Here is a 139943-nt window from a genome sequence, read left to right as displayed (position 1 = left end):
TAAACTAAGTTTTATTTGCAGGACAAAGAAAATTGTATCAAACGAAAGAATAAAGCACATTGTTGACACAAGAAATTATGCAACAGGTTAACAGTACTCATGAATGAACCAGGTTTTAAGATAATAAACCCATTTCAATGATCAGATATTGCTTTCATAGCATGCCAACATGGGATATTTGCCCAAAACACTAAAGAGGTTCTTGCACTAACCCTTTTTGTGTACTTTTGAGAACAAAAAGTCCCTCAGGGGAGGAGTGTGTGAGAAGCAGAAAATGGCCAACCAGGAAGATGAAGAAATACAGTCTCATGCTGATCTGTGCCCCTGCACAATACAGTAGTATCGCCCCGTACACATTGTTTTTTTTTTCTTATTTTCCTACATATTTTTGGAGTGTGATGTGTTGGAGTTGTGGGTGTGTTTGGTTGCTGTTGGAGGTGTCAGTGAGGGTTGTTCAAGCCAACACAAATCTGTTCTTGTACACAGTGGTTGTTTTTATTTTCCTGCGGGTCCAACTTCCGGATCAAGTTTTTCTCTGCCTGTGATTTTGTGTTCCCCTTCTTACTTGTTCATTTGTCATGGTAACCTTGTTATCTGACACAATTATTTCTTGCTCAGCCGTGCCCTTCCAGCAATCAGAAGCTGCCGCCGTCCCCAGCAGGCTGGCTTTATGCCCAACCGCTCCACAACGGACCACATCTCTGCCGTCCGTTTGCTGACAGAGAAGACCCGTGAATTCCGTTAAGTTCGCCATCTATATATCGGATTCATTGATCTGAAGGCCGCCTTTGACACCGTCTGCCACTCTTCACTGTGGAACATCCTCCAAGCTCTCGGAGCACCACCCAAGATCATAGCCCTGTTCAAGCTGCTCTACAGCAACGCAGAGAGCTGTGTCCATATCAACGGCATTGACTCCGACTGGTTTACTATCTCCAGCGGCGTTCGTCAAGGCTGCGTGGCTGCTCCCGACCTTTTTAATTGCATCATCGACCATCTGATGTTCAGGGTTAGTGAGCGCATCCCCGGAGTGTTTTTCGGCAACTACCACCTGACTGACCTGGAGTATGCTGACGACACCATCATGCTCAGCACTTCCTACAGCCAGCTGAGAGACGCTCTGGGCATTTACAGCGAAGAGGCAGTGCGGCTTGGCCTCCAAGTGAGTTGGACGAAAACCAAGTTCATGTATGTCGGTGATGGACCAGATCCACCTCCCATCCAAATTGGTAGCGACATCGTAGAGCCTGTCAAGAGCTTTGTGTATCTGGGGTCCATGGTGACACACAATGGGGACCTAAAACCAGAGATTCTCCGCAGAAGAGCCCTGGCAGCATCTGCTCTGCAGTCTCTCTGGAAACCACTCTGGCAGCACCAGACCATCGCACGCAAGACGAAGCTCCGCATTTACAACCTCGCTGTACTCTCTATCCTGCTTTATGGCTCAGCAACATGGCCCCTGAACGACACCCTGGCCACAAGAATCAACGGTTTTTGATAGCAGGGCTCTCAGAACCATCGAGAACATCAGGTGGCCCCAGCGAGTCTCCAATAAAGAGCTCAGAGCCCGCACGTGCCAGCCCCGAGCATCTTCCTTGGTCGCACAACGCCGCACCCGCTGGTTTGGCCATGTCCTTCGTCTACCACCAGACCATCAGACATGAGACATTCTCCAGTTTGACCCAAAAGCAGCAGGCTGGAGACGACCACGAGGGAAACCCCGCACTCGATGGCTCGACGTCGTTGCGGGCGACCTCCAACAACACGGAGTTGCTGTAGAGGATGCAGAACAGCTGGCACAAGACCGCCAGCATTGGAAAAACCTGGTTCATCTGGTCGGCTCAACGCACAGGGACGGGACCCCCCGACCTTTGCTGGAGCAATAATAAATCAATCAATCAATTGATTGAAACATTAGTAATGATGTTTGTCCCTTTTCTGTCTTGACTTAACACATCATTAAGTTTCGGTTCTGGCCAAAGTCTTAACTCATAACATGATTTCTGACACTTTTATGGCCAAAATAACACATTTCCAAATGGCTTTAAATTAGATTTATTTGGTTCCGAGTCTAATTTGGTGGTTACCAATTTGCTCAGCAGGCGGTGCTCTTGGTTTCCAACACGAATTAATTTGAAATAGCCTGTGTCGAGCATTGATCATGGAGGATGCAACTTTAAACACAATGCATTTTCAGCTTTAAATGATCGATTCTGTAGTTCGTTGATATGGATAATGATTGATCAGTCCAAAAGAAAAGTAAAATCGACCCACGGATAATGCACGCAGTTTGATTTTATTAAACTAAGTTTTATTCACAGGACAAAGAAAATTGAATCAAACGAAAGAATAAAGCACATTGTTGACACAAGTACTCAGTGTTAGCACAGAGGAAGGTGGAAGAAATTATGCAACAGGTTAACAGTACTGATCAACGAACCAGGTTTTAAGATAATAAACCCATTTCAATGATCAGATATTGTTTTCATAGCGTGCCAAGATGGGATATTTGCCCAAAACACCAAAGAGGTTGTTGCACTAACCCTTTTTGTGTACTTTTGAGAACAAAACATTCCTCAGGGGATGGCTGTGTGAAAAACAGCACATGGTCAAACAGGAAGATGAAGAAATAAAGGTTCCGATCACTTTTAGCGGTGGACTTCACATGGATGGTTCTCATCCGGACGACAGGGACGGAGAGAACCACAGGCTCTCCAAGCTTTGTGGCTCTGGTGAGAACCCAACCCTGGGGACCTAGGTCGGCGATCTTATTGTGATAATTATTATAATTGTTGATAACAGGAAAAAAAAATTACGCGGCACACAATGAAATAGATCATTTATCAAGAAACATGACACATGTGCAAATCATGAATCTTTTGAATCCATATGAAGATTTTGGAGGTTTCAAATCTTTATTATACAGCTGGAGGGTCTGCTCACTTCCTGTGAATAAATGTGGATTTTTTAACGTATTGGCAGAGTCAGTGGTTAGAAAAAGGTGAGGGGAAATGGTTTTGTGGCAGTTCTGTTCCTATAGACGGCCTGTATGATACTTGGTCAATTAAGTGTTTTTAAGCCCCCACTTTAAGTAAATGTTAGACCAAAAACCGGGCAGAAGTTCTCTCGCCAGTATGGGTTCTTGTATGTAATTTCTAGTGCCGATATGGATGAATTTTTCACAACAAAGTCAAAATGAAATAAATGAAATGATCTGCATTTATATAGCCCTTTTCAAGTCAATGACTTCCCAAAGCGCTTTACAAAGTGCTCCACATTTCCCAATAGCGGCCTTGCTGCCATGTAAGGCGCTGACCTGATTATTGGGGGCATTAGGGGTTCAGCATCTTACCCAAGGACACTTTAACATGTAACATGGACGAGCCGCGATACGAACTGGGATCCTTGATCCCAAGACGAGCGCTCTACCTCCTGAGCAACAAGTCAAAGATTTCTCATCACTGTGGGTTCTAGTGTGTTTCTTTAGATTTCCATTTGTAGTGAATCTTTGACCGCAAACTGAGTAGGAAAAAGGCTTCTCGCCAGTGTGGGTTTTTCGGTGTGATTTCAAGTGTCCATTTTAGGTGAATTTTTTACAGCAAACTCTGCAAGAAAAAGGCTTCTTCCTAGTGTGGATTATTTGTTTTGATTTCAAGAGTCCATTTTGGGTGAAATTTTTACCACAAACTGAACAAGAAAAAGGCTTCTCACCAGTGTGGGTAAGTTGGTGCGATTTAAAGCTCCTATTTTGGGTGAATTTTTTTACCACAAACTGAACAAGAAAAAGGCTTCTCTCCAGTGTGGATTAGTTGGTGTGATTTTAAGTTCCAACTTGTAGTGAACCTTTGACCACAAACTGAGCAGGCAAAAGGCTTTTCGCCAGTGTGGGTTCGTTGATGTATTTTCAAGTGTCCATTTCTGGTAATTTTTTTACCACAAACTGAGCAAGAAAAAGGCTTCTCCCCAGTGTGGGTTAGTTGGTGTGATTTCAAGTTTCCTTTGTGGGTAAATCTTTGACCACAAACTGAGCAGGAAAAAGGCTTCTCGCCAGTATGGGTTCTAGTGTGTGACTTCAAGTTTCCTTTGTGGGTAAATCTTTGACCACAAAATGAGCAGGAAAAAGGCTTCTCGCCAGTGTGGGTTCTTGTGTGTAATTTCAAGTTTCCTTTGTCGGTAAATCTTTGACCACAAACTGAGCAGGCAAAAGGCTTTTCGCCAGTGTGGGTTCGTTGATGTAATTTCAAGTGTCCATTTCTGGTGAATTTTTTACCACAAACTGAGCAAGAAAAAGGCTTCTCCCCAGTGTGGGTTAGTTGGTGTGTTTTCAAGCTTCCATTTTGGGTGAATTTTTTACCACAAACTGAGCAAAAAAAAGGCTTCTCGCCAGTGTGGGTCTCGTGTGTAATTTCAAGTTTCCTTTGTCGGTAAATCTTTGACCACAAACTGAGCAGGAAAAAGGCTTCTCGCCAGTGTGGGTACTTGTGTGTGACTTCAAGTTTCCTTTGTGGGTAAATCTTTGACCACAAAATGAGCAGGAAAAAGGCTTCTCACCAGTGTGAGTTAGTTGGCATAATTTCAAGTTTCTTTTATGGGTGAATGTTTTACCTCAAACTGAGCAGGCGAAAAGCTTCTCGCCAGTGTGGGTTAGTGTGTGTTTTTTTAAGCTCCCGTTCTCTTTGAATTTTTTACCGCAAACTGAGCAGGCATAAGGCTTTTCGCCAGTGTGGGTTCTGGTGTGTTTTTTTAAGTTTCCACTTTGGGTGAATCTTTGACCGCAAACTGAGCAGGAATAAGGCTTCTCGCCAGTGTGGGTTCTAGTGTGTGACTTCAAGTTGGCTTTGAGGGAGAATCTTTTATCACAAGCTAGGCAAAAAAATGGCTTCTCGCCAGTGTGGGTTAGTTGGTGTGATTTTAAGTTCCCATTATCCGTGAACCGTTTTCCACAAACTGAGCAGGCGAAAGGCTTTTCGCGAGTGTGGGTTTTAGTGTGTTTTTTAAAATATCGACTCTCAATGAATCTTTTACCACAAACTGAGCAGGAAAAAGGCTTCTCGCCAGTGTGGGTTCTCGTGTGTAATTTCAAGTTTACTTTGTTGGTAAATCTTTGACCACAAACTGAGCAGGCAAAAGGCTTTCCGCCAGTGTGGGTTCGTTGGTGTGTTTTCAAGCTTCCATTTTGGGTGAATTTTTTACCACAAACTGAGCAAGAAAAAGGCTTCTCGCCAGTGTGGGTTAGTTGGTGTGTTTTCAAGCTTCCATTTTGGGTGAATTTTTTACCACAAACTGAGCAAGAAAAAGGCTTCTCGCCAGTGTGGATTTTCGTGTGTAATTTCAAGTTTCCTTTGTCGGTAAATCTTTGACCACAAACTGAGCAGGAAAAAGGCTTCTCGCCAGTGTGGGTACTTGTGTGTGACTTCAAGTTTCCTTTGTGGGTAAATCTTTGACCACAAAATGAGCAGGAAAAAGGCTTCTCACCAGTGTGAGTTAGTTGGCATAATTTCAAGTTTCTTTTATGGGTGAATGTTTTACCTCAAACTGAGCAGGCGAAAAGCTTCTCGCCAGTGTGGGTTAGTGTGTGTTTTTTTAAGCTCCCGTTCTCTTTGAATTTTTTACCGCAAACTGAGCAGGCATAAGGCTTTTCGCCAGTGTGGGTTCTGGTGTGTTTTTTTAAGTTTCCACTTTGGGTGAATCTTTGACCGCAAACTGAGCAGGAATAAGGCTTCTCGCCAGTGTGGGTTCTAGTGTGTGACTTCAAGTTGGCTTTGAGGGAGAATCTTTTATCACAAGCTAGGCAAAAAAATGGCTTCTCGCCAGTGTGGGTTAGTTGGTGTGATTTTAAGTTCCCATTATCCGTGAACCGTTTTCCACAAACTGAGCAGGCGAAAGGCTTTTCGCGAGTGTGGGTTTTAGTGTGTTTTTTAAAATATCGACTCTCAATGAATCTTTTACCACAAACTGAGCAGGAAAAAGGCTTCTCGCCAGTGTGGGTTCTCGTGTGTAATTTCAAGTTTACTTTGTTGGTAAATCTTTGACCACAAACTGAGCAGGCAAAAGGCTTTCCGCCAGTGTGGGTTCGTTGGTGTGTTTTCAAGCTTCCATTTTGGGTGAATTTTTTACCACAAACTGAGCAAGAAAAAGGCTTCTCGCCAGTGTGGGTTAGTTGGTGTGTTTTCAAGCTTCCATTTTGGGTGAATTTTTTACCACAAACTGAGCAAGAAAAAGGCTTCTCGCCAGTGTGGATTTTCGTGTGTAATTTCAAGTTTCCTTTGTCGGTAAATCTTTGACCACAAACTGAGCAGGAAAAAGGCTTCTCGCCAGTGTGGGTACTTGTGTGTGACTTCAAGTTTCCTTTGTGGGTAAATCTTTGACCACAAAATGAGCAGGAAAAAGGCTTCTCACCAGTGTGAGTTAGTTGGCATAATTTCAAGTTTCTTTTATGGGTGAATGTTTTACCTCAAACTGAGCAGGCGAAAAGCTTCTCGCCAGTGTGGGTTAGTGTGTGTTTTTTTAAGCTCCCGTTCTCTTTGAATTTTTTACCGCAAACTGAGCAGGCATAAGGCTTTTCGCCAGTGTGGGTTCTGGTGTGTTTTTTTAAGTTTCCACTTTGGGTGAATCTTTGACCGCAAACTGAGCAGGAATAAGGCTTCTCGCCAGTGTGGGTTCTAGTGTGTGACTTCAAGTTGGCTTTGAGGGAGAATCTTTTATCACAAGCTAGGCAAAAAAATGGCTTCTCGCCAGTGTGGGTTAGTTGGTGTGATTTTAAGTTCCCATTATCCGTGAACCGTTTTCCACAAACTGAGCAGGCGAAAGGCTTTTCGCGAGTGTGGGTTTTAGTGTGTTTTTTAAAATATCGACTCTCAATGAATCTTTTACCACAAACTGAGCAGGAAAAAGGCTTCTCACCAGTGTGGGTTAGTTGGTGTGTTTTCAAGCTTCCATTATGAGTGAAATTTTTACCACAAACTGAGCAGGAAAAAGGCTTCTCGCCAGTGTGGGTTCTCGTGTGTAATTTCAAGTTTACTTTGTTGGTAAATCTTTGACCACAAACTGAGCAGGCAAAAGGCTTTCCGCCAGTGTGGGTTCGTTGGTGTGTTTTCAAGCTTCCATTTTGGGTGAATTTTTTACCACAAACTGAGCAAGAAAAAGGCTTCTCGCCAGTGTGGGTTAGTTGGTGTGTTTTCAAGCTTCCATTTTGGGTGAATTTTTTACCACAAACTGAGCAAGAAAAAGGCTTCTCGCCAGTGTGGATTTTCGTGTGTAATTTCAAGTTTCCTTTGTCGGTAAATCTTTGACCACAAACTGAGCAGGAAAAAGGCTTCTCGCTAGTGTGGGTTCTTGTGTGTGACTTTAAGTTTCCTTTCTGGGTAAATCTTTGACCACAAACTGAGCAGGAAAAAGGCTTCTCGCCAGTGTGGGTTCTAGTGTGTGACTTCAAGTTTCCTTTGTGGGTAAATCTTTGACCACAAACTGAGCAGGAAAAAGGCTTCTTGCCAGTGTGGGATCTAGTGTGTGACTTCAAGTTTCCTTTGTGGGTAAATCTTTGACCACAAACTGAGCAGGAAAAATGCTTCTCACCAGTGTGAGTTAGTTGGTGTAATTTCAAGTTTCCTTTATGGGTGAACTTTTTACCACAAACTGTGCAAGAAAAATGCTTCTCACCAGTGTGAGTTAGTTGGTGTAATTTCAAGTTTCCTGTATGGGTGAATTTTTTACAGCAAACTGAGCAAGAAAATGGCTTCTCCCCAGTATGGGTTCTAGTGTGTCTTGTTAAGTCCCCACTATGTGTGAATGTTTTACCACAAACTGAGCAGGAAAAAGGCTTCTCACCAGTGTGGGTTAGTTGGTGTGATTTCAAGTTTCCATTTCTGGTGAATTTTTTACCACAAACTGAGCAAGAAAAAGGCTTCTCGCCAGAGTGGGTTCGTTGATGTGATTTCAAGTTTCCACTTGTAGTGAATATTTTATCGCAAACTGAGCAGGAAAAAGGCTTCTCCCCAGTGTGGAATTTCATATGCATCTTCATATAAGACTTGCTTCGAAATGTTTTCCCACACTGAGAACATGTGTTACCACCTTCAGCGTTTGCGGAGTTGGACGTGTCGTCGTCATCCGTTTCCACGTGTTGACGGGAGCTGATGCTTCGAGGATCCTGCCATCCGTTGTCTTCAGGTTGACCTTGATTTTCAACGGTTGAATGGACCCCGGTCACTCGCAAAACTGGAGAATCGTCCTCCTCGTCAACAGGCTCCCCATCCTCTTCCTCAATTTCAACGTCAGGCAACTCTGGTTCCTGCCGCGCCGTCGGAAGATACTTTTGGCTGACGTCTGCAAGACACAAGACACATTTATTTGTATTGCCCTTAACTCGTTCAATGCCGTAACATAACGTTTTCAAAAGCGTTGTCCCCGAGTGCCAAAACGTAAACACATTCTAAAGGCTTAGATTTTGCTGATCAGTAAGTATTAGGCCTCTGGGAATGAAATCAGTATGATAAATCCCCACTAGATGCCAAGAGTGGCTTTGTTCAGATCGTTTGCTGCGTCCCATTCTTCTCACTTTCCCTCACTATTTGCCCTAATCACTTGGTTTGGCGCCTGCAAGTGTAATGTGTCCCAATACTATCAAGACCGAGGGAGAAGTCCCCTTCAACCCACGAAATAACCACTTCAGATGGAGGGAAGTCAGGAGCTGACTTGGTTACAAAGTGACTTCCCAGAAGACTTTGCGAATTCTCAATATCAACAAACATGGCTGGAAAGGAACCTCACAATTAAAAGTTCTCTTTCACTTCGCATGTATTTGTGACAAAATATACAGAGATATCTTAGGCTTGACATAAATGCAATGAATAGCTTATTTTAGCGTTAAAACATGAACATTGCAAATATCTACTTTACACAGTGAACAAATCTACCGAAAGAGACACAAAAACTCTTCATATTTCAATCTGTAAATTATGATAATTGTGCAGAACATCAAGGTTTAGCCTCTCCCTGTTTTCATCTTAATCGAGTCGTGCCTTTACATCGACATCGAAAGTTGCTAAAGCAGTACAATGATGGCATTGCGCTTGTTAACCGCACACAGATTTGCGTGTCCTGTTTTTGTTTTAAATACGATGCTTACATGCGAGATCAAAAACATGATTGACGCGGAGGAGAGGTAAACATTCCGTCACTGTCAAAATACATTCGTTCTCATCATGCATCGTGAGTGATGTCTCCATCTTTCAGGTGGAAATACAGATGAGACAAATAACTATCACATAGTCCACTGTCTTTTCTGTCATCACACATTGAATAACCTAATTACCTTCTAAAAACGTTGTTAAAATGTGGAGACAATTCGAAAGCATATGTGATGCTGGGCAATAGAAGGCTCTCACAACCATGTCCGGTTTGTGCATCTATTCACTATTAGATCACTATCCAGAACACATCCTATCATTTCCTGTCTCGCATCAAGTTGCATCAGCCTGCTCGTGAGCAACTTGTGTCTAATGTGGTCATGCGGGCAAATGTTTCAGAGACTGTGGAGCAAACCAAAGGGCAGATAATGATGAACAGTTCACAAAGAAAAATTTCACCACAAAACAACTGTGGGAGTGAGGAACCTAATCTGCAGTTTTGCAATCTCACTGTGACAATGCATTAGCCCACGCTAATGCCAGAACAGCTGTCGAAGTGATCGGCCTGGAGAATCACAGGACAACGGGCAGCAAAATCATGGGAAACATTGGAAATGAAATCCAAGGGATTGCAAAACTAATTTGATTGACATCATCCTAACCCGTGAACTATTGCTATGTTCATCTTGACTCAAATACATACACAATATATTACAGCGTCATGTTACTGTGAGTGTTGCGATTGCAGAACCTAAAAATGCCCAAAATTGGATCAGGCACTTGTCACGGAAAACAGACGGCATCAAACTAGCATTATCATGAGGCCATGCATGCGGTGGTAGGCCGTTCCGTTGACCCACCGGTATCGGTGGCGTCATTCGCCCCATCTGAACCCATAGAACCACCAATTTTAAGTTGAGAGGTGCAGGAACAGAACCCACCAGCACCCTATACACAGTTGTTTTTGTACAATAAACGGGCATGAAGTAATTATTCTTGTTTTTTCCACCCAACCTAAAGACCAACGTAGAACGTCCCGTGGAAGAGCCGGCCGCCTACACAGCTACCACACCATCCACACCACCGGGCACGTCGACGGCATCCTTCCACTCTGGCACCAAATCGCCCAGAAATTAAAGGAAGCACGATACACTCCTTGACTTTTTGAAAGAGGAGTACACCTTAATGAAGAAGTTTAACGATCAAGCATTCAAGTTAAGAAATAATCAAGCAATCATGATTAACTCAAGACACTTTATTCCTGAAAACTTCAAAGACCTTAAAACCCGTTAGCTCACTTGTGCATCGTTCCTCAAAGGGTTTGAACCTAACAGGCTGAAAACCTGCACTGTTGCATTTGTTTTCATTTGTCTTCATCGCACCACGTCACGTCGCGATATGGATTTGACTTTGGTTCATCGTGCAGTCCTACTTACCGCCGTCACTCGGTATAAACCCAAAGTACCAAATTTTCACGCCCGTATAAGTCTCAGGTTTTTTTCAAATTGTAGAGCTCAATAGGGCGGTGCGCCTTTTGAAGAAACAAAGGTAGAACAGCTCGGTGGCCTTAGGGTTGGGCGCCCGCTCCCCCGAACGGGAGGTCACAAGTCCGAGCCTCGGGCAAGTCATGACTCGAAACTTTTTGGGGTGATTGACGTTTTTGTCAGATTGTTCATCTTTTCCCTCCCAAATTTCTCCTCTGTGACTTTCAGGCAACTCTCGTTTGATTGCCATCATCTAAAACCAACTTAGGACCAACTTGCGCCCTCAGGGTGTGAAAATACACGACGTCGAAATACTGAAGCGGTGCCTGGTTTTGAAACTAAATGTTGCGCCGCCATGATGACCACCTAACAGAATGCGAATGTTGTCCGCTTCAGTTTGCGTGTCGCTACGTGCCATTTTCTCAACAATTCGGTCATGGGGAAAGAAAATAGACGGAGATTATTGATGAATATGAAAAAAAATCACCGTGAGGAAAATATGTCGTATTAGAAACCACCCTAGCGCACGTCACTGAGTAAGAAATAAGGTACGTATTTTGAAAGAATGAGCGAGACAGAAACCCGGACGTTATTCGAAAGGAAAGTGCGGCGGACGTCGATGGACAAATACGAGATGACAAGTTTTGCGCAAAGTAGATAATAACGAAGGATAAGGAAAGTTGAACCTGAAATGAACTTGAAACAAACAGTCTTTGAGCTGATGATAGCCTATTGTATGTAGTAATCCGGCGGCAGTAGCTCAGGAGGTACAGCGCTCGTCTCGGGATCAAGGGATCCCAGTTTGAATCCTGGGTTGTCCGTGTTACATGTCGAAGTGTCCTTGGGTAAGACACTGAACCCCCAATGCCCCCAATAAGCAGGTTAGCGCCTTACATGGCTGCACAGATCACGGCCGCTATTGGGAAATGTAAACCGCTTAGGGAAGTCATTTACTTGAAAAGCGCTATATAAATGCAGATCATTTCATTTCATGAGCCGGGGCCGGACACCATCACGAGTGATCACGAGTCGTTTTGAGCAATGCAATAAGGAGCGTTCCCTTTTAACCATATCTCCTCTCTGCATATTTTTTGGGGCGACGCCCAACCACGTTCCCTCCAAAATAAGGACGTTGCAGAAAGTAAAACGACCAACCTGCTCTGTTCAACACAACTCTGAGTATCTTGTAAACAGTTCCTGGCAACTCTGGTTCCTGCTGCGCAGTAGGAAGATATTCTTCACCGATGTCTGCAACACACACATCAAATCGCAGTTATTTGTGATACCTTTACTCACAAAAAGGACGCACAGAACACCATTACAACATCAACTTGATCTGAAAGCTACATGAGGGCAAGGAAAAACACAAAAAAGTTCAGGATGCAGAAAATATAGAAGCCTTGGGAAGGGACTGCACATTAAATATACAGGAAGTAATTGAAACAGGGTTCATATATATTTTTCATGGCCAAATTTCAGCACTTTTCAAGGACTTCCAAAGCCATTTTTTTTATTTTTCTCCAGTGTTTTTTGTCCAATGTTGTCTACTTCAGTTTGCGCGTCAACGTCAATTTCTTGACTCTTCGGTCAAGGGGAAAGAAAATAGACGGTGATCGCCGATCAAAAAAAAATATTCATTCTGAGGCAAATATTTCGTATTCGAAACAGCTCCAGTGCACGTGACTGTTCTGGAAATAAGGTACGTATTTTGAAAGAATGAGCAAGAAAGAAGCCCGGACCTTTTTCAGCAAATATGAGATGTCAAGTGCTGTGGAAAGTAGATAATAACTAAGGATAAGCAAAGTTGAACCTGAAATGAACTTGAAGCAAACAGTATTGGAGCTGACAATAGCCTATTGTGTGTAGACACCTGGCGTAAGTCATGAGCCAGGGACGGGCAACCATCACGAGTTATTTTGAGCAATGCAATAAGGAGCGTTCCCTTTTTGCCATATCTCCTCTCTGCGTATTTTTTGGGGCGACTGCCAATGACGTTCCCTCCAAAATAAGGACGTTGCAGAAAGTAATACGACCAACCTGCTCTGTTCAACACAACTCGGAGTATCTTGTAAACAGACCCTGGCAACTCTGGTTCCTGCCACCCAGTAGGAAGATATTCTTCACCGATGTCTGCAACACACAATTCAAATCGCATTTATTTGTGACGCCTTTAATCACAGAAACTCACAAAAGGGACGTGCAGAACACCATTGCAACATCAACCTGATCTGAAAGCTACATGGAGGCAAGAAAAACTCAAAAAAAGGTCAGGATGCAGAAAATGAAGAAACCTTGGGAAGGGACCGCACATTAAATACACAGGAAGTAATGGAAACAGGGTTCATACATCTTTTTCATGGCCAAATCTGAGCTCTTCTCAAGCACTCCCAAAGCCATTTTTGTATTTTTCTCCAGTACCTGCAAAGGAAATAAAAATCCAGCAGCCATCAGAAGAAGATTTTTTTGTTGCTGTCTTTGATGACTAAAATTAAGTCGCTATCTTGCTCCTAGCACATACTTTCAGCTATTTTGGGATGTTACTATCCATGACCTACGATCTTTGTGTGTAAAAGGGCTGCTTTAAAGTGACATCAATTCTGCCATTGTTTCTTCAACAATTGGCCACATCACACTTGTTTACAAACACAGAAAGGGCTCTGAAGGTGCTGCGTAATCTACATTTCAATACGGAAGGAAAAAAAGGAAGAATGTAATTGTGTATAAAGAGCAGAAAAATGAGCCAAATTTGGACTCATTGTTAGGATACGAGTGTATTCAATCTTTCAATCGACTGCTGATCTTTTCCTTTTTGTTTTACTTATTTGAATTCATATTTTTTTTTGTGTGCTATTAATGTGTCTAAATTGGTCAAGATAAAATGGAAAAAACAATTTGCAATTCTTTCATCAATTTTAGCACTGTGAAGTTAATATTTTGAATTGATATGTTTATCTTTTGCATTTTCAGGGATTTTGTATTCAGCATTTGAAATTGTTTTGTATTGTACAATTTCGTTTTGTAGATCAGTGAATATTTTGATTTAATATGTCCTTTGGGGATCCTCTGCAAACATATATGACTAACTGTTGAATAATTTGGTGGATAATATAATACTATTGATATTAAATCATTTTTAAAAAAACTCGGGGGAGCTGTTTGGGAACCAAGAGAGCCTCTTCTCAGTAAACTGAATTAGAAGAGCCAGATTACTAAATAGAGATGTCCTCTTGAGCCGCTTCTTCATTTTTTGCATGATCTCTGGAGTCAGACTGCCAATTGAGTGGCATTGGCGAGAATTTCAAGCACTTCAACCAAAACTCAAGCTTTTTGCTGACCTCGAAAACACATTAAATTTCAAGGGTTTCAAGCATTCGAACAAACCCTTCATATGGTTACATTGCAATGACCAATATAGTATTTGCTAATTCGCCAAAAGAAAAAGCAAACGGGGGCAGAGTCCCTGAAAACGTGAACACTATTTGACAGTGCTGTTGCCAGTGGTGGTGTCATTTAGAAATAGCCTCAAATTGTAGTCAACTTGTTTGACGGAGTGAATTTCAGGTGGAGACTGATATATTAGCTCTTATCATAACATTAGTTTGTGTGCGTTTGCAAGTGAGAGAGGGGGGGGGGGGGGGGGTTAAGGGTTATTGTTCTATCTTCGTTATTCATTATCCATTATCCGTTATCGGTCAGTTCATAATACGCTACAAAGCCTAGGAGCCGGGACACTTACTCTCAGCCAAAAGGCCAAGCTAAGGTCCTAGCCCTAAAACCTTGCTGCGATCATTGCGAATGCACCGTTCCCGGAGGTACTGCAATACTGGGCCGATGCGTGGAGTGGACAGAGCAAGCTCTTACGTTAAAAGAGCGCTAATGGTTTGAACAAATTTATTGACACTAAAAACAGAAAACAATCATGACAATCTCAACAGCAATTAAGCACATTCACAATATTATATTCCAATATTACGTTTTTAACAGCAAACACAAAGTGAGGTTTGAACAAACCTTCTCGAAAATCAAACATATTCACAATTTCATTATATAACATCTTTGTTAGTGTCAATAGATCCGTCCAGGCCAAAGTCGATTGTCCTCGGTCTGAACAAATCCACTGACACCAACAGCAGCAAAACACAGCCATCAAGCATATTCACAATGCAATGAGCTGTTACCATAACATTTGTTCGTCAATCCAGCTCTGAAACGGGAGTGCCCAGACGTCGTGATTCCAAAGCTCATTCTAAATGGCGGTGCACTTTTTGTTTTAAATCATGTTGGTATTTATCATTTATTATCATATGAAAATCAGGGACCTATTGATGTTTTGATCCAACTTCATACGAGTTGCTGCTAAACTTCATTTTATTCACTTTTGCTCTTAGTTTGAGTGAACGTTTTTAGGAAGCCTTTAAAGTTTTCATGTTACTTTATGAGTCACTCGAGAGCCTCATTTCATTTCCTGCACTTTTAGTATTTGCTTAAGGTGAAAAATGAGTCATTTGCAGTGAAAAGGCTGAAAAACTGTATTTAAAACCACTATTCGTTTTTTCTTTTTAATAGTAGATTTTTTTTCGCCAGCCTGCAAAAGTTTGGGAAGCATTGTCACTGTAGCAGAAGAGAAAATGACGGACCTGCCGCGAGCTGCTTGGAAACAGCGTCCGGTCGTCGACGTCCTCGCTCGGTCTCCTCTTTGGCTCCCCGAAGCTTCTCTTGAAAAGATCCTTCAACACTGGAGCACATTTTCTCCAAATTTAAACGAAAAAACGCTCCAACTCGGGAGGAAATAAGACAGACCTTCGGAAAGGACCGCAAAGTGATACTTCTGTCGAGTTTACGTCGTTTGAAGTCGACTACAGGACTTTCTCGACATTCTCTTGTTCGGCAGCCATGACACCTTCACATTCGAAACGCTGCCGCAATGGATTGTGGGACACAGATAATAACAGAGGTCGGTGTGCTGTAGCAGTACGCTAACTCGTGTGCCTCCGTGGCGGCCATCTTGGTAGGGGCAACTTCGCGCATTTGGTTCAGAATCTAATTTGGTGGTTACGAATTCGGTCAGCAGGTGGTGCTCTCGTTTTCCAACACAAATTCATTTGAAATAGTCTGTGTCTAGCATTTATCATAAAGGATGCAACTTTAAACACAATGCATTTTCAGATTTAAATGATCGATTGTGTAGTTCGTATATATGGATAATGATTGATCAGTCCAGAAGAAAAATAACATCGACCCACAAATGATGCATGCAGTTTGATTTTAACAAACTATGTGTTATTCACAGGACAAAGAAAATTGAATCAAACGAAAGAATTAAGCACATTCACCAGCTCGATAGCCTAGATGGTAGGGCGCCCGCTCCAAGACTGGGAGGTCGCTGGTTCAAGCCTCGGCCGAGTCATACCTAAGGCTCATTGCCTCCCTGCTTGGAGCCCGGCATTAAGGGTTGTGGCTGCATCGGCTCGTTACAGTTTAACTGTACAGGTCAGGGGTATCGACATTTCGTTCTGTGTGCACGGTTACAAAGAATGACAATGAAAGTCAATTCAATTCTATTCTACATTGTTGACACAAGTCAGTGTTAGAAAGGTGGAAGAAACGATGCAACAGGTTAACAGTCCCGATGAATGAACCCAGTTTGAAGATAATAGACTCATTTCAATGATCAGGGATTGTTTTCATAGCGTACCAACATGGATTATTTGCCCAAAACATCAAAGAGGTTGTTGCATTAACCCTTTTTGTGTACTTTTGAGAACAAAACGTCCCTCAGGGGAGGGGTGTGTGAGAAGCAGAAAATGGCCAACCAGGAAGATGAAGAAATAAAGGTTCCTATCTCTTTTGGCGGTGGACTTAATGGGGATTGTTCTTATCCGGATGACGGGGACGGAGAGAACCACAGGCTCTCCAAGCTTTGGGGCTCTGGTGATATACACATACATACAACCCTAGGGACCAAGGTCGGCGATCTTATTGTTATAATACCGTACTTTCCGCACTAGAAGGCGCACACAAAATCTGATTTTTTTTAAAAAAAAGCTGACCATGCGCCTTATAATCCTGTGCGCCTTATACAGGTATATGGATCAATATTGAATTGCAAGGTCTCGCAACTAAGAGAAGCAGTTTTTCGCGTAGAAGAAGAAGTGTGCTGTGCATCCTGGGAAATATTAAACTACGATTCTCTTTAATTTGTAATAAAAATAATAATAAATGAAACAGCTGTTTATTCATTTTGGGAGTGAATGGAGTTGTGGAAAGCTTGTTTGTTATCTATTAAAGTCTGACTGACCTATCTGACTGTTTTGTTGACATTCCCTTTAGCATGGCACCATCTAATGGTTGCATAACGTAACTACATCCTCTCCTGTAGCCAAGTCAAGTCACATTTATTTAAATAGCCCTTAATCACAAAAATGTCTCCAAGGACTGCACAGGATTACAATTACAAAATTGCACGATTACCTGATCTTAAACCAGCATGCACTTATAGCGCCTTATAATGCGGTGTGCCTTATGTATGGAAAAAGTTTTAAAATATATCATTCAATGAAGGTTCGCCTTATAACACGGTGCGCCTTATAGTGTGGAAAATACGGTAATATAGTTGTTGACAACAGGTAAAATTGTATGCGGACACACGAGGAAATAGATAATTTATCAAGAAACATGACACATACGCAAATCATGAATCGTTTGAATCCATATGAAGACTTTGGGTTTTCAAATCTTTATTATACTGCTGGAGTCTGCTCACTTCCTGTGAATAAATGTGGGATTTTTGATGTGTTGGCAGAGTCAGTGGTTGTAAAAAGGTGAGGGGAAATAGTTTTGTGGCAGTTATGTTCCAATAGACGGCCTGTGTGATACGTTGTCAAGTTTTTAATCTCCCACTTTCAGTAAATATTTGACCACAAACCGAGCAGGCAGAGGTCTTTGCACCGGTGTGGGTTCTTGTGTGTAATATTTAGTGTCCAATATGGATGATTTTTTTTTTTTTTTGCCACTATGTCAACAGGTCAAAGGCTCCTCACCATTGTGGGTTCTAATGTGTTTCTTTAAGTTCCCATGTTGGATGTATGCTTTTCCACAAATTGAGCAGGCAAAAGGCTTCTCGCCAGTGTGGGTTTTAGTGTGCCTTTTTAAGCTCAATCTTTCTCTGAATCTTCGACCGCAAACTGAGCAGGAAAAAGGCTTCTCGCCAGTGTGGGTTAGTTGGTGTGATTTCAAGTGTTCTTTTCGGGGGAATTTTTGACCACAAACTGAGCAAGAAAAAGGCTTTTCGCCAGTGTGGGTTAGTTGGTGTGATTTCAAGTTTCCCTTTTGGGTGAATTTTTTACCGCAAACTAAACAAGAAAAAGGCTTCTCGTCAGTGTGGGTTCTAATGTGATTCTTTAAGCTCCCATTTGTAGTGAATACTTGTCCGCAAACTGAACAAGAAAAAGGCTTTTCGCCAGTGTGAGTTTTATGGTGCGATTTTAAGCTCCCATTCTGTGAGAATCGTTTTCCACAAACCGAGCAGGAAAAAGGCTTCTCGCCAGTGTGGGTTAGTTGGTGTGATTTAAAGTGTCCAATTTGGGTGAAACTTTGACCGCAAACTGAGCAGGAAAAAGGCTTTTCGCCAGTGTGGGTTCTAATGTGTCGTTTTAAGGTATAACTCGTGGTCAATCTTAGACCACAAACTGAGCAGGAAAAAGGCTTCTCGCCAGTGTGGGTTAGTTGGTGTAATTTCAAGTGTCTGTGTTGGGAGTATTTTTTACCACAAACCGAGCAGGCGAAAGGCTTCTCGCCAGTGTGGGATCTAATGTGACTCTTTAAGTTTCCACTTGTAGTGAATCTTTTATCACAAACTGAGCAGGCAAAAGGCTTCTCCCCAGCGTGGAATTTCATATGCAACTTCATGTAAGACTTGCTTTGAAACGTTTTCCCACACTGGGAACATGTGTTACCACCTTCAGCGTTTGCGGAGTGGGACATGTCGTCGTCATCCGTTTTCACGTGTTGACGGGAGCTGATGCTTCCAGGCTCCCGCCAACCGTTATCTTCAGGTTGACCTCGATATTGGATATTGGTTGAACAGAACCCGGCCACGAGCAAGACTGGAAAATCGTCCTCCTCTTTAACCCCAATGGGCTCCTCATCCTCTGTTTCTTGCTTAACGTGATAAGGCTTCAGATCCTCCTCCTCAATTTCAACGTCAGGCAACTCTGGTTCCTGCCGCGCAGTAGGAAAATATTTTTGGCTGACGTCTGCAAGACACAAGTCACATTTATTTGTATTGCCCTCAACTTGTTCAGTGCCGTAATCTACGTTTTCAAAAGCATTGTCCCCGAGTGCCACAACATAAAAAAAATCTAAAGGCTTAAGCGCTGCTGATCGGTAAGTATTAGGCCTCTGGGAATGAGATCAGTATGATAAATCACCACTAGATCCTAAGAGTGGCTTTGTTCAGATAGTCTTGTAAATTGTTCCAGAGCTTGACTCCACACACAGACACACACATACTTTTCCTAACTGTTCTCACCTTTGGGATGATGAATTTACGACAGCCCCTTAAGTTATAATTTCCCTCTTTCCGAGGGAATCATTTCTGGCACTATGTTTTTTTTTACCTTAAATAGCAGTTGTGCAGTGAAAAATTTGACTAAATCATCTCATTTTAATCATTTGGACTGCAGGAATAAAATGTCCGTTTGATCCCGATATCTTACCTTGTGTATGGTTTTTGGAGGATAACTTTTGTGATTGCCCCAGACTTCTGCACAATATGTTAAGTATGGCAGAACTAGAGAACAATATCATAAATACAATGCATTATAGTTTAAAATGAATTTGGCTTTATTAAGGATTGAAATGCTTTTAGAAACTTTAGTTTGTATGTGTCTGATGTGTGTTTTCCAGCTTCATTTATTGTCTATTATCACCCCTAAAAACTCAATTTCTGTTACAGTGTCCATTGCAGCACCATCCATTTTGACTTCAAAATCTTGATTTGCCTTGCGATTACCAAAGAATATGACTTCTTTTATTTAAATGTAAAGATACTTTATTTATATGTCAAGTCAGAATAATTTACAAGATGAGATCAAACAATGTCTAAATATTCATGTGTTCAAATTTAAATACAAAAAAGCATTACTGGCAAAATACAGGGATAAAGAAAACGGGATATGAGTGAGATTGGAAATACTGCATTTTAAAAAAGTTACCGAGTTGTTATTGCTGCTATTATTATATCATAACTGTTATTATAAACATTATGTTTATTTTTATTGTTGTTATTATCATTTTTAGGTTTAGGTTGATTAATTCATGATCATTGCAAGTTATCAAATCAATATAGTTTTCATTTAAATAGAAAATGTTTGCAGAAATTACAAATTTAAATAGTTTTGAAATATCAAAAATATCGTTGATATATAAATTAAATACAATCACAACAAACGGGTTCTCAAATTCATCTAATTTAGAATTATTGGAGTCAGTGTGATCAATAATGCTCAGTTCCGGTAGATCATGGCCTTATATAGTATGATCGATTTTTTTCATTGTGATCTTTAATAAAGGTGTCTATGTTGTCAATCCAGAATGCCATTCTATCATTTGAATACATCATTGTCCAGTGTCATTATATGGATTTACCGCTCTATCCAGATCTTCAGGCAAACCTGTCCAGCTCCTGCATTTCTCGAATCCAAACAATTTCTCCTTCTGGAGTGCCGATTTACTTTATGTATACTCTACAATTTGAAGTCCTAGTTCCTTGCATCTTATTAGTTTACAAAACAAAAACAAAAAAACGAGCTTGTCTTGCAATGTCAGATAATTTTTTGCTTAAATTTTCATTTAAATAAACATTTGTCCCTTTTAGTTTTTTCTTCCTGCGGCAGATGGAAATCTTTTCTTTGTGAAAATCCAGGGATACACGACCTCGTGTTAGCAAGTCCGCCTCCTCTCCGATTCCCCCCGGCTTTCGTGTCTCTGTTTAGCGGCGTTGAAGCCGGATTGCTCCGGGTAGCTCCGGGTGGCTACACGTTAGCGTCCGGAATGCTAAACGTGAGCCACGTTTCCGCAAAACACAGCAACTGCGTTCCCTGTGCGCTTCGATGTTTTCCACCCGCACTCGATGATCTTATTTGGTCGTGAGTTCGCATTTACCATGATTGCGGATGGTACCGAAGACTTATAACGCCGCTAGCCGCTTCGCTAGCTCCGGCTGTACTTCCACCATGGGCCCCTTCATCACGCCGGCACGAGAATTCTTTAGGGCAAGGAGTTGAAATTTCTTGAGTACACACATTTATTGTGCTCTAAAACCCATGTCCATAGGATAAAAATAATCCATAGTGTAGTTGTCAAAACGGGAAGAAAAAACACCGAAGATAGGAGCAGACAATAAAACAATTGGGCAGCTGCTGGAAAAGGCAGCCGTTCGTGGCAGCGCGGCTTTGATGTATATTGTACATTATACAAAATAATATAGGTGAAGTAATGATATTAATTTACACCAATCCAAATATACAACATGGATAGACATTTTTATTGTATAAAGCCTTTTTGAAGCAAGGTACACTTTTATTTATAAAAAAGTTCCGTGGCACAACGTCCGTCGAAAATATTTGAAAAGAGTTATTTCAAATATTTTTCTGTACTACCTCATATTATGTGACTCATTCATTTGCAGGTTAATAGTACCCGTTCTTGTTATTATTTCTGTTTTCTCATCTATATAAAAAGAATGATGTTGGTTATAATTCAGTTTAAAGAAAATTTGAATTGAATTCATTGTAAACATTAAAAAAAACACTATACGATCTTGTGTTAAAATGTATGTAAAAACGTATTGTTATGGTTGATATTCTAAAATGTATTTTATGTAAACTGAGAAGAAGTATTTGATATGTTTAGGGTAGCTATAGTGCGCTGCTAACGATGATGAGAACTACCGGGGTGCTAACCATGTGTCGTGTGGGACTCATTCATTGCAGCAACTTTATTAAAAACCTCATCATCCAGTCCAGCCTGAATGTGGATCTTTGGTGGCACGGCTACACCGCGGTTACAAATATATAAAGTTTGGATGCTACTTCATACCAGTTGCTGGTAAACTTCATTTTATTTCCTGCACTTTTAGTATTTGCTAGAGGTGAAAAAAATAGTCATTTACAGTAAAAGGCTGAAAAAAGTTGTATTTGAATTAGAATAGAATAGAATATACCTTTATTGTCATTGTTACAAATGGGCTAACATATTGTGACAACGAAATTGGGCATGACACTCCAGTTTTAGACATTCATAGTGGGGTATGAGCAAGAAGATAAAGGAACAGAGAAGATAATGTTATAAAACAAGGGGAATAAGGCTATAGTTATAATTTACATGGTATTTACACAAGAATGTCGGCATGTGGGATGTTACATACAGGGTTGTCGTGATAACGTTGTATCGTAACGGTTGTGCAATATTGCATTTGGTGCAAAGTCATCATGGTGCAAAAATAGTCAGCATATACATTGGTGCAAACATAGACCCACGATTCGTTCTTTCTATTGAATCACTAATTTTGAAGTTTGGGAAGCATTGTCACTGTAGCAGAAGCGAAAATGACGAACCTGCCCCGAGCTCCCTGGAACCAGCCTCCGGTCGCCGAAGTTCTCGCTCGGTCTCCTCTTTGGCTCCCCGAAGCTTCTCTTCAAGATGTACTTCTTCCCCACTGGAGCACATTTTATCCGAATTTGAGCGAAAAAACGCTCCAACTCGGCAGTTAATAGAACAAACTTTGGAAAAGGACGGCAAAGTGATACTTCTGTCGAGTTTACGTCGTTTTAAGTCGACAACAGGACTTTCTCGACGTTCTAGTGTTCGGCAGCCATGACACCTTCTCCTTCCAAACCCCACCGCAATGGATTGTGGGTTCGTGTAGCACGGATCACGTGCTGCTTTCAAAAAAGTGGGTGTTTCGGGTTTTCCTACCAGATACGACCGAAGAACGTCTCAAGAATGTATGAAATCGGGATTTTCTAACCCCCAAACAGGAAAATATCATCGTAAGGACACTTGAGGTGGGGGTCCTAGTAGCAAAGTTGGGATACATACCCTTTCTCCTGGTCGGAGGTTAGAAAACTCAACTGTCGTCTTTTCAGGAACGCAGCAACCGAAACACATAGAATACTAGATAGGTCGGCGCACAATAACTATCGACATATTACGCGAATTTAAACAAAGTTGAAGTGTAACAGGACCCAGATGGTGTTACACATTTGTTTAACATATTTTTGTTTTTGATGTTTTACCTCATCTGATAAATAGATGAGAAATGTCAGTCTCACTTCATTTCATTGTTGGCATCAAGTCTCACTAAATCACGTGATGTCCCGCGAGACTTGGCCCAAGCACCCATCTCTGACCTGTGAGACTTTGCCATCTAGCGGTGATAATCATATTATTTTCCATAGCACACTCCTCTCCTTACAATAAAAGAAGTATTGTTTTTGTGTTGATTTCAAGGAAAGTGTCCACCCTCAACACACACATCAAATGCACCTTAACCAGAGTTAACGCAGCATCTACCCTGGAGGTCACATACCCCCTCCACACAAAGGCACCTACCTCTCTCTCTCATCTCATCAGACACACTTTTTCTCACTATCTATCTTTCTCTCTCTGACACACAACTACTGAACACACTTCAGGTGCACCAATATGAAACCTGTAAAATGTAAATGAATGGAATATTCAAATATTCACACAAGCAGGTTCAGTCAGGTGTTTTTTCCAAACTACACTAAGGCAAAATAAAAATATCACGTAAAGAACAAAATAAATTTTATTGGAAGTGAAACACACAAAAAAAAATTTGAATGCATGAACAAATGTAGGGATTTTTCATCATTACATTTTGATACTTAATCATATTTTGATACTAAGTTTTAAACGAGTATTTCTGGAGTGATGGGACGATATTCTCAGTAGGATTTCTGGCATCTCTTGTTTTTGGTAATCCTCTGAAAATCAGGTTTGTAGTCGGTTGTTGAAACTCAGAGTGAATGGTAAATGGTCTGCATTTCTATCGCGCTTTCAAGTCAATGAAGACCTCCCAAAGCGCTTTACAATGTGCTTTACACTTACCCATTCACACACACACTCACACACCAATATCGGCCATGCAGCCATGCAAGGCGCCAACCTCCTTATCTGGGGCATTAGGGATTCAGTGTCTTGCCCGAGGACACTTTGACAAATAACACAAGAGTTAAACACCAAGTTTTTGGAGTCATATGTATTTTGTAGGCTTTTTTTAAAATTTAGGATTATTGATTTCCTTTATCTTTTGTCATTAATTTGCGCTGCAAACATCTATTGAAAGCCTAGTGGGCTGCAGTATTTCTCTGTGTGATTAAGCAAGAGCTCTCCCTCGCTCTTGTTTGGCTTTTATTTTGTGTCCCAATGATCGTTGTTGTTTACGGTGTTCATAAAAATATGTCAATTATTTTACTGATATACTGATTAGAGGGATAACCATAAACCTGACGTTTTCCATTTTCTCCTTTTTTTATAACTTTATTTTTCTCACACACACTTTGAAAGATGTTTGATTCCTCCATCATACAGCAAAACAAACAAAAAATATTAGAAATTGATATACCCATAAATAAAAGAATCAACAACAAAATATGTTAATGAAATAAATAAAATAAAAAGTGAGGTTTTTAGAAATCAAGTAAAAATGGTGTGATAAGCTTCTATCTTTTCTCGAATTGATCAAGTTTCAGTTGAAGTCTTGCAGTGATTTTTCCCATAATCTACTTTTCCTTTCACTTGTCCCTCCATTGTTTTATGCCAGGAGGTTGTGGTTTTAGCTAGGACACTGTGATCATTTTATTTGCTACCAGAAGCATAACAAAGGTCAGGCAGAAAAAGGCAGGGTAGGCACAGAGTCGGACGAAAAGGCTTACTGAGTTTGTAACAACAGTTCGCATAACGATCTGACGGCTTCCTCTTGGAAGCCGGGGGTTTAAAAAGAAAGTATCATCCAATCAGCTGTCCGGGCTGTTGGCGCCAATTAAGCTGTCGCAGCTGCGCTCATTCGGCAATAATGACAATTTTTACTTTCCATTCAAACTCCCTCCATGTCGGACGGCTGGTTATTTTGTGTCCCTCTTTTTTTCCCCATTTGTCGTCTTTTATCACTACATTAACTTCTTGTTCCCATTTTTCTTTAACCATCTCATTACAGAGATCCATTCCCAGAGCTTTATATAATTTTGTGATAACCCCCTTTATTGATTGTCCTTTTGAGTATGAAATTAATAATTCCTCAACTTTAGTTGGCTCTTTACATATTTTACCCCATTCATCATGTTTCTGGAGGTATTGCCAGAGTTGCAAATATTTGTAAAAATCATTTCTAGGTAGGTCAAATTCTTGTTGGAGTTGTTCGAACGATTTTAATGCCTGTTCCTTTGAAAATTTGGGTAATCAATCCTTTTAAGGCCCTTTTTTTCAAATCCTACATCTATAACCCCAGGTTTTAAGTCTGGGGTTTTGTCTATTTTTGTGGCCCTATTCACAGACCTTGATATATATGTAACCGCGGTGTACGTGTCCCACCAAAGATCCACATTCACGCTGGACTGGATGATGAGGTTTTTATTATTACAGTTTCTGCAAATGGATGAGTCACAACATTAGCTTTTTCTGCTGGGTCTGATCTCTTTGATCTCTTTGTAGTACTCTGGTAAAACTAACAACAAAGCATATCAAAGAGCTTTCTTTTCACTTTACAGAAAATACATTTTAGAATATCACAATACATTGATAAATCTTTGCATTTTAACAAGATACTTTTAACAAGAGATCGTATAGTGGATTTTTAACGTTTACAATGAATTCAACATGTTTTTCTTTACTCTGAATTTTTACCAACATCATCCTTTTTTAATGTATATGAGAAAATAGGAATAAAAACAATAATGAGTATAAAATGGGTACAATTTACATGCAAATGGATGAGTCACAACATTAGCTTTTTCTGCTGGGTCTGATCTCTTTGATCTCTACAAGGGGAATTAATATTTAGTAAAACAGAAACAAAACGAAAATAAACCTAAACAGCTTGACAATATCAATCACATTACTATGCATGGTGAGACATTTGTCAGCTGGGGTTATAATGTTTAAAATTAACTTATTTTGTGGAGCACCAAAAGATATGTCTTACCTTTGTAGTTTTCTGGTAAGACTAACAACAAACCCCGCCTCCTGATCACATGTTAGAAGCCAAAACCAAACCCCACCCCATACCAGCAGATGGCACTGTTGGACTCATCCTTGCAGGACACTTACCAAAAACTATACACATATTTCTGCAGGAATTTGAATAAAATAAAAGTTATTATTACACCCGTTACATATATATATATATTTTGTATTGTTGACCATGTTTTATTAGTTCCCTTAATCCATTCAGTCTGGATTTTTAACTTATTCCACATGTCTATTACCTTGAGGCTTGGCCACCAGTGAGCGGTGCGCCCTCTCAATACGAATGTCCATGTGCCCCGTTGTCGGAACGCCCGACTTTTTGAAGACTGTTATGAAGCCGATTGTATCGTTCCTCTCGGCACCCTCCGGAATGCCATTCTAATGTTGTTGCGTCTTGATCTTGCCTCCGAATCCTCATACTTTGTTGCTAATTTGGCGGCTTGCTGGAGCAGGGAGGCTGTGGATCGTTCCAATCGCGCCGTTCGCTCTTCCGTGTTAGCATTTAGCTCCTCCATGGGCTCCACTTTTTGCTCCAGCAACACAGTCCTTTCCAAAAGTTATTTGATGCTTTTCTCAAGCCCTCTGCTTCCTTGTTCTGTTTCTCCTTTGCGCCAGTTTCCTCGACAAGTCTTCCCTCCTTGACTATATTTAATTGAAGTGTTTTTCTCTAATATAAATGACAAATTATCCCCTTTCTGTCTTTTTCTGGTAGGTATTAGGTTAGTTTGTAGTGGTTTTTCCAGAGCGACTTTCCTTGCTGCCGTCTACCACATGGCGATCTTATTGTTTCATGATTGTAATTGTTGATAACAAGCAAAATTTTATGCGGACATACGTTGAAATAGATAATCTATCAACAAACATCACACAAATCATTAATCTTTTGAATCCATATGAAGACTTTGGAGTTTCAAATCATTATTACACAGCAGGAGAGTCAACTAACTTCTTGTGAATGAATGTGGGTTTTTTGATGTGTTGGCAGAGTGAGTGGTTGGAAAAAGGTCAGGGGAAATGGTTTTGTAGCGGTTATGTTCCTATAGACGGCCTGTATGATACTTGGTCAATTAAGCGTTTTTTAAGCTCCCACTTTCAGTGAATGTTAGACCACAAACTGAGCAAGGAAAAGGCTTCTCACCAGTGCGGGTTCTTGTGTGTTATTTCTAGTGCCGTTATGGACAAATTTTTCACCACAAAGTCAACAGGTCAAAGGTTTCTCACCGGTGTGGGTTGTAATGTGTTTTTTTAACATATTCACAATTTCATTATATAACATCTTTGTTAGTGTCAATAGATCCGTCCAGGCCAAAGTCGATTGTCCTCGGTCTGAACAAATCCACTGACACCAACAGCAGCAAAACACAGCCATCAAGCATATTCACAATGCAATGAGCTGTTACCATAACATTTGTTCGTCAATCCAGCTCTGAAACGGGAGTGCCCAGACGTCGTGATTCCAAAGCTCATTCTAAATGGCGGTGCACTTTTTGTTTTAAATCATGTTGGTATTTATCATTTATTATCATATGAAAATCAGGGACCTATTGATGTTTTGATCCAACTTCATACGAGTTGCTGCTAAACTTCATTTTATTCACTTTTGCTCTTAGTTTGAGTGAACATTTTTAGGAAGCCTTTAAAGTTTTCATGTTACTTTATGAGTCACTCGAGAGCCTCATTTCATTTCCTGCACTTTTAGTATTTGCTTAAGGTGAAAAATGAGTCATTTGCAGTGAAAAGGCTGAAAAACTGTATTTAAAACCACTATTCGTTTTTTCTTTTTAATAGTAGATTTTTTTTCGCCAGCCTGCAAAAGTTTGGGAAGCATTGTCACTGTAGCAGAAGAGAAAATGACGGACCTGCCCCGAGCTGCTTGGAAACAGCGTCCGGTCGTCGACGTCCTCGCTCGGTCTCCTCTTTGGCTCCCCGAAGCTTCTCTTGAAAAGATCCTTCAACACTGGAGCACATTTTTCTCCAAATTTGAACGAAAAAACGCTCCAACTCGGGAGTAAACAGGACAAACCTTCGGAAACGACCGCAAAGTGATACTTCTGTCGAACTTATGTCGTATTAAGAAGACTAGAGAACTTTCTCGACATTCTCTTGTTCGGCAGCCATGACACCTTCTCCTTCTCAACACCACCGCAATGGATTGTGGGTACACGTATCACGGATCACATGCTGCGTTCAAAAAAATGGTGTTTCAGTAGATCCTAGCAGATCTGACCGAAACGCATCTCAAGAAAGTGGGAAATCGGGCTTTTCTAACCCCCAACCAGGGAAATATAATCGTAAGGACACTCGAGGTGGGAGGTCCTAGTTGCAAAGTTTGGGAACATACCCTTTCTCCTGCTCGGAGGTTGGAAAATTCAGTTATCGTATATTTTGGAACGCAACAAAAGAAACACATAGAATACTAAATAGGTCGGTAAAATATCTTTCGAAGCTTGGAGTTAAGTGGACATTTTAAACTTGGGGGACGTTTTACGCGACTTATTATGCAAATTTAAACAAAATTAAAATGTAACGGGACCCATGTGGAAGGGCTATCTCCAGATGGTGTTAAACATTTCTTTAATGTATTTTTGTTGTTGTTTTACCTCATCTGCAAAAGATGATAAATGTCAGTCTGACACGACACCATTTCATTGTTGGCATTAAGGTTAATTTATTGAGGAGTCTCACTAAATCACGTTATGTCCCGCGAGACTTGGCCCAAGGACCAATCTCTGACCTGTGAGACTTTGCCGTCTAGCGGTGATATACTGGTACTTCTCTTACCCTTTTCTGCAACTATATACATAAACATATTTCATACCTGTCTGTAACCGCGGTGTACTTGTCCCACCAAAGATTCACAATCACGCTCGACTGGATGATGAGGTTTTTATTATTACAGTTTCTGCTAATGAATGAGTCACAACATTAGCTTTTCTGCTGGCTTTGATCTCAGTAGCAGTTCCCTCTGAAAACTTCCCAACAAAGCATATCAAAGAGCTTTCTTTTCAACTTACATAAAATACATTTTAGAATATCACAATACATTTTTACATCCATTTTAACAAGATACTTTTAACAAGAGATCGTATAGTGTATTTTTAACATTTACAATGAATTCAACATATTTTTCTTTAGTCTGAATTTTAACCAACATCATCCTTTTTAATGTATATGAGAAAATCGAAATAAAAACAACAATGAGCATAAAAACAGGTAAAATTTACCTGCAAATGAATGAGTCACGACATTAGCTTTTCTGCTGGCTTTGATCTCTTTGATCTCTACAAGTGGAATGAATATTTTAGTAAAACAGTAACAAAACGAAAATAAATCTAAACAGCTCGACAACTTCAATCACATGACTGTGCATGTTGAGAGATTTGTCAGCTGTGTTTATAATGTTTAGAATTAACTTCTTTTGTGGAGCACCAAAAGATGTGTCTTACCATTGCAGTTTTTTCTGGTAAGACTGCCAACGAACCCCGCCTCCCGGTCACATGTCAGAAGCCCAAACCAAACCCCAACCCATACCAGCAGGTGGCACTGTTGGACTCATTCTTGCAGGACACTTACCAAAAACTATACACATATTTCAGCAGGAATTTCAATCAAACCAAAGTTATTATTACACCCGTTACATGTCAACTTGTACTTTTTTGCCGTACAAAGTACGCTTATGATGCATTTTAAGACGCTTATGACGTACAAGGAAATCTTGATATTTCGAATGCCAAGAGTTGAAGCATCGAACTCATTTGAACATTATTCGTTTTGATTGTTAAAGGGGGAACGAATTGGGCTACTGATGGGTCACGTGCTGTATATTCTTCATATTCATATTTCAGTTTAATGTTGTCTTACAATGTGGTCATGGTGATTTCCAGTCTCAACTTCATTTTGGTCCAGGAAAATCCAAGTCCCTTTTCTGTTTTGACTTTACACATTGTTAAGTTTCGGTCCTGGCAAAAGTCATCACTCGTAACATGATTTCTGACTCTTTTATGGCCAACATAACAATACATTTCTAAATGGCTTTAAATTATATCTATTTGGTTCAGAACCAATTCGGTCAGCAGGCGGTGGTATCGGTTTCCAACACGAATTCATAAGAAATAGCTAGTATTTATCATGAAAGATGCAACTTTAAACACAAAGTATTTTCAGCTTTAAATGATCGAATTTGTAGTTTCAATGTTTCTACTTGTGATTCCGAGAGCCAAGAAGTCTGCGGGCTCGAGAGCGTTCTCCATCCGGGCCCCGGTGTTGTGGAACGCCCTGCCTCTGGAGATAAGATCTGCAACCTCAACGGAAGTTTTTAAATTGAGGCTTAAGACACACTTCTATTCCAAAGCATATGATTGATGCCCACCTCGTATTCTGTTTTGTCCTGTCTTTTTCTGAGGCCTGCCTGGCTGATACGAAGGAGAAGGATGATCTGGGATGGGTCAGCGGACCGGGGTCTGACCTGCAGCATGTCAACCCCTGCATTTACCAGCTGGCGTCGTCGTTGATGTCATGCTCTTTCCGGACATTTTCAACATCTTACCTAGTGTTTACTATTCTGTGTACAGTAATGCTAATTGTAATTCACCCTGTTCAATCCTGGAAGGGGGATTACCACATGTGAGGTCCTTTCTCAAGGTTTCTCTTTTCTCCTCACACTGAGGTTTTTGAGTTTTTCCTTGCCCGCATGCTGGTTTGCTAGTTTAAGATCAGGTAATTGTGTAATTTTGTAACTGTAATCCTGTGCAGTCCCTTGAGACATTTTTGTGATTAAGGGCTATATAAATAAATTTGACTTGACTTGACTAAGAAAAGTGATGAATCCGCCCGAAACTGCATGACAGGAGTTGGTCAATGACTTGAAAAGAGCTGGGACCACCGTTTCCAAGGTTAATGTAGGAAATACACTAAGACGTCAGAATTTGAAATCACGCATGGCACGAAAGGTTCCCCTGCTTGAACCAGCACATGTCAAGGCAAACACATGTCAGTTTGCATATAACCATTTGGATGATGCAGAAGAGTCATGGGAGGTTTTGTGGTCAGGTGAGACCAAAATAGAACTTTTTGGTCATAATTCTACAAAGCGTGTTTGGAGGCAGAAGAATGAAGAGTGCAATCCTTACTCCAAAGCTTGGGGGTGCTTTTCTGCACATCGGACAGTACAAGTGCACTGCATTAAAGAGAGGATAACTGCGGCCATGTATTGTGAGATTTTTGGGAACAACCTCCTCTCGTCAGTCAGATCATTGAAGAGGGGTCTTCCAACACGACAATGACCCAAAGCGCACAGCCAGGAAAACCAAGGAGTGCCTCCGGTAAGAAGCATATCAAGGTTCTAGCATGGCCCAGCCAGTCTCGAGACCTGAAACCAAATGAAAATCTTTGGAGGGAGCTCCAACTCTGTGTTTTTAAGTGACAGCCCAGAAACCTGACTGATCTAGAGAAGATCTGTGTGGAGGAGTGGGCCAAGATCGCTCCTACAGTGTGTGCAAACCTGGTGAAAGACTACTGGAAACGTTTGACCTCTGTAATAGCAGACAAAGGATACCATAGCAAATATTAACACTCATTTTCTCAGGTGTTCAAATATTTATTTTCCGCTATATCATACAATTAATTTGTTCAAAAATCATAGATTTTTTTTAGTTCATCTGTGTCAGAGTGGACATGGATCCACGATGAAAATTTCAGACTCCTCCATGATTTCTATGTGGGAGATGTAGCAAAATAGCAGGGTGTTCAAATACTTATTTTCCTCACTGTATGTATTTTGGGAGAATGAGCGAGACAGAAGCCCGGACCTTATTCGAAAGGAAAGTACGGTGGACGTCGACGGCCAAATACGAGATGTCGAGGACGTTGCAGAAAGTAAAACGACCAACCTGCTCTGTTCAACACAACTCGGAGTATCTTGTAAACAGTTCCTGGCAACTCTGGTTCCTGCCCCGGAGTAGGAAGATATTCTTCACCCATGTCTGCAACACACAAGTCAAATCGCATTTATTTGTGACGCCTTTAATCACAGAAACTCACAAAAGGGACTCACAGAACACCACAGGGTTCCTCCAGCTTAAGGTAAATTAAATTCAAGACTTTTTGGATGCCTTTAGATGTCAAATTTAAGACAAGGTTGACAAAATCACATACTTGAAACAAACAAGTAACACGAATAAGAGGCAATTTTAAAACAAATGTTTGTTTTATTTTATTTGTTTTAACTACATTTTAGTCAAGTTGAAAATGTCTGATCTGAAAAACATTACACTCTCCAGAGTTGAAGACATTTAAGCAGGTTGCATTGGTTGTTGCAAGGGCCTCAGTGCATAATACACAATCAACCTCAACATTCAATGTAGAGTAAGTTATAGAGATATCAAACTTCCAGTCTCAAAATTTAAAAAGATGCTGCAGGTTCTACAATAGCATGCATCTGGTCCAGGTGCCAATCCGAATACTCAGAACGCCTGAACCTGTCAAACTTCTAAACTTGTCCTTCTCCCTCAAGGTCGAGTAAACAAAAGTATGAGGTTACTCAGAAGCCAATAAATTTCGGTGTGTCTTAAGGCGAGATTGGAACATTTCCTGTCACGAGGTGTCGGACAGTCCCAAACGCAGGGCACGAGGGATGTGGAGAGACCTGACTTGAGAGATGTTTATTTAAACAGCAACAACAAAAGACTGTACACGCCGCTGTCTTGCCACTCTGCTTCGTTGCTTTGTAGGCCGCTGGGTCTCGTCGACATAGCAGTCCGTGGCTAATAAACACTCCCGAGTGGTCGTAGCACCGAGCGCTTGATGTCTGGATGATCGCATATCCAGCAAAAAAAACTGTGATCGTATATGAATCTGCAGTTCGAGCCGACTTTGTGCGCCGTCAAAACTGAGTCGAAGACTGGATCTTATGGCCGACGTGTAAAAAACTGTTGCGAGCCGATGCAGCCGCAGCCAAACAGGGGCGCCGCCATATTGACTCTTACATGAACATGTGGTAAAGCTGGCATCTTTTGGATATAAGAAGGACTGAAGGCACCAAACCCTGACATTTCCATGAGGTTGTGTAAAATCTGCACAGTTGAAATTGCGATGCACTTGTTGTTTTGAGTCATATTGGTATTTATTTTTCTTTTTTATTTTAAAGAAATCAAGGAACTATTGAAGTTTTGATGCGACTTCATACGAGTTGCTGCTAAACTTAATTTTATTTCCTGCACTTTTGGTTTTTACTTTGATTTTTTTTTCCGCTAGCCTACAAAAGTTTGGGAAGCATTTTCACTGTAGCAGAATCGAAAATGTCGGACCTGCCCCGAGCTGCTTGGAAACAGCGTTCAGACGTCGACGTTCTCGCTCGGTCTCCTCTTTGGCTCCCCGAAGCTTCTCTTCAAGAGGTCCTTCCCCACTGGAGCACATTTTCTCCAAGTTTAAACGAAAAAAGGCTCCAACTCGGGAGTAAATAAGACAGACCTTCGGAAAGGACCGCAAAGTGATACTTCTGTCGAGTTTACGTCGTTTGAAGTCGACAACAGGACTTTCTCGACGTTCTAGTGTTCGGCAGCCATGACACCTTCTCCTTCCAAACCCCGCCGCAATGGATTGTGGGACACAGACAATAACAGAGGTCGGTGTGCAGTACCATCCCGCTAACTCGTGTGCCTCCATGGCGGCCATCTTGGTAGGGGCAACTTCGCGCATTTGGTTCAGAATCTAATTTGGTGGTAACGAATTCGGTCAGCAGGTGGTGCTCTCGGTTTCCAACACAAATTCATTTGAAATAGTCTGTGTCTAGCATTTATCATAAAGGATGCAACTTTAAAGACAATGCATTTTCAGATTTAAATTATCGATTGTGTAGTTCGTATATATGGATAATGATTGATCAGTCCAGAAGAAAAATAACTTCGACCCACAAATAATGCATGCAGTTTGATTTTAACAAACTATGTCTTATTCACAGGACAAAGAAAATTGAATCAAACGAAAGAATTAAGCACATTCACCAGCTCGATAGCCTAGATGGTAGGGCGCCCGCTCCAAGACTGGGAGGTCGCTGGTTCAAGCCTCGGCCGAGTCATACCTAAGGCTCATTGCCTCCCTGCTTGGCGCCCGGCATTAAGGGTTGTGGCTGCGTCGGCTTGTTACAGTTTAACTGTACAGGTCAGGTGTATCGACATTTCGTTCTGTGTGCACGGTTACAAAGAATGACAATGAAAGTAAATTAAATTCTATTCTACATTGTTGACACAAGTCAGCTTTAGAAAGGTGGAAGAAACGATGCAACAGGTTAACAGTACCGATGAATGAACCCAGTTTGAAGATAATAGACTCATTTCAATGATCAGGGATTGTTTTCATAGCGTACCAACATGGATTATTTGCCCAAAACATCAAAGAGGTTGTTGCACTAACCCTTTTTGTGTACTTTTGAGAACAAAAAGTCCCTCAGGGGAGGAGTGTGTGAGAAGCAGAAAATGGCCAACCAGGAAGATGAAGAAATAAAGGTTCCTATCTCTTTTGGCGGTGGACTTAATGAGGATTGTTCTCATCTGGACGACGGGGACGGAGAGAACCACAGGCTCTCCAAGCTTTGGGGCTCTGGTGATATACACATACATACAACCCTAGGTCGGCGATCTTATTGTTATAATACCGTACTTTCCGCACTAGAAGGAGCACACAAAATATGATTTTTAAAAAAAAAAAGCTGACTATGCGCCTTATAATCCTGTGCGCCTTATACAGGTATATAGATAGATAGATAGATACTTTGTTCATCCCCGAAGGGAAATTCACATTTATGGATCAATATTGAATTGCAAGGTCTCACAACTAAGAGAAGCAGTTTTTCGCGTAGAAGAAGTGTGCTGTGCATCCTGGGAAATATTAAACGATTCTCTTTAATTTGTAATAAAAATAATAATAAATAATGAAACAGCTGTTTATTCATTTTGGGAGTGAATGGAGTTGTGGAAAGTTTGTTTGTTATCTATTAAAGTCTGACTGACCTATCTGACTGTTTTGTTGACATTCCCTTTAGCATGAAACCATCTAATGGTTGCATAACGTAACTACATCCTCTCCTGTAGCCAAATCAAGTCACATTTATTTATATAGCCCTTAATCACAAAAATGTCTCCAAGGACTGCACAGGATTACAATTACAAAATTGCACGATTACCTGATCTTAAACCAGCATGCACTTATAGCGCCTTATAATGCGGTGTGCCTTATGTATGGAAAAAGTTTTAAAATATATCATTCAATGAAGGTTCGCCTTATAACACGGTGCGCCTTATAGTGTGGAAAATACGGTAATATAGTTGTTGACAACAGGTAAAATTGTATGCGGACACACGAGGAAATAGATAATTTATCAAGAAACAAGACACATACGCATATCATGAATCGTTTGAATCCATATGAAGACTTTGGGGTTTCAAATCTTTATTATGCAGCTGGAGAGTCTGCTCACTTCCTGTGAATAAATGTGGGATTTTTGATGTGTTGGCAGAGTCAGTGGTTGTAAAAAGGTGAGGGGAAATAGTTTTGTGGCAGTTATGTTCCAATAGACGGCCTGTGTGATACGTTGTCAAGTTTTTAATCTCCCACTTTCAGTAAATATTTGACCACAAACCGAGCAGGCAGAGGTCTTTGCACCGGTGTGGGTTCTTGTGTGTAATATTTAGTGTCCAATATGGATGATTTTTTTTTAACCACTATGTCAACAGGTCAAAGGCTCCTCACCATTGTGGGTTCTAATGTGTTTCTTTAAGTTCCCATGTTGGATGTATGCTTTTCCACAAATTGAGCAGGCAAAAGGCTTCTCGCCAGTGTGGGTTTTAGTGTGCCTTTTTAAGCTCAATCTTTCTCTGAATCTTCGACCGCAAACTGAGCAGGAAAAAGGCTTCTCGCCAGTGTGGGTTAGTTGGTGTGATTTCAAGTGTTCTTTTCGGGGGAATTTTTGACCACAAACTGAGCAAGAAAAAGGCTTTTCGCCAGTGTGGGTTAGTTGGTGTGATTTCAAGTTTCCCTTTTGGGTGAATTTTTTACCGCAAACTAAACAAGAAAAAGGCTTCTCGTCAGTGTGGGTTCTAATGTGATTCTTTAAGCTCCCATTTGTAGTGAATACTTGTCCGCAAACTGAACAAGAAAAAGGCTTTTCGCCAGTGTGAGTTTTATGGTGCGATTTTAAGGTCCCATTCTGTGAGAATCGTTTTCCACAAACCGAGCAGGAAAAAGGCTTCTCGCCAGTGTGGGTTAGTTGGTGTGATTTAAAGTGTCCAATTTGGGTGAAACTTTGACCGCAAACTGAGCAGGAAAAAGGCTTTTCGCCAGTGTGGGTTCTAATGTGTCGTTTTAAGGTATAACTCGTGGTTAATCTTAGACCACAAACTGAGCAGGAAAAAGGCTTCTCGCCAGTGTGGGTTAGTTGGTGTAATTTCAAGTGTCTGTGTTGGGAGTATTTTTTACCACAAACCGAGCAGGCGAAAGGCTTCTCGCCAGTGTGGGATCTAATGTGACTCTTTAAGTTTCCACTTGTAGTGAATCTTTTATCACAAACTGAGCAGGCAAAAGGCTTCTCCCCAGCGTGGAATTTCATATGCAACTTCATGTAAGACTTGCTTTGAAACGTTTTCCCACACTGGGAACATGTGTTACCACCTTCAGCGTTTGCGGAGTGGGACATGTCGTCGTCATCCGTTTTCACGTGTTGACGGGAGCTGATGCTTCCAGGCTCCCGCCAACCGTTATCTTCAGGTTGACCTCGATATTGGATATTGGTTGAACAGAACCCGGCCACGAGCAAGACTGGAAAATCGTCCTCCTCTTTAACCCCAATGGGCTCCTCATCCTCTGTTTCTTGCTTAACGTGATAAGGCTTCAGATCCTCCTCCTCAATTTCAACGTCAGGCAACTCTGGTTCCTGCCGCGCAGTAGGAAAATATTTTTGGCTGACGTCTGCAAGACACAAGTCACATTTATTTGTATTGCCCTCAACTTGTTCAGTGCCGTAATCTACGTTTTCAAAAGCATTGTCCCCGAGTGCCACAACATAAAAAAAATCTAAAGGCTTAAGCGCTGCTGATCGGTAAGTATTAGGCCTCTGGGAATGAGATCAGTATGATAAATCACCACTAGATCCTAAGAGTGGCTTTGTTCAGATAGTCTTGTAAATTGTTCCAGAGCTTGACTCCACACACAGACACACACATACTTTTCCTAACTGTTCTCACCTTTGGGATGATGAATTTACGACAGCCCCTTAAGTTATAATTTCCCTCTTTCCGAGGGAATCATTTCTGGCACTATGTTTTTTTTTACCTTAAATAGCAGTTGTGCAGTGAAAAATTTGACTAAATCATCTCATTTTAATCATTTGGACTGCAGGAATAAAATGTCCGTATGATCCCGATATCCTACCCTGTGTATGGTTTTTGGAGGATAACTTTTGTGATTGCCCCAGACTTCTGCACAATATGTTAAGTATGGCAGAATTAGAGAACAATATCATAAATACAATGCATTATAGTTTAAAATGAATTTGGCTTTATTAATGATTGAAATGCTTTTAGATACTTTAGTTTGTATGTGTCTGATGTCTGTTTTCCAGCTTCATTTATTGTCTATTATCACCCCTAAAAACTCAATTTCTGTTACAGTGTCCATTGCAGCACCATCCATTTTGACTTCAAAATCTTGATTTGCCTTGCGATTACCAAAGAATATGACTTCTTTTATTTAAATGTAAAGATATTTTATTTATATGTCAAGTCAGAATAATTTACAAGATGAGATCAGACAATGTCTAAATATTCATGTGTTCAAATTTAAATACAAAAAAACATTACTGGCGAAATACAGGGATAAAGAAAACGGGATATGAGTGAGATTGGAAATACTGCATTTTAAAAAAGTTACCTAGTTGTTATTGCTGCTATTATTATATCATAACTGTTATTATAAACATTATGTTTATTTTTATTGTTGTTATTATCATTTTTAGGTTTAGGTTGATTAATTCATGATCATTGCAAGTTATCAAATCAATATAGTTATCATTTAAATAGAAAATGTTTGCAGAAATTACTAATTTAAATCGTTTTGAAATATCAAAAATATCATTAATATATAAATTAAATACAATCACAACAAACGGGTTCTCAAATTCATCTAATTTAGAATTATTGGAGTCAGTGTGATCAATAATGCTCAGTTCCGGTAGATCATGGCCTTATATAGTATGATCGATTTTTTTCATTGTGATCTTTAATAAAGGTGTCTATGTTGTCAGTCCAGAATGCCATTGTCAAAGCTAATCATATTTAGTTAATTGTGTATTTCTCTGTCTTCTATGTTACAAATAATCCTGATGAGCTTGACTTATATTACAACTCGTTTTCTGCTGTTTTGTACTATTTTTGAACCGAAAGATATATATGACGTCCTTGGTTATTACTACGCATGTGCGAACTTTGAACCGTAGACGTATGTGTGACGTCATTGATACTTTCTGCGCATGCGCACGCTTTTGAACAAAACCCGGCTGCACCGCGGGAAACTTGTGAGACTTTTGAATGTGTCCTCCCACTGCAGTGAATAAATTCTAAAACTACATTTGCCTCTCTTACTGATCACTTCAGTTTAACCTATTACGAAAATATTATCCCTAACAGCCATTCTATCATTTGAATCCATCATTGTCCAGTGTCATTATATGGATTTACCACCCTATCCAGATCTTCAGGCAAACCTGTCCAGCTCCTGCATTTCTCGAATCCAAACAATTTCTCCTTCTGGAGTGCCGATTTACTTTATGTATACTCTACAATTTGAAGTCCTAGTTCCTTGCATCTTATTAGTTTACAAAACAAAACAAAAAAAACAAGCTTGTCTTGCAATGTCAGAGATTTTTTTTGCTTAAATTTTCATTTAAATAAACATTTGTCCCTTTTAGTTTTTTCTTCCTGCGGCAGATGGAAATCATTTCTTTGTGAAAATCCAGGGATACACGACCTCGTGTTAGCAAGTCCGCCTCCTCTCCGATTCCCCCCGGCTTTCGTGTCTCTGTTTAGCGGCGTTGAAGCCGGATTGCTCTGGGTAGCTCCGGGTGGCTACACGTTAGCGTCCGGAATGCTAAACGTGAGCCACGTTTCCGCAAAACACAGCAACTGCGTTCCCTGTGCGCTTCGATGTTTTCCACCCGCACTCGATGATCTTATTTGGTCGTGAGTTCGCATTTACCATGATTGCGGATGGTACCGAAGACTTATAACGCCGCTAGCCGCTTCGCTAGCTCCGGCTGTACTTCCACCATGGGCCCCTTCATCACGCCGGCACGAGAATTCTTTAGGGCAAGGAGTTGAAATTTCTTGAGTACACACATTTATTGTGCGCTAAAACCCATGTCCATAGGATAGAAGTAATCAATAGTGTAGTTGTCAAAACGGGAAGAAAAAACACCGAAGATAGGAGCAGACAATAAAATAATTGGGCAGCTGTTGGAAAAGGCAGCCGCTCGTGGCAGCGCCGCTTTGATGTATATTGTACATTATACAAAATAATATAGGTGAAGTAATGATATTAATTTACACCAATCCAAATATACAACATGGATAGACATTTTAATTGTATAAAGCCTTTTTGAAGCAAGGTACACTTTTATTTATAAAAAAGTTCCGTGGCACAACGTCCGTCGAAAATATTTGAAAAGAGTTATTTCAAATATTTTTCTGTACTACCTCATATTATGTGACTCATTCATTTGCAGGTAAATAGTACCCATTCTTGTTATTATTTCTGTTTTCTCATCTATATAAAAATAATTATGTTGGTTAAAATTAAGTTTAAAGAAAATTTGAATTGAATTCATTGTAAACATAAAAAAAAACACTATACGATCTTGTGTTAAAATGTATGTAAAAACGTATTGTTATGGTTGATATTCTAAAATGTATTTTATGTAAACTGAGAAGAAGTATTTGATATGTTTAGGGTAGCTATAGTGCGCTGCTAACGATGATGAGAACTACCGGGGTGCTAACCATGTGTCGTGTGGGACTCATTCATTGCAGCAACTTTATTAAAAACCTCATCATCCAGTCCAGCCTGAATGTGGATCTTTGGTGGCACGGCTACACCGCGGTTACAAATATATAAAGTTTGGATGCTACTTCATACCAGTTGCTGGTAAACTTCATTTTATTTCCTGCACTTTTAGTATTTGCTAGAGGTGAAAAAAATAGTCATTTACAGTAAAAGGCTGAAAAAAGTTGTATTTGAATTAGAATAGAATAGAATATACCTTTATTGTCATTGTTACAAATGGGCTAACATATTGTGACAACGAAATTGGGCATGACACTCCAGTTTTAGACATTCATAGTGGGGTATGAGCAAGAAGATAAAGGAACAGAGAAGATAATGTTATAAAACAAGGGGAATAAGGCTATAGTTATAATTTACATGGTATTTACACAAGAATGTCGGCATGTGGGATGTTACATACAGGGTTGTCGTGATAACGTTGTATCGTAACGGTTGTGCAATATTGCATTTGGTGCAAAGTCATCATGGTGCAAAAATAGTCAGCATATACATTGGTGCAAACATAGACCCACGATTCGTTCTTTCTATTGAATCACTAATTTTGAAGTTTGGGAAGCATTGTCACTGTAGCAGAAGCGAAAATGACGAACCTGCCCCGAGCTCCCTGGAACCAGCCTCCGGTCGCCGAAGTTCTCGCTCGGTCTCCTCTTTGGCTCCCCGAAGCTTCTCTTCAAGATGTACTTCTTCCCCACTGGAGCACATTTTATCCGAATTTGAACGAAAAAACGCTCCAACTCGGCAGTTAATAGAACAAACTTTGGAAAAGGACGGCAAAGTGATACTTCTGTCGAGTTTACGTCGTTTTAAGTCGACAACAGGACTTTCTCGACGTTCTAGTGTTCGGCAGCCATGACACCTTCTCCTTCCAAACCCCGCCGCAATGGATTGTGGGTTCGTGGAGCACGGATCACGTGCTGCTTTCAAAAAAGTGGGTGTTTCGGGTTTTCCTATCAGATACGACCGAAGAACGTCTCAAGAATGTATGAAATCGGGATTTTCTAACCCCCAAACAGGGAAATATCATCGTAAGGACACTTGAGGTGGGGGTCCTAGTAGCAAAGTTGGGATACATACCCTTTCTCCTGGTCGGAGGTTAGAAAACTCAACTGTCGTCTTTTCAGGAACGCAGCAACCGAAACACATAGAATACTAGATAGGTCGGCGCACAATAACTATCGACATATTACGCGAATTTAAACAAAGTTGAAGTGTAACAGGACCCAGATGGCGTTACACATTTGTTTAACATATTTTTGTTTTTGATGTTTTACCTCATCTGATAAATAGATGAGAAATGTCAGTCTCACTTCATTTCATTGTTGGCATCAAGTCTCACTAAATCACGTGATGTCCCGCGAGACTTGGCCCAAGCACCCTTCTCTGACCTGTGAGACTTTGCCATCTAGCGGTGATAATCATACTATTTTCCATTGCACACTCCTCTCCTTACAATAAAAGAAGTATTGTTTTTGTGTTGATTTCAAGGAAAGTGTCCACCCTCAACCCTCAACACACACATCAAATGCACCTTAACCAGAGTTAACGCAGCATCTACCCTGGAGGTCACATACCCCCTCCACACAAAGGCACCTACCTCTCTCTCATCTCATCAGACACACTTTTTCTCACTATCTAATTATCTTTCTCTCTCTGACACACAACAACTGAACACACTTCAGGTGCACCAATATGAAACCTGTAAAATGTAAATGAATGGAATATTCAAATATTCACACAAGCAGGTTCAGTCAGGTGTTTTTTCCAAACTACACTAAGGCAAAATAAAAATATCACGTAAAGAACAAAATAAATTTTATTGGAAGTGAAACACAAAAAAACAATTTGAATGCATGAACAAACGTAGGGATTTTTCATCATTACATTTTGATACTTAATCATATTTTGATACTAAGTTTTAAACGAGTATTTCTGGAGTGATGGGATGATATTCTCAGTAGGATATCTGGCATCTCTTGTTTTTGGTAATCCTCTGCAAATCAGGTTTGTAGTTGGTTGTTGCCACTCGGAGTAAATGGTAAATACTCTGCAATTGTATAGCGCTTTCAAGTCAATGAAGACCTCCCAAAGCGCTTTACAATGTGCTCTACACTTACCCATTCACACACACACTCACACACCAATATCGGCCATGCAGCCATGCAAGGCGCCAACCTCCTTATCTGGGGCATTAGGGATTCAGTGTCTTGCCCAAGGACACTTCGACAAATAACACAAGAGTTAAACACCGAGTTTTTAGAGTCATATTTATTTTTTGTAGGCGTTTTTCCAAAATTAATGAATATTGATTTCCTTTATCTTTTGTCATTAATTTGCGCTGCAAAAATCTATTGAAAGCCTAGTGGGCTGGAGTATTTCTCCGCGTGATAAAGCAAGAGCTCTCCCTCGCTCTTGTTGTTTGGCTTTTATTTTGTGTCCCAATGATCGTTGTTGTTTATGGTGTTCATAAAAATATGTCAATTATTTTACTGATATACCGAGTAAAGGGATAACCATAAACTTGACTTTTTTCCATTTTCTCCTTTTTTTATAACTTTTTATGTCTCACACATACTTTGAAAGATGTTTGATTCCTCCATCATACAGCAAAACAAACAAAAAATATTAGAAATTGACATACCCATAAATAAAAGAATCAACAACAAAATATGTCAACAAAATAAAAAGTGAGGTTTTTAGAAATCAAGTAAAAATGGTGTGATAAGCTTCTATCTTTTCTCGAATTGATCAAGTTTCAGTTGAAGTCTTGCAGTGATTTTTCCCATAATCTACTTTTCCTTTCACTTGTCCCTCCATTGTTTTATGCCAGGAGGTTGTGGTTTTAGCTAGGACACTGTGATCATTTTATTTGCTACCAGAAGCATAACAAAGGTCAGGCAGAAAAAGGCAGGGTAGGCACAGAGTCGGACGAAAAGGCTTACTGAGTTTGTAACAACAGTTCGCATAACGATCTGACGGCTTCCTCTTGGAAGCCGGGGGTTTAAAAAGAAAGTATCATCCAATCAGCTGTCCGGGCTGTTGGCGCCAATTAAGCTGTCGCAGCTGCGCTCATTCGGCAATAATGACAATTTTTACTTTCCATTCAAACTCCCTTCATGTCGGACGGCTGGTTATTTTGTGTCCCTCTTTTTTTCCCCATTTGTCGTCTTTTATCACTACATTAACTTCTTGTTCCCATTTTTCTTTAACCATCTCATTACAGAGATCCATTCCCAGAGCTTTATATAATTTTGTGATAACCCCCTTTATTGATTGTCCTTTTGAGTATGAAATTAATAATTCCTCAACTTTAGTTGGCTCTTTACATATTTTACCCCATTCATCATGTTTCTGGAGGTATTGCCAGAGTTGCAAATATTTGTAAAAATCATTTCTAGGTAGGTCAAATTCTTGTTGGAGTTGTTCGAACGATTTTAATGCCTGTTCCTTTGAAAATTTGGGTAATCAATCCTTTTAAGGCCCTTTTTTTCAAATCCTACATCTATAACCCCAGGTTTTAAGTCTGGGGTTTTGTCTATTTTTGTGGCCCTATTCACAGACCTTGATATATATGTAACCGCGGTGTACGTGTCCCACCAAAGATCCACATTCACGCTGGACCGGATGATGAGGTTTTTATTATTACAGTTTCTGCAAATGGATGAGTCACAACATTAGCTTTTTCTGCTGGGTCTGATCTCTTTGATCTCTTTGTAGTACTCTGGTAAAACTAACAACAAAGCATATCAAAGAGCTTTCTTTTCACTTTACAGAAAATACATTTTAGAATATCACAATACATTGATAAATCTTTGCATTTTAACAAGATACTTTTAACAAGAGATCGTATAGTGGATTTTTAACGTTTACAATGAATTCAACATATTTTTCTTTACTCTGAATTTTTACCAACATCATCCTTTTTTAATGTATATGAGAAAATAGCAATAAAAACAATAATGAGTATAAAAATGGGTACAATTTACCTGCAAATGAATGAGTCACAACATTAGCTTTTTCTGCTGGGTCCGATCTCTTTGATCTCTACAAGGGGAATTAATATTTAGTAAAACAGAAACAAAACGAAAACAAACCTAAACAACTTGACAATATCAATCACATTACTATGTATGGTGAGAGATTTGTCAGCTGTGGTTATAATGTTTAAAATTAAATTATTTTGTGGAGCACCAAAAGATATGTCTTACCTTTGTAATTTTCTGGTAAGACTAACAACAAACCCCGCCTCCTGATCACATGTTAGAAGCCAAAACCAAACCCCACCCCATACCAGCAGATGGCACTGTTGGACTCAGCATTGCAGGGTATTTACCAAAAACTATACACACATTTCAGCAGGAATTTCAATAAAATAAAAGTTATTATTACACCCGTTACATATATATATATTTTTTGTATTGTTGACCATGTTTTATTAGTTCCCTTAATCCATTCAGTCTGGATTTTTAACTTATTCCACATGACTATTACCTTGAGGCTAGGCCACCAGTGAGCGGTGCGCCCTCTCAATACGAATGTCCATGTGCCCCGTTGTCGCAACACCCGACTTTTTGAAGCCCGTTATGAAGCCGATTGTATCGTTTCTCTCGGCACCCTCCGGAATGCCATTCTAATGTTGTTGCGTCTTGATCTTGCCTCCGAATCCTCATACTTTGTTGCTAATTTGGCTCCTCCATGCGCTACCACATGGCGATCTTATTGTTTCATGATTGTAATTGTTGATAACAAGCAAAATTTTATGCGGAGATACGATGAAACAGATCATCTATCAACAAACATGACACAAATCATTTATCTTTTGAATCCATATGAAGACTTTGGAGTTTCAAATCGTTATTATACAGCAGGAGAGTCAACTCACTTCTTGTGAATGAATGTGGGTTTTTTGATGTGTTGGCAGAGGGAGTGGTTGGAAAAAGGTGAGGGCAAATAGTTTTGTAGCAGTTATGTTCCTATAGACGACCTGTATGATACTTGTTCAGTTAAGTGTTTTTAATCTCCCACTTTCAGTAAATGTTTGACCACAAACTGAGCAAGAAAAAGGCTTCTCACCAGTGCGGGTTCTTGTGTGTTATTTCTACTGCCGTTATGGACAAATTTTTCACCCTAAAGTCAACAGGTCAAAGGTTTCTCACCGGTGTGGGTTGTAATGTGTTCTTTTAAGTCCCCACTCTGGGTGAATCTTTGACCGCAAACTGAGCAGGAAAAAGGCTTCTCGCCAGTGTGGGTTCTCATGTGTTTTTTTACGCTCCAATTGTGGATGAAACGTTTTCCACAAATTGAGCAGACAAAAGGCTTCTCGCCAGTGTGGGTTTTAATATGTTTTGTTAAACTCCCATTTTCTGTGAATCTTTTACCACAAAATGAGCAAGCGAAAGGCTTCTCACCAGAGTGGGTTCTAATGTGTTTCTTTAAGCTTCCACTCACGGTAAAACTGTGCCCGCAAACTGAGCAGGAAAAAGGCTTCTCGCCAGTGTGGGTTCTCTTGTGTTTTTTTAAGCTCCCACTCCGGATGAATCGTTTTCCACAAATTGAGCAGGCAAAAGGCTTCTCGCCAGTATGGGTTCTAATATGTTTTGTTAAACTCCCATTTTCTGTGAATCTCTGACCACAAATTGAGCAAGCGAAAGGCTTCGCACCAGTGTGGGTTCTAATGTGTTTCTTTAAGTTTCCACTCACGGTAAAACTCTTACCACAAATTGAGCAGGTGAAAAGCTTCTCGCCAGTGTGGGTTAGTTGGTGTAATTTCAAGTGTCCATTTCGGGCGAATTTTTTACCGCAAACTGAGCAGGAAAAAGGCTTCTCACCAGTGTGGGTTCTCATGTGTTTTTTTAAGTCCCCACTCCGGCTGAATCGTTTTCCACAAATTGAGCAGACAAAAGGCTTCTCGCCAGTGTGGGTTCTAAAATGTTTTGTTAAACTCCCTTTTTCTGTGAATTGTTTACCACAAGCTGAGCAAGCGAAAGGCTTCTCCCCAGTGTGGGTTAGTGTGTGTCTTTTTAAGTCCCCACGCTGGAGGTATCCTTTTCCACAAACTGAACAGGAAAAAGGCTTATCCCCAGTGTGGGTTTGTTGGTGTAATTTCAAGTGTTCATTTCTAGTGAATTTTTTACCACAAACTGAGCAAGAAAAAGGCTTATCCCCAGTGTGGGTTCTAATGTGTCTTGTTAAGTCCCCACTATGTGTGAATGTTTTACCACAATCTGAGCAGGCAAAAGGCTTCTCCCCACCGTGGAGTATCATATGCATCTTCATATAAGACGTTTTCTCACCCTGAGAACATGTGTTACCCCCTTCCGACTGCGAGTCGCTTTCAGCGTTTGCGGAGTGGGATGTGTCGTCGTCATCCGTTTCCACGTGTTGAGGGGAGCTGATGCTTAGAGGCTCCTGCCAACCGTTATCTTCAGGTTGTCCTTGATCTTCGACGGTTGAACGGACCCCGGTCACTAGCAAGACTGGAAAATCGTCCTCTTGTTTAACGCCAACAGGCTCCCCATCCTCTGTCTCTTGCTTAACGTGATAAGGCTTCAGATCTTCCTCCTCCTCCTCAATTTTAACGGCAGGCAACTCTGGTTCCTGCCGCGCAGTAGGAAGAAATTCTTGGCTGACGTCTGCAAGTCACAAGTCACATTTATTTGTATTGCCCTTAACTCGTTCAGTGCCGTAACGTACGATTTCAGAGGCATTGTCCCCGAGTGCCAAAACGTAAAAAAATGCTAAAGGCTTCAGCGCTGCTGATCACAAAGTATTAGACCTCTGGGAATTAAATCATCACTAGATGAGAGGAGTAGCTTGGATCAGATCTTTGTCAACACTTAGTGCCGCGTTTTGTTCCTGTTTTCGGCGTATTACCCCGTATGGCGGTGAGTTGGCGCCGGCGTATATTCTAAGTAAACACAGTGTGACGAAAAAAGCAAAGATATAAGTACATACTGTTAACGCTTTAAATTTTTATCCTTTCTAAAAAAATGACTGAAAGCATTCGTTGGGATGACGTATCGTAGGACCCTGCGATCACCATGACGACCTGAATCATGTGATCCGGCACCCGAGACATCAGGGGCTGAGAATTTTTGCAAAGTCATGCATAAGTTTAGTGTTCTTGCAATCAAATGTTATTTTTCAAGCAAAGTGCCCTTGTGTTTTTGGAAAGTATTGTTTAAATATTCTGGGTATCGAAAATATAGATATAAAAAAAAGTGTGGAGGCAAAACCTCTGCTTGAAATGCATCATTTTGCAAGGAATTATTTTTCTCAGATGTTTTTCGGGAAACAAGTACTTTCAAAAAAAAATTGGCAATGTCATCAAATCTGTTGGTTGCTGACCCCTGGTGGAAAGTGTAAAGAAGAGGCGAGCCGTTTCTTTTGAAATGAATGTGGAATAGGAAAGCTTGATGCGGTTGGGAAAATGGTCGGAACGCTTTTTTTCACCCACTATCTACCACGGAGGAGAAACTCGCCTAGCGTTTCCATAAGTAAGTTAAGCTTGACTGTATTTATCTTTATTTTATTATTATTATTATTTTAAGAAATGTTTATTTTTGCACAAAATAATACTGGTTACTTACATAAACCTTAAACATACAAAATATAGCACCAGAGCAACTTACCAACAAATTCAACTTATGAACGATCGTCCTTAAGTAGGGCAGCGTCTGTATATAGAGAGCTCGGCTACAGTTGTAACATTTTCTTTCACCCTGTCCATTTTATGATATTTTAAGCTAGTCCTCTCAAACTGTTATACATGGTATCCTAATTCTGTTTTTTTTTTCAAGTAGACATCTATGGTCGAGTGCTGAGTAACTCCAAAAGTCTGTGTTACAACTGTACCAGGTACAGAACTCTTCATTTGATAGACGACAAGAAGTGCATTGGATTCAAGTAGAGTCACAATTATTTATATAGCCCTTAATCACCAAAAATGTCTCAAAGGACTGCACAACCTACACCTAACTGTAGCTGTAACTCGCCCCAATCCTATTTCGGATCACTTAATTCAATTTGAGACCCTAACAAGGAGCCTATGCCCTAGTTTTTCTAAACCTAGCCTCAATCCTATTTTGGATCCTTAAAATAAGTTTAAAACCCTGATTTGAAGCCCAAACCCTAGCCCGGAACCTAACCTGTTATGCAGAGAGATGCACCCCTGCCAAGAACTGCATCCCGTAGCTACTATAACCACTTTTACCTCGTTTTATATGACTTTTATATCACTTTTCGGGAATGTAATGGCGAACATATAAATCCATAATGATCCATATTGTTAGAATATGATACAGTGAAATAGTGAATGTGTTTAATTGCTGTTAATAGTGTCAATAAAATTGTTCAAACCAAAAAATGCACGTCACGTTTACTTTGCCTTTTTCTACTCAAATCGCTCGTTTTGAAACTGTTATGCCATAAAGCTTATTATGCTGAAATGAAGAGTCGAACAGTCAAATCACCAACAGATAAACGGGAGACGTTTACGTTACCTGCTCAAAATTGATTTATATACGGTGTGCATTACCGTTTGATTACATTCACAACAAATACAATTACGTAATGGTTTAAGTTTAATTACATTCCCAACAAATGCAAGACGAAGTGGTTTTGGTTATATGTTCGGCATTACATTCCCGAAAAGTGATATAAAAGTCAGATAAAACGAGGTTACAGTAGCCACGGGATGCAAATCTCGGCAGGGATGCATTTCTCGGCATCACACAGGCCACCCCCCACTGGTAACGCCCCTGATGCCAAGGATGTCGACTTATCTATCTACCTTGGTCATATCCCTCAAGAGGGGTGACCGACAGCTAGACAAACACATACAATAATAAAGAAAATAAAAGGGGGGGAAAAAAGCCCAAGCACCCAAACAAGTTAAGCACCTCGGCACCTAAGTTGGTCATGCCTTCGTCCCTCCAGATTACCCCTGCCGCATCATACGGGTGCCCAGCCCATCCTTACGAACGCGTCCAAAATCCCACTATCCTTTCACAACACCTCGTCAAGGATGTAGCAGAAGCAAAAAATGACGGACCTGCTCCGAGCTGCTTGGAAACAGCGTCCGGTCGTCGACGTTCTCGCTCGGTCTCCTCTTTGGCTCCCCGAAACTTCTCCTGAAAAGATCCTTCAGCACTGGAGCACATTTTATCCAGCTTTCAACGAAAAACGCTCCAACTAGGGATTAAAAAGGACAAACCTTCGGAAAGGACCGCAAAGTGATACTTCTATCGAGTTAACGTCGTTTTAAGTCGACTACAGGACTTTCTCGGCATTCTGTTGTTTAGCAGCCATGACACCTTCTCTTCCGAAACCCCGCCGCAATGGATTGTGGGACACAAATACAAATAGAGGACTAGATAGGTCGGCGTGCTGTAGCAGCCCGCTAACTCGTGTGCCTCCGTGGCGGCCATTTTGGTCGGGGCAAATTCGCGCAATGGAAGTACATTGATAAGAAAACACAACCTGCTCATTTTATTTATATTTTCCGTTTTTTCACATTTTCATTTTGATGGTTTTGACAGAAAATATTTTTATGGAGAGCAAATATTTTTAATTTAATGAATGTTTAAGTTTGTTTATTCTGGAATAATTTTCCTGACTGTTTTAAATTCCTATTTATTTATTTTTTTTTTTTAAAGGAAAGTGTATTCAATATATATTTATCCCGTTCAAAGGTGTGGTTTTAGTTCTGGCCCTCTGTATAATTGAGTTTGACACCCCTGATCTATACAGACACTTCAGTAGACGTCATATGACCAATTTCCTTTAACCAAGTGTTTTTATTTTTTTTAAATATTTTTATGCAGTGGTTATTTTTTGCTAGTCATTTGTTTATATAAGGGTAATTAATTTACTTTGATTTGGAAAAAACAAAAAAAATGTTAAAAAAAAGGTTACGCCAGCTTTTCGCAAAGTCTCAAAATGTCCTCCAAACACTGATTTTGAATTTGAAATAAGTCTTTCTCAGCGTTTAATATACAGTGTTAAAATGAAACTTCTATAATTGTTTATGAATTGTTGTTTTAATAACATAGTTAAGTTTTTTCGAAGAACAATTTTTCAGTTTCTTAAATGGTTTCAAGCTAATTTGCCGTAATGCTGATAACAAGTTACCCACATGAAAATCAGTTTTAAAATGAGCAGGTTGTGATTTATTTTCAATGTCGATAGCGCGAAGTTGCCCCCACTAAAATGGCCGCCTCGTAGGCACACAGTTAGTGGGCTGCCACAGCATGCCGACCTATCCAGTGGTCTATTTTTGTGTCCCACAATCCATTGCGGCGGTGTTTCGAAGGTGAAGGTGTCATGGCTGCCGAACAAGAAAATGTCGAGAAAGTCCTGTAGTTGACCTAAAACGACGTAAACTCGACAGAAGTATCACTTTGCGGTCCTTTACGAAGGTTTGTCCCTTTTACTCCCGAGTTGGAGCGACACCTCGTGGCGTTTTTTCGTTCAAACGCGGAGAAAATGTGCTCCAGTGCTGAAGGATCTTTTCAAGAGAAGCTTCGAGGAGCCAAAGAGGAGACCGAGCGGGAACTTCGACGACCGGACGATGTTTCCAAGCAATTTGGGGCAGGTCCGTCATTTTACTTTCTTCTACAGTGACAATGCTTCCCAAACTTTTGCAGGCTCGCGAAAAAAAATCTACAGTAATCCCTCGGTTATCGTGGTTAATGTGGACCAAAACCACCCGCGAAAAGTGAAAATCCGCGAAGTAGCGACGCCCCTTCATATATGCTTAAGAAAAAAACAACATTTTCTTATTTTTTTTTTATTGTATAATTTCATTATTATTATTATTATGTAGACCTGCGAAGCTCTGAATTCGCCAACGTGGAACCACAAAGTAGCGATGGAACCACAAAGTAGCGACGCCCGCCCCTTCAAAAATGCTTAAAAAAAACATTCTTCTTTTTTTTTAATTATTTAATTTTATTATTATTCTTTGGACCCGCGAAGCTCTGAATCCGCGAACGTGGAACCGCGAAGTAGCGAGGTCCCACTTTATTCGAAAGAAAGAATAGTGGTTTGAAATGCAGTCTTTTCAGCCTTTGACTGTAAATGACTCATTTTTCACGTCTAGCAAATACAAAAAGAGCAGGAAATAACATTTAAGCTCGGGTAACATGACATGTAAACTTGAATGGCTCCCTGAAAATTTTTCCTCAAACTAAAAAGCAGAAGTGCAGGACTTAAAATAAAGTTTAGCAGCAACTCGTATGAAGTCGCGTCAAAACTTCCAATAGTTCCCTGATTTTATTACAATAAATGACAAATACCGACTTAAAACCAAAATTGCATCGCAATTACAACTGTGCGAATTTTACACAACCATGTGGAAATGTCAGGGTTTGGTGCCTTCACTCCTTCTTATATCCAAAAGATGGCACCTTCACCTCATGTTCCAGCCCCCTCCACTTTTTGCAATTAGACAATAAGCCACCTCTTCTATGAGTACCCCAGGCTCCCACCTCACTTTGCTTAACCTTTTAGATTCCTGTAGACTTTCACTCACCAAATCAACAAGCTACACCTCCTCCTTCAATTCCTTTCACATTCTAACTTCTCTTCAAGCCACTCATCTCAAATGTCCTCTAAATTCTATTCCAAAGTCTCCTTTTCAAGATTCTCTCCTACCCAAGAACTTCCCCAGGTCTCCCTGTCAAGTTTTCCCTCCTTGTCCCAAAACTTCAACAGTCTTCTTTAAGTATAATACCAAGTAACCTGTTTTCAAGATTCTCGCCACCCAAAGATGTCCTCTCAAGTTTCCCTCTCAGATCTCTACTACCCAAGTCCCATACCCCCTTCTCGCCGGTACAGTCTTTTGTTGTTTAAATAAACGTCTCACAAGTCACCACATCCCTTGCGCCCTGCGTTTGGGACTGTCTGACATCTCGTGACAGGAAATGTTTCAATCTAGACTTAGGACCCTCCGATATTTAATAGTTTCAGAGTAACCGCATACTTTTGTTTCCTCGTCCTTGAGGGAGAAGGACGGGCTTAGAAGGTTCAGGTTGTTCTGAGTATTCAGATTAGCACCTGGACCAGACGCATGCTACTGTAGAACCTGCTGCATCTTTTGAAATTTTCAGACAAGAAGCTTGAGCGCTCTATAACTTTACTCTATATTTAATGTTGAAGTTGACTGCGTATTATGCACTGAGGCCCTAGCAACACCCATTGCAACCTGCTTAAATGTCTTCAACTCTGGAGAGTGCTGTTTTTCAGATCAAACGTTTACAACTGGACCAAAATATAATTAAAAAATAAAATTAAACAAACATTTGTTTAAAATTTACTGTTATTCATGTTGTGTTTTTTTTGTTTGTTTCAATCGTGTGTTTTTTGTCAACTTTTTCTTAAATTTGACCCTCAAAGGCACTCAAAAAGTCTTGAATAGTCTTGTAGGAACCCTGTGGTGTTCTGCGAGTCCCTTTGTGAGTTTCTGTGATTAAAGGCGTCACAAATAAATGCGTTTTGACTTGTGTGTTGCAGACATCGGTGAAGACCATCTTTCTACTGTGAGGCAGGAACCAGAGTGTCCAGGAACTGTTTACAAGATACTCCAAATTGTGTTGAACAGAGCAGGTTGGTCGTTTTACTTTCTGCAACGTCCTTATTTTGGGGGGAACATGGTAGGGCGTCGCCCCAAAAAATACACAGAGAGGAGATATGGCAAAAAGGGAACGCTCCTTATTGCATTGCTCAAGATAACTCTTGATGGTTGCCCGCCCCTGGCTCATGACTTCCGCCAGATGTCTACACACAATAGGCTCTTGTCATCTCCAAGACGGCTTCAAGTTCATTTCAGGTTGAACTTTTCTTAACCTGAGTTATTATCTGCTTTCCACAACACTATACATCTCGTATTTGGCCGTCGACGATCGCCGTACTTTCCTTTCGGATAAGGTCCGGGCTTCTGTCTCTCGCTCATTCTTTCAAATGACGTACCTTATTTCTAAATCTGTCACGTGCGCTTCGACCGTTTTGAAGACGATATATTTACCTCAGGGTGAATATTTTTCATATTCGCGAATCTTTTTTATATCGGCGATCACCGTCTATTTTCTTTTCCCTCGACTGAATTGTCAAGAAATTGATGTCGACGCGTAGCGACGCGCAAACTAAAGCAAACCTTCTGTTAGGTGGTCATCATGGCGGTGCAACGTTTAGTTTCAAAACAGCGCTTCAGTATATTGACGTCGTGTATTTTCACACCCTAAGGGCGCAGTCTCCCAAGTCGGTTTATTTTGGGTTAATACCGAGTGACAGCGGTAAGTAGGGCTGCACGATGAACCGAAATCGAATCCATAGCGAGATGTTACATAATGCGATAGTGTAACCGCAAACCACTGCGTTTTTTTTTCGGACAGTTCAATAATAATCATTATATACTATTTAAAAAACTGGAAAGATATGAGATAAGAGATTTGGCTTTGCAATGGATTCAAAGGGATTTGACGGGGAGGAAGCAAAATATGAAGTTGTCATCTGAATACTTGGACGTCTGTTGTGGAGTACCACAGGGTTCTATCCTGGGTCCAAAGTTATTTAATTTATATATTAACAATATTTTTAATGTTTCAAAACTATTAAAATTAGTAATATTTGCAGACGATACTAACATTTTCTATTCAAATGATAACTATATTGATTTGGTAACTTACAATAATCATGAAATATTTTACCTAAAAGTATGGATGGATATAAATAAATGATCTTAAAATTGAAATAAAACCAAAGTAATATTCTTTGGTCATCGCAAGGCAAATCAAGATTTTGAAGTCAAAATGGATGGTTCTGCAATAGAAATCAGAAAGTTTTTGGGGGTCATAATAGACAATAAATGAAGCTGGAAAACACACATCAGACACATACAAACTAAATTATCTAAAAAAATTCAATCATTTATAACTAAAATTCCTTTTAAACTATAATGCATTGTATTTATGATATTGTTCTCTAGTTCTGCCATACTTAACATATTGTGCAGAAGTCTGGGGCAAACATTACAAAAGTTGACTCCAGCCCCTTTTTGTCTTCCAAAAACGTGCAATTAGAACCATACACAGGGTAGGATACTGGGATCATACGCACATTTTTATTCCTGCAGTCTAAATGATTAAAATGAGATGGTTTAGTCAAATTTTTCACTGCACAACTGCTATTTAAGGTCAACAAAAACATAGTGCCAGAAATGATTCCATCGTCAAGAGGGAAATTATAACTTAAGGGGCTGTCGTAAATCCATCATCCCAAAGGTGAGAACCACCAGGAAAAGTATGTGTGTGTCTGTGTGCGGAGTCTCACTTTGTAACATTTTACAAGACGATCCGAACAAAGCCATTCTTTGCATCTAGTGGTGATTTATCATACTGATATCATTCCCAGAGGCTTAATACTTACTGATCCGCAGCAGCAGCAAAGCCTTGAGAATTTTTTTTACATTTTGGCACTCGGGGACAATGCTTCTGAAAACGGACTAATACCTTACGGCACTGAACGAGTTGAGGGCAATACAAATAAATGTGACTTGTGTCTTGCAGACGTCAGCCAAGAATTTCTTCCTACTGCGCGGCAGGAACCAGAGTTGCCTGCCGTTAAACTTGAGGCGGAGGAGGAAGATCTGAAGCCTTGTCACGTTAAGCAAGAGACAGAGGATGGGGAGCCTGTTGGCGTCAAAGACGAGGACGGTTTTCCAGTCTTGCTTGTGACCCAGGTCCATTCAATTGTCGAAGAAGAACAAAAAGATCAAGGTCAACCTGAAGATAACAGTTGTCGGGACCCTCTAAGCATCAGCTCCCCTCAACACGTGGAAACAAATGACGACAACTCGCAGTCGGAAGGTGGTAACAAATGTTGTCAGTGTGGGAAAACGTTTCGACACAAGTCTTTTATGAAGTTGCATATGAAATTCCACGCTGGCGAGAAGCATTTTTCCTGCTCAGTTTGCGATAAAAGATTCAATCAAAGAGGAAACTTAAAAAGACACATTAGATCCCACACTGGCGAGAAGCCTTTCGCTTGCTCAGTTTGTGGTCTAAGATTAACCACGAGTCATACCTTAAAGCAACACACTCTAACGCACACTGGCGAGATGCCTTTTTCCTGTTCAGTTTGCGGTCAAAGATTCACTAACAGTGGGAACTTAAAAAGACACACTAGAACCCACACCGACGAGAAGCTTTTTTCTTGTTCAGTTTGCGGTCAAAAATTCACCCAAGATGGACAATTGAAATCACACCAACTAACCCACACTGGGGAGAAGCCCTTTCCCTGCTCAGTTTGTGATAAAAGATTCACTACAAGTGGAATTTTAAAGAGACACATTAGATACCACACTTGTGAGAAGCTTTTTTCCTGCTCAGTTTGCGGTAAATCTTTCAACCAAAATGGGCACTTGAAATCACATCAACTAACCCACAATGCGGAGAAGCCTTTTGCCTGCTCAGTTTGTTGTAAAACTTTCAACCAAAATGGGCACTTGAAATCACACCAACTAACCCACACTGGGGAGAAGCCTTTTGCCTGCTCAGTTTGTGGTAAAACATTCACCAGAAATGGAGACTTGAAATTACATCAACTAACCCACACTGGCCAGAAGTATTTTTCTTGTTCAGTTTGTGGTAAAAGATTCACCCTAAAAGGACACTTAAAATCACACCAACTAACCCACACTGGCGAGAAGCCTTTTTCTTGTTCAATTTGTGGTCAAGAATTCACCCGAAATGAACAATTGAAATTACACCAACTAACCCACACTGGCGAGAAGCCTTTTGCCTGCTCAATTTGTGGAAAAAAATTCACCCACCGTGGAAACTTAAAAAAACACACACTAATACACACTGGCGAGAAGCCTTTTTCTTGTTCAGTTTGCAGTCAAACATTCACCCAAAATGGACAATTGAAATCACACCAACTAATCCACACTGGTGAGAAGCCTTTTTCATGTTCAGTTTGTGGTAAAAGATTTACCCTCAAAGGAAACTTGAAGTTACACAGTAGAACCCACACTGGCGAAAAGTCTTTTTCTTGTTCAGTTTGTGGTAAAAGATTCACCCTAAATGGACACCTAAAATCACACGAACTAACCCACACTGGCAATAAGCTTTTTTCTTGTTCAATTTGTGGAAAAAGATTCTCAAATAATTGTTACTTAAAATCACACCAAAGAACCCACACTGGCGAAAAGCCTTTTTCCTGCTCAGTTTGTGATAAAAGATTCAGTGATCGTGGGAACTTGACAAAACACAATAGAACCCACACAGGTGAGAAGCCTTTTTCCTGCTCAGTTTGTGATAAAAGATTCACCCATAGTGGGGACTTAAAAAAACACATGAGAACCCACACTGGTGAGAAGCCCTTTTCCTGCTCAGTTTGTGATAAAAGATTCACCCATAGTGGGGACTTAAAAAAACACATGAGAACCCACACTGGTGAGAAGCCTTTTTTCTGCTCAATTTGCGGTCAAAGATTCATTAACAGTGGGAACTTAAAAATACACACCAGAACCCACACTGGCGAGAAGCCCTTTTCCTGCTCAGTTTGTGATAAAAGATTCAGTGATCGTGGAAACTTGACAAAACACATTAGAACCCACACAGGTGAAAAACCTTTGACCTATAGTCTTAGTGGGTAAAAATGTATCTATATCGGCACGAGAAATTACACACAAGAACTCACACTGCTGAGAAGACTTTTGCCTGCTCGGTTTGTGGTCAAACATTTACTGAAAGTGGGAGCTTAAAAACTTGACCAAGTATCACACAGGCCGTCTATAGGAACATAACTTCCACAAAACCATTTGCCCTCACCTTTTTCTAACCACTGACTTTGCCAACACATCAAAAAAGCCACATTCATTCACAGGAAGTGAGCAGACTCTCCAGCTGGATAATAAAGATTTGAAACTCCAAAGTCTTCAGATGGATTCAAAAGATAAATGATTTGCATATGTGTCATGTTTTTTGATAGATGATCTATTTAATCGTGTGTCCGCATAAAATTTTGCCTTTTATCAACAATTATTATAACAATAAGATGGCTGACCTAGGTCCCCAGGTATGGGGCATGTTCTCACCAGAGCCACAAAGCTTGGAGAGCCTGTGGTTCTCTCCGTCCCTGTGGTCGGGATGAGCACAATCCCTGTGAAGTCCACCGCCGAAAGAGATAGGAACCTTTTTTTTTTTCATCTTTCTGGTTGACGATGTGCTGCTTCTCACACACTCCTCCTGAGGGACTTCTTTTCTCAAAAGTACACTAAATGGGTTCGTGCAACAACATCTTTAGTGTCTTGGGCCAATATCCCTTGTTTGTATGCTATGAAAACAATCCCTGATCATTTAATTGAATCCATTATCTTAAAACCGGGTTCATTGATTGGTACTGTTAACCTATTGCATCATTTCTTCCACCTTTCAGCTTGCTAACACTTGTGTCAACAATGTGCTTTTTTCTTTCGTTTGATTTAATTTTCTTTGTCATGTGAATTAAACGTAGTTTAATAAAATCAAACTGCGTGCATTATTTGTGGGTCGATGTTATTCTTCTGGACTTATCAATGATTATCCATTTCTACGAACTACAAAATCGATCAATTAAAGCTGAAAATACTTAGTATTTAAAGTTGGACCCTTCATGATAAACGCTTGACACAGGCTATTTCAAATGAATTCGTGTTGGAAACCGAGAGCACCACCTGCTGACCGAATTGGTAACCGCCAAATTAGATTCTGAACCAAACATATATAATTGAAAGTCATATGGTAATGTGTTGTCATTTTGGCCATAAAAGAGTCAGAAATCACGTTATGAGTGATGACTTTTGCCAGAACCGAAACTTAACGATGTGTTAAGTCAAAAAAGAAAAGGCACTTGGAGTTTCCTGGAACAAAATGAAGTTGAGACTGGAAAGCACCATGACCACATTGTAAGACAGCATTAAACTGAAATATGAACTGTTATAATTATATACGTAACCGCATTGTCGTTTTCTTACCAAGGATCCACGTTCAGGCTGGACTGGGTGATGAGGCTTTTATTGCAATTGCTGCAATGAGCGACACAACATACACGCACCATGTGGTCGGCACCTCCGCTGGTTATCAACATCGTTAGCAGCACGCTGGAGACTGCCAAAAATATCTGCCGTCCGATCATAAAATCAGAGGCTAAACCAAACCTTACACAATACCAGTGTAACGACCCTCAATCATGAGCGACACAAGGATGGACAGTCATTCGGTTTATTGTCTGCATTCAGTGAACAAAACAATATAAAAGTCAGGGCGTCTTCACTGCAAGACTTCAACTGAAACTCGATCGATTCGAGAAAAGATGGAAGCCTATCACACAAATGTTACTTGATGACTAAACACCTCCCCTCCATTTTTATTGCATTGATTGTATTGTATTAACATTTATTTATTTATTTTATCTATTTATTTTTTTATTTTATTTGTTTTCTGTTGTTCCATCTGTTATTTATGGGTGTGTCAAGTGTATATATTTTGTGTTGATGTATGATGGTGGAATTACACCTGTCAAAATTTGTGTAAGAAATAAAAAGTTATAAAAATAAAAAGTCAGGACGTCTGTGCACGACTGCAATCATCTAAAACATGAAAAAAAAATTAAAAAACGGGACATCACTCAATGCCGCACCTCGTGGCGTGGTTGCATTGAAACATGTTTCGTCAGAGTCATCGTTTCAGGCTGCATTACTTTACTTTTAATGAGTGTTATTTTATACCTCATTTAGCACAACTCATATGCATTTTATATACAAAAATAGTTCGTTAGAGTAGCTCCTATATCTAGCAAAATATGTATTTTTACCCAAACTGATATTGGGCACAGCTTACCTTCAGCACGATGTTATTGAGCCGAAGGTACGGTAAGCGCAGAAGCCCATAAAGTGCCAAACGAAAAAGTCAGTCGCACACGCCCCCGCCTTAACAAATAATTGCAGTATCAGAATTTCGACAGTAATGCAACAAGACAAACACAGATTTTGTGAGAATTCAAACCAAAAAAAGAAAGAAAACAATCAAATTTCAACTTTGTTTCACCAGCAGGTAGCACTGTTGGACTCGTTTTTGCAGGAAACTTATACACAAACATATCTCATCTCATTAGCTGCGGGCATGATGTTTCTTTCTCTTTATTGCCGTTTTCTTTGGACCTAAGAAAGTATAGTACGAGTACTATGGCCCAATTTACAGGGACACAATAATCACCCAGACTTTGCCCCACAAATACTTGATGCTTAATCTTAAACGTGTTACCACCATTGTGCGCAAGTTGGTGTAGGTATTGTATTTTTGTTGACTGGTTATGAGTCAGAGGCTGTACTTTTGTTTTGGCAAGGACAAGGAATTAAAAGTGAATGTCTCAGGCGCATCTTCGACCTCTGTGCTGATTTCCTCAACACCAAAAAACACGCAACAACGCAGACTTTTCACTTGTGCAAGGCGGCCGGTACAGACAACCAGGGTTATATATTGATTTATCTGACTATCATATATATATATATACATATGAGAGAGAGGGCGGCAGTAGCTCAGGAGGTAGAACGCTCGTCTTGGGATCAAGGGATCCCAGGTTGAATCCTGACTCGTCCGTGTTACATGTCAAAGTGTCCTTGGGTAAGACACTGAACCCCTAATACCCCCAATAAGCAAGTTAGCGCCTTACATGGCTGCTAGAACGCTATTGGGAAATGTGGAGCACATTGTAAAGCGCTTTGGGAAGTCATTGACTTGAAAAGCGCTATAAATACAGATCATTTCATTTCAAGTAAATGGAAGGAGACCAAGAGGAAGGCAGCGATTTACGCGGATGGATGGTGTTCTGAGTGCACTCATACCTGTGGCGCTCCAGGGCTCCATGCCCTTACGAAATGTCGTATTTTCCCTTACAAAATACAAAATAATCTTGCACCATATTTTTTTTAAAACGTGTTTATTTATGTAGTTTGACATGTTATAATGTACATGTGTTTCGTCATATATCATCTCTATTGTTAATGAACATTTTGTTGTGAGATACCGAGTTGCTCGACATGAATGAGGTTTATCATTAAAGGAGTTTAAAGATGAAGTCGCTTGCACTTTCATTGTAGAAGGAAAAATACATGCAAATCGAATTAGTAAAATAATACATTTGTTATTCAAATTATGAATTCATTTTCTGCATTAAATGATTGTTGGTAATATACTGATTAAAGGGATAACCACAAACCTGTCTTTTTTCATTTTCTCCTTTTATACTTCCTTTTTTTCTTAACTTCTTTATACAACATTATAATTTGTAACATAATGCATCAAAGCAAATGAACCAACCGTTGGAGAGCCGGCTCTCTTTAATGGGATGAGCCGAAAAAGCCGGTACTCTTAAAAGAGATGGACTTCCGTTCACTACATCAAACCGCTCGCCTCGTTTACAACAAAATAAAAACGATACAGAGATAGAGGCTTCCGCGGCTAACTCGTTTGACTTGATTGATTTGCCGTTTGGTGATAGTTGGTGTTTACCTGATGGTATCCATTATAGACAAATTTGCACTTTTCCGTACAGATTTTCTCGTACGTCGTACACGTCTTAAGAGACATCATAAACATACTTTGTACGGCAAAATCGTACAGGTTGACGGGTATGTGCACTGCAGGAAAGAGGTTGAAATCTAGTGGAAGTTAGAAGCTCTTCTTGGTGATAGGAATGAGTGGAGAGGGGTTGTGAAAGGATATTAGGATGTGTTCTAAGGGATGGGCAGGGCATCTATATGATGCAGCAGGGGTAAACCTTCGAAAGCTGTCGGGCCCTGCTGTTGAACAGAAGAGTGTGTTGTGTCACCCTGAGCCAGGTGACATGGCTGCTTTCTGGTGTCCCGTTTCATCCGGAGGAAGGAAAGCAGGACCAAATTAAGTGCCGAGGTGCCTCACTTGTTTGAGTGTTTGGGCATTTGGGTTCGCCATGGTCCACAAAATTTTGGGTGTGATTTTTGCTACTTTTTCCCTTTTTTAATTTTTTTGTATGTTTATCTTGCTGTCGGTCAACGCTCTCGAGGGAAATGACCAGGGTAGATAGTTTGTTGTAAAAGGATAGTGGGATGTTTGGACACGTTCTAAAGAATGGGCAGGGCACGTGTATGATGCAGCAGGGGTAAACCAGTGAAAGCTGTCTGGCCCCAGGTAGGTAGGTAGGTGGGTAGGATGGGTGGGGTTGGTTGGGTGGTTAGGTAGGTAGGTAGATAGATGTCTAGATAGATAGATAGATATGTAATCGCGGTGTAGCCGTCCCACCAAGGACCTTACATTCAGGCCGGACTGGATGATGAGGCTTTTATTTCAGTTGCTTCTGCAGCGTGCCGGAGACTGCAATGAGCGACATAATATACACACACTATACAAACATATTTCAGCAGGAATTTCAACAAAAAAAGTTTTTATTACACCCGTTACATAAAAAAATATATAGATATACAACATTTTGTGCCCATTGTAAGTTCTACTAACATTAAATCATCCAATTTGGAACACACATAGAAGTTGTTTTTTTTCCTCGCCTAAATTAGTTTTTGCAATCTAATGCCTGCAAATGAGTGTCGCATGGGTGTTTTAACAGGTGAGACGATAGCTTGAAGCCTTACCTGGTTGGATCCCAAACTTAAAATCTACATAGTGCATTTTACACATTTTTCTACGGGTATGTTTGGGTGTTTCCAAAAGTGGCTATTTGGAGAAGACCAGTTTACAGTTTGAAAACATCTGCAAATGTGTATTTTATTTCGGCCATTTTTTCTTGGACATTGCAAGTGTTGTAAACGCTTTATGCATATGTGCGCATAAAAATGGTGCGTAAATTATATCACTGGAGGCGTTACGGACACTTATTTCAGGGTTTCGTTTGAATACAATTAACACATCTTCATATCGAGTTATGTTCCTATAGACGGCCTTTATGATACTTGGTTGATGAAGTGTTTTTAAGCTCCCACTTTCAGTGAATGTTTGACCACAAACCGAGCAGTCTTCTCAAGTGCCGATATGGATGAATTTTTCGCTAAAAAGTCAAACTGTCAAAGGTTTCTCACCAGTGTGGGTTCTAATGTGTTTTTTGAGGTTCCTACAATCAGCGAATCTTTGACCGCAAACTGAGCAGGAAAAAGGCTTCTCGCCAGTGTGGGTTTTTTGGTGTAATTTCAAGTGTCCATTTCGGGTGAAATTTTTACCACAGACTGAACAAGAAAAAGGTTTCTCACCAGTGTGGGTAAGTTGGTGCGATTTAAAGCTCCAATTTCGGGTGAATTTTTTACCACAAACTGAACAAGAAAAAGGCCTCTCTCCAGTGTGGATTAGTTGGTGTAATTTTAAGCTCCAACTTGTAGAGAACCTTTGACCACAAACTGAGCAGGCAAAAGGCTTCTCCCCAGTGTGGGTTAGTTGGTGTGATTTCAAGTACCCATTTTGGTTGAAAGTTTTACCACAAACTGAGCAGGCGAAAGGCTTCTCGCCAGTGTGGGTTAGTGTGTGTTTTTTAAAGCTCCCATTCTCTTTGAATTTTTTACCGCAAACTGAGCAGGCATAAGGCTTCTCGCCAGTGTGGGTGAGTTGGTGTGTTTTCAAGCTTCCATTTTGGGTGAATTTTTTACCACAAACTGAGCAAGAAAAAGGCTTCTCCCCAGTATGGGTTCTAGTGTGTTTTTTTAAGTCTCCACTCTCAATGAATCTTTTACCACAAACTGAGCAAGAAAAAGGCTTATCCCCAGTGTGGGTTTTAATGTGTCTTGTTAAGTCCCCACTATATGTGTATGTTTTACCACAAACTGAGCAGGAAAAAGGCTTCTCACCAGTGTGGGTTTGTTGGTGTGTTTTCAAGCTTCCATTTTGGGTGAAATTTTTACCACAAACTGAGCAAGAAAAAGGCTTCTCGCCAGTGTGGGTTCGTTGATGTGATTTCAAGTGTCCATTTCTGGTGAATTTTTTACCACAAACTGAGCAGGAAATAGGCTTCTCCCCAGTGTGGAATTTCATATGCAACTTCATATAAGACTTGCTTCGAAATGTTTTCCCACGCTGAGAACATGTGTTACCACCTTCAGCGTTTGCGAAGTGGGACGTGTTGTCGTCATTCGTTTCCACGTGTTGACGGGAGCTGATGTTTAGAGGATCCCGCCTACCGTTATCTTCAGGTTGACCGTTATCTTCAGGTTGACCTTGATCTTTGACGGTTGAACGGACCCCGGTCACTCGCAGGACTGGACAATCGTCCTCCTCTTTAACGCGAACAGGCTCCCCATCTTCTGTCTCTTGCTTAACGTGATAAGGCTTCAGATCTTCCTCCTCTTCCTCAATTTTAACGGCGGGCAACTCTGGTTCCTGCTGCGCAGTAGGAAGATATTTCTGGCTGACGTCTGCAAGACACAAGTCACATTTATTTGTATTGCCCTTAACTCGTTCAGTGCCGTAACATAACGTTTTCAAAAGCATTGTCCCTCCTACTATCAGCGAATCTGTGCCCGCAAACTGAGCAGGAAAAAGGCTTCTCCCCAGTGTGGGTTAGTGTGTGTTTTTTAAGGTTCCTATTCAGTGTGAATTGTATTCCACAAATTGAGTAGGCAAAAGGATTGTCGCCAGTGTGGGTTAGTTGTTGTGATTTCAAGTGTCCACTTTGGGTGAATTTTTTACCACAAACTGAGCAAGAAAAAGGCTTCTCCCCAGTGTGCGTAAGTGTGTTGTTTTATGGTCCGTCTCATGGTAAATCTTAGGCCACAAACTGAGCAGGCAAAAGGCTTCTCCCCAGTGTGGTTTCGTTGGTGTGATTTCAAGCGTCCCTTTCGGTGGAATGTTTTACCACAAACTGAGCAGGCAAAAGGCTTCTCGCCAGCGTGGGTTAGTTGGTGTGATTTCAAGTGTCCATTTCGGCCAAATCTTTTACCACAAACTGAGCAAGAAAAAAGCTTTTCGCCAGTGTGCGTTAGAGTGTGTCGTTTTAAGGCATGACTTGTGGTTAATCTTAGACCACAAACTGAGCAGGCGAAAGGCTTCTCGCCAGTGTGGGATCTAATGTGTCTCTTTAAGTTTCCACTTCTAGTGAAAATTTTATTGCAAACTGAGCAGGAAAAAGACTTCTCGCCAGCGTGAAATATAACAAGCAAGTTTATATAAGACTTGTTTTGAAACGTTTTCTCACACAGAGAAGATGTGTTACCACCTTCCGACTGCGAGTCGCTTTCAGCGTTTGCAGAGTGGGACGTGTCGTCCTCATCCGTTTCCAAGTGTTGACAGGAGCTGATGATTCGAGGCTCCCGCCAACCGTTATCTTCAGGTTGACCTTGATCTTCGACGGTTGAACGGACCCCGGTCACTCGCAGGACTGGATATTCGTCCTCCTCTTTAACGCGAACAGGCTCCCCATCCTCTGTCTCTTGCTTAACGTGATAAGGCTTCAGATCTTCCTCCTCCTCCTCAATTTTAACGGCAGGCAACTCTGGTTCCTGCCACGCAGTAGAAAGATATTCTTGGCTGACGTCTGCAAGTCACAAATCACATTTATTTGTATTGCCCTTAACTCGTTCAGTGCTGTAACGTATTAGTACGTTTTCAGAAGCATTGTCCCAGAGTGCCAAAACCTAAAAAAAATTCTCAGGGCTTAGGGTGCTGCTGATCAGTAAGTATTAGGCCTCTGGGAATTAAAACATCACTAGATGGAAAGAGTGGCTTTGAGCAGATTCCTTTGTCAACACTTAATGCCACATTTTGTTCCCGTTTTCGCCGTCTTACTCTGTATGGCGGTGAGTTGGCGGCGGCGTATAAGCCAAGTACGAGCAGTGAGAGAAAAGCAAAGATATAAGTACAGACTGTTAACGCTTCAAATCTTTATTCTTTCTAAAAAAAAAAATGACCAAGGGCCATTGTTGGGTTGACGTATCGTAGGAACCTGCGATCACCATGACGACCTGAATCATGTGATCCGGCACCCGGGACATCAGGGGCTGAGAATTTTTGCAAAGTCGTGCATAAGTTTAGTGTTCTTGCAATCAAATGTTATTTTTCAAGCAAAGTCCCCTTGTGTTTATGGAAAGTATTGTTTAAATATTCTGGGTATCGAAAATATAGATATAAAAAAGAGTGTGGAGGCAAAACCTCTGCTTGAAATGCATCGTTTTGCAAGGAACCATTTTTCTCAGAAGTTTTTCGGGAAACAAGTACTTTCAAAAAAATTGGCAATGTCATCAAATCTGTTGGTTGCTGACCCCTGGTGTAAAGTGTAAAGAAGAGGCGAGCCGTTTCTTTTGAAAAGAATGTGGAATAGGAAAGCTCGATGCGGTTGGGAAAATGGTCGGAACGCTTTTTTTCACCCACTTTCTACCACGGAGGAGGAACTCGCCTAGCGTTTCCATAAGTAAGTTAAGCTTGACTGTATTTATCTTTATAGAGCATATTCTTCTATGAGATGTTTATTTTTTTGCACAAAACAATACAGGTTACTTACATAAACCTTAAACCTACAAAATATAGCACCAGAGCAACTTACCAACAAATTCAACTTACGAACAATCGTCCTTAAGTATGGCAGCGTCTGTATATAGAAGAGACCGCATACAGTTGTAACATTTTTCTTTCACCCTGTCCATTTTATGATATTTTATGCTAGTCCTATCAATCTGTTATACGTGGTATCCTAATTCTGTTTTTTTTTTCAAGTAGACATCTATGGTCGAGTGCTGAGTAGCTCCAAAAGTCTGTGTTACAACTGCACCCGGTACAGAACTCTTCATTTGATAGACGACAAGAAGTGCATTGGATTCAAGTCGAGTCACAATTATTTATATAGCCCTTAATCACAAAAAATGTCTCAAATGACTGCACAACCTACACCTAACTCTAGCTGTAAATAGCCCCAATCCTATTTCGGATCACTAAATTCAATTTGAGACCCTAAAGAGGAGCCTATGCCTTAGTTATTCTAGCCCTGGCCTATTTCCTATTTTGGAACCTTAAGTTTAAAACCCTGATTTGAAGCCCAAACCCTAGCCCGGAACCTAACCTGTTATGACGAGAAATGCGCCCCTGCCGAGAATTGCATCCCGTAGCTACTATAACTATGGAGAACATATATTTCCATAATGATCCATATTGTTAGAATATGATACAGTGTTAAAAGTGTCAATAAAATTGTTCAAACCAAAAAATGCACGTCACGTTTATTTTGCCTTTTTCTACTCAAATCGCTCGTTTTGAAACTGTTATGCACTCTACCATAAAGCTTATTATGCTGAAATGAATTGTCAAATCATTAAAAGATAAACGGGAGACGTTTATGTTACCTTCTCAAAAGTGATTTATATACAGTGTGCATTACCGTTTGATTACATTCACAACAAATACAATGACGGAATGGTTTAAGATGTATTAAATTTCCAACAAATGCAAGACGAAGTGGTTTTGGTTATATGTTCGGCATTACATTCCTGAAAAGTGATATAAAAGTCAGATAAATGGAGGTTACAGTAGCTACGGGATGCAAATCTCGACAGGGGCGCATTTCTCGGCATCACACAGGCCACCCCCCACTGGTAACACCCCTGATGCCAAGGATGTCTACCTATCTATCTACCTTGGTCATATCCCTCAAGAGGGGTGACCGACAGCTAGACAAACACATACAATAACAAAGAAAATAAAAGGGGGAAAAAAGCCCAAGCACCCAAACAAGTTAAGCACCTCGGCACCTAAGTTGGTCATGCCTTCGTCCCTCCAGATTACCCCTGCCGCATCATACGGGTGCCCAGCCCATCCTTACGAACGCGTCCAAAATCCCACTATCCTTTCACAACACCTCGTCAAGGATGTAGCAGAAGCTAAAAATGACGGACCTGCCCCGAGCTGCTTGGAAAAGGCGTCCGGTAATCGACGTTCTCGCTCGGTCTCCTCTTTGGCTCCCCGAAGCTTCTCTTGAACAGGTCCTTCAGCACTGGAGCACATTTTATCCAGCTTTCAACGAAAAATGTTCCAACTCGGGATTAAAAACGACAAACCTTCGGAAAGGACCGCACAGTGATACTTCTGTCGAGTTTACGTCGTTTTAAGTCGACTATAGGATATTCTTTTGTTCGGCAGCCATGACACCTTCTCATTCGAAACCCCACCGCAATGGATTGTGGGACACAGATATAGACGACTGGCTAGGTTGGCGTGGTGCTGCAGCCCGCTAAACTACGTGGCGGCCATTTTGGTCAGGGCAAATTCGCGCAACGGATGTACATTGAAAAGAAATCACAACGTGCTCATTTTATTTATATTTTCCGTTTTTTTCACATTTTCACCTTGATAGTTTTGACAGGAGATATTATTCATGGAGAGCAACGATTTTTAATTCAATGAAAGTTTATGTTTGTTTATTCTGGAATAATTTTCCTGTCTGTTTTAAATTCATATTTTTTATTTATCTTTTAAAAGGAAAGTCTATTCAATATATATTTATCCCGTTCAAAGGTGTGGTTTGAGTTCTGGCCATCTGTATAATTGAGTTTGACACCCCTGATCTATACAGACACTTCAGTAGAAGTCAGTTGACCAATTTCCTTTAACTAAGTGTTTATTTATTTATTTATCTATTTAAATGTTTTTATACATAGATGATTTTTTGCTAGTCATTTGTATATATAACGGTAATTTATTTACTTTGATTTGGAAAAAACAAAAAAAAATGTTAAAAAAAGATTACACCAGTTTTTCTCAGTCTCAAAATGTCCTCCTAACACTGATTTTGAATTTGAAATCGGTCTTTCTCAGCGTTTAATATATAGTGTTAAAATTTAACTTCTATAATGGTTGATAAATTGTTCTTTTAATAATGTAATTTTTTTCAATGAATAATTTTTCAGTTTCTTAAATGGTTTCAACCTAATTTTCTGTAATGTTGATAACAAAATGCGGCGGGTCCTAAATGTGGTATTTTGAAGTCGAGTCGAAGTTTTTGTTTTTGTTTTACTCAATAATTGAACTGAGTTTTTTATTTATTTGATATGGAGCCTAGAAAGGCAGTTTCTAAACCATGTTTTTGCGGTGCCGTGGACCATGGAGCAATGATCCAGTGCAGTCACTGCAAACACTATATACCCTATGAGTGCTCTGGACTGTCATTTCAGGACCTAAGCCTCGCGACACAAGATCAGCAAGCGACTTACATCTGCAAGTCCTGCGTCCCCGGCTTATCCGCTGATGATAAGGATTCTTATGCCTCTCTGAGTAGCTCTGGAACGGTGTTCACCTACGTGGATAGCACTCCAGTGCCTCTATTCCGGGTCGTCTGGGTCGTGTGGTGCCCTGAACTCTGCTGATTTGGTCTCCACTGTCCGTGAAACCGTGAAGGCCACGGTACCAACTTTGGTCCGAGAGATCATGACGCAGATGATGCCAGAAGTTGCCAGAATGTCGACTAGCCTAATGGAGGAAATGCTAGCAAAGGAGGCTAGGAAGCATAATCTCGTGGTGGTTGGAGCAAAGACACATCGAGAAAATGGGGAAGCTGTCCAGGATACCCAGCTCTTTCAGGAAGTCGCCGAAGCAGTCCCGGGAGTAGAGAAACAGGACATTCTGGAAGTTTTTTGTGATGGAAGGCTGAGAAATGATGGTAAACCCAGGATTGTGAAGATCCGATTCCGGAATACAAGATCAAGGCTGGCGTTTCTCCGTGGATTCAATCGGGTGAAAAGTACCTTCCCGACGTTGTCTTCTGGATTTGTTCGTCCAGATATGACACCAAAAGAAAGGGAACGCGACAGGGAACTACAGGACGAACTTAAGCGCCGTCGGGACCAAGGTGAAGTAAACATTATTATACGGGACGAGAAAATTATTGTCAAGCCGGGAAATGCCTAAGGTCGCCTTCGCCTTTATTGAACAGCCCCTTGATTCATCTCATTAATGCCCAATGTTTGACTTCTAAGGCAGATGACTTAGTCTCGTACATCAATTTCTACACCCCTGATATTTTGGCAATTACAGAAACTTGGTTCTCCGCTGATGACACAGGGCCAACTATAGAAAAATATCATACCATTAGAACTGACCGAAAAAAAGCTCAACATGGAGGAGTTTTGCTCATGATTTCTCATTGTATATCTGTGCTTTCTGTTTCTAACTATCAATTTGATAGAATTGAGTTATTGAGTTGTGATATTCTTATTTCTGGGGTGAATCTGAGAATAGTGCTTGTATATCGCTCTGGTCTGATCTCTTTTCAAGCCAACGTCGGTATGTTCGATCATCTGAATTCTATTTTTGATACTAAATTGCAAATTCTACTTATGGGTGATTGTATCTTTCCTGACCTTCACCAGTTTTCTTCGAAATTCCTATACTAATCTTACTTTTTTTTGTTTGACTTTTTTGCACTACTGGCAGTTCTTTATAGCTAGCCACTCCTTGCACATCTGTTCTCCTCTGCACTATCGTACTACAGTGTTATTGTTACTGTTTACCTGACTTGTTTACCTGTCTGCCCATTTTGCACATCTGGTTAGCTGTTCCTCTTGCACTCTTTGCACTACTGTAAAATACTATACATAGTCATTATAATTTAGTATATTATTAGTACTTCAATACTCCAACTCAATACAACATTCTATTTATATCTGTACATTCAAGGAAACTGTGCGGGTCAGATGTATCGACATTTCGTTCTGTATAGATCGTGTAGATCTGAATCTGAACTTCAATGTTCAAAAACTTGGTTTCAAATGCTGTTTTTTTTCAACATGTCGATAAACCAACCAGGGGGTCCAACGTATTAGACCTTGTGTTTTCTACTGACAGACACCTGATTAAAAACATCGGCGTTGGGCCGAGTTTCTCTACCAGTGATCACGATTCTGTTACTTTCCAACTTAAGCCGGCTCTTAAAAAAAGACACCACTGCTCAGAATTACATAATTATTTAAAGACTGTGATCTACATGGCATGAGATACTTTCTGTCCAATGTCAACTGGTATCTCTTATTTGATAATTGTGGGAATATTGAAGAAATGTGGGCAATATTTATATCTGTTGTTGACACTTTGATATCTGTATACGTACCCTCAGTTGCTGTTACACCTCACGTCAATTGCGATATAGCTGAATTGCATAGGCGAAAGCAGTTTATTCACAAACTTTATAAACGTGATCAGTTGGCATACTTGGAAAGTTATCAAGGGAACTGCGGCGGGCCATCAGGCGGGAAAGGGTAGCTGAGGAAAATAAAATTTAGAGGCTAATAATACTCGTAAATTCTTTTCATAGATCAACCGTAAACTAATTTCTAGGGCATCTATTCCCAACCTGAATGCATCTGACGGTACCGTTGCTACTGATAATGTCCGTATATTAAATGATCAGTATGCCAGTGTTTTTGGTCGTGACAATGGTGTTTCACCCGACTTTCCCAGCAGAACTTCAGCTGTTCTGAATTCTGTGGAACTTTCAAAGGAGTTAATTCAGAAATACAAGTCAAGTCATTTTTATTTGTATAGCCCTAAATCACGAGGAGTCTCAAAGGGCTTCACATATTTTTACACTATATTACACAGACTATTTTCAACCGACAAGAAGAGTAGGTTATTCATATGCAATGGAGTAGAAGTGAGTTTTAAGTTTAGATTTAAACAGTTCCACTGAGGTTGCAGATCGGATCTCAGGGGGAAGAGCATTCCACAGCACCGGTGCCCGGATGGAGAACGCTCTCGAACCAGCAGAACACTTCTTGGCTCTCGGGATCATCAGAAGACCGGCACTCTCAGATCGTAATACTTGATAAAACTTCCCAGCAAATTTTCAGCCAGCCCTGACAAGATTCCAAATTTCTTGCTTAAAAAGGTAGCTGAGTTTTTATGTGAACCAATATTTCACCTGTTTTCTGGATCTTTTGAGGATTCACAGCTGCCCGAGGACTGGCTCAGTGCTCTTGTCATACCCATTTTAAAGGGGGATCACAGCAAGTGCAGCTAACTATAGACCAGTTAGCTTGACTAGCTGCGTCTGTAAAGTGTTTGAGAAAATTATCTCAGATGCCATATGGAAATTTATACAGGAGCACAATCTTTTAACGTTTAAGCAACATGGGTTTAGGTCCGGACATTCTACCATGACTTAATAGCTCACTTGAATAATATTATCAGTATGTTTTTTGTTCACAATATGGCTGGTCATGTTGTCAACTTAGACTTTTGCAAGGCTTTTGATAAAGTGTCTCATGTCAAGCTTTTATAAAAACTGAAATTCTAGGGTATTAGTGGAAAACTGCTTGAATGGATAACTGCATACTTGCCAAATCGTAAACAATGCGTAAAAATTGACGATGTTCTCTCAGCGTGGTCGGAAGTTTGTAGCGGTGTGCCGCAAGGCTCAGTACTAGGACCATTATTATTCCTGTTTTTTTTTTAACAACCTACCTGAGGTCATTCAAAGTAGTGAAATCTCAATTTTTGCCGATGATGCTAAACTGTCGGCCTTCTTACCAAAAACCCAGGTTGCAGGAACAATTGATTCTCTTCAAAATGACATTAAACCAGTTTTTCTTTGGTCCGAACAGTGGCAACTGCATCTGTCATCTCATAAATGCTTAGCACAGTCGTTTTTTTTCATGGTTCTGTTCCGCTGTATAGCATTAATGATCATGATTTGCATGATGTTACTGAACATAAGGATCTGGGTGTCACTCTTACTTCAAACCTAAAGTTTATCAGGCATATCACAAATATTACCAACAAAGCCAATAACATAGCATAAAACATTTACAGACATTTTTACAACAAGAACCCAGCATTCTTAGTTCGAATGTTTTGCATTTATGTTAGACCCGGGTTAGAATATAAAAGAGTTGTGTGGAACCCTTACTTACTCAAAGACATTAACCTACTGGAAGGAGTTCAACATCGGTATAAGAAGCGGATACCTGGGATGCACAACTTGTCATATCCGGAAAGACTACTAAGACTGAACTTGGACTTTTTGGAGCTCCGCAGAATTCGATTTGATTTATTTTTTGTGTTCAAAGTACTTCATGGAATGATCGATGTGCCCTTTGATCAATTTTTTGAGTTATGTCGTGTTGATGGTTTACGTGGTCACAGATATAATTACAGGCGCCTAGACCTACCATCAACTTGCATGGAAATTTTATTTCTTTCAGGATACCAACAATTTGGAATTTTTTGCCTGACCGGGTTGTTAGTGCAAATTCAGTGCAAACTTTTAAGCAAAGGTTGGCAGAGATAGATTTCTCAAATTTTCTTAGGGGAGGGGGCGTAAGGTGACCAAATTTGGCCATGCCCACTCTCAGCACTTGTTCTGTGTCATGTTTTGATTAATGTATCTAACAATATTTCAATTTCAATAAACATTTCATTTCATGAGATGAAATAGATCATCTATCAAGGAACATGACGCATATGCAAATCATGAATCTTTTGAATCTCCAATGGAAGACTTTGGGGTTTTAAATCTTTATTATACAGATGGACAGTCTGCTCACTTCCTGAAAATGAATGTGGGTTTTTTGATGTGTTGGCAGAGTCAATGTTTGGAAAAGGTGAGGGCAAATGGTTTTATGGCAGTTATGTTCCTATAGGCGGCCTGTATAATACTTAGCCAATTGAATTTTTTAAGTTACAACTCTTAGTGAATGTTTGACAACAAACCGAGCAGGCAAAAGTCTTTTTTTTGCCAGTGTGGGTTCTTGTGTGTAATTTCTAGTGCCGATATGGATGAATTTTATTTTTACCACAAAGTCAACAGGTCAAAGGTTTCTCACAGGTGTGGGTTCTAATGTGTTTCTTTAAGCTTCCACTTTTAGTAAATCTTTTTCCACAAACTGAGCAGGCAAAAGGCTTCTCACCGGTGTGGGATCTAATGTGTCTCTTTAAGTTTCCACTTGCAGTGAATCTATTACCACAAACTGAGCAAGAAAAAGGCTTCTCGCCTGTGTGGGTTAGTTGGTGTGATTTCAAGTGTCCATTTAGGGTGAATCGTTTTCCACAAATTGAGCAGGAGAAAGGCTTCTCGCCAGTGTGGGTTCTAACGTGTTTCTTTAAGCTTCCACTTGCAGCGAATGTTTGACTGCAAACTGAGCAAGAAAAAGGCTTCTCACCAGTGTGGGTTCTAGTGTGTACATTCAAACCCCCACTAAGGCGAAATCTTTTATCGCAAACTGAGCATGCAAACGGTTTCTCGCCAGTGTGGGTTAGTTTGTGTGATTTTAATTGTCCATTTAGGCTGAATCTTTTACCACAAACTGAGCAGGAAAAAGGTTTCTCCCCAGTGTGGGTTAGTCGGTGTGATTTCAATTGTCCTTTTTGGGTAAATTTTTGACCGCAAACTGAACAAGAAAACGGCTTCTCGCCAGTGTGTATTAGTGTGTGTTTTTTTAAGTCGCCACGGTGGGTGAATTTTTTTCCACAAATTGAGCAGGAGAAAGGCTCCTCGCCAGTGTGGGTTAGTTGGTGTATTTTCAATTGTTCATTTCGGGTGAATTTTTGACCGCAGACTGAGCAAGAAAAAGGCTTCTCGCCAGTGTGGGTTCGAGTGTGTATTTTTAACTTCCCACTTGTAGTGAATCTTTTGTCACAAACTGAGCAGGGAAAATTCTTCTCCCCAGTGTGGAATTTCATATGCAACTTCATATAAGACTTGCTTCGAAACGTTTCCCCACACTGAGAACATTTGTTTCCAGCTTCAGCGTTTGAGGAGGGAGATGTGTCGTCGTCATCCGTTTCCACGTGTTGACGGGAGCTGGTGCTTAGAGGCTCCTGCCAACCGTTATCTTCAGGTTGACCTTGATCTTCGACAATTGAACGGACCTCGGTCACTAGCAAGACTGGAAAATCATGCTCTTCTTTAACGCCAACATCCTCTGTCTCTTGCTTAACGTGATAAGGCTTCAGATCTTCTTCCTCCTCCTCAATTTTAACAGCAGGCAACTCTGATTCCTGCCGCGCAGTAGGAAGATATTTTTGGCTGACGTCTGCAAGACACAAGTCACATTTATTTGTATTGCCCTTAACTCGTTCAGTGCCGTAACATATTTTTTCAGAAGAAAAAAATCTAAAGGCTTAGGCGCTGCTGATCAGTAAGTATTAGGCCTCTGGGAATTATGATAAGACCTGGCAACTGTTGAGGCTGAGGCTTCACTAGCTGAGGACCTTAATCAGTTCTTCGCTCGCTTTGAAGCTGGAAGGCCACAAACAGCCACATCACACCGACCAACAACCAGCAGCAACTCCCTCACATTTCAGGAGCACGAAGTTAGGCGTGCGCTGAATACAATAAACCCCAGGAAGAAAACTGGCCCAGATGGAGTACCAGTGAGGGTACTCAGGGACTGTTCCAATCCGCTGGCTGGGGTCTTCACCACCATCTTCAACCGGTCCCTGTCACAGGCGACCGTCCCACCTTGCCTCTAAACCTCCACCATCATTCCCATCCCCAAAAAGTCAGCAGTGGAAAGCCTCAACGACTACAGGCCTGTAGTTCTTACGCCTGTGGTCATGAAGTGCTTCGAGAGGTTAGTGTCCCGGCACATCAAAAACTCCCTGCCACTCACACTAGACCCCCACCAGTTTGCCTACAGGGCAAACCGCTCCACTGACGACGCCATAAACACAGCACTTCACACCGTGCTGAAACACCTGGATCACCGGGGGAGCTACGTTAGAATGCTCTTTCTGGACTTCAGCTCAGCCTTCAACACCATTATCCCGGAGATCCCGGTGGAGAAACTTGCACACTTAGGACTCTCTCCCTCCATCTGCCACTGGATAATGGACTTCCTCTCCAACCGCCCACAGTCGGTGAAACTCGGTACCCACGTCTCTCCCACCCTAACACTGAACACTGGCTCCCCCCAAGGTTGTGCACTGAGCCCCCTGCTTTTCACCCTCTACAGCTCCGACTGCTCACCGACCCACCCCACAAACACTATCATTAAGTTCGCTGACGATACCACCTTGATCGGCCTCATCTCTGAAGGGGACGAGGCGGCATACAGGGATGAGGTGGAGTCACTTTCAAGGTGGTGTTTGAAAAACCACCTCATATTGAACACCACAAAAACAAAAGAACTGATTCTGGATTTCAGAAGGAATGGCAGGAATCCAGCAACACTCATCATAAAAGGAGACTGTGTAGAGAGAGTCCACTCTTTCAAATTTCTGGGTGTGCACATCTCCGATGACCTCTCCTGGTCTGCAAACACCAGAGCGGTGGTAGGGAAGGCCCAGCAGCGACTGCACTTCCTGAGATTGCTCAGGAAAAATAACCTAAAACAGCAGCTGCAGGTGTCCTTCTACAAAGCCACAGTGGAGAGCATCCTAACATACTGCATCACAGTGTGGTATGCTGGGTGCACAGCAGCAGACAGGAAAAAGCTCCAGAGGATCATCAAAACAGCCCAGAGAATCGTCGGCTGCTCTCTGCCCAGTCTGGAGGACATTGCCTGCTCTCGCTACCTCAGCAGAGCAGAAAACATTATCGAGGACTTTTCTCACCCCTGCCACCACCTTTTCGACCTGCTGCCCTCCGGCAAGCGCTACAGGTCACACAAAGCAAAAACGAACAGACACAGAGACAGTTTCTTCCCCACAGCCATTACCACCCTAAACAGACAACGCACAAAAAAACTGAAAACTGTTGCAAAAAACTACCTCACACGAATGTAAAATGGTACTCACGTACATGCTGTCTGCACTATGTTTGTTCACTGCTCAAACAGACACCGCACAAAAAAAACTGAAAACTCGTGCCAAAACTACCTCATACGAATATACTGTATATATATATATATATATATATACATATACATATATATATATATTCTATATAACACGCTACAGTGGGCATTTGCACGTCACACTGGGTATTTGTATATTGTATTCTTTTTGCCTTATTATTGTATTGTTCTCAGCTCTGGGATGCTGCTGGAAATGTGAATTTCCCTTCGGGGATGAATAAAGTATCTATCTATCTATCTATCTATCTATAATGGTACTCATTGTCTATGTTCTTGCACATGTCGACTGCACTACGTTTACTGCTCAATTGCACAATGTCTGACCATTTCCTTTTATGCATTATGATGTCTATGTTTGCACCAATGCATATGCTGATTATTTTTGCACTATGATGACTTTGCACCAAATGCAATATTGCACAACCCTTACGATACCAACGGTATCACGACAACACTGTATGTAATATCCCACATGCCGACATTTCTTGTGTAAATACCATGTAAATTATAACTATAGCCTTATCCCCCTTGTTTTATAACATTATCTTCTCTGTTCCTTTATCTTCTTGCTCATACCTCACTGTGAATGTGTAAAACTGGAGTGTCATGCCCAATTTCGTTGTCACAATATGTTAACCCATTTTGTAACAATGACAATAAAGGTATATTCTATTCTATAAATCACCATTAGATGCCAAGAGTGGCTTTGTTCGGATCGTCTTAAAAATTGTTCCAAAGTGTGACTCCACACACAGACACACAGACATTTTTCCTGGTGGTTCTCAACGTTGGGATTATGGATTTACGACAGCCCCTTTAATTGGAGTTTATAATGTCCCTTTTTCCGAGTGAATCTTTTTTGGATGTTTTCTGGCACTATGTTTTTTGACCTTAAATAGCAGTTGTGAAGTGAAACATTTGACTAAATCATCCAATTTTAATCATTTGGACAGCAGGAATAAAATAGGAGTATGATCCCGATACCCTACCCTGTGTATGGTTCTAATTGCACGTTTTTGGAGGATAAAAAGGGGCTGGAGTCAACTTTTGTAATGATTGCCCCAGACTTCTGCACAATATGTTAAGTATGGCAGAACTACAGAACAACTGTAATAAATACAATGCATTATAGTTTAAAATGAATTTGGCTTTATTAATGATTGAAATGCTTTTAGATACTTTAGATTGTATTTGTCCGATGTGTGTTTTCCAGCTTCATTTATTGTCTATTAAGACCCCCAAAAACTTAATTTCTGATACAGAGTCTATAAAGGTTTGGTTTGAACAAATTTATTGACACTAAAAACAGAAAACAATCATGACAATCTCAACAGCAATTAAGCACATTCACAATATTATATTCCAATATTACGTTTTTAACAGCAAACACAAAGTGAGGTTTGAACAAACCTTCTCGAAAATCAAACATATTCACAATTTCATGATATAACATCTTTGTTAGTGTCAATAGATCCGTCCAGGCCAAAGTCGATTGTCCTCGGTCTGAACAAATCCACTGACACCAACAGCAGCAAAACACAGCCATCAAGCATATTCACAATTTTTTTATATTTGACAATATGACGTGACGATATGACGTTTTAACATTTTTTCCTGACATTTTCAACATCAATTAAACAATTTCAGAGTTATTTTCTTTTAACAGTAGTTAACCAGCGTGTAAAAGGCAATACTATTGTGCAAGGGCATAGCTCTGCTATCCCACCCTCCCAAGGGTGGAGCTTATTTTCAAAGTTGCACAAAGTCACTGTCTTACCCCCTAATTGTGTTCCATTAGACAAAAGAACAACCATTGTGCAGTTTGGTCTAGATAAAATAAATTTTAGAGGTAGCTCAATTGCTGAAAGGTTTGGCGTTTTCTATCAGTTTTCTTAAATGGGAGTTCTAGAGATGCTGGGATAAGCCACAGATGAGTAAGTGTATATCTCAAACAATTATTACCCACAAGTCATTGCTCAGCAAGATCAGTCTAATTCAACTCGTATAATTTCCCTTGACCTACTTTTGAAGATAAGGCCAGCATACCTTCGTTGTCCTCCGAGAAGTGATTGACATTCAAAGATCGGCACCACGTAAGTATTAAGTACATTCAAACAATTCCAATTCGAGATCCTCAACATTTTCAGACTTCACTTTAAAAACATTTTCAAGCATGGCGTTTGCTAAAAAGAACAAAGAACGACAAACAGCCCTGGAAATTGAGTTCAAAGAACTTTATGACTCGTTTGATATTGCTCATGCTAATGCTCCACATTATGACAATTCCAGAAGACAAAGAGTTTTGGTTTGCTTAAAGAGCAAAGGCAAGAAAGGGGTCAATGACAGGTGTTGACAAAAAAATAGCAGAGAAAGAAAAAAGATAAAAAAGGAAAGACCTTGAAATGACACCTAGAATCAGAAGGTGAGCAAAGAATTCTCAATGAGTCAGTTCAATTATCATAAACCAGTAGTAGTTCGGAAGATGATAAACCAGGAACAAATCATGACATATCAGATTTCTCATCTCATCTCATTAGCTGCACCGCTTATCCTCATTAGGGTCGCGGGGGGGCTGGAGCCCATCCCAGCCATCTCCGGGCAGTGGGCAGGGGACACCCTTAACTGGTTGCCAGCCAATCGCAGGGCACACAGGGACAGACAACTCGCTCACTCGTTCACACCTAGGGACAATTTGGACCGGCCAATCCACCTGAAATGCATGTCTTTGGAATGTGGGAGGAAACCGGAGTGCCCGGAGTAAACCCACGCAAGCACAGGGAGAACATACAAACTCCACACAGTAAGTCCGGTAGCTGGATTTGAACCCACACAGGAGGTTCCCAAGACCTTAGAACTGTGCCGCACACGCGCTAACCACTGCGCCGCCGTGCTGCCCCATATCAGATGTATTCTTTGAAAATATGGATGTTTCCATCCCAGTTCCATTTGATTAGAAGGGAAGACCAAGCACTCTTTGGCGTGTGTCTTCACAGTAAGGATCTACCTGAAGGCCTGGATCATGGCACCTCTTGCTGCAAGTGCCCCTCGCACTGATTTGCAGCTTTTAAAGTCTTTGGTGGAATATTCAAACATAAACAGCTGCCCTTCAGGAGTTTTCCAATCACCTGTGGTATCGAACACCAGAAACGGTTACACTCACTTTGCTTGACTATCAAGTCAGTGCATCAATGAAACAACTCATGGTGGCTGCAATGAAAAATAAGGACAACATAAATGAAACTGCTGAACAGGATTTTCAAATGAGGATATCTGTAGATTTAGACTCTGTTACGAGCAAATGTCTAGAAGACTTTGTGTCCTCTAGATCTAGAACTTCTTCAAAGTCATGGACCTTCCTGTTGGCAATCTTGATGTTGAACCACAGGAATGGGAATCACGGGATGACTTCAAACAAGCTTAGGAAACTGTTCGAGCAATCGGTGTGGTCAATGATCTTGCAGAACGAGGTGTGACGCGGATTCAGGAATACTGTAGTCATATCACAAAAGATGAAACTGATCTGCAGCGTCTGCTGAAAAAACAGCGCAAAGAGACTCTAATAAAGGACTGAGTTTTTCTTATTGTTTGTATTATCTACATAAGCCATCATTATTTTGTGTGTGTAATCGGCTTAATGGGCGCTAATTCAAATTCATACAGTGATTGAGCTACCTGTAAATATCAACTTACATGACTGAAACTTCTGCTGAGTATTTTTTGGTGGAACTGGAACATTTTTGTGGGGTAAGATAAAAGAATACATGGAAAAAAAAAATTGGTCACATCAGCTCCACCCTAGTGTCTATTGCAGCACCATCCATTTTTACAATTACTAAAGAATATTACTTTGGTTTTATTTAAATTTAAAGATCATTTATTTATATCCTTCCATAATTTTAGGTTAATTAATTCATGATTAATGCAGGTTACCAAATCAATAAAGTTATCATTCGAATAGAAAATGTTAGGGTCGTCTGCAAATATTACAAATTTTAATAGTTTTGAAACATTAAAAATATCCTTAATATATAAATTAAATAACTTTGGACCCAGGATAGAACCCTGTGGTACTCCACAACAGATGTCCAAGTATTCAGATGACAACTGTCACATTTTCACATATTGCTTCCACCCCGTCAAATAACTTTGGATCTATTAAAAAGCCACGCCCCTGATGCCATATCTTTCCAGTTTTTCAATAGTTTATTATGATTATTATTGAATCGTCGGGGAAAAAAACGCAGTGGATTGCGGTTACGCTATCGCACTATGTCACATCGCGAAATGGATTCGATTTCGGTTCATCGTGCAGCCCTACCTTCCGCTGTCACTCGGTATAAACCCAAAATAAACCGACTTGGGAGACTGCGCCCTTAGGGTGTGAAAATACACGACGTGAAAATACTGAAGCGGTGCCTGGTTTTTAAAATAAACGTTGCGCCGCCATGATGACCAGATAACATAAAGTCCGCTTTGGTTTGTGCGTCGCTACGCGTCGACGTCAATTTCTGGACAGTTCGGTCAAGGGGAAAGAAAATAGACTGTGATCGCCGATGATAAAAAGATTACAAAAATGAAATTTTTTTTACTGTCAGGCAAATATGTCGTCTTCGAAACAGCCTCAGCGCACGTGACTGAGTTAGAAATACGGTACGTATTTCGAAAGTATGAGCGAGACAGAAGCCCGGACCTCGTTCGAAAGGAAAGTACGGCGGACGTTGACGGCCAAATACGAGATGTCAAGTGTCTTGGAAAGTAGATAATAACTAAGGATAAGGGAAGTTGAACCTGAAATTAACTTGAAGGAAACAGTCTTTGAGCTGACAATACCCTATTGTGTGGCGGAAGTCGTGAGCCGGGGGTGGATAACATCACGAGTTATCTTGAGCAATGCGATAAGGAGTGTTCCCTTTTAACCATATCTCATCTCTGCGTATTTTTTGGGGCGACGCCCAACACCGTTCCCGCCAAAATAATGACGTTGCAGAAAGTAAAAAGACCAACCTGCTCTGTTCAACACAACTCGGAGTATCTTGTAAACAGCTCCTGGCAACTCTGGTTCCTGCCACGCAGTAGGAAGATGTTCTTCACCGATGTCTGCAACACACAATTCAAATCGCATTTATTTGTGAGGCCTTTAATCACAGAAACTCACAAAAAGGACGCGCAAAATACCATTGCAACATCAACCTGATCTGAAAGCTACATGAAGGCAAGGAGAAACTCAAAAAAGGTCAGGATGTGGAAAATGAAGAAACCTTGGGAAGGGACCGCACAGGGGATAATCCCCCTTCCAGGATGAGCAGGCGGAAAATGGATATGGCAAGGGCATTAGCACGTAATATACGGTCAACCTCAAAATTGAATATTCAGGAAGTAATGGGAACAGGGTTCAACCATCTTTTTCATGGCTAAATTTGAGCACTTTTCAAGCACTTCACGAGCCAGTTTTTTTTATTTTTCTCCAATACCTCCAAAGGAAAAAAAAAAATCCAGCGGCGATCAGAAGAAGGTTTTTGTTGTTGTTGATGACTAAAATAAAGTTTCTATCTTGTTCCTAGCACATACTTTGTACTATTTTGGGATGTTCCTATCCATGACCTACGACCTTTGTGTGCGAAAGAGCTGCTATAAACTGACATAAATTCTGCCATAGTGCTTCAACAATGCCCACACCGATTGGCCACATCACACTTGTTTACAAACACAGAAAGGGCTCTGAAGGTATTGCGTGGTCATAGAGTTCCATAGGAAAGGCAAAAAAAGGAAGAATGTAATTGTGTATAAAAAGCAGAAAAATGAGCCAAATTTGGACTCATTTTTATGATAAAGAATTGCTCCGAAGAAGAGTGCATTCAACCTTTCCATCGACTGCTGATCTTTTGCTTTTTGTTTTACGTATTTGACTTTGTATTTTTGTGTGCTTTTAATGTGTCTAAATCGCTCAAGATGAAATGGAAAAAACAATTTGCAATTCTTTCATCAATTTTAGCACTGAAAAGTCAATATTTTGAGTTGATATGTTCATGTTTTGCATTTTCAGGGATTTTGTGTTCAGCGTGTAAAAAGCTTCAATTGTTTTGTATTGTACAATTTCGTTTTGTAGATCAGTGAATATTTTGATTGAATGTGTCCTTTGGGGATCCCCTGCAAACATATATGACTAACTGGCGAATAATTTGGTGGATACTGTAATATAATTATTGATAATAGATCATTTATAAAAAAACTCGGAGGAGGTGTTTGGGAGCCAAGAGAGCCGGCTCTTCTCAGTAAACCGAATTAGAAGAGCCAGTTTACTAAATAGAGTTGTCCTCTTGAGCCACTTCTTCATTTATTGCATGGTCTATAGAGTCTGATGGCCAAGAGATCAATTGCAACAATGGCAACATTTTCAAGCACCTCACCCAGAACTCCAGCTTTTCGCTGACCTCGAAAACACAACATTAAACTTCAACCACTCGTACAAACCTTGCATATGGTTGCATAGCAATTACTACTATAGTATTTACTAATATGCCAAAAGAAAAGGCAAACGAGGGTCGAGTCCCCGAACACGTTAACACTTTATTTGACAGTGCTGTTGCCATTTGTGGTGTCATTTAGAAATAGCGTCAACATTGTAGTTAACTTGTTTGAGGGAAGGAGTTTCAGGTGGAGACTGCTATATTAGCTCTTATCATGACATTAGTTTGTGTGTTTTTTTGCAATTGAGAGCGTAAAAAGCACACTAAAGCGGAAGCGATTAGCTGTTACGATAACATTTATTTGTCAATCCGGCTCTGAAGCGGGAGTGCCCAGACTTTGATTCCAAAGGTCAGTGGAAATTGCGATGCACTTTTTGTTTTAAGTCATGTTGGCATTTATCATTTGTTTATTGAGTTTTGATGCAACTTCATACGAGTTGCTGCTAAACTTCATTTTATTTCCTGCACTTTTGCTTTTTAGTTTGAGTGAAAATTCAAGTTTTTATGTTACTTTATACGAATCACTCGAGAGTCTCATTTTATTTCTTGCACTTTTAGTATTTGCCCGAGGTGAAAAATGAGTCATTTGCAGTGAAAGGCTGAAAAACTGTATTTAAAACCACTATTATTTCTTTCTGAATAGTAGATTTTTTTGGCCAGCCTGCAAAAGTTTGGGAAGCATTGTCACTGTAGCAGAAGGGAAAACGACGGACCTGCCCCGAGATGCTTGGAAACAGCGTCCAGTCGTCGACATTCTCGCTCGGTCTCCTCTTTGGCTCCCCGAAGCTTCTCTTGAAAAGATCCTTCAACACTGGAGCACATTTTTCTCCAAATTTGAACGAAAAAACGCTCCAACTCGGGAGTAAACAGGACAAACCTTCGGAAAGGACCGCAAAGTGATACTTCTGTCGAGTTTACGTCGTTTTAAGTCAACTACAGGACTTTCTCGACATTTTCTTGTTCGGCAGCCATGTTACTTTCACCTTCGAAACCCCACCGCAATGGATTGTGGGACACAGACATAGACGACTGGATAGGTCTGCGTGCTGTAGCGGCTCGCTAACTAGCATGCCTACAAGGCGGTCATTTTGGTCGGGGCAACTTCCCGCAATGGATGTACATTGAAAAGAAATCACAACCTGCTCATTTTAAAACAGATTTTCATGTGGGTAACTTGTTGTTATCAACATTACGGCAAATTAGATTGAAAACATTTAAGAAACTGAAAAATGATTCCTTGAAAAAACTTACGTCATTAAAACAACAATTTATAAACCATTATAGAAGTTTTTAACACTGTATATTAAACGCTGAGAAAGACCGATTTCAAATTCAAAATCAGTGTTAGGAGGACATTTTGAGACTATGAGAAGAACTGGCATAACCTTTTTTTTTAACAATTTTTTTCCAAATCAAGGCAAATGATTTTTTTATGACTAGCAAAAAATCATCTATGTATAAATATATTCAAAAAAATAATAATATTAAAAACACTTGGTCAAAGGAAATTGGTCATATGACATCTACTGAAGAGTCCGTATAGATCAGGGGTGTCAAACCCAATTATATAGAGGGCCAGAACTCAAACCACACCTTTAATAAAAAAAGAAATAAATATGCATTTAAAACAGTCAGGAATATTATTCCAGAATAGACAAACGTAAACATTAATTGAATTAAAAATTGTTGTTCTCCATAGAAATATCTCCTGTAGGCGCGTTAATTAGTGGGCTGCTACAGCACACCGACCTATCCAGTCGTCTATATCTGTGTCCTACAATTCATTGCGGCTGGGTTTCGAAGTTGAAGGTGTCATGGCAGCCGAACACTAGAATGTCGAGAAAGTCCTGTAGTCGACTTAAAACGACGTAAACTCGACATAAGTATCACTTTGCGGTCTTTTTCGAAGGTTTGTTCTTTTTACTCCCGAGTCGGAGCGTTTTTCGTTGAAAGGTGGATAAAATGCGCTCCAGTGGGGAAGAAGTACCTCTTGAAGAGAAGCTTCGGGGAGCCAAAGAGGAGACCGAGCGAGAACGTCAACGACCGGAGACTAGTTCCAAGGAGCTCGGGGCAGGTCCGTCATTTTTTGCTTCTGCTCCATCCTTGACATCAGGGGCGTTACCAGTGGGTGGTGGCCGGTGTTATGCCGAGAAATGCGTCCCTGCTAAGATTTGAATCCCGTAGCTACTATAACCACTTTTACCTCGTTTTATCTCACTTTTCGGGAATGTAATGGTGAACAGATAACCAAAACCACTTCGTCCTGCATTTGTTGGGAATATAATACAATTTAAACCATTCCGTCTTTGTATTCGAATGGTAATGCACACCATATACAAATCACTTTTGAGCATGTAGTATGTTTATTTTGCCTTTTTCTACTTAAATTCGCCCGTATTGAAACTGTTATGCAGTCTACCATAAAGCTTATTATGCTGAAATGAACCGTCAAATCCTCAACAGATAAACGGGAGACGTTTATGTTACCTGCTCAAAAGTGGTTTATATACGGTGTGCGTTACCGTTCGAATACAAAGACAGAATTGTTTAAGTTGTATTACTTTCCCGACAAATGCAAGACCAAGTGGTTTTGGTTGTATTGGGTTTGAACAATTTTTATCGACACTTTTAACAGCAATTAAACACATTCACCATTTTATCATATCATATTCTAACATAATGAGGTTTGAACATTTTTTATTTACACTTTTAACAGCAATTAAACACCTTCACAATATCACCAAATCACATTCTAACAATGTGGATCATTAGGGAAATATATGTTCGTCATTACATTCCAGAAAAGTGATATAAAAGTGAGATAAAATGAGGTCAAGGTGGTTATAGAAGCTACGGAATGCAAATCTCGGCAGTGGCTCATTTCTCGGAATAACAGGTTAGGTTCCGGAATAGGGTTTGGGCTTCAAATCAGGGTTTTAAACTTATTTTAAGGTTCCAAAATAGGATTGAGGCCAGGGCTAGAAAAACTAAGGCTTAGGCTCCTTGTTAGGGTCTCAAATGGAATTAAGTGGTCGAAATAGGATTGGGGCTAGTTACACCTAGAGTTAGGTGTAGGTTGTGCAGTCCTTTGAGACATTTTTGTGATTTTTAGGGCTATATAAATAAATTTGACTTGACAACCTTTTTGGTGTGGCGTGCCACTTTCAAATGTCCTTGAAAATCAGTGTGCCACACAAAGATAATTACTCGCACAACAATTTTTTAATTTCCATCAGAGCTGTAGTTTTACTTCAGTCCAAATTACACAACATGGTTAAACATTGAAATCGTATAACCTACCAATTTAATTTCTGCTCTTCTTGTTCTTCAATAAACTAAAAAATGAATGTGAGCAACTTGTGGAAAAGCCTGTAGACATCCATGATGTCAACTTTTTACCACAAAAATCAACCAGAATCAAGCATTCTTCATCAAAAAACGTTCGGCTGTTGAGTAGTATAAGACCCGGGCGTCTCCCTTGCTGATTCTTTTCAAAGAAGTATATTTTTACACGTAACAAAAGATGAAAGTTATTGCAGTGATGATTTTGCTTTATTCGTGTGTGTGTGCGGATTTTACATGACCATGTGTTTGATTCTAGACTTTCTCTCTTAAGAATGTGTGAGCAATGCTTAACAGAGTTCAAAGAGCCCTAATTCTGTTTTCCATTGCGCTTATTTGTTGGTATATTACTTTAATTAGGCCTGTTCAGGGTGGAACAAACCCCAAAAAATAAGGGTTCTGGCTAATAAACGAATTGAATAGAGAGATATTGTTGTATAAAGTAGATGATAAGTAAAGATAAGGAAAGTTGAACCTGAAATGAACTTAAAGCAAACAGTCTTGGAGCTGACAAAAGACTATCGTGTGTAGACATCTGGCGGAAGTCATGGGATGATGATGTTGCTGGAAGTCACATGCTGATTGCCGAATGAGCCCGGGCGGGCGACCATCACGAGTTATCACGAGTTGTTTTAAGCAATGCAATAAAGAGTGTTGCCTTTTTGCCATATCTTCCCTCTGCGTATTTTTTGGGGCGACGCCCAACAACGTTTCCTCCAATAATGGGAGAACTTAAAATTGCATGAGAGCTCGTGTCGAGCGTGATTGCCGGCCGAAAGCAAGAAAAGTGAATTTGGAGCGTGCATTTTCGAGGTGTTAAACGGACTTCATTATGATTGGTTGACCATAGGCCAATCTATCCCTTGTGGAGTTAATTCACTTCCTGTAAGTTAAATCATCTGGCGGCGTTTCTCCTACATATATAATGTAATAACTTTATAATATTTATAAAATTCATACTAATTTCAAATGATGGTTTTTAAAAAATACACGTTTTAGAAACCCAGGAGGAACCAATTAAACCCTAGCCGCTTGCCATGAACTTCCTATGGTATGGAAAAACACGGATGTCGGTTGTGTGTTTTCTGTTATTGCCCTTGCATCATCCATTTTGGCCTGGTCAAGGGGATGACCTCACGTGTGGCTCCTTCTCAAGGTTTCTTCATTTTCCTCATGCTGGGATTTTTTTTTTAGTTTTTACTTGCCCTCGCGTAGGTTTTCAGATCATGGGATGTTGTCGTGGTGGTCTTTGCAGCCCTCTGCGAGTGTTTCTGATTAGTGCAAGACTCTCAAGTGGGAAGTGCCGTAAAGCCGATGTTGGCCATATTGACTCATTTTTTATGGTGTACAGGAATTTGAGCTCTGTAGCTATACAGGCATAGGGCACACCAAAAGGAAGCTTTAAGAGTCATCTTTCATGAGTCAACAGTTGATTTAGTCGATTTGATGACATTGCCATGTTTTTTGAAAATACTTGTTTCCCGGAAAACTGAGAAAAATGGCTCCTTGCAAAATGATGCATTTCAAGCAGATGTTTCGCCTCGGTGCTTTTTTTTTTTTATATCTATATTTTCGATACCTAGAATACCTAAACCATACTTTCCATAAACACAAGGGCATTTTGCTTGAAAAATAACATTTGATTGAGAGAACACGAAACTTATGCATGAACTTTGCAAAAATTCTCAGCCCCTGATGTCTCGGGTGCCGGATCACATGATTCAGGTCGTCATGGTGATCGCAGGGTCCTATGATACGTCATCCCAACGAAGGCCCTTGGTCATTTTTTAGAAAGAATAAAGATTTGAAGCGTTAACAGTCTGTACTTATATATTTGCTTTTCTCGTCACACTGCGCGTACTTGGCATATACGCCGGCGCCTTCTCAGCACCCTAATACGGCAAATACAGGAACAAAACGCGGCACTAAGTGTTGACGAAGGAATTTGATCAAAGCCACCACTACCATCTCGTGATGATTTAATTCCCAGTAGCTTCATTCGAACTGATCAGCAGCTTTAAATCCTTTATAATTTTTTTGCGTTTTGTCACTCAGGGACAATTCTTCTGAAAACGTACCAATACGACACTGAACGAGTTAAGGGCAATACAAATAAATGTGACTTGTGTCTTGCAGACGTCAGCCAAAAATATCTTCCTACTGCGCATCAGGAACCAGAGTTGCCTGCCGTTAAAATTGAGGAGGAAGATCTGAAGCCTTATCACATTAAGCAAGAGACAGAAGATGTGGAGCCTGTTGGCGTTAAAGAAGAGGACGATTTTCCGGTCTTGCTAGTGACCGGGGTCCGTTCAATTGTCGAAGATCTAGGTCAACCTGAAGATCAAGGTCAACCTGAAGATAAAGGTTCGTGGGAGCCTCTGAGCATCAGCCCCCGTCAACACGTGGAAACAGATGACAACGACACGTCCCACTCTGCAAACGCTGAAGGTGGTAACACATGTTCTCAGTGTGGGAAAACGTTTCGACGCAAGTCTTATATGAGGTTGCATATGAAATTCCACGCTGGCGAGAAGCCTTTTGCCTGCTCAGTTTGCGGTAAAACATTCTCCCTAAATAGACTCTTGAAATCACACCAACTAATCCACGCTGGCGAGAAGCCTTTTGCCTGCTCAGTTTGCGGTAAAACATTCACCCAAAATGTACACTTGAAATTACACCAACTAACCCACACTGGTGAGAAGCCTTTTTCCTGCTCAGTTTGCGGTAAAAAATTCACCCGAAATGGACACTTGAAATCACACCAACTAACCCACACTGGGGAGAAGCCTTTTTCCTGTTCAGTTTGCGGTCAAAGTTTCATTCAAAGTGGAAACTTAAAGAAACATATTAGATCCCACACCGGCGAGAAGCCTTTTTCTTGTTCAGATTGCGGTAAAAAATTCACAGATAATAGAAATTTGAAATCACACCAACTAACCCACACTGGCGAAAAGCCTTTTTCCTGCTCAGTTTGCGGTCAAAGATTCAGAGAAAGATCGAACTTAAAAAGGCACACTAAAACCCACACTGGCGAGAAGCCTTTGACCTGTTGACATTGTGGTAAAAAAAAAAATTATCCATATTAGACACTAGATGTTACACACAAGAACGCACACTCAAGACTTTTGCTTGCTCGGTTTGTGGTCAAACATTTCCTGAAAGTGGGAGATTAAAAACTTGACCAAGTATCACACAGGTCGTCTGTAGGAACATAACTGCCACAAAACCATTTGCCCTCACCTTTTTACAACCAGTGACTCTGCCGACACATCAAAATTCCCACATTCGTTCACAGGAAGTGAGCAGACTCCCCAGCTGTATGATAAAGATTTGAAACCCCAAATTCTTCAAATGGATTTAAAAGATTCATGATTTGCATATCTGTCATGGTTTTTGATAGATGATGTATTTCCTCGTGTGTCGCATACAATTTTGCCTGTTGTCAAGAATTATAATTATCATAACAATAAGATCGCCGACCTAGGTCCCTAGGGTTGGGGCCTGTTCTCACCAGATCCCCAAAGTTTGGAGAGCCCGTGGTTCTCCCTGTCATCGGGATGAGAACAATCCCCGTGAAGTCCACTGCCAAAAGAGATAGGAACCTTTATTTTTTCAACTTCTTGGTTGGCCATGTGCTGCTTCTCACACACCCCTCTCCTGAGGGACCTTTGTTCTCAAAAGTACACAAAAAGGGTTAGTGCAACAACCTCTTTGGTGTTTTGGGCAAATATCCCATGTTGGCACGCTATGAAAACAATCCCTGTTCATTTAAATGAATCTATAATCTTCAAACCGGGTTCATTGATCATTACTGTTAACCTGTTGAATAATTTCTTCCGCCTTCCCCCTTGCTAACACTGAGTACCTGTGTCAACAATGTGCTTTATTTTTACGTTTGATTCAATTTTCTTTGTCATGTGAATAAAACGTAGTTTGTTGAAATCAAACTGCGTGAATCATTTCTGGGTGGATGTTATTTTTCTTCTGGACTGATCAATCATTATCCATATCAACGAACTACAAAATCGATCAATTAAAGCTGAAAATACATTGTGTTTAAAGTTGCATCTTTCATGATAAATGCTAGACACAGGCTATTTCAAATGAATTCGTGTTGGAAACCGAGAGCACCGCCTACTGACCGAATTGGTAATCACCAAAGTAGTTTTTGAACCAAATAAATATGATTTAAAGCCATTTGGAAATGTTATTTTGGCCATGAAAGAGTCTGATATCATTTTATGAATGATGACTTTTGCCAGAACCGAAACTTAACCATGTGTTAAGTCAAGACAGAAGAGGAACTTGGATTTTCCTGGACCAAAATGAAGTTGAGACTGGAAATCACCTTGACCACATTGTAAGACAACATTAAACTGAAATATGAACTGTTTTAAGTATATACAGAACGTGACCCATCAGTAGCCCAATTTGTTCCCCATTTAACAATCAAAACTAATAATGTTCAAATGAGTCCGAAGATTAAACTCTTGGCATTCAAAATATCAAGATTTCCTAATCTACTCATCCCTGAAACTCTAAATCTGACGGACATGGTCTTGCAGCCATGAAGTTCCACAATATTACGTAACATCCTAAAAAGGTTTACTCCAAAACACACCATAATACCGATGGTAAAAAAAAAAAACAGTCGAAAAGTATCTCTGCCTTGTTACTAGCTGCGTGCTTCGCCCCCTAATTCCCGTTTACAAATAAACAGAGTTCTAAAAATATTTTCTTTTGATGGGCAGCTTTTTCAGCCAATCACAGCTTCGCTTCTCGGTCCTCAGCCCGCATTAGCCTATACCGGTCTGTATTGCTAAAAACGACAACGCCTCCTTTAATTCCGAAGAACTCTAGCCAATCGTGACCGTGTCAAAAGATAATCGACACATTGGTCGGCCAATAAAATTTGAAATAAGTCAATATGAAGATGTGTCTATCGTATGCAAATGAAACCCTGAAATAAGTGTTCGTAACGCCACCAGTGATAAATTCTATGCACCATTTTTATGTGCACGAATGCAGAATTGGGATGGACGCGGAATGACAATTTAAGTGTTTACAACTCTCGCAATGTCTGTGAAAAAATGGCCGAAATAATATACACATTTGCAGAGATTTTCGAACTGTAAACTGGTCTTCTCCATATAGCCTCTTTTGGAAACACCTAAACCTGCCCATATATGGCGAGCCTTGGGCTAAACTAAAACTTACCCTATACCAGCAGGTGGCGCTGTTGGACTCGTCATTGCAGAACACTTTTACAAAACCTATACAAACATATTTCAGCAGGAATTTCAACAAAACTAAAGTTATTATTACACCTGTTACAGAGTGAAATTTTAACCTCTATACCGGTTTATATATATATTTTTTTTCAGGAGCATTTTTTAGTTTTAAAATATTGTTTTAAGTTAATTTTCTGTAATAAGAGCAAGTGTTGACGTTGATAACAACAAGTTGCCCACATAAAAATCAGTTTTAAAATGAGCAGGTTGTGATTTCTTTTCAGTATACAACCATTGAGCGAAGTTGCCCCGACCAAGATGGTCGCCACGTAGGCACGCGAGTTAGCGGGCTGCTACAGCACACCGCCCTATACAGTCATCTATATCCATGTCCCATAATCCATTGCGGCGGGGTTTCGAATGTGAAGGTGTCACGGGTGCCGGACAATAGAATGTCCTGTAGTCGACTTCAAACGACGTAAACTCGACAGAAGTATCACTTTGCGGTCCTTTCCGAAGGTCTGTCCTGTTTACTCCCGAGTTGGAGCGTTTTTTTTCGTTCAAACTTGGAGAGAATGTGCTCCAGTGGGGAAGAAGGACCTCTCCAAGGGAAGCTTCGGGGAGTCAAAGAGGAGACCGAGAGAGAACGTCGACGACCGGACGATCAGCTCGGGGAAGGTTGGACATTTTTTTGCTTCTGCTACATTGCCAATGCTTCGCTAACTTCAGCAGGCTGGCCAAAAATTCGACCATTTAAAAGAAAGAATAGTGGGTTTTAATTCAAATACAACCTTTTTCAGCCTTTTACAGTATGTGACTCATTTTTCAACTCGAGCAAATTCTAAAAGTGCAGGAAATAACATTTAGGCTCTCGAGTGACTCCTGTAAAGTAACATGAAAACTTAAATGGCTCCCTGAAAATGTTCCCTCAAACTCAAAAGCTAAAGTGCAGGAATTAAAATGAAGTTTAGCAGCAACTCGTATGAAGTCGGGTCAAAACTTCAATAGTTCCCAGATATCTTTACAATAAATGACAAATACTGGCATGACTTAAAACCAAAAGTGCATCGCAATTTCAACCGTGTGGATTTTACACAACCATGTGGAAATGTCAGGGTTTGGTGCTTTCACTCCTCCTTATATCCAAAAGATAGCAGCTTTACCACATGTCCCCTGGCTTAATGCTCTGGCAAAGAGCAATAAGCCACATCTTCCACCTCATTTTGCTGAACCGTTTAGATTCCTGTAGACTTTCACTCACCAAAACAACAAGCTACACCTCCTCCTTCAATTCCTTTCACATTCTAACTTCTCTTCACTCATCTCAAATGTCCTCTAAATTCTATTCCAAAGTCTCCTTTAAGATTCTCTCCTCCCCAAAAACTTCCCTAGGTCTCCCTCTCACGTTTTCCCTCCTTGTCCCAAGACCTGCACCTTCTAGCGTTTTCTTCAGGGTATTACAAGGTAACCTGTTTTCAAGATTCTCGCCACCCAAAGATCCCCTCTCAAGTTTCCCTCTCAAGATCTCCTTCTCTACTACCCAAGTCCCACACCCCCTTCTCGCCGGTACCATCTTTTGTTGTTGCTGTTTAAATAAACGTCTCTCAAGTCAGGTTACACCACATCCCTTTGTGTCCTGCGTTTGGGACTGTCCGACAACTTGTGACAGGAAATGTTCCAATTTGACTTAAGACACAGCGATATCTAAATGCTTAAACGTAACCTCGTACTTTTGTTTACTTGTCCTTGAGGGAGAAGGACGAGCTTAGAAGGTTCTGGCGTTCTGAGTATTCAGATTAGCACCTGGACACCTGGACACATGCTACTGTAGAACCTGCTGCATCTTTTCAAATGTTGAGACAGGAAGATTGATCCCTCCGTAACTTACTCTATATTTAATGTCGAGGTTGACTGTGTATTATGCACTGAGGCCCTAGCAACACTCATTGCAACCTGCTTAAATGTCTTAAACTCTGGAGAGTACTGTTTTTCAGATCAAACGTTTTCAACTGGACCAAAATGTAATAAAAATAAAATAAAACAAACATTTGTTTAAAATGTTCTCATATTCATGTAGTGTTTTTTTGTTTGTTTCAATCGTGTGTTTTTGTGAACTTTTTCTTAATTTTGACATCCGAAGTCATTCAAAAAGTCTTGAAATTAACTTGCCCTAGGCTATAGGAACCCTGCGGTGTTCTATGCGTCCCTTCGTGAGTTTCTGTGAATAAATAAATGCGATTTGACTTGTGTGTTGCAGACATCAGTGAAGAATATCTTCCTACTGCGAGGCAGGAACCAGAGTGTCCAGGAACTGTTTACAAGATACTCCAAATTGTGTTGAACAGAGCAGGTTGGTCGTTTTCCTTTCTGCAACGTCCTTATTTTGGGGGGAATGTCGTTGGGCGTCGCCCCAGAAAAATACACAGAGAGGAGATATGGCAAAAAGGGACCGCTCCTTATTGCATAGCTCAACATAACTCTTGATGGTTGCCCGCCCCCGGCTCATGACTTCCACCAGATTTCTACACACAATAAGCTATTGTTATCTCCAAGACTGCTTAAAGTTCATTTCAGGTTCAACTTTTCTTATCCTGAGTTATTATCTACTTTCCACAACATTTGACATCTCACATTGGGCCGTTGACGTCCACCGTACTTTCCTTTCGTAAAAGGTCCGGGCCTCTGTCTCGCTCATTCTTTCAAATGACGTACCTTATTTCTAAATCAGTCACGTGCGCTATGGGGCCGTTTCGAATAAGACATATTTGCCTTTATTTGTAAATATTTTTCGTATTGGCTAATCTTTTTATCATCGGCGATCACCGTCTGTTTTCTTTCCCCTTGACAGAATTGTCGAGAAATCGAGGTCGACGCGTAGCGACGCGCAACCTAAAGCCGACCTTCTGTTAGTTGGTCATCATGGCGGCGCAACGTTAACTTTCAAAATAAGGCATAGCTTCAGTATTTTGACATCGTGTATTTTCACACCCTAAGGGCACAGTCTCCCAAGTCAGTTTATTTTGGGTTTATACCGAGTGACAGCGGTAAGTAGGGCTGCACGATGAACCGAAATCGAATCCATATCACGATGTGACGTGGTGCGATAGCGTAACCCCAAACCACTGCGTTTTTTTTCCAAGGATTCATACTTCCAGTTTTTATTTGATTGACAGAGTATTTGGCCGACAATAATGGTCACATTCCGTGGTTTAACAGCACCGGCCAATCATAAGCGGGTTTTTAATGGCACCAACCAATAAAGGCGAGGCAAAGTTTGCAAGACGTGTGCGCGCGACGTTAAGAGGCTGGTGTAAGCTGCCGGTCAGCCTAGCGGCGCGTACACAGATGGCCACCAAAACAAATGCCACATTTTGGTTTTAGCGGCTCGTTACATTGAAAATAAAATCATTAAATCGAAAAGCGCAACGAAAAGCCGATCACCAGAGGGTGCACCCTGTATTTTAATTCCGTCCCGGAATTGACTGATCGGCAGTGGAAAGCTAACCGCTCTGCTAACAACACTTAAGCCGAAGCTGCCGAACGTGGCTCGTCACAGACGCCAGATCCATTACCCGTGACACGGATGACTCGGCGCTTCCACTCGTGAAAACCTCTACATTTCTGACTCTCGTCTTTCAATCATCACAAAGACATCGCAGAAGTTGCGGGTACCCGACTCTAGCGTGTAGCTTGCCAGTCCCTTCACCGTTAATTTTCCCTGAAAGCAATAATCTTCCAATTTTGTTGTCTTTTTGTGTTATTGTTACTGTATAGTGACTTGTTTACCTGACTGCCCATTTTGTACATCTGGTTAGCTGCTCCTCTTGCACTCTTTGCACTACTGTATAATACTATACATAGTCATAATTATTTAGTATATTATTAGTACTTCAATACCCCAACTATATATAACATTTTATTTATATCTGTACATTCAAGGAAACTGCGGGTCAGATGTATCGACATTTCGTTCTGTATACACGTGTACAAGAATGACAATAAAGAAGATCTGAATCTGAATAATGACAAGAAAAACTATCCAACTGAAGTTCTGTTTTGATTTTTACATCTATAGTTGCTATTTTGTTACAGTCGTATACAGTAATCCCTCGGTTATCGCGGTTAGTGGGGACCAAAACCACCCACGAAAAGTAAAAATCCACGAAGTAGCGACGCCCCTTCAAAAATGCCTTAATTCTTTTTTAAAATTTATATATTAATTGTTTTATTTCATTATTATTTTTTAGACCTGCAAAGCTCTGAACCCGAAAAATGTGGAACCGCGAAGTAGCGATGTCCCACTGTACTCTTTCCCTGAGTACGTCATCTCGAGTCATGTTGGCACGTCACAATGTTTGTTTTACCTGAAAAAAAAAACCTAGCGCAGAAAATGCACTTTTCTTTCCAAATCGAAAATCGCCTCGAAATTGCAATTCTGGTCTGAGAAATCGCAACTACTTTTTTTTTCAAAATCGTGCAGCCCTAGCTGCAAGTCCCAAAATACTGAAGGAAGTGGTCTGCAAACTTTGTTTCGAGACAGCCCAATCATGTGAAGCTAGCGTAGTTGCTAATGTTCGCCGCAATTTTGGCTTCTGTGGGTTTTGAAAGGAAAGCACGGAGTTATAATTATCACCGGTATGGACATCATTACATAGTGCAAGAATACATCCAAAAATGATTTACTCGAAAAGTGGGAAATTATAACTTAAGTGGCTGTCGTAAATCAATCATCCCAAAGGTGAGAACCACCAGGAAAAGTATGTGTGTGTCTGTGTGTGGAGTCCCACTTTGGAACAATTTACAAGACGATCCGAACAAAGCCATTCTTGGCATCTCATGGTGATTTATCATACTGATTTCATTCCCAGAGGCCTAATACTTACTGATCAGCAGCACCTAAGCCTTTCGAATTTTTTTACGTTTTGGCACTCGGGGACAATGCTTCTGAAAACGTACTAATACGTTATGGCACTGAACGAGTTAAGGGCAATACAAATAAATGTGACTTGTGTCTTGCAGACGTCAGCCAAAAATATCTTCCTACTGCGCGGCAGAAACCAGAGTTGCCTGCCGTTAAACTTGAGGCGGAGGAGGAAGATCTGAAGCCTTGTCACGTTAAGCAAGAGACAGAGGATGGGGAGCCTTTTGGCGTTAAAGAGGAGGGCGGTTTTCCAGTCTTGCTCGTGACCGAGGTCCGTTCAATTGTCGAAGATCAAGGTCAACCTGAAGATCAAGGTCAACCTGATGATAACGGTTGGCAGGAGCCTCGGAGCATCAGTTCATGTCAACACTTGGAAACGGATGAGGACGACACGTCCCACTCCGCAAACGCTGAAGGTGGTAACACATGTTCTCAGTGTGGGAAAACGTTTCAAAGCAAGTCTTATATGAAGTTGCATATGAAACTCCACACTGGTGAGAAGCCTTTCACCTGCTCAGTTTGTGATAAAAGATTCACTACAAGTGGGAAGTTGAAAATACACACTCTAACCCACACTGGGGAGAAGCCTTTTTCCTGCTCAGTTTGTGATAAAAGATTCACTTCAAGTGGGAAGTTAAAAATGCACACTAGAACCCACACTGGCGAGAGGCTTTTTTCTTGCTCAGTTTGTGGTAAAAAATTCACCCGAAATGAACAATTGAAATTACACCAACTAACCCACACTGGCGAGGAGCCTTACTCCTGCTCAATTTGTGGGAAAAAATTCACCCACCGTGGCGACTTAAAAAAACACACACTCATACACACTGGCGAGAAGCCTTTTTCTTGTTCAGTTTGCGGTCAAAAATTTACCCAAAATGGACAATTGAAATCACACCAACTAACTCACACTGGGGAGAAGCGTTTCTCCTGCTCAGTTTGTGGTCAAAGATTCCCAGAAAGATGGAGCTTAATTAGGCACACTAGAATCCACACTGGCGAGAAGCCTTTTTCTTGTTCAGTTTGCGGTCAAAGATTCACTATAAGTGGGCACTTAAAAAGACACACATTAACCCACACTGGCAAGAAGCCTTTTTCTTGTTCAGTTTGTGGTCAAGGATTCACAACAAGTGGGAGCTTAAAAATACACACTGGAACCCACACTGGCGAGGTGCCTTTTTCTTGTTCCGTTTGCGGTCGAGGATTCCCTACAAGTGGGAGCTTAAAAATACACATTAGAACTCACACTGGCGAGAAGCCTTTTTCCTGCTCAGTTTGTGATAAAAGATTCAGTGATCGTGGAAACTTAACAAAACACATTAGAACCCACACAGGTGAGAAGCCTTTTTCCTGATCAGTTTGTGATAAAAGATTCACCCATAGTGGGGACTTCAAAAAACACATGAGAACCCACACTGGTGAGAAGCCTTTTGCCTGCTCAATTTGTGGTCAGAGTTTTACCGAGAGTGCAAGTTTTAAGAAACACATCAGAATCCACCCTGGTGAAAAACCTTTGACCTATTGACTTAGTGGGTAAAAATGTATCTATATCTGCACGAGAAATTACACACAAGAACCCACACTGGCGAGAAGACTTTTACCTGCTCAGTTTGTGGTCAAAAATTCACTACGAGTTGTAACTTAAAAAACATTCAATTGGCTAAGTATCATACAGGCCGCCTTTAGGAACATAACTGCCACAAAACCATTTGCCCTCACCTTTTCCAAACATTGACTCTGCCAACACATCAAAAAACCCACATTCATTTTCAGGAAGTGAGCAGACTGTCCATCTGTTTAATAAAGATTTAAAACCCCAAAGTATTTATACAGATTCAAAAGATTCATGATTTGCATGATGTTTCATGTTTCCAGATATATAATCTATTTCATCGTCTGTCAGCATCAAATTTTGCCTGTTATCAACAATTATAATTAAGAAACGATAAAATGGCCGACCTAGGTCCCCAGGGTTAAAGCCTGTTCTCACCAAAGCCCCAAAGCTCGGAGAGCCTGCGGTTCTCTCCGTCCCTGTCGTCCGGATGAGAACAATCCCTGTGAAGTCCAGCGCCAAAAGAGAGGGGGATCTTAATTTCTTCAACTTCCTGGTTGGCCATGTGCTGTTTCTCACACACCCCTCCCCTTTTCGTTCTCAAAAGTACACAAAAAGGGTTAGTGCAACAACTTCTTTGGTGTTCTGGGCAAATATCCCATGTTGGCATGCCATGAAAACAATCCCTGATCATTGAAATGAGTCTATTATCTTAAAACTGGGTTCATTGATTAGTACAGTTAACCTGTTTTCTTCCACCTTACCCTTTTACTAACACTGAGTGCTTGTGTCAACAATGTGCTTTATTCTTTTGTTTGATCCAATTTTCTTTGTCATGTGAATAAAACGTAGTTTAATAAAATCAAACTGAGTGCGTTATTTGTCGGTCGATATTATTTTTGTTCTGGACTGATCAATCATTATCCATATCAACAGGGTTGGGTAGGGTTACTTTAACTGGATTACTTTCAATGACTTTTGGATGACTCCAATACCAAATATGCTAATAAGAGACAAAAGAAACTAAATATGAATAGAATGACTAAATTTTGTGCAGGGTTGGGGAGTAACGGAACACACGAAACTGCAAAAATGATGTTGGCAAGCTGTTTGGATTTATTTTCATTTTGTTTCTGTCGCTTTTGATGTTCGTCTTGCCGGAGATCAAAGCCAGGAGAGAAAGCTTACCACGCATTGTGAGTCATCATTTGATTCATATTTAGTTTTTTTTTTGTCTTTTATTAGCATATTTGGTATTGGAGTCATCCAAAAGTCATTGAAAGTAATCCAGTTAAAGTAACCCTACCCAACCCTGCATATCAACGAACTCCAATATCAATCATTTAAAATTGAAAATACATTGGTTTTAAAGTTTCATCCTTCATGATAAATGCTAGACACAGACTATTTCAAACAAATTTGTGTCGGAAACTGAAGCACCACAGGAAAGGGACTAGGATTTTCCTGGAGCAAGATGAAGTAGAGACTGGAAATCACCATGACCACATTGTAAGACAACTTTAAACTGAAATATGAACTTATATACGATTTCTGAATGTACTCATCCCTGAAACGAATTTCTGTCGTAGCTCACCGAAGACATTGTCTTGCAACCATGAAGTTCCATAATAGTACGTAACATCCTAAAAAGGTTTACTCCAAAACAAAATGAATAAAAAAAATATATATATATATATCAGTCGTAAAGTATCTCTACCTTGTTTCTCGCTGTGTGTTTAGCCCCCTAATTCCCGTTTACAAATAATAAACAGACTTCTAAAAATGTTTTCTTTTGATGGACAACTTTTTCGGCCAATCGCTTCTCGGTCCTCAGCCCGCATTAGCCTATACCGGTCTGTATTGCTAAAAACGAGCCAATCGTGAGCGGGTCAAATGATAATCGACACATTGGTTGGCCAATAAAATTCAAAATTAGTCGATATGAAGATGTGTCCATTGTATTCAAATGAAACCCCGTCGCTACCAGTGATATGTTTTACGCACCTTTTTTATGCGCACGTATGCAGAATTGGATTGGACGCGGAACGATAATTTAAGCGTTTACAACTCTTGCAATGTCTGTGAAAAAATGGCCGAAATAAAATACACATTTGCAGAGGTTTTTGAACTGTAAACTGGTCTTCTCCAAATAGCCACTTTTGGAAACACCTATACATACCCATAGAAAAATGTGTAAAATGCACTATTTAGTTTATAAGTTTGATACGGTACCAGGTAAGGCTTCAAGCTATCGTCTCACCTGTTAAGATACCCACGCTACGCTCATTTGCAGGCATTTGATTTCAAAAATAAATTCAGGCGAGGAAAAAAATCTATATCTGTGTGTTCCAATTTGGATGATTTAAGGCTGCCGGTCGAGCCTAGGCTAAGAAGGCCACCACAGACACCAGCGCTCCCAAGCGTCTTCCTGACCAACGCCAGATCCATTGTCCACAAAATGAGTGAATTTGAGCTGCGGATCTCCACCAACAGCTTCGTCCGAAATTGGAGTATTTTTGTCATCACGGAGTCTTGGCATCCCCGACGCCGCAGTCCAATCAGGTTTCTTCGACACGAATGAGACAGAGACTCCGGTAAAAACAGAGGTGGGGGACTATGCGCTGCAATAACAGCCGAATCATTGACACACACTGCTCACTCAATATAGAGTTTCAAGCAGTATCGTGTAGACCCTTCTATCTACCGAGAGAGCTAACTGTGGTTATTGTGATTGCTGTTTTCTTTATCCTCACTGTAAAATGTGGACCTGGAGTGCCACGTCCAATTTTGGTGTCACAATATATTCAACCCATGTTGTAACAATAACAATAAAGATATATTCTATTCTATTCTAATGTTAGTAGCAAAAATGGACAAAATGTTTCTAATGTCATAATATATATATATATATATATATATATATATATATATATATATGTAACCGCAGTGTAGCCATCCCACCAAGGATCCCCATTCAGGCTGGACCGGATGATGAGGCTTTTATTCCAGTTGCTGCAATGAGCGACGCAACATACATGTGATAAACATGTGGTTAGCACCTCCGCTGGCTATCAAAATCGTTAGCAGCCCGCTGGGGACATATCAAATCGTTTTCTTTTCAGTTCACAAAAAATACATTTTAGAATATCAACCAATTCATTTTACATCCATTTTAACAAGATACTTTTAACAAGTGATTGTATATTGGTTTTGACTTTTACAATGAATTCAACATATTTTTTAATCTGAATTTTAACCAACATCATCCTTTTTATATCCCGTAAATTCCGGACTATAGAGCGCACCTGATTATAAGCCGCACCCACCACATTTTAAGAGGAAAACCGATTTTGTACTTACACAAGCCGCACCTGTATATAAGCCGCATGTACCCACATTGAAAATGTAACACAAACACAAAATTAAATTATTGGTAAATGTATTTTTTCCAAAAAGTTTCCTGCCTTGCAGTTTTCCAAATCATTTTCTGAGTCACTGTATAAATCTTTACAATAATCTGCAAACGCTGCAGGAATACCTTTGGGTTTTGCTAAACATTGTTTCAACATTGGATGTTTTATTTGTGATATAATTCCATCTGTTTGGGCCTTTTTAAGTTCGAAGGCTAGCAATCGACTGGCTCTATTGCCTATTTCATAATATCTCTGATTCACAATGCGCAAAGCACCTTCTGCCTTATTTGTCAAAAGTTTGTCTAATCTGCTTCTGGTTGTTTTTAATATCTGCAATCTGGATTCATTTGGTGTCTTTTATGTTTTTCTTCTGGTTCCTTAATCCTATCTTCCAATCTATCTATCTTTTTGAATCCATGCAATCAGGATTCAGGGCTAACCACTCTACTGAGACAGCTCTGATCAAGGTAACAAATGATCTCCTAATGTCAATGGATTCTGGCGCTTCATCACTTTTGCTGCTGCTGGATCTTAGTGCTGCTTTTGACACAGTGCGCCACAATATCCTACTAGAACGGTTGGAAAAATGGATTGGTCTCTCAGGAACCGTCCTCTCGTGGTTCAGATCCTACCTCTCAGATAGGACGCACTGTGTTAAATATGGTGAAACGACATCTGAGCCCTTTAATGTTACCTGCGGTGTTCCGCAGGGTTCAGTGCTCGGCCCCCTACTTTTCAACATTTACATGCTTCCATTAGGTGATATTATTCGCAAGTACAATATCAGCTTCCACTGCTACGCAGACGACACTCAACTCTATCTTCCGTTGGAGGAATCTTCCACACTAATCTGTGGAAATTTGGAGGCCTGTCTCACTGAGATAAAAGAGTGGATGTCACTCAATTTCTTGCGTCTTAACTCTGAAAAGACCGAAATGTTAGTCATTGGTCCTTCTAAATGCCGTGACTTATTCTCAAAAACTGCTGTGAACATTGACAAATGTCACATCACACAGAGTGACTCAGTTAAAAATTTAGGTGTCATATTTGACCCTGATCTATCCTTTGAGATGCATGTAAAGCAAATTACTAGAACTGCCTTCTTCCATCTTCGTAACATTGCTAAAATCCGTTCAATACTGTCTCAGTCTGATGCGGAAACAATAATTCACGCATTTGTTACCTCCCGTCTCGATTACTGTAATGCACTACTCTCCGGTCTCCCGAAGTCCAGAATCAAGTCTCTTCAGCTAGTACAAAATGCCGCAGCGAGGCTTTTAACTAGGACAAAAAAGTACGATCACATAACACCGATTTTGGCTAACCTGCATTGGCTCCCAGTTAGCCAAAGATGTGACTTCAAGGTTCTCTTAATATTGTACAAAATCATACATGGACTTGCTCCCTCTTATCTTTCAGATCTGATCTGCCACTATGTCCCGGTCCGAAGCCTACGATCTGAGAGTGCTGGTCTTCTGATGATCCCGAGAGCAAAGAAGTCTTCTGCTGGTTCGAGAGCGTTCTCCATCCGGGCACCGGTGCTGTGGAATGCTCTTCCCCCTGAGATCCGATCTGCAACCTCAGTGGAAATGTTCAAATCTAAACTTAAAACTCACTTCTACTTCATTGCATACGAATAACCTACTCCTCTTGTCGGTTGAAAATAGTCTGTGTATTATAGTGTAACAATCTGTGAAGCCCTTTGAGACTCTTCGTGATTTAGGGCTATACAAATAAAAATGACTTGACTTGACTATCCATTTAATCGGGCTCATTTCAGTCAAGAAGATATTTTAATTATTTTTCCCCCTTATGACAGCTTTCCCTCCCTCCCATAATATTGATGGAAAAACCTCCCCATTGTAATTGATTTGAAAATATCCCTTTATACATTGCTTTATTTCCTGTTCTAAATTTTTATCTGAGAGGAGAGATATATTCATCCTCCAATACCTAAAATGCGGTTCATTGTCCAAACTCGATTTCAAAGTAATTGGAGCTTGGTCACTTATGGTAATATTCTCTATACCACACTCCATTACTGTATGCATATGTCTTCTTCAAATGTAAAAGAAATGAAATCCTTGAATAGCTGACATGAGGGTTTGAATGGAAAGTATAGTCCTTAGTTTGGGGATTCTTATGTCTCCATGGATCCATCAGTCCCAATTCGTTAGTTATGTTATTTTACACTGTCGACCTCTTTGTACTTGGTCCATATTCTGATGGGTACTTGTCCAGTTTGCCATTTTGTACAGTATTAAAATCATTAAAACATTCCCTTCTCACAATTGGTTACTACTTTAGCTGATAATTGAAAATATGTCCCCTTTTCTTCAATTGGTGCATTAACATTCATTATTGGTATTTCCATACTGGTAAAGGAATGTGGAAGTTTGAATTTAATTTTGTCTGTTGGACTATTTGTGTTTTGTGCCAAAGTTTTCTGGAGTAAATTTCGACGTGGGGCAGCTCTCAGGCAGAGGGAGGCGACCAGCTGTCCGGAGGCCGACGCGGAGGAGTCGACGCGCCATTCTTCCGGGAACGGGAGACCAATGGGAGCAGCAAAGGGGCGGAGGAGATGCTTTGCTGAGCAACTCGGAAGGAGAAGCGTGCAGAGATGTTATGATTTGTGTGTTAGAAATAAATCCACTCGTGAGTGAAATGCCGGCTTCTGAGAACTTTCTATGCAGAAAAGAGCGTGCAAATTGTTTGGATGAATGGTGATTGGGAAAGGTCACAAATTGGAGTCAGATGATTGATTTAAGTTTGTGTTGATTTAACAAGAAATTCCAACACCGGCCACTGACCCAATAATCATTATATATTAACCCAGATTGTCCTTCACTTCTTTTTCGACTTTAAATGCAAAACCTTTCCCAGGTAAAATTTCTACTCTCCTTCTCTAACCATAAGAGGCGTAAAACACCTGGTTGACGCATTCTCTTTTTAACTTCTTATGTTCAATCTTTGTCAAATGTGTCTCTTGTAACAAAGCTACTGAGCCTGGCAATTTTTTTGAGTTGATTCAATATCTTCTTTCTCTTAATGGGGTTATTCAGCCCATGTACATTATATGAAACAAGATTTAGATTTTGGAAGCAGACAAAAAAATACATTAAGAAGTAACATCGTTCTTGAAAAAAAACAAACAAACTAACAAACACGCATAAGACCCCACCTAAAAGAAAAAAAAACACCCAAAAAACAGAAACACATGTCTTCCAAGAGGGGGGGGAGGATTTTGTAGAGGTTTATTGTTCTATATTCTTTATCAATGATCCATTATCGGTCAAATCATAATACACTGCAAAGGCAAGAGGCCGAGACACTTGCTCCCAGCCAAGAGGCTGAGTCAAGGTACTAGCCACAGGGCCAAGCAGTGATCACCATATCTCCCCTGCCAGGTCCCATCGGAGAGTTGTGGCTCCCCTCCTGGAAATATGCCCTCAGTGCTTCTACAACTTTTGTATAGTTGTTCATGATTATACTCACTAAATATTTTAGTGTAGCTCTACACAAAAAAACAAAATATCGTTTTAATTTAAAGATAATCAATGTACTTACTTCTAACTTATTGAATACTTAAAAAAAGGGTATAAATGGTCCTTATTGCTTCACCCCAAATCAGAACTTCGCTTTGTTTTGCTCCATGAGAGCTTGTAAGTCTCTTTCTGTGATGGGGATGATCCTTCGCCTTCCTCTCGTTCCAGTCACTGTGGTCCAGGTTGTTCTTCGCCATCATCCTCTGAAGTGTCTCCGTCTTGTCTTCTTCCACTTCGATCCCCATTTCTTTTAGCAATGGTGCGGCATCCATCTGTGTAAAAAATGTCTTTATTCCCGAGTCCATAAACATCTTCATATGGAGATATGGGGATTGCGCCTTCAGGTTTTTCTCCTTTAGCTTTTTGATGACGTCCCTCACTCGTTTCCTCTTCTTTTGAATTTCCGTGTAGTCTCGACTGAAGTAAACGGTCTTGCCGTCTTACGCTGTCTTCTGTTTCCATGCTTCCTTCATCACAGATTCTTTTACTCTGTAGTCAACGAAGAGGACGATAATTGCTCGCGGCGGTGCCGTATTACCTTGAGGCTTGGCCACCAGTGAGCGGTGTGCCCTCTCAATACGAATGTCCATGTTCTTGTCTAATGTTGTTGCGTCTTGATCTCGACTCCGAATCCTCATACTTTGTGGATAATTTGGCGGCTTGTTGGAGCAGGAAGGCTGTGGATCGTTCCGATCGCGCCGTTTGCTCTTCCTTGTTAGCATTTAACTCCTCCACGCGTCCCACTTTTTGCTCCAGAAACACAGTCCTTTCCAAAAGTTCTTTTTATGCTTTTCTCAAGCCCTCTGCTCCCTCGTTCTGTTTCTCCTTTGCGCCAGTTTCCTCGACAAGTTTCCCCTTCTTGACCATATTTTATTGAAGTGTTTTTCTGTGATATAAATGACAAATTATCCCCTTTCTGTCTTTTTCCTGCTAGGTATTACGTTAGTTTGTAGTGGTTTTTCCAGAGCGACTTTACTTGCTGCCGTCTACCACATGGCCAGGGTGAATTACACGTGCTGTATATACTTATAACAGTTCATATTTCAGTTTCATATTGTCTTACAACGTGGTCATGGTGATTTCCAGTCTCAACTTCATTTTGGTCCAGGAAAATCCAAGTCCCTTTTCTGTTTTGTCTTGAGTTAACACATAGTTAAGTTTCGGTTCTGGCAAAAAAAGTGGCAAAAGTCATCACTCATAACATAATTTCTGACTTTTCCATGGCCAAAATAAAAAATTTCCAAATGGCTTTCAATTATATTTATTTGGTTCAGAATCTAAGTTGGTGGTTACCGATTCGGTCAGCAGGCGGTGCTCTCGGTTTCCAACACGAATTCATTTGAAATAGTCTGTGTCTAGCATTTATCATGAAGGATGCAACTTTAAACACAATGTATCTTCAGCTTTAATTGATCGGTTTTGTAGTTCGTTGATATGGATAGTGATTGATCAGTCTATTGAATCTAAAAGAAGAATAAAGCACATTGTTGACACAAGCACTCAGTGTTTGCCCAATTTCGTTGTCACAATATGTTAAACCATTTTGTAACAATGACAATAAAGGTAAATTCTATTCTATTATAGCAAGAGGGAAGCTGGAAGAAATGTTGCAACAGGTTAACAGTACTGATCAATGAACCCGGTTTGAAGATAATAGACTCATTTCAATGATGAGGGATTGTTTTCATAGCGTACCAACATGTGATATTTGCCCAAAACACCAAAGAGGTTGTTGCACTAACCCTTTTTGTGTACTTTTGAGAACAAAAAGTCCCTCAAGGGAGGAGTGTGTGAGAGGCAGCACATGGCCAACCAGGAAGATGAAAAAATAAAGGTTCCTATCTCTTTTGGTAGTGGACTTCACGGGGAATGTTCTCATCCCGACGACAGGGACGGAGAGAACCGCAGGCTCTCCAAGCTTTGTGGCTCTGGTGAGAACAAGCCCCAACCCTAGGGACCTGGGTCAGCCATCTTATTGTTATAATAATTGTGATTGTTGACAACAGGAAAAATTTATGCGGACACACGATGAAATAGATCATCTATCAAAAAACATGACACAAATGCAAATCATGAATCTTTTAAATCCATATGAAGCCTTTGGGGTTTCAAATCTTTATTCTACAGCAGGAGAGTCTGCTCACTTCCTGTGACTGAATGTGGCTTTTTTGATGTGTCGGCAGAGTCAGTGGTTGGAAAAAGGTTAGGGGAAATGGTTTTGTGGCAGTTAAGATCCTATAGTGATGCTTGGTCAAGTTTTTAATCTCAGTGAATATTTGACCTTAAACCGAGCAGGCAAAGGTCTTTGCGCCAGCGTGGGTTCTTGTGTGTAATATCTAATGTTCGATATGGATGAATTTGTTTTTGCCAAAATGTCAACAGGTTAAAGGTTTCTCACCGGTGTGGGTTCGAATGTGTTTCTTCAAGCTTTCACGTTTAGTGAATCTTAGACCACAAACTGAGCAGGAAAAAGGCTTCTCGCCTGTGTGGCTTCTAATGTGTTTTGTTAAGTTCCCACTTTCAATGAATCCTTTACCACAAATTAAACAGGCGAAAGGCTTCTCGCCAGTGTGAGTTCTAGTGTGAACTTTGAAGCTCCCACTTTCGGTGAATTTTTTACCGCACACTGAACAAGAAAAACGCTTCTCGCCAGTGTGGGTTAATGTGTGTCTTTTTAAGTTACCACTTAAAGTGAATCTTTGACCGCAAACTGAGCAGGAAAAAGGTTTCTCCCCAGTGTGGGTTCTAGTGTGTTTTTTCAAGTTCCCACTGTCATTGAATCTTTTATCACAAACTGAGCAAGAAAAAGGCTTCTCGCCAGTGTGGGTTAGTTGGTGTGATTTCAATTGTCCATTTCGGGTGAATTTTTGACCGCAAACTGAGCAGGCAAAAGGCTTCTCGCCAGTGTGGGTTCTAGTGTGTACATTCAAATCCCAAATCCGGCTGAATCTTTTACCGCAAACTAAGCAGGAAAAAGGCTTCTTCCCAGTTTGGGTACTAGTGTGTTTTTTCAAGCTCCCACTCTGTGTGATTTTTTTACCGCAAACTGAGCAAGAAAAAGGCTTGTCACCAGCGTGGAATTTTATATGCAACTTCATATAAGACTTGCGTCGAAACGTTTTCCCACACTGAGAACATGTGTTACCACCTTCAGCGTTTGCGGAGTGGCACGTGTCGTCGTCATCCGTTTCCAAGTGTTGAGGGGAGCTGATGCTTAGAGGCTCCTGCCCACCGTTATCTTCAGGTTGACCTCGATATTCGGCGGTGGAATGGACCCCGGTCACTAGCAAGACTGGAGAATCGTCCTCCTCTTTAACGCGAACAGGCTCCTCATCCTCTGTCTCTTGCTTAACGTGATAAGGCTTCAGATCTTCCTCAATTTTAACGGCAGGTAACTCTGGTTCCTGCCGCGCAGTCGGAAGATACTCTTGGCTGACGTCTGCAAGACACAAGCCACATTTATATTTATTGCCCCTAACTCGTTCAGCGCCATAACATATTAGTACGTTTTCAGAAGCTTGTCCCAGAATGCCAAAGCGTAAAAAAAATCTAAAGGCTTCTGCGCTGCTGATCAGTAAGTCTTAGGCCTCTGGGAATTAAATCATCACTAGATGGTAGGAGTAACCTTGATCAGATCTTTGTCAACACTTAGTGCCGCGCTTTGTTCCTGTATCCGCCGTATCACTCCTTATGGCAGAGTGTAGTCACCTGAGACATCACGGGCCGAGAATTCTTTTTGCTGGGGACGCATAATGTCAAATCAACGTGCGTCCCCGGGACGCAATGTTTTTGACACCAAATTGTCATTATTACCCGATTACTTTTTTTTTAAACAAAGATTTACCGCACTCCAAACTTTTCGTCAGGCAGATCCGCCATTGTTGTTTTGGTCTCGCGGTTCGAGTTTTCGTCCGCACGACGATCTCGGCAAACAAGATCTCGTTGCTTCGAGATGACGTCATTGTTGTGGTGCTTCTCGTTGAGTGAAGGTGAAGGTTAAGTATGCCTCAGAAAAAACAGCAGTAAGTGAAAATCAAGACAAAATTGGTCATTTCTTCAGTGTCAGTAATAAGTTGAAACATAATCCAGAAAGTGATAACAACGGCAATAGTTCTGGCACGAAAAAACGGCGGAGAAATTCTTCAAAAGATCGCGGAGGCAAGGAAAACACGTGTGTCGAAGCGAACGATTCGACGAAAGAAAATAAACAAAAGAATACTCCTAGCAAGAAAAAGACTTCAGCCAAAATGGACTCAGTTATATTCCTGGTTACGCTATGAGGAGGATGATAATGGATTGGACCTTGAGAAGGCATTACAACTGTGGCGGGACAGAAGACCACGAAGAATATATGAACTGAAATCTTGAAGTGATAACTGCTTTGTATAACCAATTAACTGTCGTGATTAAAACTAAATGAAAATATAGATTGATATTTCAGCAATATCATTTTGTATAATGTACAATATTGTTGTGAACTGAAAAATCTTGAAGTGATAGCTGATTTGTATTACCAACAAACTGTGATGATTAAATCTCTGAATATATAGATTTATATTATATATTTGTCGTCGATTTACAATTTCAACCTCGATAACACTAAATTTTGGGGACCCATAGATCTCTGTTGGGACCCATAGAATTTTGAGCATGCGAGTCCTCGGGACCGATCGCTTTTCAGAGGTAAAATGAACACTGTCAGAGTTTGTGATTAGTGGGGAAAAGAAATACTAATGGCATCATGGCATACACATCTTTTATTAAGAATACTTGATATGACAGTATTACAACTTTGATTTTTAAAGACCTTGAAGAATATGAAACCACGGGATCATATTTTCTCCCACTGTGCATTCAAGAGTTAATACTAGTACCATCAGACTGTTGAGAAGCAAAGACGTGTCAGCATGATGTCACCACTCACCGTTGGAAAAGTTCCAAATACTAATGTTAAGTGGATCAGATCCTGATCAAGTTGGTCAAGGTACCAGGTAAGGCTTCACAGAGGCTTTGCAGACGTTCTGTCTGCTTTTGGGCTAAATCTTTTACGATTTGCAGCATGGAATCTGCGGAATAAAATTTTATTTCCGGTGCCATTTCGTTCAGTTTCATTTCCCTGCACCTGGGCGCCCAAGTCTTCGTTTCGGCGCAGCGCTTTAACTGCACCCCCGATTTGAGGTACTCACCCCTAAGTAAACTCGAAGCTGCATACTTCAGCCGAAACGCGTAATTTGGCGCCGAGGTACGCACGGTCGAAGGGTTTACCCCGGGCCCGGTCACTCAAAAGTTAATCAGTCGATTTTGGCCAGGTTCGGGCTTATATACCCGCGGGCCGGGCTGGCCAGGAATTTTTAGGCCCACTCATACCTCTATTTTGATGAATGTTTGACCACAAATTGAGCAGGCAAAAGGCTTCTCCCCAATATGAATTTGTCTTTTTAGGCTCCAACCCTCGGTGAACCCTTATCCATAAACTGAGCAGGCAAATTACTTCTCCCCAGTGTGGGTTAGAGTGTGTAATTTCTAGTGCCGATACGGATGAATTTTTCACCACAAAGTCAACAGGCAAAAAGCTTCTCGCCGGTGTGGGTTCGTTGGTGTAATTTCAATTTTCCATTTTGGGTGAATTTTTTACCACAAACTGAGCAGGCGAAAGGCTTCTCCCCAGTGTGGGTTCGTGTGTGTTGTTTAAAAAGCCAACCAAGGGTAAATCTTTTACCACAAACTGAGCAGACAAAAGGCTTCTCCCCAGTGTGGGTTCGAGTGTGTACATTCAAATTTCCTTGTTGGGAGAATAATTTTCCACAAATTGAGCAGGAAAAAGATTTCTCCCCAGTGTGGGTTCTAGTGTGTATTTTTAAGCTCCCACTGTCAATGAATCTTTTATTACAAACTGAGCAGGCGAAAGGCTTCTCCCCAGTGTGGGTTCTAATGTGTCTCTTTAAGCTTCCGCTTGTAGTGAATCTTTGACCGCAAACTGAGCAAGGAAAAGGCTTCTCACCAGTGTGGGTTCTAGTGTGTACATTCAAATCCCCACTCTGGCTAAATCTTTTATCGCAAACTGAGCAAGCAAAAGGCTTCTCGCCAGTGTGGGTTAGTTGATGTAATTTCAAATGTCCATTTAGTGTGAATTTTTTACCGCAGACTGAGCAGGCAAAACGATTCTCGCCAGTGTGGGATATAATATGTTTCTTTAAGTTTCCACTTTTAGTGAATCTTTTATCGCAAATTGAGCAGGCAAAAGGCTTCTTGCAATTGTGGGATTTTTGGTGTGATTTTAAGACTGAATCCTGTGAGAATTGTTTTCCACAAATTGAGCAGGGGAAAGGCTTCTCCCAAGTGTGGGTTAGTGTGTGTTTTTTTAAGTCCCCACTCTGGGTGAATTGTTTTCCACAAACTGAGCAGACAAAAGGCTTCTCACCAGTGTGGGATCTAATGTGTCTCTTTAAGTTTCCACTTTTAGAGAATCTTTTATCGCAAACTGAGCAGGCAAAAGGCTTCTCGCCAGTGTGGGTTAGTTTGTGAGATTTTAAGTGTCCATTTAGGGTGAATCTTTTACCACAAACTGAGCAGGCAAAAGGCTTCTCCCCAGTGTGGAATTTCATATGCAACTTCATATAAGACTTGCTTTGAAACGTTTTCCCACACTGAGAACATGTGTTACCACCTTCAGCGTTTGCGGAGTGGGACGTGTTGTCGTCATCCATTTCCCCGTGTTGACGGGGGCTGATGCTCAGAGGCTCCCACGAACCTTTATCTTCAGGTTGACCTTGATCTTCAGGTTGACCTTGATCTTCGACAATTGAACGGACCCCGCTCACTAGCAAGACTGGAAAATCTTCCTCCTCTTTAACGCGAACAGGCTCCCCATCTTCTGTCTCTTGCTTAATGTGATAAGGCTTCAAATCTTCCTCCTCCTCCTCAATTTTAACGTCAGGCAACTCTGGTTCCTGCCGCGCAGTAGGAAGATATTTTTGGCTGACGTCTGCAAGACACAAGTCGCATTTATTTGTATTGCCCTTAACTCGTTCAGTGCCGTAACGTATTAGTACATTTTCAGAAGCATTGTTTCTGAGTGCCAAAATGTAAAAAGATTCGAAAGGCTTAGGTCCTGCTGATGAGTAAGTATTAGGCCTCTGAGAATTAAATCATCACTAGATGGTAGGAATAGCCTTGATCAGATCTTTGTCAACACTTAGTGCCGCGTTTGGTTCCTGTTTTTGCCGTATTACTTTGTAGGGCGGTGAGTAGAAAAGCAAAGGCATAAGTACAGACTGTTAACGCTTCAAATCTTTATTCTTTCAAAAAAAATGAACAAAGGCATTCGTTGGGATGACGTATCGTAGGACCCTGCGATCACCACGACGACCTGAATCATGTGATCCGGCACCCGAGACATCAGGGGCTGAGAATTTTTGCAAAGTCATGCATAAGTTTAGTGTTCTTGCGATCAAATCTTTTTTTTCAAGCAAAGTGTCCTTGTGTTTATGGAAAATATTGTTTAGATATTCTCGGTATCAAAAATATAGATGTTAAAAAAAAGCAGTGAAGCGAAACTTCTGCTTGAAATGCATCGTTTTGCAAGGAGCCATTTTTCTCAGAAGTTTTCCGGGAAACAAGTATTTTCAAAAAACATGGCAATGTCATCGAATCGACTAAATCAACTGTTGTCTCATGAAAGATGACTGTTAAAGCTTCCTCGAGGTGTGTCCTATGCCGGTATAGCTACAGAGCTGGATTTTCTGTAGGCCATCAAAAATGAGTCAACATGGCCAACATCGGCACTTCCCATTTGAGAGAAACGTCTGGCACTAATCAGAAACAGTCACAGAGGGCTGCAAAGACCACCACGACAACATCCCATGATCTGAAACCTAAGCAAGGGCAAGGTAAAACTAACCCACCATGAGGAAAATGAGGAAACCTTGAGAATGAGCCACACATGAGGTCATCTCCTTGACCAGGCCGTAATGGATGATGCAAGGGAAACAACAGAAATCAGACAACCGACAACCGTGTTTTTCTATCACATAGGAAGTCTCTGGCTGGCTGCTGGGGTTTAATTGGTCCCTCCTGCGTTTCTAAAACGTGTATTATTAAAAAAAACTATTATTTGAAATTAATATGAATTTTATAAATAAGAAAGGTGAGGAATCCGCCCGGAACTACACGACAAGAGTTGACCTGAAAAGAGCTGGGACCACCGTTTCCAAGGTTACTGTAGGAAATACACTAAGACTTCATGATTTGAAATCACGCATGGCACGAAAGGTTCCCCTGCTTACACCTGCACATGTTGAGGCCCGTCTTCAGTTTGCATATGACCATTTGGATGATACGGAGGAGTCGTGGGAGAAGATTTTGTGGTCAGGTGAGACCAAAATAGAACTTTTTGGTCAAAATTCTAATAAGCGTGTTTGGAAGAAGAACAATGAAGAGTGCAATCCTTACTCCAAAGCATGGGGGTGCTTTGGGGGGGTTTTTCTGCACATGGGACAGGACAAGTGCACTGCATTAAAGAGAGGATGACTGGGGCCGTGTATTGTGAGATTTTTGGGAATAACCTCCTCTCCTCAGTCAGAGCTTTGAAGACAGGTCGTGGATGGGTCACGACAATGACCCGAAGCGCACGGCCAGGAAAACCAAGGTGTAGCTCCGTAAGAAGCATATGAAGGTTCTGGGATGGTCCAAACAGTCTCCAGACCTGAACCCAAATGAAAATCTTTGGAGGGAGCTCCAACTCTGTGTCCAACAGTGTGTGCAAACCTGGTAAAAGACTACAGGAAATGTTTGACCTCTGTAATAGCAGACAAAGGCTACCGTACAAAATATTGACATTCATTTTCTCAGGTGTTAAAATACTTATCTTCAGCTATATCACACAAATAAATCGTTAAAAAAATAATATTGAGATTTCTGAATTTTTCTTGTTATTTTATCTGTGTCAGAGTGGACATGGATCCACGATGAAAATTTCAGACGCTTCAATGATTTCTATGTGGAAGATGTAGCAAAATAGCAGGGTGTTCAAATACGTATTTGTTCCCACTCTTTGTCTTTTGAAAGAATGAGCAAGACAAAAACCCGGACCTTATTCTAAAGGAAAGTACGGTGGACGTTGACGGCCAAATACGAGATGTTGAGGACGTTGCAGAGAGTAAAACGACCAACCTGCTCTGTTCAACAAAACTCGGAGTATTTTGTAAACAGTTCCTGGCAACTCTGGTTCCTGCCACGCAGTAGCAAGATATTCTTCACCCATGTCTGCAACACACAAGTCAAATCGCATTGATTTGTGACGCCTTTAATCACAGAAACTCACAAAGGGACGCACAGAACACAGCAGGGTTCCTACAGCTTAAGGCAAGTTCAATTCAACACTTTTAGAATGATTTTGGATGTCAAATCTAAGACAAAGTTGACCAAAAAACACACGGTTTAAAGAAACAAAAACAGGACAAGAAGAAGAGGCAATTCATAAAAAATGTTTGGTTTATTTTATTTTTTTAACTACGTTTTGTTCTAGCTGAAAACGTTTGATCTGAAAAACATGGCACTCTCCAGAGTTTAAGACATTTAAGCAGGTTGTAATGGTTGTTGCAAGGGCCTCAGTGGATAATACACAGTCAACTTCAACATTAAATATAGAGTAAGTTGTAGAAAGATGAAGATTCCCGACTCAAAATTTCAAAAGATGCAGCAGGTTCTACAGTAGCACGCATCTGGTCCAGGTGCTAATCTGAATACTCAGAACGCCTGAACCTTGCAAACTTCTAAGCTTGTCCTTCTCCCTCAAGCACGAGGAAACAAAAGTATGAAGTTACTCATAAGCTATTAAATATCAGTGTGTCTCAAGTCGAGATTGGAACATTTCCTGTCAGGTGTCGGACAGTCCCAAACGCAGGGCACAAGGGATGTGGTGAGACCTGACTTGAGAGACGTTTATTTAAACAGCAACAAAAAAGACACGACTGGCGAGGAGGGGGTGTTGGACTTGGGCAGTAGAAATGGAGATATTGAGAGGGAAACTTGAGAGGGGATCTTTGGGTGGTGAGAATCTTGAAAATAGGTTAATTGGTCATACCCTTAAGAAGACTGTTGAAGTTGTAGGTCTTGGGACAAGGAGAGAAAACTTGAGAAGGAGACTTTGGAATACCCTTAAGAGGATGTTTGAGATTAGTGGCAAGTCTTGTAGTGGAGAAACTATAACGTGAAGGGGATTGAAAGAGGAAGTCGTGGGAGGCAAAGCTGGATGTTTGTCTACCGGAATCTAAACGGTTCAGCAAAATGAGGTGGGAGCCTGGAGTATTCAGAGAAGAGGTGGCTGATTGTCTAATTGCAAGAAGAGGAGGGGGCTGGAACATGTAGTAAAGCTGCCATCTTTCTGATATAAGAAGGACTGAAGGCACCAAACCCTGACATTTCCACATGGCTGTAAAAAATCCGCAGTTGAAATTGCGATGCACTTTTGGTTTTAAGTCATGTAGGTATTTAAAGTAAAGTAAGGAAATCAGGGAACTATTGAAGTTTTGATGCGACTTCATACGAGTTGCTGCTTAACTTCATTTTAATTCGAGGACTTTTGCTTTTTAATTTGAGTGAAAATTTTCAGGGAGCCATTCAAGTTTTCATGTTACTTTATAGGAGTCACTCGAGAGCCTCATTTCATTTCCTGGACTTTTAGGATTTGCCCGAGGTGAAAATGAGAGAACTGCATTTAAAACCACTATTCTTTCTTTCTTTTGAATAGTGGAATTTTTGTGCCAGCCTGCAAAAGTTTGGGAACCATTGTCACTGTAACAGAATCGAAAATGTCGGACCTGCCCCGAGCTGCTTGGAAACAGCGTCCCGTCGTCGAGGTTCTCGCTCGGTCTCCTCTTTGGCTCCCCGAAGCTTTTCTTGAAAGGATCCTTCAGCACTGGAGCACATTTTCTCCAAGTCTGAACAAAAAACGCCACGATGTGTCGCTCCAACTTGGCAGTAAAAAGGACAAACCTTCGAAAAGGACCGCAAAGTGATACTTCTGCCGAGTTTACGTCGTTTGAAGTGGACTAGAGGACTTTCTCGACATTCGCTTGTTGGGCAGCCATGACACCTTCACCTTCGAAACCCCGCCGCAATGGATTGTGGGACACAGATACAAACAGGCCTAGATAAGTCGGCGTGCTGTAGCAGCCCGCTAACTCGCGTGCCTACGTGGCGGCCATCTTGGTCAGGGCAACGTCGCGCAATGGATGTCATTGAAAAGAAATCACAACCTCATCTCAGTAGCTGCACCGCTTATCCTCAGTAGGGTCATGGGGGTGCTGGAGCCCATCCCAGCAATCATCGGGCAGTGGGCAGGGGACACCCTGAACTGGTTGCCAGCCAATCGCAGGGCACACAGGGACAGACAATTAACCTGCTCATTTTAAAACAGTTTTTAACATTTTGTAACATTTGGTTATCAACGTCAACACTTGCTCTTATTCCGGAAAATTTACTTGAAAAATATTGAAAAACTAAAAAAATGCTTTTGAAAAAAAAACATTTACGAACCATTATAGAAGTTAAAAATTAACACTGTGTAACAGGTATCATAACTTTGGTTTTGTTGAAATTCCAGCTGAAATATGTTTGTATAGTTTGTGTGTAAATGTCCTGCAATGACGAGTCCAACAGCGCCACCTGCTGGTATAGTTTAAGGTTAAGTTTAATCTCTGATTTTATGAAGGGAAACAGGACATTGTTAGCAGTCTCCAGCGCGCTGCCAACGGTAAGCCATGATCTTTTTGGTGTTCACGAAAAAAAATAAGTTTATTAACAACATTAAAAGCACAACTAACGAATGTCGCAACTTACACAGTAATGTAATCGATGTTGTCAAGCTGTTTGGATTCATTTTCGTTTTGTTTCTGTCGCCATTTATGTTAGTTTTGCCATACGTTGTACTAAAATGCTAATTTCCTTCGAAGATGTTGAAAACCAGCGGAGGTGCTAACCACATGGTGTGTCACACAGTGTTCATTTCACCTCTGAAAAGTGATGGGTCCCGGGGACTCAAATGCTCAAAAATCTCTGGGTCCCAACAGAGATATGGGTAAACCAAAATTTAGTCTTATCCAGGTTGAAATTGTAAATCGGTGACAAATATATAAATAGATATATAAATTTATATATTCATTCAGTTTTAATCATCACAGTTAACCGATAACACAAATCAGTTATCACTTCAGATTTTTCAGTTCACGATATTGTACATTATACAAAATAATATTGCTGAAATATTAATCTATATTTTTATTCAGTTTGAATCATCTCAGCTAATTGTTAATACAAAACATTTATCACTTCAGATTTCTCAGTTCATATATTCTTTGTGGTTTGCTGTCCCGCCACAGTTGTAATGCCTTCTCAAGTCCGATCCATTATCATCCTCCTCATAGCGTCACCAGGAATATAATTGGGTCCATTTTGGCAGAAAAGTCCTTTTCTTGCTAGGAGTATTCTTTTGTTTATTTATCGTTCGCTTCAACACACGTGTTTTCCTTGCCTCCCGATCTTCCGAAGAATTTCTCCGCCGTTTTTTCATGCTGGAATTATTGCAGTCGTTATCACTTTCTGCATTATGTTTCGACTTATTACTGACACTGAAAAAATGACCAATTTTGTCTTGATTTTGACCCAAAACTGTTTTTTCGGAAGCATACTTAACCTTCACCTTCACTCGATGACAGCCACTACAACAATGACGTCATCTTGAAGCAACGAGATCTCGTTTGCTGAGATCGGCGTCCAAATGAAAACTCGAACCATGAGACCAAAACAACAATGGCGTATCAGCATGACGAAAAAATTGGAGTGCGGTAAATTTTTGTTTTAAAAAATGTAATCGGGTAACAATGACAATTTGGGGTCAAAAAAGTTGCGTCCCGGGGACGCACGTTGATTTGACACTATGCGTTCCCAGCAAAAATCATGCGTCTAGGACGCAGGGACGCGGACAAACCAGAACACTGAGCGTTGAGAACACTTATTTCAGGGTTTAACTTGAATACAATAGACGCATTTTCATATCGACTTATTTTGAATTTTATTAGCCAACCAATGTGTCGATTATGATTTGACCCGGTCACGATTGGCTAGAGTTCTTCGCAGGTAAAGGAGGCGTTGTCATTTTTAGCAATGCAGACCGGTATAGGCTAATGCGGCCTGAGGACCGAGAAGCGAAGCCGCGGAAAAAGCTGTCCATCAAAAGTTCCGAGATTAACGGCCTCAAGAAAATAGTTTTAGAAGTCTGTTTATTTGTAAACGCGAATTAGATGGCTAAACACACAACTAGTAACAAGGCAGAGATACTTTTCGACTGTTTTTTTTATCCATGGGTATTATGGTGTGTTTTGGAGTAAAGCTTTTTACACGCTCGGATTCACTGGACTCTCTTGGATGTTACGTACTATCGTGGTACTTCATGGCTGCAAGACCATGTCCTTGGTGAGCTACGTCAGATTTAGAGTTTCAGGGATGAGTAGGTTAGGAAATCTTGATATTTTGAATGCCAAGAGTTGAAGCATGGGACTCATTTGAACATTATTAGTTTTGATTGTTAAAGGGGGAACAAATTGGGCTACTGAAGGGTCACGTTCTAAATATACTTATAACAGTTCATATTTCTGTTTAATGTTGTCTTACAATGTGGTCATGGTGATTTCCAATCTCAACTTCATTTTGGTCCAGGAAAATCCAAGTCCCTTTTCTGTCTTGACTTAACACATAGTTAAGTTTCGGTTCTGGCAAAAGTCATCATTCATAAAATGATTTCTGACTCTTTTATGGCCAAAATAGCACATACCCAAATGGCTTTAGATTTATTTGGTTCGGAATCTAATTTGGTGGTTGCCAATTTGGTCAGCAGGCGGTGCTCTCGGTTTCCAACACGAATTCATTTGAAATAGACTGTGTCTAGCATTGGTCATGAAAGATGCAACTTTAAACACAATGTATTTTCAGCTTTAAATGATCGATTTTGTTGTTCATTGATTTGGATAATGATTGATCCATCCAGAAGAAAAAAAAACATCGACCCACAGATAATGCACGCAGATTGATTTTGATTTTGTTTTATTCACATAACAAAGAAAATTGAATCAAACGTAAGAATAAAGCACATTGTTGACATAAACACTCAGTGTTAGCAAGGGGGAAGGTGGAAGAAATGATGCAACAGATTAACAGTACTGATCAATGAACCCAGTTTTACGATAATAAACTCATTTCAATGATCAGGGATTGTTTTTATAGCGTGCCAACATGGGATATTTGCACAAAACACCAAAGAGGGTTTTAAACACACCCTTTTTGTGTACTTGTGAGAACAAATAGTCCCTAAAGGGAGGGGTGTGTGAGAAGCAGCACATGGACAACAAGGAAGATGACGAAATAAAGTTTCCAATCTCTTTTGGCGGTGGACTTCACGGGGATTGTTCTCATCCCGACAACAGGGACAGAGAGAACCACAGGCTCTCCAAGCTTTGTGGTTCTGGTGAGAACAGGCCCTAACCCTGGGGACCTAGGTCGGCGATCTTATTGTTTCATAATTATAATTGTTGATAACAAGCAAAATTTTACGTGGACACACGATGAAATAGATCATCTATCATGAAACATGACACATACTGTATACAAATCATTAATCTTTTGAATCCATATGAAGACTTTGGGGTTTCAAATGTTTATTATAAAGCTGGAGAGTCTGCTCACTTCGTGTGAATGAATGTGGGTTTTTTGATGTGTCGGCAGAGTCAGTGGTTGGAAAAAGGTGAGGGGAAATAGTTTTGTGGCAGTTATGTTCCTATAGACCGCCTGTTGTCAGTTAGATGTTTTTAAGCCACAACTTTCAGTAAATGTTTGACCGCAAACCGAGCAAGCTAAAGTTCTCTCGCCAGTGTGGGTTCTTGTGTTTAATTTCTATGATAAGGATGCATTTTTCACCACAAACTCAACAAGTAAAAGGTTTCTCACCAGTGTGGGTTCTAATATGTTTCTTTACGTTTCCACTCTCAGTAAAACTCTGACCACAAATTGAACAGGCAAAAGGCTTCTCGCCAGTGTGGGTTCTAATGTGTCTCTTTAAGTTTCCACTTGTAGTGAATCTTCGACCGCAAACTGAACAAGAAAAAGGCTTCTCGCCAGTGTGGGTTTTTTGGTGTGATTTTAAGCTCCCATTCCGTGAGAATCGTTTTCTACAAACTGAGCAAGAAAAAGGCTTCTTGCCAGTGTGGGTTCTAATATGTTTCTTTAAGCTCCCATTCTCGGTGAAACTTTGACCGCAAACTGAGCAGGAAAAAGGCTTCTCTCCAGTGTGTGTTATTTTGTGTGATTTTAAGCTCCTATTCTGAGAAAATCGTTCTCCACAAATTGAGCAGGCGAAAGGCTTCTCGCCAGTGTGTGTTAATTCGTGTGATTTTAAGCGACTTTTCTGAGAAAATCGTTCTCTACAAATTGAGCAGGCGAAAGGCTTCTCACCAGTGTGGGTTAGTTGGTGTAATTTCAAGGTTCCTTGTTGGGTGAATTTTTTACCGCAAACTGAACAAGAAAAAGGCTTGTCCCCAGTGTGGGTTCTTTGGTGTAATTTCAAGTGTGCTTGTCGGGAGAATTTTTTACCGCAAACTGAACAAGAAAAAGGCTTCTCGCCAGTGTGGGTTCTAATGTGTTTCTTTAAGGTCCCACTTTCGGTGAAACTTTGACCGCAAACTGAGCAGGAAAAAGGCTTCTCGCCAGTGTGGGTTTTATGGTGTGACATTAAGTTCCAATTCTTTGAGAATTGTTTTCCACAAACTGAACAGGCAAAAGGCTTCTCGCCTGTGTGGGTTAGTTTGTGTGATTTCAAGTGTCCATTTTGGGCGAATTTTTTACCACAAACAGAGCAAGAAAAAGGCTTCTCATTAGTGTGGGTTCTAATGTGTCTAATTAAGTCCTCACTCTTTATGAATACTTTACCACAAACTGAGCAAGAAAAGGGCTCCTTGCCAGTGTGAGTTAGTTTGTGTAATTTCAAGAGTCCATTTCGGGTGAATTTTTTACCACAAACAGTGCAAGAAAAAGGCTTCTCACCAGTGTGTGTTTTTTGGTGTGATTTTAAGCTCCCATTCTGTGACAATCGTTTTCCACCAATTGAGCAGGCCTTTTCACCAGTGTGGGTTAGTTGGTGTAATTTCAAGTTTCCTTGTTGGGTGAATACTTGACCGCAAACTGAACAAGAAAAAGGCTTCTCGCCACTGTGGGTTCTAATGTGTTTCTTTAAACTCCAACTCTCAGTGAAACTTTGACCGCAAACTGAGCAGCAAAAAGGCTTTTCGCCAGTGTGGGTTCGAATGTGTCGTTTTAAGTTTCCTCTTGTAGTGAATATTTTATCGCAAACTGAGCAGCAAAAAGACTTCTTACCAGCGTGGAATTTCATATGCAACTTCATATAAGACCTGCGTTGAAACATTTTCCCACACTGAGGAGATGTGTTACCACTTTCGGACTGCAAGCCGCTTTCAGCGTTTGCAGAGTGGGACGTGTCGTCGTCATCCGTTTCCACGTGTTGACATGAGCTGATGCTTAGAGTCTCCTGCCAACCATTATCTTCAGGTTGACCTTGATCTTTGACAATTGAACGGACCTCGGTCACGAGCAAGACTGGAAAACCGTCCTCATCTTTAATGCCAACAGGCTGCCCATCCACTGTCTCTTGCTTAACGTGATAAGGCTTCAGATCTTCCTCCTCCTCCTCAATTTTAACGGCAGGCAACTCTGGTTCCTGCCGCGCAGTAGGAAGAAATTCTTGGCTGACGTCTGCAAGTCACAAGTCACATTTATTTGTATTGCCCTTAACTCGTTCAGTGCCGTAACGTACGATTTCAGAGGCATTGTCCCCGAGTGCCAAAACGTAAAAAAATGCGAAAGGCTTCAGCGCTGCTGATCACAAAGTATTAGACCTCTGGGAATTAAATCATCACTAGATGAGAGGAGTAGCTTGGATCAGATGCCGTGTTTTGTTCCTGTTTTCGCCGTATTACTCTGTATGGCGGTGAGTTGGCGCCGGCGTATATTCTAAGTAAACACAGTGTGACGAGAAAAGCAAAGATATAAGTACAGACTGTTAACGCTTTAAATCTTTATTCTTTCTAAAAAAAAATGAATGAAGGCATTCGTTGGGATGACGTTTCGTAGGACCCTGCGATCACCATGACGACCTGAATCATGTGATCCGGCACCCGAAACATCAGGGGCTGAGAATTTTTGCAAAGTCATGCATAAGTTTAGTGTTCTTGCAATCAAATGTTATTTCTCAAGCAAAGTGCCCTTGTGTTTTTGGAAAGTATTGTTTAAATATTCTGGGTATCGAAAATATAAATATAAAAAAAAAGTGTGGAGGCGAAACTTCTGCTTGAAAACTTCTTACATCGTTATGCAAGGAGCCAAATTTCTCTGAAGTTTTTCGGGAAACAAGTATTTTCAAAAAAATTGGCAATGTCATCAAATCTGTTGGTTGCTGACCCCTGGTGTAAAGTGTAAAGGAGAGGCGAGGCGTTTCTTTTGAAACGAATGTGGAATAGGAAAGCTTGATGCGGTTGGGAAAATGGTCGGAACGCTTTTTTTACCCACTTTCTACCACGGAGGTGGAACTCGCCTAGCGTTTCCATAAGTAAGTTAAGCTTGACTGTATTTATCTTTATAGAGCATATTCTTTTATGAAATTTATATTTGTTTTCACAAAACAATACAGGTTACTTACATAAACTTTAAACATACAAAATATAGCACCAGAGCAACTTACCAACAAATTCAACTTACGAACAATCGTCCGTAAGTATGGCAGCGCCTGTATATAGAAGAGACCGGCTACAGTTGTAACATTTTGCTTTCTCCCTGCCCATTTTATGATATTTTAGTCATGTCTTGCATGGTCACCATGACAACCAGCTGGTCCTGCCCCTTGACACTGGCTGACACAGATTGTCCTAATTACATTTGGGATTCTTAAGGGCTGGTTTGGGGACTGCCGGTTGCTCTGCTCTGTTCTGTTTTGTTTGACTCGAGGAAGACCTGTCATGCCCGTTTGTTCTGAGTTAGCGCCTTTAAGCCTGTTTTGTAAGTATTACCTAGTCTGAGTTCCTATTTACCTGTAAGCCTGTTTTTGTTTTGTTTTTTGTCCCTGCGTGTTGAACAACTTTTATTTTTTACATAAAAGTAACTGATCGTTACGCAATTGAGTTCACCCTTCCAGCCTCCCCAGTCCGGTTCCGTGACAATTTTATGCTAGTCCTCTCAAACTGTTATACATGGTATCCTAATTCAGTTTTTTATTCAAGTAGACATCTATGGTCGAGTGCTGAGTAGCTCCAAAAGTCTGTGTTACAACTGTACCCGGTACAGAACTCTTCATTTGATAGACGACAAGAAGTGCATTGGATTCAAGTCGAGTCACATTTATTTATATAGCCCTTAATCACAAAAAAAATGTCTCAAAGGACTGCACAACCTACACCTAACTGTAGCTGTAACTAGCCCCAATCCTATTTCAGAACACTAAATTCAATTTGAGACCCTAAAGAGGAGCCTATGCCTTAGTTTTTCTAGACCTAGCCTCAATCCTATTTTGGATCTTTAAAATAAGTTTAAAACTCTGATTTGAAGCCCAAACCTAACCTGTTGTGTCGAAAAATGCACCCCTGCCGAGAATTGCATCTTGTAGCTAATATAACCACTTTGACCTTGTTTTATCTGACTTTTATATCACTTTTCGGGAATGTAATGGCGAACATATAATTCCATAATGATCCATATTGTTAAAATATGATACAGATAAATTGTGAATGTGTTTAATTGCTGTTAAAAGTGTCAATAAAATTGTTCAAACCAAAAAATGCACGTCACGTTTACTTTGCCTTTTTCTACTCAAATCGCTCGTTTTGAAACTGTTATCCAATCTACCATAATGCTTATTATGCTGAAATGAACTGTCAAATCATCAACAGATAAACGGGAGACGTTTATGTTACCTGCTCAAAAATGATTTATATACAGTGTGCATTACCGTTCGATTACACTCGCAACAAATACAATTACGGAATGGTTTAGGTTTTATTACATTCCCAACAAATGCAAGACGAAGTGGTTTTGGTTATATGTTCGGCATTACATTCCTGAAAAGTGATATAAAAGTCAGATAAATGGAGGTTACAGTAGCTACGGGATGCAAATCTCGACAGGGACGCATTTCTCGGCATCACACAGGCCACCCCCCACTGGTAACACCCCTGATGCCAAGGATGTCTACCTATCTATCAACCTTGGTCATATCCCTCAAAAGGGGTGGCCGACAGCAAGACAAACACATACAATAACAAAGAAAATAAAAGAGAAAAAAATTGCATAAAAAAAACACACAAAATTTTTTTGGGACCATGGCCAACCCAATTGCCCAAACAACAAAACAAGTTAGGCACCTCGGCACCTAAGTTGGTCATGCGTTCGTCCCTCCAGATTACCCCTGCCGCATCATACGGGTGCCAAGCCCATCCTTAAGAACGCATCCACAATCCCACTATCCTTTCACAACACCTCATCAAGGATGTAGCAGAAGCGAAAATGACGGACCTGCCCCGAGCTGCTTGGAAACAGCGTCCGGTCGTTGACGTTCTCGCTCGGTCTCCTCTTTGGCTCCCCGAAGCTTCTCCTGAAAAGATCCTTCAGCACTGGAGCACATTTTATCCAGCTTTCAACGAAAAACGCTCCAACTCGGGATTAAAAGGGACAAACCTTCGGAAAGGACCGCAAAGTGATACTTCTGTCGAGTTTACGTCGTTTTAAGTCGACTATAGGACATTCTATTGTTCGGCAGCCATGACACCTTCTCATTCGAAACCCCGCCGCAATGGATTGTGGGACACAAATACAAATAGAGGACTAGATAGGTCGGCGTGCTGTAGCAGCAGGCTAGCCTGCATGCCTACGTGGCGGCCATTTTGGTCAGGGCAACTTCGTGCAATGGAAGTACATTGAAAATAAATCACAACCTGTTCATTTTATTCATATTTTTCTGTTTTTTTCACATTTTCATTTTGATAGTTTTGACAGGAGATATTTTCATGGAGAGCAACGATTTTTAATTCAATTAATGTTTAAGGTTGTTTATTCTGGAATAATATCCCTGACTGTTTTAAATTCATATTTTTTTTTAATTTTTTTTTTAAAGGAAAGTATATTCAATATATATTAATCCCGTTCAAAGGTGAGGTTTGAGTTCTGGCCCTCTGTATAATTCAGTTTGACACCCCTGATCTATACGGACACCTCAGTAGACGTCACACGGCCAATTTCCTTTAACTGAGTGTTTTTATTTTTTTAAATATTTTTATACACAGATTATTTTTTTTGCTAGTCATGTGTGTGAATAATGGTAATATGTTTACCTTGATTTGGCAAAAAAAGTTATGCCAGTTCTTCTTATAGTCTCAAAATGTCCTCCTAACACTGATTTTGAATTTGAAATCGGTCTTTCTCAGCGTTTAATATACAGTGTTAAAATTTAACTTCTATAATGGTTTTTAAATTGTTGTTTTAATAACGTAAGTTTTTTTCAAGGAATCATTTTTCAGTTTCTTAATCCTTTTCGATCTAATTTGCCGCAATGTTGATAACAACAAGTTACCCACATGAAAATCTGTTTTAAAATGAGCAGGTTATGATTTCTTTTCAATGTCCATTGCGCGACGTTGCCCCGACCAAAATGGCTGCCTCGTAGGCAGGCGAATTCGCGGGCTGCTACAGCACGCCGACCTAAGTCGTCTATTTTTGTGTCATACAATCCATTGTGGCGGGGTTTCGAAGGTGAAAGTAACATGGCTGCCGAACAAGAAAATGTCGAGAAAGTCCTGTAGTTGACTTAAAACGACGTAAACTCGACAGAAGTATCACTTTGCGGTCCTTTCCGAAGGTTTGTCCTGTTTACTCCCGAGTTGGAGCGTTTTGTCGTTCAAACTTGGAGAAAATGTGCTCCAGTGGGGAAGAAGGACCTCTCCAAGAGAAGCTTCGGGGAGCCAAAGAGGCGACCGAGCGAGAACTTCAACGACTGGACGCTGTTTCCATGCAGCTCGGGGCAGGTCCGACATTTTCGCTTCTGCTACACTGACAATGCTTCCCAAACGTTTGCAAGCTGGCGAAAAAAATCTACTATTCAAAAGAAATAAAGAGTAGTGGTTTTAAATACAGTTTTTTAGCCTTTGACTGTAAATGACTAATTTTTCACCTCGAGCAAATACTCAAAGTGCAGGAAATGAAATGAGGCTCTCGAGTGATTCGTATAAAGTAACATGAAAACTTCAGTGGCTCCCTGGAATTTTTCACTAAAACTAAAAAGCAAAAGTGAATAAAATGAAGTTTTGCAGCAACTCATGAAGTTTCATCAAAACTGAAATAGTTCCTTCTTTACAATAAAAAATAAATGAAAAATACCAATATGACTTAAAACAAAAAAGTGCATTGCAATTTCAATTGTGCGGATTTTACACAACGATGTGGAAATGTCAGGGTTTGGTGCCTTCAGTCCTTCTTATATCCAAAAGATGGCAGCTTTACCACATGTTCCAGCCCCCTCCTCTTCTTGCAATTAGACAATAAGCCACCTCTTCTATGAGTACCCCAGGCTCCCACCTCATTTTGCTGACTCATTTTGATTCCTGTAGACTTTCCCTCATCAAAACAACAAGCCACGCCTCCCGCGACCTCCTCAGCCAATTCCTTCCACCTTTCAGTTTCTCCACTCCAAAACTAGCCACTCACTCCAACCCTCCTCTTAAGGGTATTCCAAAGTCTCCTTTTCAAGATTCTCTCCGCCCCAAGAACTTCCCCAGATATCCCTCTCAAGTTTTCCCTCCTTGTCCCAAAACCTGCAACTTCAACAGTCTTCTTAAGGGTATTACCAGGTAACCCATTTTCTAGATTCTCGCCACCCAAACATCCCATGTCAAGCTTCCATCTCAAGATCTCCTCCTTAACTACCCAATTCCCACACCCCCTTCTCACCTGTACAGTTTTTTGTTGTTTGCTGTTTAAATAAAAGTCTCTCAAGTCAAGTTACACCACATCCCTTGTGTCCTGCGTTCGGGACTGTCCGACACATCCTGACAGGAAATAGAATAGAATAGAATAGAATTTACCTTTATTGTCATTGTTACAAAATGGGTTAACATATTGTGACAACGAAATTGGGCATGACACTCCATTTTTACACATTCACAGTGAGGTATGAGCCAAGAAAATAAAGGAACAGAGAAGATAAGGTTATAAAACAAGGGGGATAAGGCTATAGTTATAATTTACATGGTATTTACACAAGAAATGTCGGCATGTGGGATGTTACATACAGTGTTATCGTGATACAATTTGCATCATAAGGGTTGTGCAATATTGCATTTGGTGCAAAGTCATAGTGCAAAAAAAATAGTCAGCATAAGCATTGGTGCAAACATAGACACCATAGTGCAGAAAATGGAAATGGTCAGACATTGTGCAGGGTGAGCAGTAAATGTAGTGCAGTCGACATGTGCAAGAACCATAGACATGAGTACCATTATATTCGTATGAGGTAGTGTTGGCACAAGTTTTCAGTTTTTTTGTGCGGTGTCTGTTTTGAGCAGTGAACAAACATAGTGCAGAAAGCATGTACGTGAGTACCATTTTACATTCGTGTGAGGTAGTTTTTTGCAACAGTTTTCAGTTTTTTGTGCGGTGTCTGTTTAGGGTGGTAATGGCTGTGGGAAATGTTCCAATCTCGACTTAAGACACCGAAATTTAATAGCTTATGGGTAACCTCATACTATTGTTTCCTCGTCCTTGAGGGAGAAGGACGAGCTTAGAAGTTTGCAAGGTTCAGGCGTTCTGAGTATTCCATATTAGCACCTGGACCAGATGCGTGCTACTGTAGAACCTGCTGCAACTTTTGAAATTTTGAGTCGGGAAGCTTGATCTTTCTACAACTTACTCTATATTTAATGTTGAGGTTGACCGTGTATTATGCACTGAGGCCCTTGCAACACCCATTGCAACCTGCTTAAATGTCTTAAACTCTGGAGAGTGCTATGCTTTTCAGATCAAACGTTTTCAACTGGACCAAAATGTAGTTAAAAAAATAAAATAAAACAAACATTTTTTTATAAATTGCCTCTTCTTCTTGTCAGGTTTTTTGTTTCTTTTAACAGTGTGTTTTTTTCAACTTTGTCTTAAATTTGACATCCAAAAGGATTCAAAAAGTCTTGAATTTAACTTGCCTTAAGCTGTAGGAACCCTGCTGTGTTCTGTGTGTCCCTTTGTGAGTTTCTGTGAATAAAGGCGTCACAAATTGTGATTTGAATTGTGTGTTACAGACATCGGTGAAGACCATCTTCCTACTGCGAGGCAGGAACCAGAGTTGCCAGGAACTGTTTACAAGATACTCCGAGTTGTGTTGAACAGAGCAGGTTGGTCGTTTTACTTTCTTCCACTTCCTCGACATGTCGTATTTGGCGGTCGACGTCCACCATACTTTCCTTTCGAATGAGGTCCGGGCTTCTGTCTCGCTCATTCTTTCAAAATACACACAGTGAAGAAAATAAGTATTTAAACACCCTGCTATTTTGCTACATCTTCCATGTAGAAATCATTCAAATTTTCATCATAGGTGCATGTCCACTGTGAGAGGGATAAACTAACAAGAAAAATATAGAAATCACAATGCATGGTTTTGAAAGTAACACTTGAGAAAATGAGTTTTGATATTTGGTACGGTAGCCTTTGTCTGCTATCACAGAGGTCAAACGTTTCCTGTAGTCTTTCACCAGCTTTGCACACACTGTAGGAGATTCCTGGCCCATTCCTCCACACAGATCTTCTCTAGATCAGTCAGGTCTCTGGGCTGACATGAGAAACTCTGATTTTCCCTCAAAAGATTTCTGATTGAGTTCAGGTCTGGAGACTGTTAGGGCCATGCTAGAACCTTGATATGCTTCTTACGGAGCTACACCTTGGTTGTCCTGGCTGCGTGCTTCAGGTTGTTGTCGTGTTGGAAGACCTGGCACGACCTTTCATGATCTGACTAAGGAGAGGAGGTTGTTCCCCAAAATCTCACAATAAACAGCCCCAGTCATCCTCTCTTTAATGCAGTGCACTTGTCCTGTCCCATATGCAGAAAAACACCCTCAAAGCACTCCCATGCTTCGGAGTAAGGATTGCACTCTTCATTGTTCTTCTTCCGAACACGCTTAGTAGATTCATGACCAAAAAGTTCTATCTTGGTCTCACCTGACCACAAAATCTTCTCCCACGACTCCTCCGTGTCATCCAAATGGTCATATGCAAACTGAAGAGGGGCTTTGACATATGCTGGTTTAAGCAGAGGAACCTTTCCTGCCATGTTTGATTTCAAATCCTAAAGTCTTAGTGTATTTTCTACAGTAACCTTGGAAACGGTGGTCCCAGCTCTTTTCAGGTCAACTCCTGTCGTGTAGATCTGGGCGGATTCCTCACCTTTCTTATTTATAAAATTTATATTAATTTCAAATAATAGTTTTGGCTCCTTCTCAAGGTTTCTTCATTTTCCTCATGCTGGGTTTTTTTTGTTTTGTTTTCCTTGCCCTCGTGTAGGTTTCAGATCATGGGATGTTGTCGTGCTGATCTTTGCAACCCTCTTTGACTGATTGTGATTAGTGCCAGACGTTTCTCTCAAATTGGAAGTGCCGATGCCAGCCTTCGTTGGCCATATTGACTCATTTTTGATGGCCTACAGAAAATCTAGCTCTGTAGCTATCCAGGCATAGGACATACCAAAAGGTAGCTTTAACACTTATCTTTCATGAAACAACAGTTGATTTAGTCGAGTTGACGACATTGCCAAGTGTTTTTGAAAATACTTGTTTCCCGGAAAACTTCTGAGAAAAATGGCTCCTTGCAAAGCGATGCATTTCAAGCAGAAGTTTCGCTTCGGTGCCTTTTTCTAATATATCTATATTTTCGATACCTATAATATTTAAACAATTCTTTCCTAAAACACAAGGGCACTTTCCTTAAAAAAATAACATTTGATTGCAAGAACACTAAACTTATGCATAACTTTGCAAGAATTCTCAGCCCCTGATGTCTCTGGTGACGTGATCACATGATTCAGGTTGTCATGGTGATCGCAGGGTCCTAGGATACGTTATCCCAACGAAGGCCCTTGGTCATTTTTTTTTAGAAAGAATAAAAATTTCAATCGTTAACAGTTGATACTTATATCTTTGCTTTTCTCGTCATGCTGCGCGTACTTGGCATATACGCCAGCACCTACTCACCGCCTTACAGAGTAATACGGTGGATACAGGAATCAAACGCGGCTTAAGTGTTTACAAAGAAATCTGGTCAAAGCTCCTCCTAGTGATGATTGAATTCCCAGAGGCCTAACACTTACCGATCAGCAGCACCTAAGCCTTTAGAATTTTTTTTTAAGTTTTGGCACTCGGGGAGGGGCTTCTGAAAATGTTACGTTACGGCACTGAATGAGTTAATGGCAATATAAATAAATGTGACTTGTGTCTTGCAGACGTCAGCCAAAAATATCTTCAAACTGGGCAACATGAACCAGAGTTTCCTGCCGTTAAAATTGAGGAAGATCTGAAGCCTTGTCACATTAAGCAAGAGGCAGAGGATGGGGAGCCTGTTCGCGTTAAAGAGGAGGACGATTCTCCAGTCTTGCGAGTGACCGTCGGAGATCAAGGTCAACCTGAAGATAACGGTTGGCAGGAGCCTCTAAGCATCAGCTCCCCTCAACACGAGGAAACGGATTATGACGACACGTCCCACTCGGCAAACACTGAAAGCGACTCGCAGTCGGAAGGTGGTAACACATGTTCTCAGTGTGGGAAAACGTTTCAAAGCAAGTATTATATGAAGTTGCATATGAAATTCCACGCTGGCGAGAGGCCTTTTGCCTGCTCAGTTTGTGGTAAAAGATTCACTATAAGTGGAAACTTAAAATCACACAAACTAACCCACACTGGCGAGAAACCTTTTGCCTGCTCAGTTTGCGATAAAAGATTCACTATAAGTGGAAACTTAAAGAGACACATTAGATACCACACTGGCGAGAAGCCTTTTGCCTGCTCTGTTTGTGGAAAACAATTCACCCAGAGTAGGGACTTAAAAACACACACACTAACCCACACTGGCAAGATGCCTTTTTCTTGCTCAGTGTGCAGTAAAAAATTCACCCAAAATAGACAATTAAAATTTCATCAACTTACCCACACTGGCGAGAAGGCTTTTGCCTGCTATGTTTGCGGTCACAGATTCACTACAAGTGGAACCTTAAAGAGACACATTAGAACACACACTGACGAGAAGCCTTTCTCCTGCTCAATTTGTGGAAAGCGATTCTCACAGAACGGGAGCTTAAAATCACACCGAAAAACCCACACTGGCGAGAAGCCTTTTTCTTGTTCAGTTTGTGGTCAAAGATTCACCCAAAATGGACACCTGAAATTACACCAACGAACCCACACTGGCGAGAAGCCTTTCGCCTGCTCAATTTGTGGTAAAAAATTCACCCAAAATGGACACCTGAAATTACACCAACGAACCCACACTGGCGAGAAGCCTTTCGCCTGCTCAATTTGTGGTCAAAATTTCACCCAAAATGGACAATTGAAATCACACCAAAAAATCCATATTCATTCACAAGAAGTGAGCAGACTCTCCAGCTTTATAATAAAGAATTGAAACCCCGAAGTCTTCATAGGGATTCAAAAGATTAATTATTCTCATATGTGTCATGTTTTTTGATAGGTGATCTGTTTCATTGTCTGCATAAAATATTGCCTGTTATCAACAATTATCATTAATAGTGAAAGTTAGAGCTATTGTTGGTGATAGGAATGAGTGAAGAGGTGTCTTAAAAGGGTAGTGGGATGTTTGGGTGCATTCTAAGGGATGGGCAGGGCACCTGTATGATGCGGCAGGGTTAAACCAGTGGAAGCTGTCAAGCCCTGTTGAACAAAAGAGTGTATTGTGTCACCCTGACCGGAGTGACACGGCCGCTTTCTTGTGTCCCGTTTCATCTGGAGGGACGAAAGTATGACCAACTTCGGTGCCGGGTTGCCTAACTTGTTTGTGCATTTGGGTTGGCCATGGTCCAAAAAGTTTTGTGTGCGTTTTTTGCTAATTTTTCCCTTTTATTTTCTTTGTTATTGTATGAGTTTGTCTTGCTGTCGGTCACCCCTCCTGAGGTAGATAGATAAGATAGATCATTATTATAATAATAAGATAGCCAACCTAGGTCCCCAGCGTTGTAGTCTGGTATCACCAGAGCCCCAAAACTTGGAGAGCCTGTGGTTCTCTCCGTCCCTGTCGTCCGGATGAGAAATATCCCCATGAAGTCCACCGCCAAATGAGATAGGAACCTTTATTTTTTTCATCTTTCTGGTTGGCCATGTGCTGCTTCTCGCACACCCCTCCCCTGAGGGACTTTTTGTTCTCAAAAGTAAACAGAAAGGGTGAGTGCAACAACCTCTTTTGTGTTATGGGCGAATAACCCATGTTGGTACGCTATGAAAACAATCCCTGATCATTGAAATGAATTTATTATCTTAAAACCGGGTTCATTGATCATAACTGTTAACATGTTGCATCATTTCTTCAGCCTTCCCCCTTGCTAACACTGAATGCTTATGTCAACAATGTGCTTTATTCTTTCGTTCGATACATTTTTTTTGTCATGTGAATAAAATGTAGTGTGTTAAAATCAAACGTGCATTATTTGTGTGTTGATGAAATTTTTCTTCTGGACTGATCAATCATTATCCATATCAACGAACTACAAAATCGATCATTTAAAGCTGAAAATACTTTGTGTTTAAAGTTGCATCTTTCATGATAAATACTGGCTATTTCTTATGAATTCGTGTTGGAAACCAATAGCACTGTCTGCTGACCGAATTGGTTCTGAACCAAATAGATATAATTTAAAGCCATTTAGAAATGTATCGTTATGTTGGCCATAAAAGAGTCAGAAATCATGTTATGAGTTAAGACTTTGGCCAGAACAGAAACTTAACTATGTGTTGAGTCAAGACAGAGAAGGGGCTTGGATTTTCCTGGACCAAAATGATGTTGAGACTGGAAATCACCAATACCACATTGTAAGACAACATTAAACTGAAATATAAATACGAAGAATATACAGCACGTAACCCATCAGTAGCCCAATTCGTTCCCCCTTTAACAATCAAAACAAATAATGTTCAAATGAGTCCGATGCTCCATCTGTTAGCATTCAAAATATCAAGATTTCCTCGTACGTCGTATGCATCTTAAAATGCATCATAAGCGTACTTTGTACGGCAAAAGTACAAATCGACGGGGATGAGATATGTTGATATAGTAGCAGAAAAGGGTAAGAGAAGTACCAGTATATCACCGCTAGATGGCAAAGTCTCACAGGTCAGAGAAGGGTGCTTGCGCCAAGTCTCGCGGGACATAACGTGATTTAGTGAGACTTTTCAATAAATGATCCATAATGCCAACAATGATGGTGTCGTGTCAGACTGACACTTATCATCTATTTTGCAGATGAGGTAAAACAACAACAACAAAAAAAACAAAATATTGTTTTTTCCACCTGGGTCCCGTTACACTTTAATTTTGTTTAAATTCGCGTAATAAGTTGCGTAAAACGTCTCCCAAGTTTAAAATGTCCACTTAACTCCAAGCTTCGAAAGATATTTTTACCGACCTATCTAGTATTCTATGTGTTTCTTTTGTTGCGTTCCAAAAAAATACGATGACTGATTTTTCCAACCTCCGACCAGGAGAAAGGGTATGTACCCCAACTTTGCAACTAGGACATCCCACTTTGAGTGTCCTTCCAATGATATTTTCCCTGGTTGAGGGTTGGAAAAGTCCGATTTCCCACTTTCTTGGGACACGTTTCGGTCGTATCTGGTATGTTCTACCAAAACACCAATTTTCTTGAACGCAGCATGTGATCCGTACCACGTGTACCCACAATCCATTGCGGCGGGGTTTGGACGGAGAAGCTGTCATGGCTGCCGAACACTAGAATGTCGAGAAAGTCCTGTTGTCGACTTCAAACGACGTAAACTCGACAGAAGTATCACTTTGCAGTCATTTCCGAAGGTTTGTCCTGTTTACTCCCAAGTTGGAGCGACACATCGTGGCGTTTTTTCGTTCAAAAGCAAAGAAAATGTGCTCCAGTGGGGAAGGATCTTTTCAAGAGAAGCTTCGGGGAACCAAAGAGGAGACCGAGCGAGAACGTCGATTACCGGACGCCTTTTCCAAGAAGCTCAGGGCAGGTCCGTCATTTTTTTGCTTCTGCTACATCCTTGATGAGGTGTTGTGAAAGGATAGTGGGATTGTGGATGCCTTCTTAAGGATGGGCTGGGCACCCATGTGATGCGGCAGGGGTAATCTGGAGGGACGAAAGCATGACCAACTTAGGTGCCGAGGTGCTTAACTTGTTTGGGTGCTTGGGCTTTTTTCCCCCTTTTATTTTCTTTGTTATTGTATGTGTTTGTCTTGCTGTCGGCCACCCCTTTTGAGGGATATGACCAAGGTTGATAGATAGGTAGACATCCTTGGCATCAGGGGTGTTACCAGTGGGGGGTGGCCTGTGTGATGCCGAGAAATGCATCCCTGCCGAGATTTGCATCCCGTAGCTACTATAACCTCATTTTATCTCAATTTTACAAAAATTTTCGGGAATGTAATGGCGAACATATAACCAAAACCACTTTGTCTTGCATTTGTTGGGAATGTAATCAAATGGTAATGCCACACCGTATATAAATCATTTTTGAGCAGGTAACATAAACGTCTCCCGTTTATCTGTTGATGATTTGACAGTTCATTTCAGCATAATAAGCTTTATGGTAGACTGCATAACAGTTTCAAAACGAGCGATTTGAGTAGAAAAAGGCAAAATAAACGTGACGTGCATTTTTTGGATCATTATGGAATTATATGTTCGCCATAGTTATTGTAGCTACGGGATGCAATTCTCTGGAGGGGTGCATTTCTCGGCATAACAGGTTAGGTTCCCGGCTAGGGTTTGGGCTTCAAATCAGGGTTTTAAACATAAGGTTCCAAAATAGGATGGAGGCCAGGGCTAGAAAAACTAAGGCATAGGCTCCTCTTTAGGGTCTCAAATTGAATTTAGTGATCTGAAATAGTGAAATGAAATGTAATGATCTGCATTTATATAGCGCTTTTCAAGTCAATGACCTCCCAAACGCTTTACAGTGTGCTCCACATTTCCCAATAGCGGCCTTACAGCCATGTAACCTGCTTATTGGGGGTATTAGGGGTTCAGTGTCTTACCCAAGGACACTTTGACATGTAACACGGACGAGCCGGGAATCGAACTGGGATCTTTTGATCCCAAGACGAGCGCTCTACCTCCTGAGCTACTGCCGCCCCCATAGGATTGGGGCTAGTTTAAGCTAGAGTTATGTGTAGATTGTGCAGTCCTTTGAGACATTTTTGGTGATTAAGGGCTATATAAATAAATGCGACTCTACTTGAATCCAATGCGCTTCTTGTCGTCCATCAAATGAAGAGTTCTGTACCGGGTACAGTTTCAAAACGAGCGATTTGAGTAGAAAAAGGCAAAATAAACGTGACGTGCATTTTTTGGTTTGAACAATTTTATTGACACTATTAACAGCAATTAAACACATTCACTATTTTACTGTATCATATTCTAACAATATGGATCATTATGGATTTATATGTTCGCCATTACATTCCCGAAAAGTGATATAAAAGTCAGATAAAACGAGGTAAAAGTGGTTATAGTAGCTACGGGATGCAGTTCTTGGCAGGGGTGCATCTCTCTGCATAACAGGTTAGGTTCCGGGCTAGGGTTTGGGCTTCAAATCAGGGTTTTAAACATAAGGTTCCAAAATAGGATTGAGGCCAGGGCTAGAAAAACTAAGGCATAGGCTCCTCGTTAGGGTCTCAAATTGAATTTAGTGATCCGAAATAGGATTGGGGCGAGTTACAGCTACAGTTAGGTGTAGGTTGTGCAGTCCTTTGAGACATTTTTTTGTGATTAAGGGCTATATAAATAAATGTGACTCGACTTGAATCCAATGCGCTTCTTGTCGTCTATCAAATGAAGAGTTCTGTACCGGGTACAGTTGTAACACAGACTTTTGGAGTTACTCAGCACTCGACCATAGATGTCTACTTGGAAAAAAAAACAGAATTAGGATACCATGTATAACAGTTTGAGAGGACTAGCATAAAATATCATAAAATGGACAGGGTGAAAGAAAAATGTTACAACAGTATGCGGTCTCTTCTATATACAGACGCTGCCATACTTAAGGACGATTGTTCGTAAGTTGAATTTGTTGGTAAGTTGCTCTGGTGCTATATTTTGTATGTTTAAGGTTTGTGTGAGTAACCTGTATTGTTTTGTGAAAACAAATATAAATTTCATAAAAGAATATGCTCTATAAAGATAAATACAGTCAAGCTTAACTTACTTATGGAAACGCTAGGCGAGTTCCTCCTCCGTGGTAAAAAGTGGGTGAAAAAAAGCGTTCCGACCATTTTCCCAACCGCATCGAGCTTTCCTATTCCACATTCGTTTCAAAAGAAACGGCTCGCCTCTCCTTTACACTTTACACCAGGGGTCAGCAACCAACAGATTTGATGACATTGCCAATTTTTTTGAAAATACTTGTTTCCCGAAAAACTTCAGAGAAATTTGGCTCCTTGCATAACGATGTAAGAAGTTTTCAAGCAGAAGTTTCGCCTCCACACTTTTTTTTATATCTATATTTTCAATACCTAGAATATTTAAACAATACTTTCCATAAAAAATAGGGCACTTTGCTTGAAAAATAATACTTGATTGTAAAAACACTAAACTTATGCATGACTTTGCAAAAATTCTCAGCCCCTGATGTCTCGGGTGCCGGATCACATGATTCAGGTCGTCATGGTGATCGCAGGTTCCTACGATACGTCAACCCAACAATGGCCCTTGGTCATTTTTTTTTTAGAAAGAATAAAGATTTGAAGCGTTAACAGTCTGTACTTATATCTTTGCTTTTCTCTCACTGCTCGTACTTGGCATATACGCCGCCGCCTAAACTCTGCCATACAGAGTAACACAGCGAAAATGGAAACAAAACGCGGCATTAAGTGTTGACAAAGGAATCTGCTCAAAGCCACTCTTCCCATCTAGTGATGTTTTAATTCCCAGAGGCCTAATACTTAATGATCAGCAGCACCCTAAGCCCTGAGAATTTTTTTTAGGTTTTGGCACTCTGGGACAATGCTTCTGAAAATTTACTAATACGTTACGGCACTGAACGAGTTAAGGGCAATACAAATAAATGCGACTTGTGTCTTGCAGACGTCAGCCAAAAATATCTTCCTACTGCGCGGCAGGAACCAGAGTTGCCTGCCGTTAAAATTGAGGAAGAGGAGGAAGATCTGAAGCCTTATCACGTTAAGCAAGAGACAGAAGATGGGGAGCCTGTTCACGTTAAAGAGGAGGACGATTTTCCAGTCCTGCCAGTGACCGGGGTCCGTTCAACCGTCCAAGATCAAGGCCAACCTGAAGATAACGGTTGGTGGGAGCCTCGAATCATCAGCTCATGTCAACACTTGGAAACGGATGAAGATGACACGTCCCACTCTGCAAATGCTGAAAGCGACTCGCAGTCGGAAGGTGGTAACACATCTTCTCTGTGTGAGAAAACGTTTCAAAACAAGTCTTATATGAACTTGCATGTTATATTTCACGCTGGAGAGAAGTCTTTTTCCTGCTCAGTTTGCAATAAAATATTCACTACAAGTGGAAACTTAAAGAGACACATTAGATCCCACACTGGCGAGAAGCCTTTCGCCTGCTCAGTTTGTGGTCTAAGATTAACCACAAGTCATGCCTTAAAACGACACACTCTAACGCACACTGGTGAAAAGCTTTTTTCTTGCTCAGTTTGTGGTAAAAAATTCGCCCGAAATGGACACTTGAAATCACACCAACTAACCCACGCTGGTGAGAAGCCTTTTGCCTGCTCAGTTTGTGGTAAAACATTCAACCGAAAGGGACGCTTGAAATCACACCAACTAAACCACACTGGGGAGAAGCCTTTTGCCTGCTCAGTTTGTGGCCTAAGATTTACCATGAGACGGACCTTAAAAGGACACACTCTAACGCACACTGGGGAGAAGCCTTTTTCTTGCTCAGTATGTGATAAAAGATTCACTACAAGTGGGAAGTTAAAAATACACACTAGATTCCATACTGGTGAGAAGCCTTTTTCCTGCTCAGTTTGTGATAAAAGATTCACTACAAGTGGGATGTTAAAAATGCACACTAGAACCCACACTGGCGAGAAGCTTTTTTCTTGCTCAGTTTGTGGTAAAAAATTCACCCAAAGTGGACACTTGAAATCCCACCAACTAACCCACACTGGCGACAAGCCTTTTGCCTGCTCAATTTGTGGAAAACGATTCTCACAGAATGGGAGCTTAAAATCACACCAAAAAACCCACACTGGTGACAAGCCTTTTGCCTGCTCAATTTGTGGAATACGATTCACACTGAATGGGAACCTTAAAAAACACACACTAACCCACACTGGGGAGAAGCCTTTTTCCTGCTCAGTTTGCGGGCACAGATTCGCTGATAGTAGGAGCCTAAAAAGACACATTAGAACCCACACTGGCGAAAAGCCTTTTTCCTGCTCAGTTTGCGATAAAAGATTCTCCCACAAAAGAAACTTGAAGTTACACACTAGAACCCACACTGGCGAGAAGCCTTTTTCCTGCTCAGTTTGCGGTCAAAGATTCGCTGATAGTCGGAACCTAAAAAAACACATTAGAACCCACACTGGTGAGAAACCTTTGACAGTTTGAAAAATTCATCCATATCGGCACTTGAGAATTACAGAGAAGACTGCTCGGTTTGTGGTCAAACATTCACTGAGAGTGGGAGCTTAAAAACACTTCATCAACCAAGGCCGTCTATAGGAACATAACTCGATATGAAGATGTGTCAATTGTATTCAAATGAAACCCTGAAATAAGTGTCCGTAACGCCTCCAGTGATTTTATTTTACGCACCATTTTTATGCGCACATATGCATAAAGCGTTTACAACACTTGCAATGTCCAAAAAAATGGCTGAAATAAAATACACATTTGCAGATGTTTTCGAACTGTAAACTGGTCTTCTCCAAATAGCCACTTTTGGAAACACCCAAACATACCCATAGAAAAATGTGTAAAATGCATCTAGTTTGTAAGTTTGGGATCCAACCAGGTAAGGCTTTCAAGCTATCGTCTCACCTGTTAAAACACCCATGCTACACTCATTTGCAGGCATTAGATTGCAAAAACTATTTTAGGCGAGGAGAAAAAAAAACTTCTATGTGTGTTCCAATTTGGATGATTTAATGTTAGTAGAACTTGCAATGGGCACAAAATGTTGTATATCTATATATTTTTTCATGTAACGGGTGTAATAATAACTTTTTTTGTTGAAATTCCTGCTGAAATAGGTTTTGTATAGTGTGTGTATGTTGTGTCGCTCATTGCAGTCTCCGGCACGCTGCTGAAGCAACTGAAATAAAAGCCTCATCATCCAGTCCGGCCTGAATTCTTTAATCTATCTATCTATCTATCTATCTATCTATCTATCTATCTATCTATCTATCTCTCTATCCTTCCTCTTGGTCTCCTTCCATTTTTTTGAAATGAAATGATCTGCATTTATATAACGCTTTTCAAGTCAATGACTTCCCAAAGCGCTTTACAATGTGCTCCACATTTCCCATTAGCGGCCTTGCAGCAATGTAAGGCGCTAACCTGCTTATTGGGGGTATTAGGGGTTCAGTGTCTTACCCAAGGACACTTTGACATGTAACACGGACGAATCAGGATTCAAACTGGGATCCCTTGATCCCAAGACGAGCGTTCTACCTCCTGAGCTACTGCCGCCCTCTTTCTCCCTCTCTATCATATATATATATATATATATATACCGGTATATATATATGATAGTCAGATAGATCAATATATAACCCTGGTTGTCTGTACCGGCCACCTTGCACAAGTGAAAAGTCTGCGTTGTGTTTTTTGGTGTTGAGGAAATCAGCACAGAGGTCGAAGATCTGCTGAGACATTCACTTTTAATTCCTTGTCCTTGTAAAACTAAGAGAAACATGCTACACTTTTGCCAAAACAAAAGTACAGCCTCTGACTCATAACCAGTCAACAAAAATACAACACCTACACCGACTTGCGCACAATGGTGGTAACACGTTTAAGATTAAGCATCAAGTATTTGTGGGGCAAAGTCTGGGTGATTATTGTGTCCCTGTAAATTGGGCCATAGTACTCGTACTATACTTTCTTAGGTCCAAAGAAAACGGCAATAAAGAGAAAGAAACATCATGCCCGCAGCTAATGAGATATGTTTGTGTATAAGTGTCCTGCGAAAACGAGTCCAACAGTGCTACCTGCTGGTGAAACAAAGTTGAAATTTGATTGTTTTCTTTTTTGTTTGTTTCACAAAATCTGTGTTTGTCTTGTTGCATTACTGTTAAAATTCTGGTACCGCAATCATTTGTTAAGACGGGGGCGTGTGCGACTGACTTTTTCCGTTTGGCACTTTATGGGCT

At 40.7% G+C, this 139943-nt stretch overlaps 14 protein-coding genes across 20 annotated transcripts in view; 5 read left to right on the top strand and 9 right to left on the bottom strand.

Annotated features, from left to right (window-relative positions):
• Positions 1–15627, bottom strand: part of LOC148368518 (uncharacterized) — a 15638-nt gene extending 11 nt beyond the window's left edge. The window contains exons 1-5 of one of the 3 annotated variants that reach the window (XM_088330527.1): positions 15250–15623; positions 12650–12742; positions 11768–11860; positions 8074–8325; positions 1–754 (exon numbers count right to left, since the gene is read on the bottom strand). The exon at positions 1–754 is cut by the window's left edge and continues 11 nt beyond it. In XM_088330527.1, the coding sequence (XP_088186653.1) occupies positions 669–754; positions 8074–8325; positions 11768–11860; positions 12650–12742; positions 15250–15358 (633 nt within the window). In that variant the 5' untranslated portion in view covers positions 15359–15623 and the 3' untranslated portion in view covers positions 1–668. Of the gene's footprint in view, positions 755–2237; positions 2947–4526; positions 8326–11767; positions 11861–12649; positions 12743–15249 lie in introns of those variants that run through there. The other 2 variants (XM_088330526.1, XM_088330525.1) reach the window with 2 other exon arrangements.
• On the bottom strand, positions 2938–6419 carry LOC148368519 (uncharacterized). The gene is made up of 3 exons (XM_088329656.1): positions 6400–6419; positions 4935–4963; positions 2938–4543 (listed from the first exon to the last, which is right to left on the bottom strand). The coding sequence occupies exons 1-3, from the start codon at positions 6417–6419 to the stop codon at positions 3744–3746; spliced, it is 849 nt and encodes a 282-aa protein (XP_088185782.1). The 3' UTR covers positions 2938–3743.
• A 1700-nt stretch (positions 15628–17327) lies between the features above and the next one.
• Positions 17328–22502, bottom strand: LOC148368517 (uncharacterized). Its single transcript, XM_088330546.1, has 2 exons — positions 22231–22502; positions 17328–18867 (listed from the first exon to the last, which is right to left on the bottom strand). The coding sequence occupies exons 1-2, from the start codon at positions 22340–22342 to the stop codon at positions 17630–17632; spliced, it is 1350 nt and encodes a 449-aa protein (XP_088186672.1). The 5' UTR covers positions 22343–22502; the 3' UTR covers positions 17328–17629.
• Positions 22503–34721: 12219 nt separating this feature from the next.
• On the bottom strand, positions 34722–40863 carry LOC148368516 (uncharacterized). The gene is made up of 2 exons (XM_088330545.1): positions 40579–40863; positions 34722–36841 (listed from the first exon to the last, which is right to left on the bottom strand). The coding sequence occupies exons 1-2, from the start codon at positions 40688–40690 to the stop codon at positions 35604–35606; spliced, it is 1350 nt and encodes a 449-aa protein (XP_088186671.1). The 5' UTR covers positions 40691–40863; the 3' UTR covers positions 34722–35603.
• A 2981-nt stretch (positions 40864–43844) lies between these two features.
• On the bottom strand, positions 43845–49304 carry LOC148368515 (uncharacterized). Its single transcript, XM_088330539.1, has 2 exons — positions 49038–49304; positions 43845–46617 (listed from the first exon to the last, which is right to left on the bottom strand). The coding sequence occupies exons 1-2, from the start codon at positions 49144–49146 to the stop codon at positions 45119–45121; spliced, it is 1608 nt and encodes a 535-aa protein (XP_088186665.1). The 5' UTR covers positions 49147–49304; the 3' UTR covers positions 43845–45118.
• A 987-nt stretch (positions 49305–50291) lies between these two features.
• LOC148368507 (uncharacterized) lies at positions 50292–131968 on the top strand. The gene is made up of 4 exons (XM_088330544.1): positions 50292–50352; positions 125175–125375; positions 127638–127730; positions 129827–131968. Exons 2-4 carry the CDS (start codon positions 125264–125266, stop codon positions 130999–131001), a joined length of 1380 nt encoding a protein of 459 aa, XP_088186670.1. The 5' UTR covers positions 50292–50352; positions 125175–125263; the 3' UTR covers positions 131002–131968.
• On the top strand, positions 50298–57529 carry LOC148368514 (uncharacterized). Its single transcript, XM_088330524.1, has 3 exons — positions 50298–50579; positions 52499–52591; positions 54550–57529. Exons 1-3 carry the CDS (start codon positions 50471–50473, stop codon positions 56640–56642), a joined length of 2295 nt encoding a protein of 764 aa, XP_088186650.1. The 5' UTR covers positions 50298–50470; the 3' UTR covers positions 56643–57529.
• On the bottom strand, positions 61431–67135 carry LOC148368513 (uncharacterized). Its single transcript, XM_088330537.1, has 3 exons — positions 66882–67135; positions 64217–64534; positions 61431–63416 (listed from the first exon to the last, which is right to left on the bottom strand). Exons 1-3 carry the CDS (start codon positions 66988–66990, stop codon positions 62074–62076), a joined length of 1770 nt encoding a protein of 589 aa, XP_088186663.1. The 5' UTR covers positions 66991–67135; the 3' UTR covers positions 61431–62073.
• LOC148368512 (uncharacterized) lies at positions 72471–83147 on the bottom strand. The gene is made up of 4 exons (XM_088330548.1): positions 83118–83147; positions 82954–83051; positions 80778–80870; positions 72471–74009 (listed from the first exon to the last, which is right to left on the bottom strand). Exon 4 carries the CDS (start codon positions 73666–73668, stop codon positions 72778–72780), a length of 891 nt encoding a protein of 296 aa, XP_088186674.1. The 5' UTR covers positions 73669–74009; positions 80778–80870; positions 82954–83051; positions 83118–83147; the 3' UTR covers positions 72471–72777.
• LOC148368511 (uncharacterized) lies at positions 84203–89543 on the top strand. The gene is made up of 3 exons (XM_088329708.1): positions 84203–84314; positions 87638–87678; positions 87754–89543. The coding sequence occupies exons 1-3, from the start codon at positions 84203–84205 to the stop codon at positions 88633–88635; spliced, it is 1035 nt and encodes a 344-aa protein (XP_088185834.1). The 3' UTR covers positions 88636–89543.
• On the top strand, positions 91226–98113 carry LOC148368510 (uncharacterized). 2 transcript variants are annotated; one of them, XR_015849939.1, is made up of 4 exons: positions 91226–91491; positions 93071–93163; positions 95833–97168; positions 97336–98113. XR_015849939.1 is itself a non-coding variant. In XM_088330542.1 (3 exons), exons 1-3 carry the CDS (start codon positions 91389–91391, stop codon positions 97086–97088), a joined length of 1452 nt encoding a protein of 483 aa, XP_088186668.1. In that variant the 5' UTR covers positions 91226–91388; the 3' UTR covers positions 97089–98111. The 2 variants fall into 2 exon arrangements, 1 of the variants encoding a protein (XP_088186668.1); XM_088330542.1 differs by having other exon boundaries at positions 95833–98111.
• On the bottom strand, positions 104192–115357 carry LOC148368509 (uncharacterized). 4 transcript variants are annotated; one of them, XR_015849938.1, is made up of 5 exons: positions 115240–115357; positions 115065–115162; positions 113416–113508; positions 108089–111229; positions 107308–107683 (listed from the first exon to the last, which is right to left on the bottom strand). XR_015849938.1 is itself a non-coding variant. In XM_088330538.1 (4 exons), the coding sequence occupies exons 1-4, from the start codon at positions 115171–115173 to the stop codon at positions 106620–106622; spliced, it is 1584 nt and encodes a 527-aa protein (XP_088186664.1). In that variant the 5' UTR covers positions 115174–115354; the 3' UTR covers positions 104192–106619. The 4 variants fall into 4 exon arrangements, 1 of the variants encoding a protein (XP_088186664.1); XR_015849937.1 differs by adding an exon at positions 107870–107983 and having other exon boundaries at positions 115065–115354; XM_088330538.1 differs by having other exon boundaries at positions 104192–107683; positions 110912–111229; positions 115065–115354.
• On the bottom strand, positions 118328–124129 carry LOC148368508 (uncharacterized). Its single transcript, XM_088330533.1, has 2 exons — positions 123871–124129; positions 118328–121062 (listed from the first exon to the last, which is right to left on the bottom strand). The coding sequence occupies exons 1-2, from the start codon at positions 123977–123979 to the stop codon at positions 119222–119224; spliced, it is 1950 nt and encodes a 649-aa protein (XP_088186659.1). The 5' UTR covers positions 123980–124129; the 3' UTR covers positions 118328–119221.
• Positions 131969–133146: 1178 nt separating the features above from the next.
• LOC148368506 (uncharacterized) lies at positions 133147–138177 on the top strand. Its single transcript, XM_088329707.1, has 2 exons — positions 133147–133592; positions 136667–138177. The coding sequence occupies exons 1-2, from the start codon at positions 133484–133486 to the stop codon at positions 138175–138177; spliced, it is 1620 nt and encodes a 539-aa protein (XP_088185833.1). The 5' UTR covers positions 133147–133483.
• Positions 138178–139943: the final 1766 nt, after the last annotated feature.

This window comes from Urocampus carinirostris, chromosome 3, assembly GCF_059441175.1.
Source record: "Urocampus carinirostris isolate Australia breed hairy pipefish chromosome 3, RoL_Ucar_1.0, whole genome shotgun sequence".
NCBI lineage: Eukaryota > Metazoa > Chordata > Actinopteri > Syngnathiformes > Syngnathidae > Urocampus > Urocampus carinirostris.
Note: the sequence above shows the minus strand (reverse complement) of the source record. Positions and strands in the feature narration are given on the sequence as shown.

What these genes read in the sequence shown, in the direction of transcription:
- LOC148368510 (XM_088330542.1), top strand. Translation starts at nt 91,389, where the DNA reads ATGTGCTCCAGTGGGGAAGAAGGACCTCTCCAAGGGAAGCTTCGGGGA. An exon ending in GGACGATCAGCTCGGGGAAG is followed by an intron (nt 91,492 to 93,070) that starts GTTGGACATTTT and finishes TGTGTGTTGCAG; the next exon opens with ACATCAGTGAAGAATATCTT. An exon ending in AATTGTGTTGAACAGAGCAG is followed by an intron (nt 93,164 to 95,832) that starts GTTGGTCGTTTT and finishes TGTGTCTTGCAG; the next exon opens with ACGTCAGCCAAAAATATCTT.
- LOC148368517 (XM_088330546.1), bottom strand. Translation starts at nt 22,342, where the DNA reads ATGTGCTCCAGTGGGGAAGAAGTACATCTTGAAGAGAAGCTTCGGGGA. An exon ending in TTCCAGGGAGCTCGGGGCAG is followed by an intron (nt 18,868 to 22,230) that starts GTTCGTCATTTT and finishes TGTGTCTTGCAG; the next exon opens with ACGTCAGCCAAAAATATTTT.
- LOC148368511 (XM_088329708.1), top strand. Translation starts at nt 84,203, where the DNA reads ATGCGCTCCAGTGGGGAAGAAGTACCTCTTGAAGAGAAGCTTCGGGGA. An exon ending in TTCCAAGGAGCTCGGGGCAG is followed by an intron (nt 84,315 to 87,637) that starts GTCCGTCATTTT and finishes TTTGTCACTCAG; the next exon opens with GGACAATTCTTCTGAAAACG. An exon ending in ACCAATACGACACTGAACGA is followed by an intron (nt 87,679 to 87,753) that starts GTTAAGGGCAAT and finishes ACTGCGCATCAG; the next exon opens with GAACCAGAGTTGCCTGCCGT.
- LOC148368509 (XM_088330538.1), bottom strand. Translation starts at nt 115,173, where the DNA reads ATGTGCTCCAGTGCTGAAGGATCCTTTCAAGAAAAGCTTCGGGGAGCC. An exon ending in TTCCAAGCAGCTCGGGGCAG is followed by an intron (nt 113,509 to 115,064) that starts GTCCGACATTTT and finishes TGTGTGTTGCAG; the next exon opens with ACATGGGTGAAGAATATCTT. An exon ending in AGTTTTGTTGAACAGAGCAG is followed by an intron (nt 111,230 to 113,415) that starts GTTGGTCGTTTT and finishes TGTGTCTTGCAG; the next exon opens with ACGTCAGCCAAAAATATCTT.
- LOC148368507 (XM_088330544.1), top strand. Translation starts at nt 125,264, where the DNA reads ATGTGCTCCAGTGGGGAAGAAGGACCTCTCCAAGAGAAGCTTCGGGGA. An exon ending in TTCCATGCAGCTCGGGGCAG is followed by an intron (nt 125,376 to 127,637) that starts GTCCGACATTTT and finishes TGTGTGTTACAG; the next exon opens with ACATCGGTGAAGACCATCTT. An exon ending in AGTTGTGTTGAACAGAGCAG is followed by an intron (nt 127,731 to 129,826) that starts GTTGGTCGTTTT and finishes TGTGTCTTGCAG; the next exon opens with ACGTCAGCCAAAAATATCTT.
- LOC148368506 (XM_088329707.1), top strand. Translation starts at nt 133,484, where the DNA reads ATGTGCTCCAGTGGGGAAGGATCTTTTCAAGAGAAGCTTCGGGGAACC. An exon ending in TTCCAAGAAGCTCAGGGCAG is followed by an intron (nt 133,593 to 136,666) that starts GTCCGTCATTTT and finishes TGTGTCTTGCAG; the next exon opens with ACGTCAGCCAAAAATATCTT.
- LOC148368514 (XM_088330524.1), top strand. Translation starts at nt 50,471, where the DNA reads ATGTGCTCCAGTGCTGAAGGATCTTTTCAAGAGAAGCTTCGAGGAGCC. An exon ending in TTCCAAGCAATTTGGGGCAG is followed by an intron (nt 50,580 to 52,498) that starts GTCCGTCATTTT and finishes TGTGTGTTGCAG; the next exon opens with ACATCGGTGAAGACCATCTT. An exon ending in AATTGTGTTGAACAGAGCAG is followed by an intron (nt 52,592 to 54,549) that starts GTTGGTCGTTTT and finishes TGTGTCTTGCAG; the next exon opens with ACGTCAGCCAAGAATTTCTT.
- LOC148368516 (XM_088330545.1), bottom strand. Translation starts at nt 40,690, where the DNA reads ATGTGCTCCAGTGGGGAAGAAGTACATCTTGAAGAGAAGCTTCGGGGA. An exon ending in TTCCAGGGAGCTCGGGGCAG is followed by an intron (nt 36,842 to 40,578) that starts GTTCGTCATTTT and finishes TGTGTCTTGCAG; the next exon opens with ACGTCAGCCAAAAATATTTT.
- LOC148368515 (XM_088330539.1), bottom strand. Translation starts at nt 49,146, where the DNA reads ATGTGCTCCAGTGCTGAAGGATCTTTTCAGGAGAAGTTTCGGGGAGCC. An exon ending in TTCCAAGCAGCTCGGAGCAG is followed by an intron (nt 46,618 to 49,037) that starts GTCCGTCATTTT and finishes TGTGACTTGCAG; the next exon opens with ACGTCAGCCAAGAATTTCTT.
- LOC148368519 (XM_088329656.1), bottom strand. Translation starts at nt 6,419, where the DNA reads ATGCCAACTAACTCACACTG. An exon ending in ATGCCAACTAACTCACACTG is followed by an intron (nt 4,964 to 6,399) that starts GTGAGAAGCCTT and finishes ACTCGCGAAAAG; the next exon opens with CCTTTCGCCTGCTCAGTTTG. An exon ending in TGCTCAGTTTGTGGAAAACG is followed by an intron (nt 4,544 to 4,934) that starts GTTCACGGATAA and finishes ACTGGTGAGAAG; the next exon opens with CCTTTTTCCTGCTCATTTTG.
- LOC148368513 (XM_088330537.1), bottom strand. Translation starts at nt 66,990, where the DNA reads ATGTGCTCCAGTGCTGAAGGACCTGTTCAAGAGAAGCTTCGGGGAGCC. An exon ending in TTCCAAGCAGCTCGGGGCAG is followed by an intron (nt 64,535 to 66,881) that starts GTCCGTCATTTT and finishes TGTGACTTGCAG; the next exon opens with ACGTCAGCCAAGAATATCTT. An exon ending in AAGCGACTCGCAGTCGGAAG is followed by an intron (nt 63,417 to 64,216) that starts GTGGTAACACAT and finishes TGTGTCTTGCAG; the next exon opens with ACGTCAGCCAGAAATATCTT.
- LOC148368512 (XM_088330548.1), bottom strand. Translation starts at nt 73,668, where the DNA reads ATGAAGTTGCATATGAAATTCCACACTGGGGAGAAGAATTTTCCCTGC.
- LOC148368508 (XM_088330533.1), bottom strand. Translation starts at nt 123,979, where the DNA reads ATGTGCTCCAGTGCTGAAGGATCTTTTCAGGAGAAGCTTCGGGGAGCC. An exon ending in TTCCAAGCAGCTCGGGGCAG is followed by an intron (nt 121,063 to 123,870) that starts GTCCGTCATTTT and finishes TGTGACTTGCAG; the next exon opens with ACGTCAGCCAAGAATTTCTT.